Source organism: Anoplopoma fimbria, chromosome 24 (genome assembly GCF_027596085.1).
Source record: "Anoplopoma fimbria isolate UVic2021 breed Golden Eagle Sablefish chromosome 24, Afim_UVic_2022, whole genome shotgun sequence".
In the NCBI taxonomy this organism is placed as follows: Eukaryota; Metazoa; Chordata; class Actinopteri; order Perciformes; family Anoplopomatidae; genus Anoplopoma; species Anoplopoma fimbria.
The window spans coordinates 1,903,527-2,010,475 of NC_072472.1; the positions used below are offsets into that span (position 1 = coordinate 1,903,527).

General features: G+C 38.8%; 4 protein-coding genes across 5 annotated transcripts in view; 2 read left to right on the top strand and 2 right to left on the bottom strand.

The window, feature by feature from the left end:
- The window catches only part of klf5l (Kruppel-like factor 5 like), a 24,320-nt gene extending 21,998 nt beyond the window's left edge, over positions 1 to 2,322 (top strand). Inside the window, exon 4 of the mRNA XM_054625862.1 lies at positions 2,105 to 2,322. Within this exon, the coding sequence (XP_054481837.1) occupies positions 2,105 to 2,283 (179 nt within the window). The 3' untranslated portion in view covers positions 2,284 to 2,322. The remainder of the gene's footprint in view (positions 1 to 2,104) is intronic.
- A 9,806-nt stretch (positions 2,323 to 12,128) lies between these two features.
- On the bottom strand, positions 12,129 to 78,139 carry klf8 (Kruppel-like factor 8). Of its 2 annotated transcripts, XR_008532394.1 has the most exons (8): positions 77,817 to 78,139; positions 47,652 to 47,990; positions 29,364 to 29,633; positions 29,038 to 29,272; positions 22,360 to 22,471; positions 18,894 to 19,033; positions 16,780 to 17,184; positions 12,129 to 16,748 (listed from the first exon to the last, which is right to left on the bottom strand). XR_008532394.1 is itself a non-coding variant. In XM_054625920.1 (7 exons), exons 1-7 carry the CDS (start codon positions 77,841 to 77,843, stop codon positions 17,003 to 17,005), a joined length of 1,305 nt encoding a protein of 434 aa, XP_054481895.1. In that variant the 5' UTR covers positions 77,844 to 78,139; the 3' UTR covers positions 12,129 to 17,002. The 2 variants fall into 2 exon arrangements, 1 of the variants encoding a protein (XP_054481895.1); XM_054625920.1 differs by having other exon boundaries at positions 12,129 to 17,184.
- A 5,287-nt stretch (positions 78,140 to 83,426) lies between these two features.
- Positions 83,427 to 90,304, top strand: rbm41 (RNA binding motif protein 41). The gene is made up of 7 exons (XM_054626103.1): positions 83,427 to 83,483; positions 85,491 to 85,607; positions 86,206 to 86,407; positions 87,134 to 87,338; positions 88,376 to 88,857; positions 89,836 to 89,983; positions 90,122 to 90,304. Exons 1-7 carry the CDS (start codon positions 83,476 to 83,478, stop codon positions 90,253 to 90,255), a joined length of 1,296 nt encoding a protein of 431 aa, XP_054482078.1. The 5' UTR covers positions 83,427 to 83,475; the 3' UTR covers positions 90,256 to 90,304.
- Positions 90,305 to 93,596: 3,292 nt separating this feature from the next.
- Positions 93,597 to 98,975, bottom strand: cldn2 (claudin 2). Its single transcript, XM_054626437.1, has 2 exons — positions 98,556 to 98,975; positions 93,597 to 96,512 (listed from the first exon to the last, which is right to left on the bottom strand). Exon 2 carries the CDS (start codon positions 96,502 to 96,504, stop codon positions 95,695 to 95,697), a length of 810 nt encoding a protein of 269 aa, XP_054482412.1. The 5' UTR covers positions 96,505 to 96,512; positions 98,556 to 98,975; the 3' UTR covers positions 93,597 to 95,694.
- Positions 98,976 to 106,949: the final 7,974 nt, after the last annotated feature.

Below are 106,949 nucleotides of genomic sequence, written 5' to 3' on the forward strand. Positions count from 1 at the left end.
TCGGCTTGTTGTTCTTCTCTTTACAGGTTCTTCTAATCCAGAACTACCTTAATATTATAAAGACATGCTTTAATTATCAATGCATTAGTTTTTGTTTGAGTATTTTAAATGTAGCATTTTTTACGTCCACCTTTGCACAACATTTCCTCATGCTGCTGCGTCAAAATAAAAGCTTTTAAATGAAAAAAAGTAACAGGGGGCTTTTATTGTGAAGAATTAGCAGAGCTTTGTTAGCGGTTATTCTTCATTATTAAAAAGAGTAGCTAAAATAAAAGGGGCTTTTATTGTGAAGAGTTTACAGGAAATCAAATGTGTTCATCCACCGTTTTGCAGACACTCAAAAAATAAATATGGTTCTTATTCATCTGTTAAAATATAAGTGCATGCTTTCTTCCTACCACTTTAATTAATTTTATTTGAAAAAGGAAGATTTTCTGTTTTTTATTTATTTTTAAGTGTACAGCACTTTGAGCTACATAGTCTGTATGACATGTGGTATACAAATAAATATTATTATTATTACTATTATTATTTTCATATCCGATCGATATCCAATCAGGCAGCTGGCATTGCAAAAGGTAAATATTGACACACAAATATAGACACTGCGTCACCGCGAGAGAATAAACGTGAAGACGGACTGAAGACAAGTTGTTGTTTTTTCTTCCTTGTGGAGTTCCTGCTGCATTCAGGTGTAATCTTCCATAAAAGACTGGCTTTTACTAAAGGATTTACCACACACACACACACACAACACACACACACACACACACACACACACACACACACACACACACACACACACACACACACACTCAAAATAAGACAAAGGTGTATCAGTAACAACAAAGAGGTGATGACACAAACACACACAGCGGTAACGGCTGTCATCTCCTCACAAACTGCTCTCCTCTGGAATGTAATAACTAACCTTTATTATATTAATTAATATTTTTTATGGCTGCAACAGTGCAATTTTTTTATTTGTGATTGAAGCAACAAAGTCCTCTTTTGAATCAAGTGAAGACATGAACATATTTTATTTTCTGCAACATCTGCTTGACCCTTTTTCTCTCATGATAAATATCACTTATGGTTGGTATGACCTGAGCTGTCACCAGACATTTTTGTCACCAGTGTTGGTGACATCACTACATCTGTCCAATATGGCGGGAACAGACAGGTTGAGAAGAAGCAACAACTCATCAACAGCAATTATCTGTTATTTGGTTACTTTGTTGCATTAACATGGTTTCTGTTAATCAGCCAATTCTTAAATCTTACATATCAACATGCATTTAACGCCTCAAGTTCTCAAAGGAGATCCTATTTAACTGCGTTATTTTGTGCAATGATATATATGTTTGACAAAAAATTTAAATAAAAGTCAAAATTCTTTACATTCATGGCAAAATAGATGTACAAAAAAATAAAAATCACTGCCTAAACAATACGTTCTCACTTTCAACTTGTCGATTTCTGCACGTTACATGCTACTGTCTTTATAGAATAAACTTCCAACAAAGGTTAACTTAGTTTTTAGGTTTACTTAAACAACAAAAGTACTTGGTTTGTGTAGTTTGAGTACTTGGTTTGGTTTAGGTATCAAAAGTATTTGGATAGTTTGGACAACAAAAGTACTTGGTTTACACAATTTGAGAACTTGGTGAAGGCAACAAAAGTACTTCCTAATGCATGTTGATTCGGTTTCACACGGGACATGAACAGTGGTCTCCTGGGTGAAAGTCTGTTTGTTTTTAACCCAACTATCCACCTCGACTTCCTCCCGATCCACATTGCTCTCTCTTTAAAAGTCTGTTGCTCTGACTGTCTAATAACGACGATAATGGGTTTAAATGAGACCCGTGTGCTTCGGTATCAGACAACAGAAGAATCTCGGTATTTGACAAGATTGGAGTTAGACCGGGTTGCATGCAGAACCGTTTCATGTTTTTTAGCTTGCTTCAGTTTCTGTTCCAAATCCAATGTGTCATTAGACAAGAAAATGACAAAGAAAAGTATTTTGTATACAAAAAGAAACATTTATTTATGTCTAAAAATGAATAAATCACTAATTCATTCCGTCCTGTCTCCTCTCCTGCAGGTGAGAAGCCGTACCGCTGTACGTGGGAGAGCTGCGACTGGCGTTTCGCCCGATCGGACGAGCTCACCCGACACTACCGGAAACACACCGGAGCCAAACCCTTCAAGTGCATCGCCTGCAGCCGCTGCTTCTCGCGCTCCGACCACCTGGCCCTGCACATGAAGCGCCACCAGAATTAACCGTCACATGATCACACACACACACACACACACACACACACACACACACAGACGCAGACGGAGCGGCGTCACATGACACACACGACAGCCACGTGAACTTAACCAACACGGAACCAGAATCATCCCTGTGGACTGTGTTTACTCTGGTGCTACATGCTAACATAGAATGAGTGATAGCAGACATGTAGCGGTGTCCTATGTACAAACAAATGCATGAAAAAGCAAAGTTTTTTAAGGATTTTAAGATTAAAACATCTGTTGTGGACATTTCATGCAAACTGGTCTTAACCCCCTGAACTCTGAGCAGTTTTGGGCTGTTTTTTCAGTAAAAAGTCACGTTTTTTACTACAAAATAAAAGTCCTGCACCTCTACGGAAACAGCACAATCATGGCTAGAAGTAGAGAGAACTCAAACGATAATGTGCAGTAATAGAGCTCATTTTGCATGCCATAAATCATATAAAAAGAAACTTTACAAAACATTGCAATACAATAGAATCTATATATACAAAAAAATGTCTGTGTGACCATTATTGGAAAGAAATGAAGGCCCCAGGTGCTATACATATTTAACGTGTCCTCACATGTCTGCTCTGTGTTCAGCAGCATAAAGTTCAGTCACAGATTTATATTTGTTGTTATGTGACCGTCAGTCTCAGCCGAGTCGATCATGGCTTCTCAAATGTGCCGAGGAGTGCAGAATTTAATGTTTTTAACAGAATCTGATTAAAGCAAACTACTGTTTTTAAATGAGACATTTGGATGACATTTTTAAGCTTTAATTTGGTTGCTTTAACTGATGGATATTCTTCCTCACACACAATGTGTTCAAAAAAACGTCAAAGTTGTACAAATCCTATGATAAATTCTATAATTTTGCAGATTTTTTAAGAAAACATGCCTTTTTATCTAGTTTTATAACGATCACTGACATCTCTTTATTATTTCTGAGATAATACCTCTTGTCTGCTATCCGTCATCACAGTGTTTGCTGAAGTCTTAACACCAGAGCTAATGATCTACCAGAGACTCAGAGAGGATTTTGGTGTCTGTTCTCATCACTGAAAAATGTAAAAACATGCACTGGTCCAACTCATAAAAACACACACACTCACACTCACACACACATCCAACATGCATTACATTCTGCAAATACTGCTCATCAGGACTGTGGTGTCCGCCTCCTTCTGATTACATCGTGGAACAGTGTCTTCTCTTGTAAACAACAACATGAACTGTTTGTTTTTTCATAAATCTGCCACCACCATCATCATCATCATCATCATCATCACTGCCACCATCTTTTATCCTGACGTATGAACTTTAAGGAGCGGTGGAGATGTCCGTCCCTCCGTCCTGCTGTTGTAAATACCTGTTTATAAAACGTGTGCATATGTGTTATCAAAGAATGTAATGAGATCTATACTTGACAACCTTTTTTTTTTTTTTTTTGTTTTATTAATATGAGTTAATATTCCATGTCGAATCTCCCTCGAAGAAGAGTAAACAGATAATCAACAGACGATCAGAGAACTCTCCATGGAAAAGTTAATAATCTCCTAGTTCTTGCTTGTTCCAGCACAGGTAGTACCTGTCGAGCTCCGAGAGCAGAGGGATTCGCCAATGTTTGTATCCATGACACTGCCTGTTGCCACAGCGACCAAGCTCCTCTGACGACAGTTTGCGGTTTGCTTGACGTTTTTTCTATTCAGCACAGTTTTTTGGTTTTTGGTTTTTTTCCTCCTGTGTTTGTTCAACACTTCAACTGGAGAAAGACAGAGACGGCTGTTTGGACCTGTTATGTAATCGTGATTTGATTTTAATGTGCAGTGTTAAATAACTGCTAAATTACACTCTCACGGATCACAGAGTCGGGCCTGTTAGCTGCATGAGCGGCAGGTTAACGGGCATTTTTGTGCATTGATGTAGCTTGAATGTTTGCCAACTACAGGACTTAAAAAATGTTTGCATGGTACTAATCAAAGGGCTTTATTTCCAATAACTGGAACACTTAATGTCACCACCTGCCACCTCTTCTCTGTCAGATAGAACAACTTCTCTTCCAGTCTGTCAGGGTGGTAACGGACCTTTAAATGCAGTTTAAATGTCAATGAACAAATATGCATCTTCATTCAGAAGCAGTGAATTATAGTTTGATGTTATTAAGTTAACTCCCTCGCCTGATCTCACTGTTTCTTCAGTTTCTAGCACTTTGCAAAAATGTGTAATGTCATGTCTACAAATTTAATTTAATAACATCCTGTTGTTTCAACACTGATTGTTTTATTTTATTTTTCTTCCCAAAGAAACAAGTTCTCCTGTCCCTCTCTCTCAAACGAGGGCGCGCTGACCACCCACTGTGTACATAACTGTAGCTTTAGTTTCAACAGAAGACTTTGTAAATATGTGTTTTGGTTTTATTTCCTATTATAATATTAATATTTCTTTTTTTTTTTTTTTTTTAACTAATGGGATTTGATATCGGTTTTATGTGAATGCTCGTTTAATTTAGTTTTGATACTCGTGTGTAAGAGAATTTATCAATTTATGTACAAGTTGATAAGAACAACAATTCTTTTGTTTTCTGTTTGTGCAAGATTAAATAATAAAATAATTCAGAAAATAATGATTGTTTTCTTGTTTCTTTGGTCACACGTGACCACAGTTCCCCTCAGCTTCTCCGTGCATTTTAGCATCTTTCAGCTTATTGTTTTGGTTCTTCAGCCTGCATGAGTTTTGTCGTTTCCATACAGCTATTCTTATATTCTTATATATGTGAAACACAGCTAGTGTCAGATGTGTGTTATAACTTTTACATTGCTTTTTGCTTTTCTTGGCGTCAAAAGTTCAGATTTCAATTGTGTGAGATGAGTCACACATTTGCACATCTTCCAAAGATTTCATTCTCTTAAGCACACTAGATTTCTTTTCTTTTTTGCGTCCTTTCTTTGAGCAGATAATAGGTTGGTTCAAACATTAAAAAGAGGATATTGACAGTTTTTTGACAAAGAGTTAATCATTCCCCTGCATCGACTGCTCTGATCCGTTACAGCCCGGCCCGTTGGAGGTGATTGTGTTTGCGTGACGTGGCAGGTGAAAGGTAACTCCTCTGGGGCTGCGTGACACAAGAACCTGCCGGTTTGACGATGGGGGTAAATGTCAACAATTAAGCAAGAATAATAAGTCGGAGTATAAAAGGCATAAAGGCAGAGAGGGTGGAGTCCACCGCTGTATTTTGCTGGCAGCAAAAGTAATCATTATGTGCCAAGATGTGTTCGGTATGGAGCCTCAGAGATTTGTCTCATTCTCCGGGACAACGCCCTAAATGTTAACACGTAATGTACTCTGCATGTTTATGCAAGGTTGTTAGTCTCCTTTATCTGCATGTCGTGAGCTAACAAGTAACGTATTTCAAAATCTACTTAAAATCCCCAGGATTAACAAAGGATACTTAATACTGCAGGTGAAGGCATAATTGTGACGAAATTGTGTATAAAAAGATGCAGAAGACATCCAGCATGTTAAAAAAAGAGCAAGAGCTATATTCAAAAACACATAGCTAACTAGCATTACATGAATAATGTAGCATGTATGCAAACAAAAGTCAAATCTGCAGCATTTCAAAAATACTTTCATGTAGCACTGATTCCTGTGCATCGGATCAGTTTTCTGTGTCCCACAATGCAAAGCGCTGGAACGGTTCAGGCTATGGTTACAACAACAGTGGTTTTTACATTTTTCGTACTCTAGTTCATCACTAAATTCACTTCTGAGAATCTTCAGAGAAATCAACTTTGTAGATTTTCATTATTTGCAGTTTAAGTTCTGAAGCGCTACAAACTGGCGCGAACGCAAGCTAGCAGCTGCAGCTAGTCGCTAGCTAGCCAGCCGGCCATAGGCCCCGCTGTGAGCTGGAGCTCTCCAAAGAAACCGGTTTCATAGACAAGAGGTTTTTAATTTCCTGTTGATTGATGGCATGTTTAAATACCACAACAATGTCCATTATAAAATGAGATGGAACTTGCGGTTGTCTGCCTTTTTGGAGTTTAAAAGCTCCACAAGCGTCTGCAGCTTAGCTAGCCCACAAACCGGTCAGTCGCGCTACCTGACTGCAGAGCAGAAGGCAGATACTTGTTGGGAAATAACAGATAAAGTGTTCTCTGCATAGATTAAAGTGTGCAGATAACTATTTTACTAGTTTAAGACAGACAACAGAACATATACTTTATGCATTGGCACAAATGATGATGAATAGTAATGACTATTCCTCGAGAAAAGCCACAGTAAGGAAAACATTAATGCTTTTGACTGAAATGTCTCAACAGCTACATAACATATCAGTGTTTTGCATGTTTGCAACCTGTCCTCATGTTGGCAACAGCAGTGCTACAGGCTGTTCCTCCTGCAGGAACCCAGATGACTCATGTGTTAATCTACAATCAGTTGCCGTGTCATTTGCTGTTCAGGTACATTTCTTTGGCCTCAGCCTCCTGAACGTTCACCTGAGGGCCTGGTGAAGCTGGCTGCTCGGCTCGCTGCTCATTCCACAGTCGCAGCAGTAATAACTCCTGTTAAAACTTGCCTGAAGTCCTCTCTGTGGAGGTAAATATCTCTCTGGGAAACAGGCAGAGAGGAATAAAGAGGCGAAAAGTTGAGACAAAGGTTGACAAGAAACGTACAAAAAGACTCTTAAAGTTGTCCAGAGATGTTTCATGCATCTTTTAAGAGCTGTTAGTTTCCATTTTTTCAAGTCATGACCATAGAACTAGGATAGAAGATGAAGATTATTATTGGTCTTGGAATGATCTGCAGACTAGACTCAATCTAAAGTTAACAAAAGTTTTAACCCCAAACTGTTCTTGCATCAATGCGTAACACTTTTATCATGTCTTAATGCATCTTTATCTGTATATTCAAACACTATCTGTGACTATTAACCTCCTCTGTTTTTTTTTTATTATGCATATGAAATTGACATTGAACTCAACGTTTAACTTTGCTGCCTTTGTGGCCAGGTAACCATCATAATAAAGAGTTTATCTGATTAAATAGAGGTTGAATCAATAAATATTTAAATTGTGTCATGTGACTTGTTGCCGGAAGTCAACGGTGGAAACGTGAGTGAGAGTTGGAGAGAGAAGTGTCGGTGTTGTCAGAGTTTGTTGTGTTGGAGGACAGAAATAGTGGCTTCGCGTTATCGGAAAGTATTTATATGATTTCAACAATGTGGATGTGACGCAAGAGTTCAGAACGAGACTTCTATTTTTATTTCTCTGTAGGGTTTCTTTCAATAATGTTGTCAGACACCAATTATAACAATCTGAACCCGTCAGTGGCAAAAACAAGAACGTTTAGAAGACGTAGGTTGACGGAGAGGAGTTTCCCCGAGAGATTTCATTACAGCTGTTTAGCTGCGTCAGCGTTCTCCCTCAATACTGGACCTAATTTAAAAGATGGTTGTCCTTATTAGCCACGTAGACAAAAAAACATACAAAAATAGGGTCCAGGTTGAAGTTTCTCTGACATATCTTTTTATTATTCATTATTTTTTCTTCATCTTTTTCTAACATTTCATAACCACACAGGGGTTTTCACTCATCGTTCTTGATTAGACCTTGTCTCTGAGACCCTTCTTCATTAACACCCCCCTCACCGTGCTTTTCATTTAGCTAACACCTGTTAGGACGAGACTACTATCTCTGTTAGCACACTGACCTCAGTGACCTTTTGTAATTCCCGCCATAACTCTACCGAGCTTTAACCTGAGCAGATCTCCAATCAGCTGGAATAAGTGAAAACACCTGCATGTGTGTGCAGATCATGGAAATTCAGTTAGACCGATGTTAAATCAGGTATGTTTTATACACCTGCAATATTTTTTTCATATGAAAAAAAAAAATATTGCAGGTGCAGAAAATCTTTTATTTTCATAATGCATTGTTATTAAATCCACAGGCTATAGGGTGCATGTTTAAATAAATAATAGGAAAAGAAATATAAACATAATAAACATTAAGTGGGGGATAAAGTTTCCAAAAACCTTTTTTAAATGATGGAGTTTGTTGACCTGAGTTCAGTTTCTCTGATTGTTTCAGTACAGAACAATAAACATAATGCTTTTCCATCCTTAAGATCCTTTAGATATTAACAATCAGACATCACATGACATGTTTGGAACGTGATTCCTCGGATTGCTTCATCAGTCATCTGCAAGAAAACCTCCATGTATTTGCTTTCTTGGAACTCTCTTGCGGAGACATTAGCAGCGACGGTAGAAAATAGAAACAGGGACAACGAGATCCTCCGTCTGAGTCGAAATGCATCCGAGGTGAGGATCCTTCTGTCAACGTGGCCGGACCGGTACGGCCGAGTCTAGGCGTTGTTGTTTTGTTTTTTTAACCGCTTACTTTCACCACACAGTGCTGCTGTACAAAAGCGGCCTGCACAACACGCCATGCCCAGCTGACACATGAGGAGGCGGAAAAGGGAAAGCAGCCAACAGAGCTGTCACAACAACCCTCAGCGCTCTGCAGACCGCGGCCCGCCGCTCCAACATGAAGGAGATCAACTGGAGTATTATTCACCGTCTGACAAAGAGCTGCTCGGACCACACCGGCCAAACCCTCAGAGTACACACTGTGTGATGATATCAAAACCACCGGTTTGTCTGTCTGTTTCACTGCTGCAGCTTTTTTTTGCAACGCTTATTTACCACGAATGTCTCGGGATGGGGGAGATACAGATCAGATCAGATCGGTGTCTTTTTTCTGCAGAAACACGACTTCCTTTCAGAAGAAGGGTGGTGTCATGGCTTACTTGAATTTCACAAAAAAGAGGATATGCTTTGTCAAATGAACAAGTGACTGATTTAAAAGCTGTTTGAAAAACTATTCCAGCTCTTGGCTTCCTGAAGCTGCATGCCCAGTGCACCACGGCATCAACGGTTGCTAATTTATTAACAATTGAATGCCACAGTTGGCCACATGGGGGCAGTAACACAGTATACTTTATCATAATAAGAAATTGAACTTGTTCTTTTTGCCATACTTTATTTTATCACTCCTTTGAGGAGACATTTGGTATTTTATTTTGCACACACAGACCTGAAGTACACATATGCTTAAACAGGACCTATTTTCATGCAGCGATGCCTTGCTCAAGGGCACATCAGAGACACTGGGAGAAGGCAGGGCTCATCATGAACATGTTGCCAGACTTGCACAGGAGAAAAAAACATTCACACCTATACAGGTCTTCAATAAACCTAATCTGCATGTTTTAGGACTGTGGGACGAAGCCGGAGAACCCGGAGAGAACCCGCGCTGACTCGGGGAGAACATGCCTGTGAATACTAAAAAATATGTTTTCAAAAAGTGTGAATCTACTGCAACCAGGAGAGAACATCTTCTTGGCTCAAGTTATGTGCGAGATTAGCCACGGACGGACAGACACAAAGATGCACACAAACACACTCACAATACATAATAAGATAAAGATGATAATAAAATTGATAATAATAACGACGATCACGACAACGATGGCAATAATAATAATGATAATAACTTTAATAATAATAACGCATGTTCTCTGAGATTTATTGTGTTTTATCCTCTGTGATATCAGACAAATATATATTCTTTCGGATGACCCTTGAAGAATATATATTGGTCGATGGAAACAGGCTTAATTCCCACTTCTTTCTTTGGTGACTTTCTTTATCAAACATGTAATATTTGCTGTGAGCGGTTTGAAACCTGCCTGAACCACTGTGGGCAGAGTTCACTGAGTCACAGTGAGTGGGCTGGAGAGTCACAGCGTTGTCATTGGCGGTTGCACAATTGTAATAAACCCAGATTTGGTCGCTGATACAACACAACGTTAACTACATCTGTGTAGTTACAGTGTTTCTATAAGCATTCCACTGTTTTATTAAAATCATATCCTGCTCTTAAACTCTGCACAAACTACATTTAAGACTCTGACTTTCTCCACTAAATGATCTGACTTTGTTTTTCGCAGGCTGCCAAATTACAAAGCAGCATAGTTCTGGTTCTTTATTGCGTTTATGGTTTATATGGTTTGTGTGTCTGTCTCCGTCTGTATGAATGCGACGCCTGACGCTGTGTGTGTTAATGATTGGCCTGATCATGACTGCAGGAGGCTAATAAACCCAAGTACCCACACACACACACACACACACACACACACACACACACACACACACACACACACACACACACACTGTAAGAGCTTTTTATTACTTTGTTCATGCACTTTATTCTGAACGCTTTTTATTCATTAACCAAGTTTGATCTCCGTGTTCTCGTTCTGTTTGAATTGCAAATGAAGGATTCCATGTTTCTCTTTGTTAACATAAACTCAGTAAAGAGAATTAGTTGCATTTTAAATGAGCTAGTTATTTTTATTATTATTATTTTGATCATTCTAGGACTCAGGCTGATGTTTTCCTCTGCTGTTTTTTGTCCTCTCTGGTGGATTCCATCAGTTGTCCTCCTCATTCTCCATCCCAGTGCTCCCTCTACTGGAAGACGTCTCAGCTTACAGTTTATTGGTTTAAGCCACAGTGATCCACTGGGACGACCTTCAGTCCAGAACGGGCTGTTATCACTGTGATAGACGTGAAATATTCATTTCAGACAGCCAAGACTGAACTATTATTTATTGTATTCATCATTTTTTACAGAACTAAATTACGTTTGGGGAAATAAATTTAGGGTAAATGTGCAATGTAAAAATAATGCAAAAATAAAAACATGAATTTAATAATTAATAAATTAACTTACAATAAATTTAAAGTATCAAAATGTATAAATAAACCTTAAAGTTTATAAAAAAAATTAAATAGAAATGAAATAGTTACAAATACAGGAATTGTTACAAAGGTAAATATATAAGGTAGCAAATTAAAACAGAAATATCAATTTATGTCACATTTTATCCAATAATTATTTTTTGGTACATTTATCGTCATAATTTATTTATTGAGTTATTTATTTTTTAGATTTTTGCTTCGTCATCCATAGAAGTGCAAGAAGCTCTTGTTTAAATGTAAAGTTTTCAGGGTCTACTTGTGTTTTGAAACCTGTTCCAGGTTCATGTGTTCCACCTCTTCTATTTATCATGTTATGATTATTAATTAGCCATATTATATTATTCTTTTGTTACCTCCAACCACCTCAGAGGGTAACGGTCTGACAATTAAAATGTTTTGCACCGTTTGGATAATTGTGTTTATAAATATCCTACAATTTATAACAGAGTTGAATTTTAATGATATCAAATACATAAATTATCTGTTGACTCTAAATAATTCTACGTCCCCGAAAACTTCTATATTTACTTCATCAAAATCGTCCGACTGGAAGTTGAAATATGAAAACTTCTGGTTTAAAACTCCATTTTGAAAATATCAGAAATGGACTCATCGTCCTCAATAACTCCAAACACTCAACACACAATACACACAATATCGTCCAAGGCGACCAAGCAGTTGCTGAGACATTGTCCAAAAAGGTAACTATGCTAGTTAATTGCCCAATTTATGCAAATTAGCGTCCGTCACTTTCTAAATGCTGGGGACCCATGCTTTTACATTTAAACATAAAACTTTGGTTTCACCTTTTTTTTCAAAAAATCTGTAATTCTTCCTTACTTTGTTTATCCCATTAAAATATATATATATAAAAAATAACAAAAGCACTTACATCATTCCTATTGTGAAACTAAATAAATATAAAAAATCTGCTTATTTATTTCTCCCATCACACTGATGAATCACTGGATTGGATAAAATAAACACAGAAACACAAAGGTTTAAATTGCACCAAAAACATGTTTTATTCTATAAAAGAAGAAGGAGGAGGGGCAAATAATCACAACTGTACAGGGAGAAACTGACTTTTAAACACTATGAGTCACAGTATCAAAAAGCTCACGTTTTCCTCACTGATCTTTACACATTTGTTCTGTACAAATACAAAAAAAAAGAAAACAAATATTATTAATAATCGTATTATTATAATGATAACTGCATTGCACTGAGTAAATATAGTACTGGCCCATAAGTTACTGCATTCAATAGAAAATACCTAAAGTTTCGGTTTTGCAGAGGTGAGTCGAGGCACTCGCACACAGACGGACTCGGTCAGTGACGTGACCTCTGACCCCGCCGAGCTCTCCGTGGGGATTAAATGTTTCACTGTCTGTTCGCAGATCAACATTCCTGCGTTACACACGAACAGAATATTTAGAAGAATACCGAGGGAAAACAAGCTTTGCACAAACTGCAAAAAAAAACAATAAAAACAAAAAAACAGGAAGCAGGAAAAAACACAAACACATGCATCGGCCTCCTGCAGCAGCAGAGAGACGCCACACGTCGTCTGAGGAGGAACAACTCAGTGTCTCTGTGTAGAAAATACAGAACTTTTTTGCTGCTATAAAGGTTCACCAGAGCTGATCAGTGTGCTTGTAAAGCGATTATCAATAACAGGTTCATAATGACCCAAACATGTGCTACGTGGGGTAAGTTAAGGGGTCCTTATAATTCAATGCAAACATGTTTTAACATTCTGTGTCAAACTTTTACTTCCTTCAATGTCTGATTATCAAATGGGAGAAGATTCATAAACATGGGTTTCTGTAGGCGACTATGGTGGGTTGTTTCCTGTTTCTTTCAATAGAGCGCTGCAGGGATGATGTATTTTTGTAGTCCAACAGGAAGTTCAAATTTCAATAAAATTCTTTCACTGCATTTTGGATGATAACTCCACCACGGTCACATGACTTCACGTCTACACCACTAAGCTAAAGGAGGACTGGTGGGTCGTCTCATTTAGACACTTTTTAAAGACACTCAAAAGCTTCTAAATTCACCATAAGGGGTGTTTACTGACATATTTAATATTGTAGAAATAAACCTTAAAATCTCTTCAGCTTGTGTTAAACACAGACTTTATTTCAGACATCTAACAAGAAAAAAAAAAGTGAAAGTTAAATATAAAAATGTTGACTCATTTCCTGGTTTGAGGACTCTTTCCTGCAGCACTCTATTCACAGGTCGGATATGTAAATGTGTAAAACCGGCAATCAAATCCAAAATAACCACAAACATATATATTTTTTCTGACCTGAAGCTTGAGTGTAACTACCTTTCTTTAATTATATTTTAAATAAAGTCCAGTGCAGAAACATGAAGCTCTGTTTTAATAATAAATGGGTCATTAATTATTAATTATCAATGTGTTTTTTCCCCCTTCAGGTCATCAATGTTCTGGAACCCCACAGTCTCAAACACACTGACATGCTCACCAACGTCACTAGTAGAAAACAAGAAGGCTACTCTCCATGCAACAATGTGCACAACACAAGTGGGACCGATTCTTCTTTTCTTTTTTTTTTTTTAAGAAACTACGAAAACAAATGTCTTATTAGATTTGAAAAGAAACAACACATGATGGAACATCAAACCAAACAGAGGAATAAGAAGAAGAAGAAGAAAGAAAGAAAGATTTTTTCACATTATCTAGTCAGTGTTAAAAATAGAAATTCACCCGTTACATTTACTCTGCACTTTTTGATTATATACATTTATGTACATGGATTTATCTTAATTATTTGTCATTGTCCTTAATGTCTTTATCAACAGTTTACAAAAGAAAGAAAATTGCAATCAAATGCATATACTCTTCTAGAAAGATGTGCTTAGTAACGATGTTTTTTTTGTTGTTTTTAGTTGAAGCGGGGGGGGGATGTTTAGAGAAACGGGGACTTTTGCTTTTCTCTGCACTGCAAAAAAAACAACTAAATCCCTCCAAACAATCACTGAATTTAGCTCAGACTCTCAGAAATGTTTTGCTTTTTTAATATAAAAATCCAAAACCAGATTCAGTGACTTTTGCAGGCTGTTTTCTTTGCAGCGTACAGAGATAAAGCTCATGCCATGCACCCAGAACCTCCATCTCAGCCTGGATACCGTGAATGTTGCTCTCGCTAACTAGCTTTTGAAATGACGACAACAGCGGAGACTCCAAACAAACGTTTAGTTTGTAAAGGTATCAGGATTGTGATCAGTTTGAGGCCCACAGTCACAACGCCACGCTGATCTCTGAGGCTCTTTGTCAGCAGTGCAACGAGCAGCTAGAGCTCCACTTCTGAGTTCAGGAGAGCGAGGTCTGCGTTATGTTGCATAATCAAGTTCAGCCCAGAAGAGGAGCTGCAGAAAGAAAAACCCCGCCCACTGAAGACGTGGACATGTGTGGGATGGAGGTCCGGGAGGAGGAGGAGGGGCTCCACTCTGATCCAACTGAACGCACCCTTCAGCACCGGCTAGATATTAGAAGGGGAGTGTCGTCAGCAAAACAACTGTTACAACTTTATAGGGAGTTAGTTAGTTGAGGCGTTAGATTCAGTCCTGAAACATGAGCTCAGTTGGGAGAGAGTGGAGCCGCTCGAGAGGAGAGCGCGGAAAGTTCCCCCGTGGTTTAAACATCGCAGGCACTCCGGACCACGACGGCCCGACACACACACACACACACACACACACAGTGCCTGGTTTCTCCCAGAACCACCGACGGGCGGCCATGTTGGTTCCACGGTCTGGTTGCAAATACTCGTTTTTACATAGCTGGCTGTTTTTTTTAAGCATGACGGCTGAAGGCAGGCTGAATATTTGTGTGAAATGACACAATCGCTGCTACGACTTCTCAATATTAAGACCAAATATGCTTTTACTTTTATGATCCTTTCTCTTCTGCTATTGTCAAACAGACTTAAAGCTTTAAATCTGCAAACTCCAGAGTGCCCTCTTCATGTTTCTGTGTCCAAATAGAGCAACATAGCAGATTTCGACGGCGGTTTTGTCTCCAAATTAAATTATGCCAACATGTTGCACCTTTTTAATTTCCTGGTTTGGTTTGGAAACACTAAAAAATGCAAGCTTTCAATTAATGGTACGTCCTTTCTACAGAGAGCGATGCAAGAAAACAAGCCAGCGCTGCAGAGACGAGGTACTGGAGGACAAACTGCGTCTGAACAAACGCCTTCGGCCGGTCGGTGGTTCTGGTTCGGCCCTTACAGGTGGACTTCAGTTATTAAGGCTCGACGGGCAAGAGGTAAAAGAACTACAAGTGCCCGGAACACACACTCATAAAAATCTTAAATTCTGATTATTTGTCTCTAAACACACACATACGGAACAACACACACTCAGAAAAGCTCCCCTATTCCCTGCATGGGAGTTTTTTGTTTTTTTACTTGTAATCTCAATCTGTTTGTGTCCTCTGTCTCTTCCCAGAACACAACGTAAGGATTTTGTCTTTAAAGGACGTCATCATGTTAAAGAGAGCCACACCTGGCCAAGGAGGGAAGAAAAAAAAGTCTGAAGGCCGTATTTCAATAAAACGACGCAAACAAAGCAAATACTGTTATTGAAGAGCAATCAGGAGGGGGGGGGCACGCAAACCACAATAACTTGATTGATACAATGAAAACAAAACTAATCTTTATAAAGTTCACAGTCTTGTAGCTCCCTGTACCAGGAGGGGGGGGGGGGGGGGATATCAGTTTCACTTCAGCTGCTGTGAATAACTCACCACATGCACACACACCTTCACTTTAAAGAAATGTATCCAGAGGCTGTGATTACAAATTCAGATCTAACTTGACTTCCGTTGTTTTAAACGCTTTTTATAAAACAGAACCAGGAACCTCCATGCAAAAAGAGTTCTGCATGGAGGATGTTTTTAGACTCTTTCATATATATTTTGCAAGTGATGAAGTGAAACCAGAGTGATTGTTCTGATCTATGTTGGTGGACTGTGATGTTCCTCATCACTGCTACACACACATGGAGAGCAAGTTCTCTGGGTCAAGTTATAAAGCTTGGACTTGAATTTGAATACTTTTTTTTTTTCTGTCGGTACCGACTGAAACGTGTCCATAGCACCGTCGTTGTTGTTTTATTTACCTTTTGATCAGATAGCTTCAGATTTTGATCAGTAATTTCGCCACCGTTTCTCAAGTGAAAATGGTTCTAGAGAAAGGCAAAGTTCTTGGAGAACGTTCTTGTGGGGAGATGGGGCTATTTGAGGCTTTTTTTGAGTCACCTTTGCTTCCAGAAAGTCCATAAAATAAGACTTGAATCTCTGGATATGTGCAGAGTGAGGTTTGGGCAGCTGAAGTGACATCCTGCTGAAGATTCCTCTTCTGTTTTTTAGTTCAAAAACAAAACACATACGTTGCTCCTCCTCTTCCTCTTCTTCCTCCTCTCCTTTGGATGGATGCATGTGATGGATGGATGGATGAGCTTCAGTCCGTCCTTTTCTGAATGGGGAGGAGACGTCTTGAGTCAAGGGAGGGAGGGTGGACGGTGATGATGATGATGATGATGATGATGATGATGATGATGATGATGATGTGTCCAAACACACACAAAATCCCCAAACCTCTACTCCACACACACACAAATCCACAGACACATTCCTGATATTCCTGTGATTTCAGGATGAAGATGAAGAGGAGGAGGAGGAGGAGGAGGAGGAGGAGGTACTGTGTCTTTTTTTAACTGCTGCAGAGGTGAGGTTGATGGGGGAGGAGGGGGGAGGCACTGGTACAAGACGTTCTGTGAGGGATTTCAACGGGTAAGAGGTTGGTATGTAGGGAGGTTGATGGGGGAGGTGGGGGTGGGGGAGGTAAGAGTTCACATCATGACGTGGCGGCGGCGGTGCAGGGACAGGTGGTCGGACCGGGAGAAGGAGCGGTCGCACTCAGTGCAGCGGAAAGGTTTGATTCCCGTGTGCTTGCGGAAATGCCGGGTCAGCTCGTCGGAGCGGGCGAAGCGCCAGGTGCAGCCCTCCCAGGTGCAGTGGTAGGGTTTCTCTCCTGGAGGAGGAGGGAGACAAGGAGAAGAGTTAAGGGCAGAGGAAAAGGAAAAGGAAGGAAGGGAGGAGGCAACAGGAGGGAGGGAGGGAGGGAGGGAGGAGGGACGTTGGGAGACTGGTGGAAACAAAAATGCATGAGTGATTCACGGGGAGAAAGTCTCTCAACCCATGTAATCCCTCTTCAGCTGCTTACTAACTACATTTCCCAGAATTCCCAACTCAGCTCAGTACAATGTCTCTCTTTGCTTTTCCTGCAAATCATTTTTCACTGTTTAAATGAAAACACATTTCCACACAAAAGCCCTTCTCCAGTCGCTGCAAATATTCTGTTTTCACGTCTTTATTACTAAACAATTTTGTTGTATAGTATGTGTATTTATTGTCTGTGTAGTTGTATAGTATGTGTATTTATTGTCTGTGTAGTTGTATAGTATGTGTATTTATTGTGTAGTTGTATAGTATGTGTATTTATTGTCTGTGTAGTTGTATAGTATGTGTATTTATTGTCTGTGTAGTTGTATAGTATGTGTAGTTATTGTGTAGTTGTATAGTATGTGTATTTATTGTCTGTGTAGTTGTATAGTATGTGTATTTATTGTCTGTGTAGTTGTATAGTATGTGTATTTATTGTGTAGTTGTATAGTATGTGTATTTATTGTCTGTGTAGTTGTATAGTATGTGTATTTATTGTCTGTGTAGTTGTATAGTATGTGTATTTATTGTCTGTAGTTGTATAGTATGTGTATTTATTGTCTGTGTAGTTGTATAGTATGTGTATTTATTGTCTGTGTAGTTGTATATGTATGTGTAGTTATTGTGTAGTTGTAGTATGTGTATTTATTGTCTGTGTAGTTGTATAGTATGTGTATTTATTGTCTGTGTAGTTGTATAGTATGTGTATTTATTGTCTGTGTAGTTGTATAGTATGTGTATTTATTGTCTGTGTAGTTGTATAGTATGTGTATTTATTGTCTGTTGTATAGTATGTATATTTATTGTCTGTGTAGTTGTATAGTATGTGTATTTATTGTCTGTGTAGTTGAGCTGCTGCAACACTTGAATTTCCCCCATGGGGATCAATAAAGGAATATAATTTATGTAGTTTTACTGCTTTAGTGTTACTGGAAAATCCCCACCTCATTCCAATGAACCGGTCTATTTATATCTGATTTATTCTTGATTGTTAAAGTGGACATTTTCACAGAAAATTAAACAATACATATCCAAGAGTTGAGACTTTAAGGGACATTTTTATGACCGTAAATTGTCTGAAACGTCTTTGTATTCATGGGAAATAAGAATTAAAGTGACATCAAGTGACTTTACTGCTCCAACATTAAAGTATATATATATATATATATATATATATATATATATATATATATATATATATATATATATATATATATATACTTAACTGAACCACATGTACTCTATTAAATAAATATTTTTAATGCCAATTCCCATTTTAAGAAACTTTCTGTGTTTATCTATTTTCCTAAAACTTAAAAATGTGACTTTTCCAGGTTTTGCACGCCGATACAAAACCCTAAATGGATGTTTTCAGTGAAGAAAAAATAGATAATATTATAGTTTTTGAATAGAAAACTGTTACGTGTTAATTATCAGTGAAAACCAATCAACCAGTGGAACTGTTCACACTGTTCACACTGTTCATGTGGTTGTCTGTGAATGTACTGCCGGTCTCACCTGTGTGTATCCTCCTGTGGGCTTTGAGGTGGGAACTCTTGGTGTAAACTTTTTTACAGCCTTCGTAGTCACACATGTGGATCCGCCTCCTCTTGATGTCTGGAGAGTCTGGATCCACGGGCTCCAGGTCCAGGACCGACCTGAAGGAGGAGAAAGGAGTGAGTATGAAGACAGAAACCATCTTTGGGACAATCAATCTTTAATACTTTAATGTAAATGGCTGATGAGCACCAACTCGGCTGAAAAATCACTACAGAAAATAGATTTAGATGTTTTTAATTACTAATAACTACATTTAGAAACTGTACTTTGAGCTTTAAGTACTTTTTTTCCAACAGTGAGCACTGTATAGTTACGTTGGTCACAATTTGCTACAAACAAAATTCAAGTGGTCTTTTATCAAAACATTCTATTTGGTTATGTGTTTATCTGCAAATATTTTCTTATCAGATTAATTTTAGTCTAAGATTTTGATACTGTTATTGCTCTCAAACTTAATTAATATGTAAGTGTAGGGGGAAATGGGACCAGTGTTTAAGATTCAAACTGTTAATCTATGTTTAAGTTCTTTTTATTAATATGTAAATACGTTGCCTTCTTGAAAAAGGTTTGTTTCACTCATTTAATATTGCACTTCTCTCCTGCCGTGAGCCATCATTGTGTTATTGTATATTACTCCATATTATGTAAATAAGCCTCGACTTAATACAATCTGAACCTTTTTTTAAGGTTTAACACATACACATGTGAGATTTAAAGAAGATTTATTATGCACAACAGAACAAACCCGACTCTCATCGGGTTCATTTGAAACGTGGTGTTTTGGCCACTAGGGGGCGTTAGAGAGTTACATTAAACACAACTGTACAACAGCTTCCACTTCAGCATCTCTCTCTCTCTCTCTCTTCTTAATTCCTTCATATCTCACTCTTCCATTTTATTCCCGTCTTTCCTCAAACCAGCAGAAGAGAGAATCTGAACTTAATCCATCCACTGTTTCCTCTTTATTTCATTCTCCTTCTACCTTTCTCTCTCTTACATTAAATCAATATTCTGACGTCAGCGACAGAGTTTTCTGTTCTGTGATTTAAATCATTATTTATTTGATGATGTCGATAAAGTTGGACAAAATAAAAAAGCCTCTCTGTTCCTCCTTCGCCCATTTTTACAAGTAGGTGTGACGGCAAACTGCATTATGACACCATGTTCACACACACACACACACACACACACACACACACACACACACACACACACACACACACACACACACACACAACACACAAACAATCTTCATCACAAAGAACAAATGACCACAAACACATTTATTCACTTTGTTTCTCTTTAACAGTCTCACTCTGAGTGTGTCTCACTCACACTCACACACACACACACACACACACACACACACACACACACACACACACACACACACACACACACACACACACACACACACACACACACACACACATTACAGCACACTCAGCTAACCGTCGACGCCCTGAATTTCAGTTGCTGTCAGACGGCCTCGCCTTCTGGGTGTGTCTGCAGCTCTGTCCTGATTTACTAATGAACACGCTGCACGCACACACGCACACACACACACACACACACACACACACACACACACACACACACACACACACACACACACACACACACACAGGTCTCCCTGTTCCCGGGCGTCTCCGGTGCGTTCTGCTGCACTGAGGGTTACATGAGGTTATATAAGTGTCCAGTCATGGCAGTGCTGCAGTAATGTAATTGGGCTGCAGGAGAGGGAGGTGATCCACTCAAAGACTGCATTACCCATAAGCCCTGCTGTGCATTTGTACTCCTATTATGGTCCTCACACTGAGATGACATCACACATGGTTTATGACATTTATGTCAGCTGTTCTACAGACGTCTGATTTATAAACGGACCAATGATTGTCCTCATCGTGTTCAACTCACACTGTGGAGTTTACTGACAAACGAGCAACATCAAAACAGTTCAACATTTATGGGAATAAATATAATATATATATATATATATATATATATATAAAATAAGTATACAGCAGAAAATAACACGTCACCATTTTTCTCAGTAAATATATTTCTAAAGGTGCTATTGACATGAAATGTTCACCAGATGTCGGTAACAACCCAAGTAATCCATACATACAAAGAAAACCAAACAAATAAGTTCAGAAATTAAGTTATGTGTAATAAAATGGAATGACACAGGGAAAAAGTATTGAACACATGAAGAAAGGGAGGTGCAAAAAGGCATGAAAGCCAAGACACCAGCTGAAATCTATCAGTAATTAGAAAGCAGTCCTGCCCCTTGTTAGTGCAAATCTTGTCAAGTCTTGTGTGACACCTTGGTAATGAGACACCTTTTTATAGGCCATCAGTTGGGACTGAACCAGCTGATATTCATTTGCACTGACAAGGGATTACTTGGGTTGTTACCGACATCTGGTGAAAATTTCATTCCAATAGCACCTTTAGAAATATATTTACTGAGACAAAAGGTGACATGTTCAATACTTATTTTACCCGCTGTATATATATATACTTTCTTTCTATGAGTGAGATGATGTTGATTTGATGCCGTTCTCATGACTGTACGTTACTTATACAGGCATGGATTGATTACTGGAAGGGCTTAATAGGTCAGGGCCCTCCTGGCCTTCAACTGTCACTGAAAAATACAAGTACCAACCAGGAAGAGACTGAAAATGACCTCAAAGGAACACAAAACCACTACAAAAAACACAAAACCACTACAAAAAACACAAAACCACTACAAAAAACACAAGACAACAAGGAGACAAAAAACTACAAACAATCACAAAACAACCACATAGTGCAGAAAAAGACTACAAAACTTTTATGCAAAAGGTTGAAAGCAGCAGTTATGATTTAACACCATAGATCCAGGTAACAGGGTCCTTCCCACCTTATTAATATAATAATCTAGCCTCATCTGTATAACCGACATAAACTGGGCGGAACAACTCAATATTTTGAGATTAAAATATATAAAAAAAGGAAACTAAATATGGTATTATAGTCCTTCTTGTTTAATTGGGGCAGTTTTCTGATTGTGTCTGTCACAGAAAAGACCTGCAGTTTGTTTACAGACATAATGAGATCGCTGGAAAATGTTAATTTAGGTGGAATAAAGACCTGAATTTGTGTCTGGTGGGAAATTGTGAGAAACTCAAATAACCTCCACTTAAGGTTCTTATTTATTTATATATTTTTATGTTCATCTTCTTTCATTGTAATGCATATTTGTGCAGCATTTCTTGCATGAAATGTGCAATAAAAATAAAGTGTATCATCATTAGAACTATTTGCTCTTGATGCATCAAATCTGGACCTGCATCTCCTATGGATCCAAACCAATCAGAGCACCTTCTCATCCAATCAGAGCTCCACATGCAGAACCAGTAGAACCATCACTCACCCGGCGTCGAGGCTCTGGGCGCTCAGCGAGGCCGATCCGGACTCTGTGCCGCTCTCTGCGTCGCTGTCACTCTGGTACTCAACCGGAGACGTAGAACCGGGTTTGATGCGAACTGCGGAGAGGAAAACAGTGGGTCAAATACAAAGAGAGGAAAACAGGAATATTTGAAAGAGACTGAGGAAAAGTGGATGGAATTAGGAAATGGAAGAAGCGAGAGAATAGAGGAGGAAGAGGAGGAAACAGCGGGGGGTTAATAACTTCTTAAAAGAGACAAAAGACAAAGCCTCGCTCCCAGTGTGTGTGTGTGTGTGTGTGTGTGTGTGTGTGTGTGTGTGTGTGTGTGTGTGTGTGTGTGTGTGTGTGTGTGTGTGTGTGTGTGTGTGTGTGTGTGTGTGTGTGTGCAGAATCACATTTGTAGCCGTACCTCACACTGGAATTCTCCGCATGTCTCCTCGTTTCTAAATCTTTCTCCTAAATTCTGAACATTTTTTTAGTGTTCACTGACCCGTCTTTCTTTCTTTCTTTCTTTCTTTCTTTCTTTCTTTCTTTCTTTCTTTCTTTCTTTCTTTCTTTCTCATTATTTCAGATGTGAACAGATGTTAATGAAACATATTCTGCAGGACTCGTTGACGAATTGAAGTGAAGGAAGAATCTGTGGAGGACTTCAGAAGACTCAGCTGGTCTTTTTAGAAACACTACACATCTGGAGTGATGATGTTTTCTGTTGAATTCTGGGTAAATTTAAATGAATGTCCACTTCACTTCAGCTAATATGCAGAGGGAGCAGAGGATCAAACAACTTGATATTGAAAGCTGTTATAATCAATAGTTTTATGGATCAAATGACTGTGTGTGTGTTTGTGAACGAGTGTTTTTAACTGCTTTTATTATATCACATCTGAGGGGGAAACCTTGATAATATGTTGTTTAATATTGATTATTACAAAGACCCTTCCACAGCTGATGTCATCAAAGTAAGTTGTGTTTTTTACTGCTGTTATTCAGACGGTTAACAAGCTTTAAATATTGAATTAAAACTGTTACCAGAATCTAAATGTCTGGTCGTTTCATGATTGGTTTTCAGGTTTGATATTCAAACAGCGACTCAAGTTCTACAGGATAAGGACAGAGTTAGAAGTGTTTCAGTTTAACGGGTGGCCGTGTTAACTGGTGACGTTCAGCTCAACATGTAACTTACATCATAAGATGAGTCTGAATTTAAAATGTTCTGCTGGTGTTTTTAACTGCTGACGCCACAACAAGAAAGTCTTTAGACGAAAGAGGTTATTAGTAGTTGTCACATTTCAGTCACTTTTATTCCTCATAGTTTTAGTTTCTGGAAAGACATTACTTTTGCATTAAAATGTTTTCTCCCTTAATTTTGTCCTAGGCATGTGAAAAATGTCCTTTTTCATTTGATTCTATTGAATATTTCAGTGGATCTAGTCTAGCCCAAAAAAATGTTTTTTTTGTTATCACATTATGATCTGAGGATTAAGAATGCAGCTTTTTCAAAGGCTAAATATTATCTGTTAATCACTGAGAACCACTTGACCCATTGTGTGGTTTACAATCCTAACATAGCATCTCGTTAAATTCTAGAGTCTGATCTAGATGAAGATATATGATGATTACTGTCATTAGCAGTTATTGATCCAAGGACAGGATGTGAAATATGTCTCCTTACATCACAGTATCCACATTGACTTATGTGTATAAATACACTGCGGTGTGTCTGTGAACATGATCTCCTCTGTGGTCACATGATCTCTCTCAACTGCTCCATTACTCTCTCTCTCTCTCTCTCTCCTCCATCTTTACCCAGAATTCACCGTTTCACAATTTCACATCCTGCTGCTTATCAGAAACAACTATTTATGCATAAAAATCAGACGGTGATGGTTAATTATTTGGTCTGAAAACATAATGAATGAAATCAAAGAAGTGCCCCTTCCTCCTCCTCCTCCTCCTCCTCCTCCTCCTCTCTGTAGGAATGTGGCAGCCACACTGTTCAAAGTCCACACACAGCCTGGAGAGAGTGAGGAGGGTGGAGGGAGGGGAGGGTGATGCAAGGAATTTGGGTGGAGTATCTGTTGGTATGGAGAGGGTCACACAGCCAAAGAAGTGGTCTTTGTCTCTGGAGACAATTAGTCCTCTCCCCCACCTCCCCCCTCCTCCACTGCAGCCTTCCCTTTTTCAAACGCTTAACAGCCCATCTCCTCTCCTCCTCTTCATCCTTCCTCACCCCTGCAGCATACCACCACCTCCACCTCCACCTCCACCTCACCCCCACCGAAGTCTCACCCACTTCCTCCCTTCTGCAGCTCCTCCTTGTTCCTCCCACACAGCTCCACATGAACCATGAACGTCAGCTGCTTGTTCGCTTTAAGGTATCAGAGTTCCTGTTTCACTCTCTCACTCTCTCACTCTCTCACTCTCTCACTCTCTCTCTCACTCCCCTCACATCTTCCCTCTCTGTTTATTCTTTACAGTGTTGCACAGCTTGTGAGCTACAAAATGCACAAACAAAACGGGATTTCAAAGCGGGAAAAGGCAACAACTGAACCCCCAGAATCCACCAGGCCTTTCTTCCAAGAGTAGATATTAGATCCCTTTAGTTTACTTTAGTTTAGGCGACTTTAACGATTACTACTGTGAGCCGCTGTATGCTTCAGATTATGTTCTTGTTTGATCTTTTTGGTTTGCTTTATTCAAACTGATACAGACCAGCAAGTTTGGTAAATATTGACACCATCACGGCGACATGAAATTATTTTATTTTATTTTATTTATTTTATTTATTTTATTTATTTTATTTATTTATTTATTTTATTTTATATTTTAAATTTTATTATATTTCTTTATTGTTTGTATTTTATTTATTTATTTTTGTCAATTATATATGTGATTATAATGAGACAAAATTCAATTTAATTTGACCATATGACACTGTTAATTTCCTGATTTGTTCTGTTTCTTTGTTTAAAAATAAAAGAAGGTTGGAAAAAGAATTGTAGTTTAAATAAAAAGAATATTGGAAATATAATAAGTCAGGTTTCAAACAAACCCCTGAGTTAGTATTTAGAAGAGAAAACAAAGACAAACAGATAAATAAGTGTCCACTGGAAACATCCATCACAGTTTACAGACCAACATCCTGTTTATGTGGCTTTACTTCTACTTTCACCCTCAAATAAAGTGCTTCAGATATCCGGCATTAACTTTTGACTTGTTTACAACCCGTCTGATCGTCTCACTGCTTCTGTTTATTGATGATGGACTTATCTGTGACGATGCTACAAACTACAAAAAGAGGGCCAGAATAGTCCTCTTTAAAGAGCAGATTGTGGTTTGCAGTGGTAAAAGATCTTTTTTTGTTGACGTGGAGGTGGAGGGTGTGGTGGAGCTGTTGGGTGTGGTTCCAATGTGGTTACATTCTGCTATTAGTCACTCTCCAGCACCAAGAGATCCCTGTCTCCACCTGCTGATATTTACACCCACTGAAACAAGAAAGTCTCCAAAACATAGCTTTAGGGTGATAAAACCACAGGAACAGACATGGTTTATGATGCACTGAGCAATTTTGAGATATTTTAGCTGTTTAGCATTCTTAACACATCCTCTTCCAGACTAGAGGAACTATTATCTTTTCAATTTGCTCCTTATTTAAACTTTCAGAAAACTTGAAACTTGAAATTAAAAAAACAATTGTCTTAATGTCAGTAATCAACTGGTGAAGTTTCATGTTGATATCTATTAGTTAATTTTTTTACCCTATTCACCTGTAGTGTCTTCAACATGTATGTAATTTAACTAAACATATCTTTAAAGGATGTTTTCTCTAAATTTCTGATCCAGAAATCTCCACTTCAGTAGCTCTTACATACACCAAACTTTACAGCTTCATTCCTCTCTATATTCTGAAGGTTTCTACAGAGGGGTTTGTTCAGATATCATTCATAGCCTGATTTATACAACATTGTATTCCTAAAAACATGGAGAAAAGTGTTTTTTTATGGCTGTTGACAGTATTTTCTGATTTATGGAGTGAAACAAAGAGATATCCAAAATTACCTCCGTGAAAACCTTTGACTCTAATATGTCAACAAAATGAAACAAGAATTTTGAACCTGGCTTTATCCAATGTTCACATTTAAGTTCTGGAAATGTTTGAAAATTGGCACAAATTTGATAAGATAATGTCGATTTGCATATTTAAACATAACATTTCCGAAAACTTGTTATTCTCTTGGTGTCATGGTGATATCTATCAGCTAAATGATCAACTGTAGTTCCTCCACTTGAAAGCCCAATGAAGTGGTATAAATATACTGGTCCATATCGGGGACAAAAGTACATTTACACTTCCAACTGAACACATTCTCATCCCATCTTTTGGAGGTTTTTTGAAATGCATGCTGGGAAATGAAGTAAAGTCATTCAAGACAAAGTGAAGAAAGTCAAAATTGTAAATTATAACTATAAGAACTCCTAACATGATTTAAACGCCACGTGGTGACGAGAGCATCTTCAGGCCCGTTCGTGTTCTGGAGGTTCTTCTAGAAGTTTCTAAGAGTCGTCGGTTTGGATCTGAGGTGAACTGAACCGACTTTACAGACGGACTTCACTGCAGTTTGTCAAAAGGGCGGAGGCCTGTTTTGCCAGCTTCCCCCGGTGTTTACTCAGGGATGGATTACACCTCATTTAACCCTCGCTGCTGCTTAACGCCGATCGACTGGTGTCTAAGGCGCCTCCGACGCGACGGCAGCATGAACTCACTGGTTCTTCAGGTATTGATCAGCTGTTCACACACACTGCTTAATCTCAAGGTCAGAGAAGGTCAGGTCATTTGAGGAGAAGAACTCAGGTTATTAGTTACTCAGTAACTCTGTGTAAATCTACCGACCAGGAAAAAGAACAACGGGAGCTCCCATTTAGATTTACGAGATATTTGGAGACGCTGAAGGGAATTTTTTCCCTTTTTTAGCTGGTAATATCAATCCTCTGGCTCATACGGAGAACTTTCCAGAATGACGTAGACGAGTCGATCATATCACTAACCACAAACACACAAACGTCTCCCTCAAGAGACACACTGTCCTCCTCTAAAACCGACAGCTACTGTGAGTACTTCAAAACAAAAACCAATAAGTAAGTTTGAAAATACCGTGAAACACAAGTGCTTAAAATGTTCCTTATCTTACTCCAGGACAAGAGGATTGTCTCCGTCTTTTAGGGCTGAAAGATTTTGAAAAATATGTTTAATTTCTATCAATAGAAATCTGAATTAGTATGTAAAAATCGCTTCTTTGGCCAAAAGTAAGAAGGGTTTTGAGGGTGAATACAATCATTAAGTTTCCTTTCATATCCAACGGATCCAAAAACACCTTAATAGTTCTGTTGTTTACAGAAGCTGGATTTATTTCTGAGCTCACGTCACTTACATGTCAGACCAGTTGGGTTTCCCCAAACATTACCCTTCATCTTTCTGACATAAAGCTCCTTTAATGAAACTCGTAAATGACGGAACGATGGAGGAACAACGGCGACAACGATGCAGAGACCAAAATGGAAGAGGAGAGGTGTAGTAATCCAACAAGCATCTAAAGAACCTTCCTACTTGACTGATATTGCTTTGCAAATGCACCGTGCAATGCACCTCTACAACTCATTATACTTGTAGTAGTAGTAGTAGTAGTAGTAGTAGTAGTAGTAGTAGTAGTAGTAGTAGTAGTAGTAGTAGAAGTAGTAGTAGTAGTAGTAGTAGTAGTAGTAGTAGTAGTAGTAGTAGTAGTAGTAGTAGTAGTAGTAGTAGTAGTAGAAGTAGTAGTAGAAGTAGTAGTAGTAGTAGTAGTAGTAGTAGTAGTAGTAGCAGTAGTAGTAGTAGTAGTAGTAGTAGTAGTAGTAGTAGTAGTAGTAGTAGTAGTAGTAGTAGTAGTAGTAGAAGTAGTAGTAGTAGTAGTAGTAGTAGTAGTAGTAGTAGTAGTAGTAGTAGTAGTAGTAGTAGTAGTAGTAGTAGTAGTAGTAGTAGTAGTAGTAGTAGTAGTAGTAGTAGATGCAAAGTCTTAGTAGTAGTGTAGTAGTAGTCTGTAGTAGTAGTAGTAGTAGTAGTAGTAGTAGTAGTAGTAGTAGTAGTATAGTAGTAGTAGTAGTAGAAGTAGTAGTAGTAGTAGTAGTAGTAGTAGTAGTAGTAGTAGTAGTAGTAGTAGTAGTAGTAGTAGTAGTAGTAGTAGTAGTAGCAAAAGCAGTACTAGATGCAAATCTTAAGATGTACATCTGACACATTAGAGGTATCGTTTCATCACAAAGAAACGTGTGAAACAAGATCTGTGTTACTGAAGATACGTTTTTTTCTGCTGCTGCTGATGATGAATGAAAAGAAGGGAAGTGTGTGTGTGTGTGTGTGTGTGTGTGTGTGTGTGTGTGTGTGTGTGTGTGTGTGTGTGTGTGTGTGTGTGTTTAACTACAATATAACAACCAAAATAGGATCGCAAAGTTAAGAAAGAACATCAACTTGTTTTACTATTTTCCCTCTTGTCCTGCTGAAGCTTCATGTCCTGTGTACAGCTGATACTAATGACTATGACATCATCAACAGGGGCCAATTTACCCACAATTCAATGCTACAGTTTTGAAGTTACTCTTCATAATGTGGAATCTTTCCATCGGCCCACTCACCAGATCCTTCTGAGCGCCCGTCGCTGCCGATGAGCGGCACCGTGATGGCTGCCGTGGCGACGCCGTCAGTGCTCATGGTGGTGTAGACGACGGGCAGCGACTGCACCACCACGGGGATGGTCTGGAGCTGGCCCACCTTGCTGGGCATGCTGACGGAGGGGATGGTGTGGATGACGTGGAGGATCTGCTGGCCGCCGGCGCCCTGAGTGGCCAAGATGGAGCCTGGGGAGAGGACCTGGAGGGGAAGAGGAGGCGAGGGTACGATATGATGAGTGGACTGAACCGTCTTCGAGATCAGGGCACAAATGGAGGTAATGAGTCGTTACCATGGAGCCTATCGACTGCATGGCCGAGGTCATCGGTGTGATCGACAGACCCGTTTGGGTCATGATCCCGCTGGGTGCAGGGTTGACCGTGATGCCCATTGTGGAAGCGGGCAGCGATGAGGGGCGGGGCTTGTTGAGCGACAGGTCGACGGGTTCGGTCTGGTCCTCGGCGGGGCGTGGCTCCGGAGAGGACGGCTCCGTCTTACAGGCCGGCTCCGTCTTCACCTTCAGGTCTGTCGGCTGCGAGCAGTCGTCAGCGACATCGGCCCGCTGGAGGAAAGAGAAGACAAGAGTTTAGGAAACAAGAATACAGTAACAGCACTTTGGTAGTTATTTTAACCCAAACAACAATCTTTTTCTAAACCTAACTTGTGGTTTTGTAGAGGTTCCTTTGAAGTTTCCTTTGAATCGACACAAAATGCCCAAAAAATGAGGAGTAACTTAACGTGAGATATACAAATCGCTGAATGCTGGTTTGTTACTCCTTATTGTCATTCTTAAAGGACAACATTTCCTTTCATTCTCAAACTGACGTATTAATTAGACTATTGTTATCACGGTTAAGTGAAGCGTGCCAAATAACACATGCTGTTTGATTGTGTGTGAAGCCAGCAGGAGCCACACAATCCGACAAAACAGAAATGATTTCATTATTTTTATCTCGTGCAGGAGGAAAACACAGCAGCAAAGGATTGTAAAAACATCCATCAACGCTGTGGCAATAGATTTAATGCCAACACATGTTCATATATATTCATATAGAGGTGCAAAGTAGAGGAGAGATACTTCAGATGTCCAGAGTTCAAGTAGTAACCATAAAGTCTCTGCACAGGTAATAAACTCTCCTGGTTTAATCATCAGTACTATCAGCTTTAGGAAACATCTGGACCTTTATGAACCAGTAAGGTTTTCTCTTTGAACATTTGTTGACACTGATTTTAGCCGTTACGCTTCCCAGAGGATCTGAGAGGAGCTGGAAATATTGATATTCTGAAAGAGTAACTAAAGAATCCATCTATTCAGTCTGGCTTTTATGCAGTGTTTTAGAATTTTATGATTTTCTTATCTTTATTGTTTATCATTACGTCTGATTTATACAGTGTTTTTATGCTATGGTTTTAGTATTCATACATATTTCTATACCTTACTTTATTTCTCTCTACTTTTACTTTTCTTTTTTTAATGTTTATCATGATCAATATATTCAGTGATTTATTTGTATTTTTTTAAACTGAATTTAATTTGGTTTGGATTATTCTCTTTATCTTCCCTCCTTTTTCTTGTTGTTTTCATACTGTCAATCATTTGAAAAAGCACTTTGAATTGCATTTGATTTGTTGGAAAAGTTGGAAAAGGAAAGTTGATTTATTGATTAATAGAATTTACAAAAAAATCTAAAGATACAAGCCTGCATGTACATAAAAATAACTGAGAAAGAGAAGTGAACTACAACTCCCAGGATGCATTTTGGAGCTCACAGTTTGGCTGCATGTGCTTCTAACGACAGAGAAAGCTAAAGATCACGCTTCATCTGATCAAACGCTCAGATAACATTCTAACTATGCTACAGCTCTTATTTAATATCACTACACTGGCATTTCTACCAGGACAACAGCTGCTGATGCTCATGGGTAATGTAGTATTCAGAGCCACGACGTCTCAGGATTCTAACAGATCATTTACCAATATCATTCTTGCTTTGTTTCTGCGTTTCTCTGTTCAGAAATGTTGGTATACCACTAAAAAATGAGAATTACAATTGAGAGAAAGAACTGAAATCAGCTCAACATATTGTTTGTTCTGGAACTGAAGATCTCTGAACTCATTACTCAATCAGTTAGGACGGACTGCGTTTGATTGAAGTTTACTTTAAAAGAACTCTGCTTTCATATAACTTGCATCAGGCCTTTTTTCTCATAACGCCCTAGTTCTCTCCTCCTCCTCCTCCTCCTCCTCCTCCTCCTCCTCCTCCTCCTCCCTTCAGCCACCCAGGGCTCAGCTGCCATGTAGCTGGAACGCACCGGGAACAATGGCTGCTGTGTGGGACTCCGGAGGGGGGAGGAGGTGGGGGAGAAAGAGAGAGAGAGAAGGGCTGGAGAGAGACTGGTACTGATTAAGAAAGAGAGTTAAAAAAAGAGGAGAAGTGAAAGAGAGACGGTAGAAATGGAGTGAGAGAGAGAGAGAGAGAGAGAGAGAGACCAGGAGTTGGACTTGGTCCAGCTCTGGGTGAGGAGGGAGGGAGGAGAGGGAGGAGGCTCTGCTACGCCCTTTTATCGGGTCACACAGTTCAGCTGGAGGCCCGGCTGTGTGCAAATATAAAGGTTGGTAAACAACATTCTGCAATCATTACATATGCAAATATCCTCCGTTAAAGCAGCTTAACGCAGGATGTGCATGTTTATATTTGGAGTGATGAAAAGAAAGAGGCTGACACTCCTTTTTGTCCAGGTTTTGTTATTCTGACATGTTAAATAGACACTTTTTATGTCTAAGAACTCACTGAAATGTGCTTATAATGTAACTCATCATTGACAACACATAAACAAAAAAGCAATAGACACAACCGTCACCACACTTGGTTGAGGAAAGGAGGAATTTAAGGAGAGAGAGAGAGAGAGAGGCGTTGAGGATGCAGAACGAACAAACACATACAGAAACGGGTGAGGAGGAATTCCAGGAGCTCGACAAATGGGTGAGGAAAGGAGAGAAGGGAGCCAACGAAAGGAGACGAGGGAACGGGGAAAAGAAAATGAGGATCAGCAGGCAGGGAGAAAAAAAAGGAAGCGGAGCCGTAACGTGATTATAGAGACAGCCAGGAAAAAAGAGAAAGAAAGAAAATGAAGTGTGAAAGAAGTGAAGAGAGCGGATGAGGCAGAGGGGAGAGAGAGAGAGAGAGAGAGAGAGAGAGAGAGAGAGAGAGTGTGGGTGGGAAAGGCCTAGCGTTGCCATGGAAACTGGGAGCTATCAGCTGACTCCATGTTTTTTTTTTTTTTTTTTTTCCACTGGTTCCCCACCCACCACCAACTCCCTTCTCCTCCCAGTCCGTTCATCTTTCCATCGCCCTCCTCTTCCTCCCTTTATTTCCTCTCACTCACTCTCACTCTCTCGTGTACAGCAACCCTTTCTCACCTTTCCCCCCCCCAGCATCTCTCACTCCTCACATCAGCCACACCCTTGTGTCTTCCCACCTCACCCTCTCATCCCTCGTCTGTTTTTTCGTTTCCCACTCCCTCCCTCTCGTTGTTTCTCCACTCTCTCCTTCCTCTCCTCTCTCTTCTTTGCCCTCTTTTCGCGGTTTGTTCAGATTAGACCCACAAGTCTTTGCAAAAAAGAAATCCCCAAAAGGCGAGGATGAGAGGACGAAAGAAAGCTCTGTGATCTGAGAGACAGAATGAGGAAGAAAGAAAATATGGAAAACGGAAAAAGGGAAAACTTTCTGATGTTGCCTTGACACTCTATTATATAGTCAGATGATTATACTTTAATTTTGCACTTTCATGTGGAGACACGAAAGATGAATAGGATAGGACATTAAAACAATTATTTTCTGTGTTAGAGGTTTTATGAAATGTTATGTTTAAATATGCAAATGAGGCATTATCTAACGGTAACTTCGGGTAAATTCAGGTGAAATCTACGGACGCAAATAGACAAAGTGTGAAAGAAGAAATGTTTTGGAAGCAAAATACACCAAAAATCTCTCAATTGACCTGTGCATGAAAACAATGTAGTGTTTTTCCTTAAAGACGGGTTATTTGAAGACAAAAAAAAGGCCAGAATCTCAAAATCGATCGCCTTTAAAATTGACCAAAGCATATTTTGAGCTTTGATTACAAGACAATAGATCTGTTTCTGTCTCACCATTCTGGATTTGAATATCAACACAAAGACTCTCTGTCTCCACGTCGTCTCCACACAAAGACAAGAAACTGAACTTCACTTGAAAGAACATCCTCACCTTTCACTCCGCATTCGCATTTACTGAGAGACAAAAGGGGGCCGTAAAATAACTGAAGGAACCACAACGACCTGCCGGGACACCTTAAAACAATAAGAGTCAACGTGTCTCTGGATGAAACATGAAGAAGAAACCTTCGTCGATCTCCCCCCCTCCCTCCATCCCTCCATCTGTCTCTTCTCAGTTCAACTGCTTCCTCCATAAAATGGGTCACCCAGTCTTTTTCGCCTCGCAATTAATTCATGTGATCTCTAACTTGAATGGAAGCGGCGAGCAGCTGTGACTGTAATGTGATGTGTCCAGAGGAGGGATTTTAACAGAAGTGATGCAGCTCTGCTATCTTTATTTACATGTTTAATTATGGCACTATAACTGTCCAAACACTGTGAATGTAGCTGGAGCGTTTCATACTTTCAACAGAGAAGAGTAGCTTTTTAATGTTTTTATACTTCCTGTTTTTCAGTGTGTGTGTGTTCTGGTTCTTTTTCATGTGACCGTGCCAGTTTAACACGGGGTTAACAGGTAAGGCTAAATATGGCAGAAAGCCACGACCAATCAACACATCTTTGTCAGCAGCGACATAACAAACAGGGTGGAGTCAACGGATAGAAACCAGGCAACCTCACATAGAGAAGTACAGGTTAACAATTAACTAACAGATATCAGCATGGAACTTCCCCAGTTGCAAGTTTTATGAAATGGTATGTTTAAATATGCAAATGAGGCATTATCTTATTAAATATGTGCTAATTTGCATACCTTCCAGAACATAAATGGGAACATTGGATAAAGCCAGGTTCAAAATTCTTGTTTCATTTTGTTGACATATTAGAGTCAAAGGTTTGGATATCTCTTTGTATCACAAAATACTGTCAACAGCCATAAGAAAATAATCAATTTTCTCCATGTTTATAGTAATAAATGTTGTATAAATCAGGCTATGAATGATATCTGAACAAACCCCTCTGTAGAAACCTTCAGAATATAGAGAGGAATGAAGCTGTAAAGTTTGGTGTATGTAAGAGCTACTGAAGTGGAGATTTATGGATCAGAGTCTGAGAAAAAACTCATTTAGAGAAAACGTCCTTTAAAGATATGTTTAGTTAAATTACATACATGTTGAAGACTCTACAGGTGAAAAAATAAAATAATAGATATCAACATGAAACTTCACCAGTTGGTTACTGACATTAAGACAAATTTGTTTGTGTTACAAGTTTTCTGATGTGTTATGTTTAAATATGCAAATGAGGCATTATCTAATGGTAACTATTGGTGAATTTAGGAGAAATCTACAGACGTGAATAGAGAAAGAAGTAAAATCGTCCCACTAGTCTGAAAGAAGACGTATTATGAAGGCATAACAGCCCCAAGTCTCCTAATTGATTTGTGCATGTAAATGTTAGTTTGCTTTTTAAGAGATTGCCCTTAAAAACAGACTTCAAACGTCTCTACAGTTGATACAATAGATCACTTATTACTTTATCTGCAACCACAACCGGATTCAGTTTCAGTTTATGGTTTGTTGTCCTGCTTCTCAGAAAGTCCCTCCCCTTTTACATGGTTTGCTCAACTTCAATGACAAAAACGAGCGTTGATCACTGCCACATATCTACAGCATCATTCCACATATCTACAGCATCATTCCACATATCTACAGCATCATTCCACATATCTACAGCATCATTCCACATATCTACAGCATCATTCCACATATCTACAGCATCATTCCACATATCTACAGCATCATTCCACATATCTACAGCATCATTCCACATATCTACAGCATCATTCCACATATCTACAGCATCATTCACAATGAAAAAAGCTCTCCTGTGAGTATCAAAATGAGTGAAACAGAGAGTTGAGTAGCTTTGGGAACCTTTTCAACCTTTGCACGTTTTCTTTCAATTCATTCAAACATCACAGAGACAAAAAAGAACGCCCTTTTAACCAATTATCAGTCAAATACTGCTGAACAGGTACATGCAAAACTTGACTTTTAGTTTCTGGGCATTTGGGGGAAACAAGGTTGTGGTGACTGACCAGATGGTACCAGAGGAAACCAGCAACAGATTTGGTAACGCAACCTTTGCTGCACCTCAACATGGCCTCAACAGACATAAGACTACAAACACTGGATTCAACTGAAGCCTGATATTTTAGTCTGTATTAATGTTTTTACATGAACAAACCAACAGTTAGGTTTAGGCAAAAAACCAACAGTTAGGTTTAAGCAACAAAACCAACAGTTAGGTTTAAGCAACAAAACCAACAGTTAGGTTTTGGCAACAAAACCAACAGTTTGGTGGAGGCAACAAAACCGGTAAAAGAGTAAAGTTTAGGCAACACAGCCATTTACAGATAGGTTTGGCAACAAAACCAACAGTAAGTTTTAGGCAACAAAACCAATAGTTTGGTGGAGGCAACAAAACCACAAACAGTTAGGTTTAGGCAACAAATCCAACAGTTTGGTGAAGGCAACAAAACCACCAAGGGTAAAGTTTATGCAACAAATCCATTTACACTTAGGTTTAAGCAACAAAACCAACAACAGTTAGGTTTAAGCAACAAAACCAACAACAGTTAGGTTTAGGCAACAACACCACCAACAGTTTGGTTTGGCAAACCACCAACAGTTAAGTTTAGGCAACAAAACCACCAAGGGTAACGTTTATGCAACAAATCCATTTACACTTAGGTTTAAGCAACAAAACCAACAGCAGTTAGGTTGAGGTAACCAAACCAACAGTTTGGTGAAGGCAACAAAATCACCAACAGTAAGGTTTATGCAACAAAACCAACAACAGTTAGGTTTAGGCAACAAAACCAACAGTTAGATGTATGCAACAAAACCACCAACAGGTTTAGGCACAAAAGCATTGGCTGGAAGGGGGATACAATGGGAGATGAAGAGAAAGATCAGAGGATATAAGAGAGATCAAGTGAGTGTGCGTATGTCAATGTCTTTGATCAACAGTTCTTCAATCTATTTATTTTATTTGAGCTGGTTGAACACGTGTGTGTGTGTGTGTGTGTGTGTGTGTGTGTGTGTGTGTGTGTGTGTGTGTGTGTGTGTGTGTGTGTGTGTGTGTGTGTGTGTGTGTGTGTGCTATGTGTGCTGGATCTGTGTGTGCGTGTACTGAATGTTCTGATATCCAGCGTGGAGGAGTGTGAAGGCCGATATGGACGATATAATAAAGACAGAGGGCAAAAACAACAGCTGGGGGAGAAGTTAACCGAGAAGCACGCCGCCCCGCCCAGCACGCACACACACACACACACACACACACACACACACACACACACACACACACACACACACACACACACACAAATACACACACACAAGAGCTTGACACTCACACAGCTCCACCCCTTAAGAGCTTGACCCACCTAAGAAACCCCAACTGTCTCTCGTCCTGCAGTCTCTCTCTCTCTCTCTCTCTCTCTCTCTCTCTCTCTCTCTCTCTCTCTCTCTCTCTCTCTGCCACCTGACTCTCAGCCTAATGTTACCTAATAGCGGTCACCAGTGTTGGTTTCCTGGGCGCCTAGTAACTTGCCCCCCCCACCCTCCTAATCCACATAGGAAGGCCTCGCTCTAACCTTAAAGCAAACAGGTTATTGACAGCTGTGCAGCTCTTTGCATGAATGCATGAAGTATTTCAGAGGTTAATATAAGATCAGAGTATGAAATTGATGTAGGTTAATGATGGAATCCTATAAGACTAATTATGCATCTGTAGCTAACAAAAATATGTCTATTCACCTTGTGATAAATGTGTTAAATCTGTGATGAATCAGTTACTTCACTCAGGGTGCAATGAACAGTTCCTGCTGCTGCTTAGCTCGGCCTGTTAGCCATCTAGCTAGCTGTCAAACATGCTAGATTCATTAACGTCGTAAACTGCCCAAACTAGCAACATCTATGGAAGCTAAAGCGACATCTGACCACAAAGTTAACGGAATATCAAAGCAAAATGAAGTGGTATTAACATGAATCAATCTTTAAAAGTGTTTGTTTCTGACAATTAAAGAGGTCTGAAGTGTTTAGGTTGAAAAGTGCTGAAATACAAATAGAACCAATGGCATGTAAGGGTACAAATAGCAGCTAAAAGCCAGGGGTTGGTAATGTCAGAGAAACTAGCGACCTAAGAATCCAGACCAGTGTCTACAAATGTCGCTTAATCGAGTGAGGAAGTCCCCAATCGGGTCAAATGAAATTATTGGACGAGCTTAAATACAGTCCAGCGACGACCGCAGATACAAAATGTTTTTCTATTTTTGTGTCAGAGGATTTGATTTATTGATTGCTTTTGAAATTAAGTTAGAATTTCAACAAATACAACAAATAGAGGAATCGCCGGACCCCAAACAGTTTGAGTCATATGGCAATAAAACTACAAAAGATTGCCAAATATCCTCCTGATGAGAAGAGATCGAATCAGATATAGTCTGAGGTGTAAAAACAGAATATTACATGACAGGATTAGCTGTCAGACAAACACCAGTGCCTCAAAAGAAAGACCATAATAAAGCCAATTTAAAAAGAAATAAGTCACAAATATTCAATAAATCACAGGCCCCTCTAACACTTTTTTTCGGCTGAATGTACCGTACAATACAAGTCTTTACCTCCATAGTTTATGAGATTATGAACACGTTATGGATACATTATTACTGCTCACCTTTGTTTTCACTTCCAAACAAGAGGTTTACATAACTGGACTTGTTTAAAACCTGTCTGTGCTGCAACGCCCAAATCCACTCATACACTTTAAATGTAATCATGACTGACAATGAGCTCTTCCTGTAAAGAAACATTTCAAAGGCGTTCGATTGGCGGCGTAATATATATCTCATTCAACCATGTAATTTGAGAATTATGCTGTTTATGTTTTTTGGGACTTCCGAATAACTTTCCTCTCTCAACTTGCTTTATGATTCCTTTGCTTCCATATGAGAATATGCCTGAACTTGTTGCATCTATGAGGCCAAAGGGCAGAAAGAGAGTCACGTCTCGCTAAAGACAGGCTAAAGACAGGCTAAAGACAGGCTAAAGACAGGCTAAAGACAGGCTGTGAATAATACATATTCAATGTCCCAAAAAACACACTTTTTCAGTGAGGAAAGACTTTCACCGGCGTTCTAATAGACGTAAAACAAAATCGCAATTGTTGTTATTCTTTAAAAAACTCTGTCCTGGTGGTGTTGAGAGTGAAGAAACAAAAACCAAAGATGATGAGAGTCCATTGACCCGTCCATTGTTTCTAAATCCATTTTTTTTAAATGAAAAGCACTTTGCTCAGACGTCCTGGCAGTAAAACCTTCAACACCACTCTTGTTCGTTACAGACAGCGTTGGCGCCCACGGCACCGCAGGAAACAACGTGTTTATGTTGGACGCAGGTGGATTTATCTCACCACACATCGGTTTAATAACATCCCACAGCTGAAATGACTAAATTACTTGTTAACAGGAAGATTTTTGACGACCAAGCTACAATTTAATGGCTTTCAAAAAAAGGGGGAGAAGCAAAAAAAGTATGAATGTGGCTGTTCGGACTGGTTTCATCCAGCGATACCTTCAAAAAATAGCCATATTTATAGATATACCACTGAGTTTTTCAGTATGCTATCCACGTTATCATGAACGGGACTATAAATCACAAACCGAGTGACAGGAGTGGAGGTGGGTGGTCCGACAACCAGCGATATTTCAGCTAGAAAAACTCTTCGTTCCTCATGTGAACCAAGAAGTAAATGTTAATGTTTTTGTCACATAACTTGCGTACTTCAGTGACGTCACATCCGTAGTTAATTTAACACAAACAACAGTCTTTTCCTGAACTTTACTAAGACGTTTTGTTGCTTAAACCCTAACTGAGTTTCCTGTGGAGTTTGAAGTTTATGTTGAAAAGACTGTATTCATCTAACGAGGGGAAACTGACACGTGTTGCTAGACTTTTGTAGGAAAAACGCTCAAAAATGAGGAGAAACTTTTTGTATAATATAATACAAATCGTCAACGACACTTTGAAAGCATGATGCATTTACTGCAGTGAGAAACCAGTGAATGCATCCTAAACAAGCTGACTTTTCAGTTCTGTGAGTTATTATTTATAGAATACAAGTCCAATATTTAGAATCCAGATATAAACATGTATTGAGAAACCTAGCGAGTAACCTTACACCAGAGAGAAAGTCACTGGATGACCCAACTCTGTCATCTGTGTTCATGTACAGAACGTCAACACCATGACATGGACTCAGAGGTTTGACATGTTTTGAATATGCAGAATGTTAGTATTTCACTTTGAACAGAGGCAGACTCATTTCTGCTTCCCTGTTCCAATCAGAGATGCTGTGTTGTTGTTGTTTTTTTTTACTTCCTGGAAGCTCTCCACTCTGGAGGAAGTGGGCTGCCAACAATGACATCATCATGTTGCACCAGCAGAGGGAGCTGCATCAGTCCAATATCTGCACTGCATTCATCGACACCCCCCCATAACACACACATCTCTCTCTGCATCCGAAAAATTATGAATGTGCCGTCCTTTGAATGGATTGAATGCTCAACACACACACACACACACATGCGCGCACACACACATGCGCACGCACACACACACTGACTCACACTCATGCTAGCAAAGCTCCTGGCAAAAGCACAGCAAATAGGCCTCTAACCTCTCATGTCTCATGCTCTCTCTAACACACACACACACACACACACACACACACACACACACACACACACACACACACACACACACACACACACACACACACACACACACACACACACACACACACACACACACAGTGTGTGTACATGATTGTGACTGTGTGTGTGTGTGTGTGTGTGTGTGTGTGTGTGCGCTGTGGCCTGTCTTTGTGCATGAGCGCTCCTGTTTACTGGAGGACAACTGACTTGTTTATGTGCATACATCAGTGACACACACACATGCACACATGCACACACACACACATGCACAGAGGGCTTCATTGTGTATTTGTGTGTATATGAGAGAGAGAGAGAGAGAGAGAGAGAGAGAGAGAGAGAGAGATTACAGGCCTATTCACTGTGTTGTGCTGGCAGGTATTCAGTGTGTGTGTGTGTGTGTGTGTGTGTGTGTGTGTGTGTGTGTGTGTGTGTGTGTGTGTGTGTGTGTGTGTGTGTGTGTTCGCCTTTGGCTGAAGCAGCGAGTTAGAAAGAGAGAGAGCGATAGAGATAGAGGGGGAGGGAGAGAGAGAGAGAGAGAGGCTGGTTTGGAAAGGTGGAGGAGGAAGAGGAGGAGTGAGGAGGAAGGGAGGGGTCAGGCTACACAGTCTTTTCGGCAACTCCCGCCAGAGCCGCGGTTGCCATGGCGACGGGGCGAACGGAAGCAGAGCCTCCCTCGACATATCCTATTAGGGTGAGAGAGAGAGAGAGAGAGAGAGAGAGAGAGAGAGAGAGAGAGAGAGTGGGGGGGGGGGTGTAGTCAAGTGTGAGAGTTTGAAAGAGAAAGTAAAAGAAGAAGAATGATGGAGAGAAGAGATAAAGGTGTGGGCAAAAAGAGATACTGAAGAAAGACAGGAAGTATTTAGTTTGAAAACCTCAGTGAAGCCAGAAGAATGACCTTTGACCTTGTTCTGACACGCTGACACACACTAGTTAACCTGCAGGAACCGACCACCCCGTTTATTCGTCTCCACCTGTCCTTTTTTCGTCTCCACCTGTCCTTTTTTCGTCTCCACCTGTCCTCTTCTCATCTTACAACAACCGACCTGCCAAGCTGCTCTCCAGCTCCTCTCACTGCTCAGTGGCCGACGTGGGGAGTCTTTAAAACAGTAATCAGAGTAACAGACGTGTCCTCTCCTGAAACAGCAGCGTGATGTCATTGTCCACCCTTTAGCACATGCACCACACCCCTGAACTTATCTAAACGTTACCTGGAGGAGCTGGAAGTTAGAACGCAAATGTCCGAGTCATTAGGGACGAACATTAAACAGACTTTACCTTGTACGCCGATTGCTACAAGTGGGCTTGTTCATGTAGTTTCTATCATGCAGTTGGCGAAAAAACAGAAGTAAACAAATATCCAAGGGTCAAGAAGAAGGGTCATTTACAAGATGATGCAAATGAAAATGCCTATAGACGAAAAGATTCAAGATCTACTGTCTGTGAGGTTCGAAGCCAAAGATTGTCAGATAAATTCAAGGAACGGGCAGAAACATTGTTGTTTATGACCAAATTACAACGTCACGACATGATACATTAGACATTGTCCGTATGAGAAAACGGCTTATGTGTCCAGATATGGAGAAAATCAAATATCACAATTTTTCACCAAATACCTTGATGTCGATACTGGGACGATATTGACAGCTAGAACACACTGTTAAGTTCAGAAAATGAGATTATTTTACTGTAAAGCAGCCTTTGAAACCAATGGTTTCATCCAGTCAAGGGTCAAGAAAAAAAGAGTAATTTACAAGAAGACGATGATGAAAATGTCTAAATGTAGAGACGCAGAGATTGGGGACTTCTGTCTGTAAGGGCTGATGCAAACATTGTCTGATAAATTCAAGGAACGACAAAAAACTCTGTTGATTATGATGAAATAATAACTCAGCAACATGACTGTGTTGTTGTCCGGAGTTCATATAAGAAAACTAGGGGTTGGCGATATGGAGAAAATTAATATCAAGATATTTGTTACCAAATACCTTGATATCAATATTGCGACGATATTGTAGGGTTGACCGCCAACGGTCTGATAAGTTCCGAAAATTACATGATTTTGCTGTAATGCAGCCTTTAAAATCAGGAAAAGTCAACATTTAAGCCATATTACAAAATTCAAAACCTAAGACGATATCTAGGCTCATGTCACAATATTATATCAATATTATATGGATAAAGGTTTCCCAGCCCTTGTTGCAGGCACATCAGGAAAACCAACTGGAAGTTGACAGAACACAGGCAAAAACCAGAGGATTCCTTTTGGTACAAAGTAACAAGTTGGTTAATCGCTCTTTCAATCAACAGAGAAAATTTGTGTCTGACCTACAGAGCGCCTTTATTTTGAAATGTAGGCTTGAGAGAAATTGAGAAAACGAAACTCATTCATCAGTTGAAATACTAGTTTTTCCTTTTGACGTGTCACCATTTTTGTTTGTGACGATGCAAAGAAAAGTAATAATAGACGAATTTGATTATGGTTTAGGACGAGAGGCGTTTAAGTGTTTGTAAGTCTCCCAGAGGAGAGAATACCAGGAGCACCAGCTTCCTGAAGACTTTATCTTTGGACAGGAAACTACACTCCCCTCTGTGTGAGGCAGCCTCAGAGGTGTGGTCAACACACACACACACACACACACACACACACACACACACCCTCTGCTTAATGATCCCTTACGCAATAGTACTCCACCCAGCCCCCACCCTCCACTAACCCAAACCACACCATGCCACAGCACACCCTTCCCCCACCTTCCCAAACCCCTCACCGCTTCATGAGAACACGCTGACATTATTCTGTTTTTACTCTGAAAGATAAGATGTTTTTTAAAATCAGCCAATCAGGGGTTTTGTTTTCTATCAGCAGGTGTTTGGCTCCTGTGGGTTTTCTGACTGAAGCCACCACCTCCTTCACACCCAAAGCTGCAGCTTGATGCTACGCTAAATGTACATTATCTGGCAAACAGTGAATCAATGGCAACATTGCGAATTACATTTAATTCCGAGAAGAACCCCAGAATTTCCAAGATAAAAGTATGAGAAATAAATCACAGATTTACGAGAAAAAAAGAGATTTTAAGCAATTCATCAAGGTCTCTAAATACTTGAGGTGCTATAAAAAGACACTGTATATCTGTTAATTGTGCACGTTTTCTACTTCTTTTGGATATAAACCAATTAATAATAAATCTATGGGACTTTTCACATGCTGACACATTTCTAGGTAAAATGGGCTGTCGTCTGCATAATGGTGGATTTATTGTATGACACATTATACTGGGATGCACGGATGTATAGAATGTGTTTTTTAACGCTTGATCACTTTTTCTAACTGGGAAATAAAAACAGATTACTCTTCTATTGTGTGTTCAGCTGTACTTAAAACACAAATCCAGCAACATGTAATTGGCTTCCTTTTATCACTGATGTCGGAGCGGATTTATAGCCTGCTTAGGAAAGCACATAAAATATGTTCATGGAAAAGGTGTGTTGTAAATGATGACTGAGTGGGTAGTGTGCACCATGACCTTTGGCACAAGTCTGTGCAATTATGAAGTAACTTTGGTCCTTGATAAGAGAAGCTTTGAAAAGGTCAAGCCCTCAGCTGACCGGCTGATCTATAAATGAGAATGTGTGTCAAAGCAAACCTGAAGTTATATATCAAAGACATTCTGAACCTCTTTGTGGTATATTTACATCTCTTTGTAGACGTTTTGTGTCTCTTTGTGATAGTTTCACTACTCTTTGTAGAAGTTTTGTGACTCTTTGGTGTAATTTTGCATCTCTTCGTAGACATTTTGTGTCTCTTTTCGGTCGTCTTTTGACTCTCTATGGTCATTTTTGCATCTCTTCGTAGATGTTTTGTGTCTGTTTCTTCGTGGTTTGGAATTTCTTTTTGGTAGTTATGCATCTCTTTGTGAAAAAGAAATGCTGGCAGTTCAAACAGATGTTGTGGTCCAGGGACCCCCTCACCTTTTGGGCCATATACATGAAATATTCACTTAAAACATGGATGAATAGCTTGGATTAATTCTCTATCTTAAAAAAGCAAACACTTAAATCCCTTGCAAATTTAATATACAAATAAAAGAAACTACCATAAATAAATAAAAAATCAAAGGGGTCTTTACTCCACAAACTCCACAAAATGTATAATAAATAATTAGCATGGAGCAGAGGAATAAATAATCCACTGGTTTGGTTTAAATGTTTGTGTGTTCTCATTGCCAAGCCAATCTCGCAAAAAAACAATAAACTACTTTGACCTTTCCGATTGATTGTTCGGCCACAGACAGAACAACTCTCCAATAGCTGTGAAGTGTCATTAAAAAGGGTGTTAGCACTGTTAGCTTTCCTAATGAAAACCAATGGCAGCAGCTAGCCTCCCAGTGCATCTCCTTGCTGCCGTCTGTATTCAACATTATGGATAACAAAACAACAAAAGCAAACATTGAAGGCAGCACAGAGGAGGACAAAATGGATGGCAGTCATAATCCTTCAGTGCAGCCTTTTCTTATCTGAGCATCCACACCCCTCTCCACCTCTTTCTCCACCTTCCCTTCGATCTCTCTTGTCTCACTCTTTTATCATTTGTCTGCTCGCCTCCAAATTGTTTTTTCAACCCTTCCTACAGCTTCCTCCAGCCAACAACACCCTCCCCTCTCTTCCTCTGTATCTGGGCTGGGTTAACTGCTGCTGTAGCGTGTCACGGACTCCGACGGGCCTCGCCTTATCATTACCGCTCACGCCCTTTATTCTATCCCCTCTCCCATTATGACAGGGTGCATCAACTCCACGATGAAGCAAGAAGTGTCAAAAGGTGTAGCAACTTGCCCACGCTGCCAACCTGCCATGGCGGCATATAAACACTAATGAACTTTTTATTACTTGTGATCATATTTAATCGGCATCCAAAATGTCTACCCACCAATAATCATTGTGTCCCAAATCGCAATTAAAAGCAGCAACCAGCCGGCGGACAAACACTCGTAAATATAAGTAGGTTTGTGGGCCAACCGGGTAACCAAGCAACGCTACGTCTCTAAGAACATAATGGGGCCTTGTGGTAGATTGAAGGCGCACCAAATAATCTAATGACAGATCATTTATATTTCAAAAGATATAATTCACAATTCAAATGTAGACAAAGAAGTTCAAAGGACTGAAACCTTCCATCATTATCACAGTGATTGGCAGGTCTCTTTATTAAGGACAAACCCAAAACAACAACTAGTTTTCTGCTACTGTTTAATGTTTGGTAACATCAGCAATTATTGCAAACACGGAAGTAAAACTATGATCGGTTGATCAGTCATTATTAAGACAGACTTTTCAATATGTATTCATGTGGCAAGGAGCACTTTATGTTCACTTCACTGTGGAGAACAACATTGTAATGTCATGTGTCATGTTTTAAAATAGGTTTTGGGCAATGTGAGATTTATGTTACTATAACAGCTCCAAAAATGACCAGATCATTAGAGTCCAAAATGCAGCTGCGAATGCTGCACATTTTTATGTCAAACAGATAATACATATGTAGCAGTTAACTGGCATGAAAGAAATATGAGTTTATGTAGCTGGAACGACTTTACAACTACAAAGTTTAAGTTATTTTGGCTCCTTTTCTGGCCATGATTTGAAGGCTTCGACTCCATACTTTTTTATGTTTATTTACATTACTTAAATCCTCTGAGGCAGGTAAATCTTAGAGAGGGACAAGTCACATGCAAAAGAAGAGTCGACTGAAAGATACGTGCACTGTAAATCATAAGGGAAAAGAAAGCTTAATTTATAAGCCGACATCGGGCCTGAAATAGTTTGATCCTGAGAAATAATACCACTGGGGTAATCCTAGCAGGAGTTTCTTTCTTAAGAGGAAGATTTCTCCTCACAATGATTCACACAGTCTCTCTGCTGTGACCTCTGACCCCTTCACTGTTCGTTTCATGGAGCTCGCTCCGACCGATACTCTCCCTGAAAGTCACTCAGGATTAAAACCAACAAAAGGTCAACTTTGATGCTTGACATGCAGAACAGCAAATGTCAGCGTGCTGTGAGAGCAATTAAGTGTGTTTTCTGACTGGCTACGTCTTTTTGTCCATCCGTAGATCGTTTAAAGCAATCGTTGGGACAACATGCACAGCGTCTTTACGTTCACGCAGACCCAGAGTTACAGGGGGTTCAACGCTCTGCTCAGAGGCCCTCCAGCAGCAGCAGCAGCAGTTACTGAAAACAATGAGGTTGTTCCTCATTGACAAACCCTTTCCAGTAGTTTCTTCCTGGTCTAAAGAACTGCTGAACCTGCTGTCAAAGAACTGCTGACGCCACAGTTGTACAAACAGGAAAATCATAATCTCATGAATCAATCATTTAGCAAGAAAAATATTCCAAATATTCTTTTGTTCGAGATCGTCAAACCTGTTAAATGTGCCGATTTTCTCTTTCGGAAAGTGTTTTGAAGATGTCATTCTAATCTCATTCTAGTAGTATAACCACAGCAGTATAACCATTAATTAGTTATTAGAAAAAATGATTGACAAGTTACCTGGAAGCTGATATGAAATCTCAATGCAAGGTATAAAACACATCACTTCCTTGACTGAAGTTTCCTGGCAAAGAAAGTCTCAGTAAAGGAGGTGATGCGTTTTATGATTCGGGTTTGTTTGGAGGAAGAATAACAACACCAACAACAACAACGAGGAAGAAGAAAAGGGACAAGAGGAAGAAGAAGGAGAAGAGAAAGAAAATGAACAAGAGCAATACGAACAAGAACAAGAGGAGGAAGAAGAAGAAGAAGGAGAAGGTAGCTGCTTCGACATCAGGATCTCAAACTGCATCCAGAGATCACACATTATCACTTTTCTAGATTTAAAGAGCTCCTTCGTCCTTCATCACATCCATCATCAAACACCACCCATTACTCATCCTCCTGTAGCGCTCAGTCGTCCCTCCATACATCCCTCCAGTCAATCCTCCATCAATTTAGCTCATGCACTTCCTTCACTCCATCTACAGATCTCCATCTATCATCCGTTCCTCCCTCATTCTGTGCTCCACTCACCAGTCTATTAGCCTTAAATCCCATTGCACTCAGTTCCTTCCTTCGATCCCTTGTCTACCTCCTCTTTAGGGGATAGGAAAGCAACCTTCTAGCTTCTCTAATGACGTACATGATAGCTCTGCTTTGTCAGTGAAGCCATTCATCCTCACAGGACGACATTCAGACACAAGTAAAGGGTCACATCAGTTAAAGTTGGCGTGGAAACTAGTATAATTAAAGAAAGGACAGATGACCAAAACTATGAAAATGAAAGCAAGGTTTCAATAAAGCAGAACTCAAATTCATAGTAGTGAGATGTTGTGACACGGAGGCCATCAGGAGCAGATGTGGACTCCCTTAAGTTGAGACAAATGAATAATCAGTCAATCATTGACTCGTTTGTTCAAATAATTAACCGGACCTTCAACTCCACGCAATCAAACAGGCTTCAGCCTATGAATCAGCGCCACCTGTTCCTCCTCCACCTGTGTGTTCAAAACCTCCACCCTCTTCTAATCAATCAACCAATCACCTCCATCCAGCCCCGCCCCCCTTTCCTCACCGTGCACTCCATCTCCTCCGGCTCTGGTTTGATCTGTACAGAAGGCATGGCTGTCCCGCCCTCCTCTTCCTCCTCCTCTTCCTCCTTCTTCTTCACAGACTGTGTCGCCACTTCCTCTCGCTCCTCCTCTTCCTCCTCTACCTCCTCCTGCGGCGACGGCCGAGGCCTGGTCACCGGCTCCTCCTCCTCCTCCTCCTTCTCCTCCTCCTCTTCCCGGGCTGCCGGCGGCGATGACGACGGCGGCGGCGGCGGTTGGGTCGGGGTGCTCCTCTTGGTCGAGCTCCTCAGCTTCTTCTGGGCGCCGACCGCACTCTTCTTCTGCTTAGGAGTCGACTGGCACTGAGGAGGAAGAGGAGAAGGAGAAGGTGAGAAGGATATGTGACAAGTAGAGGAGGAAGGCGGGGGGAAAGAGGAGGTGATGAAGAGGAGAGTTGAGGAGGGGAAAAAGAGGGGGTGGGGAGGAAGAGTTGACAGAGAAAAACAAGACCAAAAACTTCCAGGATGGGGGAGAAGGGGGGAGGAATTTGAAGAAGGAAAGAGGAGTAAAGTGGGCGGGAGGGCAAGAAGGAAGCAAGACAAGAGGAAGGAAGACAGGTAGGACAGGAAGTAGGACAGGAAATGGCATGTTAAGGGTTTGGAGGAGGGGAAATTACCTCTGATCTAAAAGCTGGTTAAAGAAAAACCCCTCTCACAAATCTACCAGGAGAGGAGGGGTAACACAACACACACACACACACACACATTCTGCTTTAAATAAAAAAGAGATATATAAAATGAAAGGCAAAGAGAGAGAGAGGGAGAGAGAGAGAGAGAGAGAGAGAGGAGGCAGAGAGACAAAAGGCCTAATCCTGAGGCTGCCAGTGAGGGAATGAGAGAGAAATAACAGCGAGAGTAGGGAGGAGTAGCCGTGGACTGACCCCTCCCTCCTTTTCAGAGCAGCCAGGCGGACACACCCTTTTCTGGAAGCCGAGCGAGAGACACACACACACATATACAGAAAGAGAGAGAGAGAGAGAGAGAGAGAGTGTGGGGAGTGCCGAGGCAGAGTGCTGCTCACACCCCTTCTCTTCTTCTCTGTCTCCATTTTCTCTCCGTGTCCACTTCCTTTCTCTCACGTCTAAATGTGTTATCTGAGATACTCCGACTAATAAAACTATATCACTTATTAATAGTTGAGAAATCAATGTTGGATATTTATGAAGATGTGAATCATCTGCGTGAAGGTTTCCACCGACTGCAAGCAGAATTTGAACTAGATATTGTGTGTGATGACCATAAAATCAATTAGTTGATTGATCGGTTTCAGCTGACTAAGATTTCTAAGAGTTGTTTTTTATGCTTTTTTTCATGCTGACTGACATATTTCCCAAGAATTTAAGATTTATTATTGAATCAGCCGATCGATTAGTCATCAAATCATACGTGTTAGTCAACTCTAGAACTTCTTTGAACAATGACAGCTAATAACGAAAGTAAAATACTTTTATCTATAAATGCTTTTTTCCACTAGACAAAGCAAATCTTAAATATTGTGGAAACACAGGCAACCACAGCAGAACTATTTCTAAACTTGCCAGCATTATGATTTAAATCAGACAAGAACATGTAAAAGGAGCTGGAGATCACAAAGAAATTCTTAAAATGATGAATCAATTAGTGAAATTGCTGTCGATGCATTTTCTGTTGACGACTACTTGATTAATTGACTACTAAAGATGATATAAAGCCACAAAATTACTCTCATCATGTTGTTATTTCAGTTTCCCCACAATATCTTCTTCAAAACAGTAAGATAATTCAAACCGTGCAATATGAATTAAATCTATTTGGTATATTTAACTTTTATTGAGCCACAATAATTCTTATTGATGGATTAAATCTCACAAAAAAAACACAAATAACGTTTAAATCAACGTAAAAATGTCTCATAAAAGAGACGACAGACTGAAGACAAAAACAGCAAATTGCATCAACGAGAGTTTCCAGCTGACCCTCGTCTGGGTCGTGACCCTCAGGTTGAACCCCCCCATCCAACCTACACAAGTGGAAGTTGTAACAAAGATATGACTTCCTTTCTGATATTTTTTTCTTCCTCTTTTAACTCGGCTTTTGCTGATGTGAATGCGGTAACAGCCGACGTTTCAGGGGAGTTTATTTAGAGCTGTGGTTTTTAAAAAGAAATCAGACTTTGTGAGATCAGAATTTTCACATCTGAGAAGCTTTTTTTTACATCTACGGCCTCCATCATGTGACACCAAAACATCTGGTGGAAGGTTGAACCTGTTCACACTGACGGACACGGCGTCTCTTAGAATGCATCATGTCACCCTGTGTGAGCAGGATTCAGACAGGAAGTGATGCCTTCACACCTTCTTTCTCACGGCTCAAATGCACCAAGTACTTCTACACTTCCTGTCTGCAGCAGCGCTGCTTTTCATGGGAAACATACAGAATTCACAGAAAAGTCCACACAATGAGGCGTGTTAGCCATCCACACTTACAGCAATGAAATATTGATATAAAGGAACAATAACTTGTCAAAGAAGCGATATTTTAATGCATCAAAGGTTGAGTTTCTGTATTCAGTACGACAGCAAATGTACTTATTGTACTCTAGTATTCACAAAATGGAGACAAACATTTTTCTTTACCCAGAATCCAGTGCTGAGAGAAGCTAGGAGAGCAAATCCAGGTCAGCCTAGAGACTGTTGCAGGCCCACATGTGACCCAGCTCCAGCAGATTCCACTGTGAGGTGTGGCATCAGCCAATCAGTCTGGGTGTGGCTGCTAGCACAACTCCTCCCACACACACACACAGACAGACACACACACACACACACACACACACACACAGAGAGGATACACACTGGTCTCTCAGTCCCATTGTGATGGGACAGAGCCCCCTCTGTGTCTCCAAACAAAGGTGAAGGCAGCTCGATGCCACACCTTCCCCCCCCCCATCCGGCAACCCACCCACAGCCAGACTCTGAACTGAAACCAGACAACGTTTTAAAGCAGCTTTTACTTTATTTTCTATCTCGGTTTTGTGTGGGTCTCTGGCTTCTTTTATATAATTGGGTCCATACCATGTAACACCAAACAGGAGCAGGAAATGGACCACAATGCACTGCAGCTAAAAGGTTTCTAGCAGCCTCCAAATCTGAAAAGTGAATCCAAAGCTTCATGTCTTAAAGCATCATTCTCTCTAGTGTCCATCAGGGGGCGACTCCTCTGGTTGTATAGAAGTCTATGAGAAAATGACTCTACTTCTCTCTTGATTTATTCCCTCAGTAAACATTGTAAACATGAGTTTATGGTCTCAATCTCTAGTTTCAAGTCTTCTTCAATACAGCATGATGTTCATTTAGTAAATGATGCTCCATTTAGAGTCAAACAGACCATAAAGCAGGGGATGCTTTAGGGCGGGGCTACACACTGATTGACAGGTCGACACCAGAGTGTTGTCCGGTCCGGGTGTTGGCCGTGTTTTTGTTTCAGAACTTTAACCCTTTCACACTGTCTTTCACTTCATGAAAGTTAATTGTTGCCTAAAAATGTCTAAGCATTTAGTTGTACTGTAAACAAGAATGTGTAGCCCAAAAAACCAAGATGGTGACGGCCCAAAATGCTGAACTCAAGGCTTCAAAACTGCTGTCGTCACTGTGACTACATCCTCTTCATATATACAGTCTACGGTTACCAATCCATTTTTATACTTGTGCGGATTTCCTGTTGAATTAAAGCTTTAGCTGAACATTTGATGTCAGAACTTTTATTTAAAGAAAAGGGGGAACTAAAACTCCCTGTGTGTTTGTTTATGGACCTTTTCATTCTGTAGGGCTGCACCCTCACTTCCTGTCAGCTCCTCCGTTAACAAACACTGCAACAGGAAATGCAAAAGGGCTTTACGTTGTCAAGTTCAAAAAGGCCTTTAGGATTACGAAGACGATATGTGCAAGAAAGAGGAATTAGTGCAACTCTCCCATTACAAATCTCAACTCTATGTTGATTATACCTGCATGAGAATGTTTACAAGAATTAACATGGGAGGAAATGAATCTTGAATCTAAAAGCTCCTCCGGTAGAACTGTGACAGCAAAAGTCGCATTCCTACAATGAATCTTCATTTTTTATAACCTGTTCTTTTGTCCATCGTCTCCTTTTCAGTTCAGTGTTTCGGGGGTTTGTTCCAACATTTTTAAGCTCTGCTGGCCTCGTTATCACCTGATAATTGCCCACTTCTTTCTCTGCCTTTCATGTGGAACCGACCCATTCAGTTGTAGGTAGGAGGCATGAATTAAAATGGCTCTCCATCAACAATGGAACATCCTCGTCACCTTCGTCTAAATGTCTCTTTAGGTTGTAAATTTACCCGACGGATAAACTGTTGGCTGTTGTCGCGGTATGGAAAAATCAGAAGGGGCCACATTAAGTCTTCTACGTTTTCTCACCGCCAAGGTTTTGGTGCATATAAATAATGAGACATGGTACAAAGCACCTCTTCTCGTTGTGAAAGCCTCATTGTTGACATTTTTAGGTGTGTGTCAGACAGTCTGGAGGAGGGAGGATTTGTTTTTGTCTGCTGGAAAAGAGCTGAAGGCTGTGGACGGAACAGCTGAAGGGCAAAACTCCAGCAGAGGCTTTTCGGAGTATCTGGTATTCTGCTACAACGGAAGGCCTTAAACTCAGAGTTCTTGTCTTCAGGGCTCGTGAGTATCTTCTTTGCAGAGTCCAGAATAAGTCTGCGCAAATGTTTTTTGGATTGGAGGGGTAAAGGGCTTGTAGCCATATCTGGATCAAACTGGATTTGCAATATAATTCCTCAGCGTTTGTTTAAACCCTAATGTGGAGCTCCAGCTAGGTGGTGTTCAGACGGAGACACGTAAGCAGTAAATCAGAGAGAAAACACACAAAAGTTTAAGTCGTGTCTGAACTCCATGTAGCCGCCGCGCTGCAGCGTTCACACCACACCCAGAATCCTCCACTCCGAACAGGACGGAGCAAACACTGGGGATCTTTTTGCAAATCCGACTTGATCCACATCTGCAGGCGGACAAGGGGAAGGTGTGTGTGTGTGTGTGTGTGTGTGTGTGTGTGTGTGTGTGTGTGTGTGTGTGTGTGTGTGTGTGTGAGTGAGTGGAGAAAGCGGCACTAATGAGTAGCGATAGACTGAGTGAGTGTGCATGCTGCATGTGTGTAAATGGGGAGTGGGGGGTCTTCCCACTGTGGAGTTCCTGGAATAAAGAAGGGCGGGGTGGGTGTGACCCTGTCAGCCTCTGATCCCACCACAGGAAGTCAGGGTGGGGGAAGAGAGGGACGGACAGACGGACGGACGCACAGAGATGGGACCTTTCTTTTTTACTACCGAGTCGCTGAAAACAGCATTAAAGGGATGAAAGACAAACTTATCCGATGAGCAACAAACATCACAACGGCCACAGTCAACTTCTTACTTTGCTCAGAGAAGAGTTGGGGGATATAAAAATTCCTCTACTGATGATTATTGTTTTAAGAAAAGCAACAATCGTCCAAAGAAGAAGTTGAAAAGAGATATGCAAATATCTATGGAGCGTTCACCACGACCACAATGTTTAGGCTGTTAGCAGGTAAATAAATCAGACCAATCAACAGTTAGCAGATGATTGAGGGTTGATTGATCGCTGTGAGGAGCTTTGGTCTGGTCTTTGTGGGTGGAGTCTAGATGGTGAGTTCTAAAATGGGAGTGGAGATTTGTTTTTCCATCTTTAGTACAGACTTGTTTATTGGCAAAGCTTAATCATCAGCATTTCTTTTTCTGGCTCTCCTTTTTCATTTGGTTTAAAACCAAAGAATCGCCAAATAGGTGCATTTCAATTATTTCTGCTAACAACTGCAGATATCTCAAGAGTAACATGGCTGATTATGTACAGACGTATGCTACTATGTTGTTTTTCAATAAGCTACAACAATATGCCTGAAGCAAAAAGACAGCAAGAGAGAAAAAGAGAGACTTAATATATCGCAAAATTCACATCAGGCAAAATGAAACGATGTAACAAGATAACGACATAGTACCGCAACGTCACAACGTAACAGAACCAGGTAAAGGGATAATAATGTTACAATGTAACGGAAAAAAGAAACGTAACAAAGTAACCAGCGTAACCAGCGTAAATACAGTGGACTTAATGGACTCTGTTGCTTGACATACCCGTCATTATACTACGTAACTTTATATAACAGTCATGTGACATTGTATATCACCTGCTCCGAACAAATGCAAAATGTCCATGGTTTGCAGATACATAAAATAACTACATATTTTCCCGGCAACTGGCCTGCTAGTCAAAGTGGATATTATATGATTTAAGTGTGATTGCTTATATTGGCTTAGATCGGCTATACTTGAATATTCCTTATGTTTCTCTACAAACATTTGTACAACATTTGTATTGTGCAGCCAAGTTGGGTTTTGGACTTTTGTGATGATCATTTTTCACCACTTTTGACATTTAATAAGCAAAAGATAAATTAACAAGTGATATAATAATGATTTCCGTCCTAACACCAGCTGATGAGACTGGATCCGTTCTGCAGACGTCCACTGGAGGATCCGTCTCTGGGCTTCAAACAGGCCAATCTCCAACATTTTTAAAGATCTATTTTTAACCGTTGCCGGCTGACTGAGCGTGAACTGAACACTCTGCTTCATCCTCATACGGCCCCACACATTCACCCCGGCTCAGAACAACCAGCCCGTTACTGGAGGAGAGGAGTCAACGTCTTCTGAGGAGGGTTCGTCACTCGATTAGGTCGGGGATTCAAACCCCCGTCACTACCTCGCTAAGATAAAAGATCACAACCGGAAATGGGATTCAAAACAACGTCATTTTAGATCATCCAAATGTAATTGGGTTTTCTTTTTTTGTGTAGATGGCAAAAATAACAGCTGCCCAAACATTCAGACATAAAGGAATTCACTTGTAAAAATAAAGGTGTGAGCGTCTCTTCCTCCCACCTCTCTCTGTAAAGGGTTAGGTGAGATACGTTTGGTGTTATAATCCAGTGTTCTTACACGCATGTAGTCATCTGGCTAACAGAGACAGAATGACAGCACGTGTATCATGTGATCAGACAACAAAGTCTCACGGCAGTTAGGCAATCTATTAGTTTTGTGTACACAAATTGTCTGTATTCTTCGTGTCCCTCTAAGCATTTCTTCGGGACAACATTACGTTAGAATCAAAAGTTAGTGTTTAGGCAACAAACCCCTAATAAAACACAACATAAGCGATCACACAGAAAGCTTGAAGTAACAGAATGTTGGCTTTTTACAGTTGCTGCTTCACTACAATATAAGACTGTTTTTAAATGTTGCCTTAGCAGCTCGTACTAAAATACTTGGTTTATGATCTCGCTGATGTCCGACAAAATGCACACAAGAACACGCAAGTATGACTAGACATCAGCACCAAAACTACCCAGTATCACGTAGTATGCTACCAAAACCTATCCAATCAAACCATCCTCATTGAACCCAGATCTCGTATGGTTTTTGATTATTAATATGGTTTCACACCTTCCAATATTTAAGCCAATTTCCTCCCTGGGCATCTTCAAATCAAGTATTTCTGATTCTGATTATGGTTCGCAGCTAATCACCAGAAGCTTTTATTGATTTAAAAACATTTTTTGTGTGTCTGAAATAAGGTCTGTGTCTAACACAAGCTAAAGAGATTCAAACGCTTTGTTCTATGACATAAAGTACTTCAGTAAATACACATCGTGTGTATTCTGAAGCCTGTATGCGACTTTAAAAGGCAGCCGCTAACAAGTGTCTAAATGAGTCGAGTAAATGCAGACTAGTTGTGTTTATATTCATCATCATGAGACGGGTACAACTTAGCTTTTGGTTTCTATTGGTACTTTCTTTTCACATTTTGCAAAATCTCAGTCATATCAACTCTGTAGAGCAGTTTTTAAAGTTCAGTTCTCAGCTGAGAAAAATATGTTTTTAATAAGCTAACTAGCTGTAAATGTTCTCTTGAGAACCTGGGGTCTTGTCATAGACTTTCTAAACATTTACACAAAGACTCAGCAGGAAATAAAAACTCTTGCTGAGCTTATTTTTTACAGTGCTGGTTAGAGAGAGAGAGAGAGAGAGAGAGAGAGGGTGGGACAGAGACACTATCTGGGTCAGTGCTGCCTCTCTCCAACACCGCGGGCCTGTGTGTGTGTGTGTGTGTGTGTGTGTGTGTGTGTGTGTGTGTGTGTGTGTGTGTGTGTGTGTGTGTGTGTGTGTGTGTGTGTGTGTGTGTGTGTGTTGGGCGGGGGGAGGGAGGATTGTCCCAGTCAGCCTCCCTCTCTTCATGCCATCACAAGGTCCAAGTACACAGTTCATGTCTGGTTACACCGACACCCACGAACGGGAACGCCACGATTTCCAAAAGCCGTTAACTACGCAGCAGCTGCAGATTCAGTTCGGGCTTCGCTGTCATCTGATGTAACCGAGCGACCAATCAGCATGAGGAATATCATCAATAATGACCTTCTGCTCACAGCGCTGTGGGTTCAATCCCGGTTCACGGCGGCTTTTAGAAGCGTCGATAGCGTTCAGATATTAAACGGGCATTTGTCTGTGCGGTGACAGAGCTCCGGTTCATTCACAGAGGAGGGTTTGTGCATCTTTATAGATTTTATGGCATCTTTAGGAGAAAGAGTAAATAAAGGGACAAAGACGTGATGCCACAGGAGTCTGAAGTTGGCTACAGATCGACCCATAACAACAGCGTTAGCATAAAAAGGCTTTTATTTGCTGCTCCATCATGTTAAGACCTTGGTGCTGATGTCCCATTTATTCCAAATAAAAGGCTCCAGGCTGCAGCATTTTTTGGCTTTCAGCACAAAAATAATATGTTTTTCATTTTTTTTAAATGTTGCTTTTGGACATTTTCTGCTCTCATTGAATAGGGTGTAGCAGCCATTGTGCTCACAGTGGAGGCAATGGAAGCTGACGCTCGCTATCTGAAAATACCATAGACTGTATATAAGAAGTGGATGAAGTCGAGACGTAGAGACGCCGTATACGTCTCTGGTGTCAACCTGTCAATCAGTGTGTAGCCCCGCCCTAAAGCATCCCCTGAGCCTTCCTCGTAGCACTTATTGCATTCGTATCAGTTTGTTGCAATTATTGTTTTGGTAGTAATTTGCCTCTGCACTGTACTTTTGCTCTGGTTTATGCTTTAAGATGCTTGTTTAAGAAAGGAGATGCACTTATGACTTCTGGTGACTAGTAGTTCTCTTGAATACCTATGTTGAATACACTTCCTGTAAGTCGCTTTGGATAAAAGCGTCTGCTGAATGACTGTAATGTAATGTAATGTAGAGGAGACGAGAGAAGGAGGCAAGGAGAGGAGGAGGAGGAGATAAGTTGGGAGAGGTTGGGGAGGTCAGTTCCCATTGGTTTCCAGTTGAGGGTCCAAACATTGCACAACTCCTGTAACTGGAGTCCCTCACTAACATAGCACACACACACACACACACACACACACACACACACACACACACACACACACACACACACACACACACACACACACACACACACACACACAGAAGCCCCTCCCCTTATCTTCATGAGAAGAGAGAGGACCCCCTCTAAGGGAAAGAGGCTTCGCAGCAAAATGAAGGAAAAGTCAACGTGTGCATGTGTGTGTGTGTCAGTGTGTGTGTCAGTGTGTGTCTGTGTGTGTGTGTCAGTGTGTGTCAGTGTGTGTGTGTGTGTGTGTGTGTGTGTGTGTGTCTGTGTGTGTCAGTGTGTGTCAGTGTGTGTGTGTGTGTGTGTGTCAGTGTGTGTCAGTGTGTGTGTGTGTGTGTGTGTCAGTGTGTGTGTGTGTGTGTGTGTGTGTGTGTGTCAGTGTGTGTCAGTGTGTGTGTGTGTGTGTGTGTGTGTCAGTGTGTGTCAGTGTGTGTGTGTGTTGTGTGTCAGTGTGTGTCAGTGTGTGTGTGTTGTGTGTGTCAGTGTGTGTGCGATTAGGGTGAGAAGCTTTTGGCCTGCACTTCCTTTACATAGACAAATTCAGACACACACACACACACACACACACACACACACACACACACACACACACACACACACACACACACACCCCCCCTCTCTCATTTTCTACCTCTCGACCTTCCTTACTTTCTCTTGCTGTGTGTGTGTGTGTGTGTGTGTGTGTGTGTGTGTGTGTGTGTGTGTGTGTGTGTGTGTGTGTGTGTGTGTGTGTGTGTGTGTTGTGGTGAAGCTGGTCGGGTGCAGAGTAACAGAACTTCCTGTGAACACTGTCTCCGCAAACAATCTTCAGCTTTTGGTTGCCGAAAGTGGTGGTGGTTGCCACTGTTTTAGTATCCTCATGTTTTGAGTAATTGAGGTAGTATATTCAGCTTAATGAGAGAACGGGACAGGTCTACAGGTCTACAGGTCTACAGGTCTACAGGTCCACAGGTCTACAGGTCTACAGGTCTACAGGTCTACAGGTCTACAGGTCTACAGGTCTACAGGTCGACAGGTCTACAGGTCGACAGGTCTACAGGTCTACAGGTCTACAGGTCTACAGGTCGACAGGTCTACAGGTCTACAGGTCTACAGGTCTACAGGTCTACATGTCTACAGGTCTACAGGTCTACAGGTCTACAGGTCTACAGGTCTACATGTCTACAGGTCTACAGGTCTACATGTCTACATGTCTACAGGTCTACAGGTCTACAGGTCTACAGGTCTACAGGTCTACAGGTCATGTGTATGTTTTTAACTCTTTGTAGTATTATTTTCCGTCCAGCTCAAAGATGTTCTGGATACTTCCATGTTTAGTGGTTTCTAATATTTCTATCATGTCAGGACCAAAGGCCAAAGATTGGTTGCCAATTTCTCAAAAACGGTTGCCAATGGCAACATGTCAACCCTCAGAAATTGATGATTAGAAAGTGTTCCTGCTCATCAGATGTGTGCAGACAGTCAATAACTGTGATTTTCATTCATTCCCAGAATGCTTTTCTCTTTATATATTTATGTTGCATTCAAATGACCCGCCATGTTGCTTCTCTGCACCAAGCAGAGACATCTCTATATTATATAAAGGGGGAGGACGAACCAGAACGATGGCAGTAGAGTAAAAAAAAAAAAGCAGTGTCAAAATGATCTAATGCAGGAAATAAAGAAAACAGAGAGAGATGAAAGAGGGGCGGGACGAGGTGGAGAAGAGGAAAAACCTGAGTCAAGTCAGTGAAAATAATGAAGTCAGTAAACAGAGTAAAAAGAGGGAAACTGTTCTCACCCTCTCTTTTCACAGCTGGGACCTCCTAAGTCTTCTTCCTCCCTCTCTCCTCTTCATAACCCTCTCACAACCCGTCACCAACCTCTACGGAAACTACATGGATTCATGCACTAATACATTCAGTACATCTAACGTGGTAGTGATGATGGTGATACAGGAAAGCACACACACACACACACACACACACACACACACACACACACTCACAGCACTGAAACCACACGTCCACTTCTTCTTTGCTCGGTGACAGAGGACAAACTTATCTCCAGCCCCCAACCAGCCACTCCCTGATAGCTCCACTCACTCCACCCCTCCGTCAGCTGAGGAGGGACCACCGCCTCTTAAAGGGACAGGGGCCTAAAAAAAGGGCCACACCAATATCAATGAACCAGCAGTGACAGAGGACAACTGCAGCAAACAACCACCTTAAAGGAGCTTTATGAGTCTGCATGAGAGGAAATAACTCTCTACAGCACAGCAGGTGGTGGAAGTCCTCTGACCTATGACTAAAGATACATAGATGAATGTATGATACAAACACATGAAACAAACTACCATGATCTCTTCTCAAATGACGAGGTTCAGTGAAGATGAAGAATCAGAAACACGACGCCCGTGTGTTACGTTGCAAAGCTCCTGGATTCTCGAGATGTCACAAGATCATATTTCCAATATCTCTTCTGCTGACTGTTCTGTGTAACAAACTTCCCTCACTTCCGTTTCTCTTCTCATGCACTTTTTTTGAGTGATCTCTCTAAACAATGTGCTCTGCTGCTGATTCAACGTGCAAAATCTGCCACAAAAATGCAGACTATGGACGACTAGCGCCAACAAACATACTGCAAAACCTAAGGTGTCAGATGCTAACTGAGGGCCGGACATATGAAGTGAAATTCTCCTTTAAAATGGTCACAAATGTGTTTTACATGATCTACAATCTACCAATTTGTGGGTAAAATTCGGTACAAATCTACACACGAATATCGAGCAAATGTAAAACAGTTTTACAGATGCACACGTTAGAACCTGATTAAATATTCATACTTTACGTACAGATGTTTTAAAGATCTTAGCATTTTTGCCTTTTGTAAATCCTCCTGTGTATTGAAATGTTAAAAATGTTTGTGACAGATCGGGTTAACTTTGCGTAGTTTTCAGACTATATGAAATGCCTCCAGTTCCACACAGATCACCAAATGCATGCTGCGTTTAAGTGCTTGTGAAAAACTGGGACATCTGGGCTTTTGGGTGAAGTTGTTTTTCCCCTACGAGGCCGGAGGTTTCTGGAGGAAGTTCAGGGCCGGAGCTGCTCTGACGCTCGCCGGAGAACCGAGAGACGTGAATCCTTTGACTCCAACACTAACAGAAAGATAAGATGTGCTGAGCGGCCGTGAGCCCCGGTCACCACGGAAACCTGCTGATCCTGAGAAACATCGTCAGGAGCTCAGTGACGTTTTCCACTTGTTATGTGTATTTAAAAAACAATGAACTGTGTTCTAACGGTATGTATTAACTTCAACAGCTCATTCTGTCTGTTTCTATTGACAGCTTTCTCTCACTTCCTACTTTGGATAACAGAGACGTGGCCTTTACTGTAACTGTTGCAGTGAGAGCTCTGATCCACCGCTCTGCAAACCATTATTTGCATGACCCTCATTGCTTTGTCAGAAAGAATTAATGAAGGAAAAAAGTCATAACAGCAGAACTGTAGAACAGTTTAGATGCAATGAAGCAGCAATTCAAAGAAATTAAAAGCAGAAGTAGAAATAATGATGAAACGCAACCACACTTATTAATACAGTACATTATTATGTCTGATATATATTTTAAAGGAATAAACACGAGTTTCTATCATTTGCATTGATTGGAAATGATAAAAAATAAGATAAACAACAGCCTTGCTTTTAGCTTGATTTTGTTTTCATGTAACTATAGTTTCGGTTTTCTTTCTAAGGAGAGGAGAGTGTTGTCTTTGTACTGACAAGATGTCAATCACCGAACCTGCTGTTACAAGATTTTGCATGTCAACACCAACATTGGTAACAAAAAGCACTGTCGGGGTTAACGGGTTCAATTTGAACCTGCACCATCAAGTCAGAAATGTTTCACCGATATCCTGATATTTGAAGGATTACATGACAACACACACACACAAACACACACATGCATTATCTAACCTTAGAGTTGAAGTGCAAAGAAAAGTGAAACAACAACAACAGTTGCCTGCTGCCTGTCGGAAGGACGAGTCATTAATGACAAACGAGGCATTTAAGGGTCAAAATGTAAAAGCAACCTTTGCATTCTAAACCTGCATTCTCTCTCCTGTCCACCAGGGGGCGACTCCTCTGGTTGTATAGAAGTCTATGAGAAAATGACTCTACTTCTCTCTTGATTTATTCCCTCAGTAAACATTGTAAACATGAGTTTATGGTCTCAATCTCTAGTTTCAAGTCTTCTTCAATACAGCATGATGTTCATTTAGTAAATGATGCTCCATTTAGAGTCAAACAGACCATAAAGCAGGGGATGCTTTAGGGCGGGGCTACACACTGATTGACAGGTTGACCCAGAGACTTAGTCCGGTCTTAGAGTTCATATTACAACATAAACCCTTTCACAGAGTGTTTTCACTTCATGAAAGTTAATTGTAAATATTTGGTCGCCTAAAAATGTCTTATTCAAAAGAACAGGATGGTGGGCCAAAAACCAAGATGGTAATGGCTAAAAAACTAGATGGTGATGGCTAAGAAACCAAGACGCTGATGGCAAAAATGTCTTCGAAACGTCAGTTCCCAAACCAATGGGTGATGTCACGGTGATTACATCCACTGCTTATATACAGTCTATGGGTCAAAGGTCACTGCTATTGCACAATGTTATCCGTCTTGTAGATAATATGAAAAAAACGTACATGCAGAGAGATAAAGAAAAGAAAAGTTAGAGAAGTTGTGAGATGGAGAGAAAGAAGAAAGGTGGAAGAATTGGGAGGACGTTTGTCTTTGTGTGTAAATATAAGTGGTGTGAAATTAAATTTCTTTCACTCACGTTGCCAAAAGACAGACTGAGGAACATTATGATGATTCACTCTGCCTGAATTTTGTTTTAATTTGGCTTTTCTTTTTCCTCCTTTTCATTTTGTACGTCCACTTGAATGCCAATGCTTTTAGCACTTTCCTGTTTTTTGTTCTCTTTGCCATCATGACAACAGATTGGCTGTTTTCATTACAGAGTTTTTATTCACGTTCACATTCTGAATTTAGGTGTCTCCGTGCCTATTTTATTGTTTGCATCTTAATGCAAAATCGACACAATTAATTATTTTACAAAGACGAACATTTATTTAAAGTCGGCTGATATTAAACTGCCGCGCAATTTCACGGAATATTTCTGACGTCCACGAGAAAATAACAAAACGCTGCAGGTGGTTTTCTTCTGGTAAGGTACTCAGTTTACCCTCTGTTTTTATTGTCCTTTTTAAATTGTATAATGCAGATTTTTTTTATGTGAAGCACTTTTGTTTGCATTTAACTGATTTATTACATTATTATCATATTTGTTTTATACTGTAAGTGACTCCTTTCATATTGTGCAATACTATTTTCTTAGTTGTATACTATACTTGTTTTTTTTTTTACTATGTACCTTGTTTGCACTATATCTATGCTGCTGTAATCCTGTCAATTTCCCCGCTGCGGGACTAATAAAGGATTATCTTGTCTTATCTTATCTTATCTTATCTTATACATGGACACAGTTTATTAATGCATTTTCCCTCATTTTGTTGCTGTTGTTTAGCTTCGTTGTTTTAGCTCGTGAGCACTGCTGCCCTTTGTTCATGCATGTTTGTCTGGTGTTTGCCACATGTTACCGTGACTGTTTCCATGTGGACACACTTGATTTTTTTTTACTTTTTTCGCTTTGCACATTAGGCTTGAATTGTTTGGCCTCCGTTAGTTGCCTCATGTTGCTGCTGATTGGCTCTTTCATGGCCCGACAGATGCCGCATGTTGGAAACCAGCCAAACCTGAACTCATCTCAGATTATTATGTCTACTCCGACGCAAGTTCGAAAGCAGTGCTACCGTCTTGTGATTCCTTAAAATGTATGTAAGAGAAACACAAGAGTTTGGTGTTTTTATGCTGAGAAGAGAGAACAGCTGGGTGTGTCTCCATCTGGCTGGCAGAGAGACTCAGAGAGAAGCTTCCTGGCTGTTATCACACCACACCCTGCTGACGCAAAGCTGCAGCCGCTGCTCCGCTACACGCCCTCTTTATCCACACAAACACACACACACACACACACACACACACACACACACACACACACACACACACACACACACACACACACACACACACACACTAGACAAAGTTAGTGTACTCTGCATTAAGTTAAATACAGTTCCCACCCCCCCCCACACACACACACACACACACACACATGCCCAAACCACAACTCTGCGGTCAGAGCACTTCTCTAAAGCTCACACTGGATTCAAAGTGCTCGTCGGAGAGAGTTAACCTCAAACAACACACACAAACACGGTGGCGGGTTTGTTTTATCGGGCGGTCTGAGCAGAGTTTATGAAAAAGAAACCAAAAGTTGGTCCGTCTGCAAACACAAGTGAGACATAAAACAGCTACTGTTTAACGTCAGATGTTCAACCAGGTTTTCACAGGCTTTATTATCATACTTTTCCTGCTCCATTACTATTTTATTTTGTGTCCTCTCCTCTCCTTTCAGGTCACTTCCTGTCTCTGTGAGTGTTCTCACCTGTCACCTCGTTAGCTGACCTCCAGCTCACCTGTTCTCACTTCCTCCATCAGTGCATCACTACATAAAGCAGCCCAGCTCCTTTGTTCTTTGTCAGTTTGTTGGTTATGTGGTGTTGTGTTGCTGTTAACCTGCATTTTATTAAGTAATCCTTCTTCTTCATCTCTTTGGATTTGGGTGCAATAGCTGTTTGAGTATTCTCTGCACTGTTCCACCTTTAATATCTAAGACCCAACTAGGAATTTAAATTCTACAGGGTCAAGCCTCAGTGTGCTTTAGTTTGTTAAAAGGCTCCAGTGTTTATATCTGCTCTTAATGACGAAGCACTTTGTGTCTTTTCTAAATCTTTATAATCTCGACTATATGAATCATAAAAACAGGATTAACAGCTCACACTCTCTGACAGCAGATAGGCTTTGCATATCACTCATATCACCAACTCATGAAAGTATTTTACTACAAAAATTAAACTCCAGGAACTCTGTGCATAATAAAGGGCGTGGCTTTGAGTGACAGGTGCTTGTCATCTCAGGCTGCTAGCTGCTAGCTGTCTGCGCTAATGCATCGTCGAGTTAGGCTGTGTTGCCACTACAAAGATGGCCGCCCACTTTGAGCTTCACAACAGTTCTACAGAAACATCTGGGTGACGTCACGGAGACTACGTCCATATTTTAAACCGTTTGTGCGCCATTATGCCCCAAATATGGACCGTGTGTTGACATCATGATGCTTGGTGCTCAAACAAAGTCAAACTTGATGGACAATGTTTTTCTTGATGTTTAATTTTTAAAGTTAAGATGTTTCCATATTATCTGCCCGTAGAATTGTTTTGGTTTTTTTGCTGCTGTTTACATTTCTTATAATGCAAATTTACTGTTTTTGTTTAGTTTTTCTTGTGTTGCATATGGGCTACAACTGCATTTTGTTTCGTACATCCCTGTGTGGCATAAAGAGCATAAATGATCCTTGAATAATGCGGTCAGAAAGCTGCTGAGGTCACATGATGATGATGATTAGCTGAGCTTCATCACCTTTGACCTTGTTTCCACTTCCAGTTAGTGGCTTTCAAAGTGGCTTCACTGGTATGAAAATAAACAGTTTATATATATATATTTGAATACTTTTCCCAAGAAGTGTGTGTGTGTGTGTGTGTGTGTGTGTGTGTGTGTGTGTGTGTGTGTGTGTGTGTGTGTGTGTGTGTGTGTGTGTGTGTGTGTGTGTGTGTGTTCATCCTAGAAACCCTGACCTCATTATCTGATCATATCCCTCCCTCCCTATCATCATCATCATCATCATCATCATTCTCTCTATCAGCCCCATAACCTCTTATCTGTCACCACACACACACATACACACACACACACACACACACACACACACACACACACACAGAGACACACCCTCTCCACCTCAACCACCACCCAACCCCCACCTTCACCACCTTCCTCCTCTTCCAATCCCTCCCCCCCCCCTTTTTTCTTTTCAATGTGGCCGGTTTTGGCAGCGCGGCGGCGGTTGCCATGGCTACGGGATTCTTTCCCCTCCGTTAATGACGGTGGCGTGGTTGGTAGGGGGTCACCCTCCACCGCCACCACCCTCCAACACCACCGCCGCGGCATCAAGGCCTAATCTGAGGTGACACGGCCAGTATCCTCGCACAAACACACACTCACACACACAGACATGCACACACACACACACACACACACACACACAGAGCATGCAGCAAACATTCTCGGGAGAAGAATGTGCACACACACACACGCAGACACACTTGACAGGCCCCACCCCCTCGACACACTCCCAGCTCCTCAACACACACACACAGTCATTCACATAATTCACAGTCACACATTCTCACAAGAAGCACACATTCAGCTACCCTCAATAACGAACACACACACAGACACACAGACACACAGACACACACACACACACAGACACACAGACACACAGACACACACACACACACACTGTCCTCTCCCTTGAACATCCAGTTCTGTTGAGTTCTTACATCTTTTACAAATTCCAGACTTACAGTTCTGAGCTCTAATATTTTAACTTTTCAAGGGTGTGGTGCGAAAACTCAAACCTCAGCATTCAGAGTCGGTCTTCAGTTATCTGAACATACTTAAATGTCGGTTAGTTGTTTGTTGAGGAGGTAGTTACGCTTGTGGTTTGCATGTGAACCGTTTGTACTTTTTACAGCTCGTCCTAACAGCTGGAGCAATTAGCTTCAGGTAATTAAAGTAATCCTGCAAGGCGCTCAGAGGGAAAAGAACTGAATCGCTGTGTTCCACTTCAAGTTGGAAATGATTTATATCAACCACAAATCAATTGAATGGAAATATCAGTTATGATTCGGCTGTGACATCAGGTTTGTTTATCAGCGAACTCGGAATACCGACTTGAATAACGCTCCTTTGCATTTTTCCATGTCAGAGAACAATGAATTGCAGAATAATGCCATGTTTATACATATTTATTAGATTATAGAGAGGGGAAGTCAGATCTGATCACGAGAACCAAAAAAAGAAAAAGCATGAGTAGTTTTTAGCAAGAATCCAAAACTTCATTTCGTCAGTTTCATTCCTTTTCTCGTTCATTTTTTCCTCCTTTAATTTCGATATCTCTTCAGGATTCTGTGTTAAACTCTTGTGAAAGTGAAAAAGTAATTATGAATAAAGAAAAGGAGGAAAATAAAAAACAGATGTGGGAGGAAGAGGATGGATGGGTCACCTAAACATCTGGCTTTAACACAACAGATTCCCATTTTCAACAAGCCAAAGTTGTATTTTTTTAACGAACACCTCATCTCATTTCTAATGAATACTGCACACACACACACACACACACACACACACACACACACACACACACACACAATCCTATAGATCCACAGAATGATATCAGAGTCACGCTGAAACAATCTCCAGATTCAGGAAAACAATTACCTGTCTGGATTTCTTTGGAAACACTGTATGCTGGTACCAAAAGACTGCATGCTTTCAAAACTACCACAGTAGAATTCACACCCTGCACACATTCCTGCTATGAATGTTTTACAAAGCATGTAAACACGTCCACTGGTGGGTTTGAGGTTCTTTTACTGGTTGTGGTTCAATGGGCAGAGTTACCATTGATGCTAAAACGGCAAGGTTCCAACAGGAGCTGCCAACGAGGGCCACTTCCAAAAAAAGGGATATTAGCTCACAGACGGGCTGGATGGCTCGCTGTTTTTTGGAGTAGCAGAGAAAACCCATTATTATCAACACACGACAGTTTATGCCATACTGTGAATGGAGGGCAGGCAGAGGACTGAGGAAGGGTAAGATGAGAAGAAGAAGAAGAAAAAGAAGAACAACAAGAAGAAATGTTACGGAACAAGAAGAGACGTGAGCTATTATAAACCACAGTGCTAACAAAGCGGTGCTTTCTGAACCGCGGCTCACATGACAAACTCCCAGCAGCTTCGTGACCTTCAGATAAACTCTGTTCTTCGTACTCTCAGACGCTGGTATTGTTTAATCCTGAAGACTCCCGGCGTCAAACCAGCCAGCCAATGACAAACAGTCAGCACACAATCAAACACAAACACACAGATTCTACAAACGTATTAGATTGCTGTTACGTACACATCATACACACCATCCCTCCGGTGGGACGAGAAGCGCTGGACTGTGTGTTTACATCATGATGCTTGATGCTCAAAGTTGATGGACAATGTTAAAGATGTCCGACATATTATCTAACCCGTTTTGTTGCTGCCGTTTACATTCCTTAAGACGGAAATTCAAAAAATGCACTACAGGAATTTATTTATTTTGTGTTTTGTTTTGTTTGTCATGTGTTTGTTGGGCTGCAACTGAATTTTGTTGTGCATCTGTGTGTCATTTTCAGTTTACTTTCTCTTGCAAGCCCATTCTTCTTCTCTCCCCGTATCTCTGTTGCTTCCTGTCTCACATTTCTTTTCAGGTAGACGGCGACATACATGTCAATAGCATCAGAGTTCTGCAGGGATGTCATATTTGTGTAGTCCAACAGGGAAGTTAGCATCACTCATTCCCTCAACAAAAAGCCAATTGGAAACTTCCATTTGATTTTGGATTATTCATGAAAATATTTCTGAGGCAACGTTCATGATATTTACATGTTTTGTTCATCAAAATAATCTTCAACTCCACTTTTATGATTTTTGTCAGGAGAATTAAAAAGCTAACGTTAGGCTATAAAAGAACTACACCGCGGTCACATGACATCACACTTTTTTAAGACACCTAAAAGCTTCTAAATTCACCAGAGGGGTGTTTACTGACCTATTTTATATCAGAGAACAAAACGTTAAAATCTCTTCAGCATATAACACATAGACGGTATATAAGAAGTGCAACCCATTGGTTACTGGACTGACATTTTGAAGCCTTGACTTTGGTCTTTAAGCCGCCGCCATCTTGGCTTTTGGCAACCAGTTAATAGAAGTTATCATATGAGGATATTTTGGTCTATTTGACTGTAAATGGAAACATGCTTTAGTAAATGAGGGGATAATGTAGGGTGCTTTTCTCACAGACGTCTATACATCCAGAGAAAGTGAAAGTGAACTTTCACATACATTCAGTGAACTTTCACATATAGTGAACTAGTTACTCAGTCACTCGCTGTACAAGCAACCAAGCCAATCAGCTGATCTGATATCCGTTTAACAGGTCGGCCAATCAAACGGCTGAACAAGGAAAAGTTTAACCAGCTCCCCCTGTCTCTTCATGAAGAGTCATTTAAAGGAAACGACGCTTCTGCACACCAAAAGAAAATACAAAAAAATTATCAATTTAAAAAGTACGTCCTGTAGCATTTTCACAGTAAAAGCTTTCAATCAATGAGCTTCGACCCTGAACTGAAGATCAGTTTAAGTTGCTGGGAAATGGTTCCAAATCTATATTAAACGCCCTTTTTCTTTTTATGAATTGTTTGTTTTAGTTTATTTTTTTAAGTGCAGTATTTTTTTCTTAAATTGATAAAATATATTTAAATTTAAATAGTTATTTGTTTAATTTATTAATACAATTTTAATAACATAAAAAAAATGTGTATTACATTTATAACATTTTTATTTAATTTAATTTAAATAAAACAAATTCTTTTTTATATTACATTTATTTATTTTTTGATTTAATTTGATATAATTATTATAAAACTTTTTTAATTAAAACTAATTTTGCTACTTACACCAGAGCACTGAAGGAACAACTTCAATCCACTAGTGTGGATGGAGGAAATTACAATAAATTCTACTTTGAACCTTGAAACGCTCCCCATGTGGTAGCTTCTCCAGGAAATGATGTGCTCCAGGTTTCCAGTTTGTTTGGTGTAAACAGAAGGACAACCGGAGAACCACAATGCTGCCAGAACCTCCAAAACATACAAGGATGACAGATTATCACATTAAGACAGACAGAGTTAAACTGTCACTTCAATGTATAGTCAACACAGATGGCTGCTGGGCCGGCCAAGCTGTTCCAAGGAACTGTGTGTGTGTGTGTGTGTGTGTGTGTGTGTGTGTGTGTGTGTGTGTGTGTGTGTGTGTGTGTGTGTGTGTGTGTGTGTGTGTGTGTGTGTGTGTGTGTGTGTATAAACAAGAGTGTGTTGTTTCACTTCATCACCACCTTTCTCACTCTCTCGTCTCCATCATCCTTCTGCTTTTCGGTGTCATGTCTTTATGATTGACAGGCCGGTTATGGATGGACAGAAGAAGAGACAGCAACAAACAGCCACCAATTATAATATGTCTGTTTTATTTAAGCTAACAGCTAACAGCTAACTGAGCCAGACATCTATTCTGGATTAAACTGGCAGTAAACTCTGAACCAAATCAGATTTAGGGCGTTTTCATGGCTGGCTGGCTGCCTTTTCCAGACTTCCCCATCTCAGACTTTTTTTAATTCAAATTCAAATAGGTTTGGTAGCTGAATCAAAAACAAAAGGCAGACAATGCTTTTATTTATAAAGCTCAAAATTCAAAACATTTTCTCGTTCCGGCTTTTCAAATGTGAAGATTTTCTGGCTTTTTTTCTGTTTTATATCATTGTAAATTAAATTAAAGCAGCAAATTGATTAGTTGTCAGCTGTTTCATTAATCAGCAAGAATTTTATAATTGGTTTGAGTAATTATTTAAGAAAAAATAATTCCAGCTACTTAAACGTAAATATTTTCTGGTTGGAGGAGGTCATCTTGGGCTTTGAGAGACGCTGATCGACATTTTTCACTATTTTATTGACCAAACAAGTAATCGATTAATCAAGAAAATAATCAACAGATTCAATTCACAATGAAATTCATTCTTAGTTGAATGCCTTTATTGAGTATCTTTGTGTTTGGTCTGTTAACATGAGAGAAAAAGCAATTTAAAGACATAACCTGGGAAATTATGATGCATTCATTTTACTATAAAACGATAAATCAACAAAAAGTTAAAAAAAAAAGAAAATGGGCAAAATGTCTGTATGTATTATATGCATCTATTTGGACTCTTATATATCCATTCATTGCTCCAGCTTTCTTTTCCTCTTTGTGGTTTTATTGGATAAAATCCTGAAGTATGTTTTGTGTGGAGTTCATATCAGGCTCGTTAGAAACGGTGCTCTAGAGGCAGAGCTCGTATTCATTTCAGCGTCTCCTCCAGATGGTGTGGATGTCAGACTGTAGTAGTGAAAATTAAGTAGGAGGAGAGTAATAGAAGGAGCTGCAGTCTGCCTCTCGAGCTGCAGCAGAGCATCCTGTAACAGATCACGACTCCAACTGGATCACCGAAAAAACTGGTTCAGGTTCAGGAAACATGTGCCAGCAGTCTGACTACAAGAACTATTCTGTTTACAGATCCAACAAATACCGAACCGCTGAGTACCACCCAGAACATAACTTTATAAACGAAGCACAGACGTCCAGCAGATTCCAGAAGGCCTCAACGTACTCATGGAATCCGACCCACATCTCCACGAGGCTGGCTGTGATTCGTTTGTGGTTTTTTCCATCATCTGCACCGTGCAACGTGGTGACAAGATGACAAAATTTACATTTTCTTTCTGCAAACACACTCCTGTCTCCGTCTGAAGCCTCAAATCAAGGTCAGATCAGCAGCTCAGATGTTGGGAAAGCTTCAAATGTTTGGAACTTAACGGTAGGAATTATGGAGAAGGAGAATGAGCCAGCTCTGCTCCGACTTCACCATATAAACGCTGCTGTGTCTCTATAAATAGCCCTAAAGCCCTGGGGCAGGCCAGCCTGAGCAAGGCCGCCCAGCAAACACTGAAAAAAAAAGAGACCGTGACTACACCAACAACTTCCCCCCCCCACCACCGATGAACTGCACTGCTCTGCTGAATCCAGGGCAACAAAGTCTGTTAACCCTCCTCCAGACACGGCGAGCTACAGTGCAGCAAATCAGCAACACGTTTCTCCTACCTGAATAATGCAGAGACAGTGGGGAACCAATCAGCATCGAGATGTATCATCCACCCAACATTTAAGCTAAATCACACCAATCTGCTCTCTAAAATTGATTAAATGTACACAAAAGTATGTGGACATCCAAACATATATACGTAGAGCACCTTCTTAAATAATCAAAGTAGTATCAAAGCTTCTCCAGTGAAACAATTAGGCTCGTCCTAATTGGAAGTTTGATTAGTTGATTTAATTGACAGATCTGTAAAATTGAGTTTCTCCACAAAGAATCACACAAAAAGCACCACTTTAAATCTTTTTTTTTTTTTTACCAGAAATGTGTTCATAAGTTTCTTGGAAATAAGCTTCAAAAACAAAACTACCAGTTAGTCGACTAATTGACTGAATTGAAAAGAGGGTGTGGCTCTGCAAACGATACCTGCAACCAAACAGATCTAAAACAAGGTGACTTATTGGTTTTGCTCACAGCCAATCACTGCAAGCGTACTTCGATTTGCCCAAAAGTTCAAAAGGTTACCTGTCATCTTGTTTTCCTCTTTTTTCCTACAAAGGAAATGAATCCCGTCTTTGGTATTGGTACAGGCATCATCATGTTTCAAACCATACCCAGCCAACCGTGGGCATTAATCTGAACACCTCCACATCTCAGGTATTCAGGCTTTTACTCGAGACTTTGGATCATGGCTGCGGGGATTTTCTCCCATTATGCAAAACAGCATTAGTCAGGTCCAAAGTTAATGTTGAGTTCAGGACTCAAGAGCTTCCTTTAAATGCTGTATCTTTCATTTAGATATGTTCTTTTCTATATATATATTACTAGAAAGTTGTATTTTACAACTTAAAATATTGGTTAGAAATCTGCATATTTCCTTCGTATTTCATTGTGTCTTTAAAATCAATGGATTCACTCAAAAGATTTGAAAGAAAATCCATTTCTGTGCCGCTCTGTTTGGTTCTAAAGTAGCTTGCAGACTGATGAAAAGCACAGATCTGACATTTCCCTCCCTTCTGCTCCCCAGACTTCCTGCCTCCCATTCATTCTCAGTGATTCAGCCTGACTGAATGACCCCCGACCAAAACGCCACCCGCCAGCAGTGACCCCTGCGATGGCCCTCATGAACCGGGTCCATTCCTCACACCCTGTCCTCATACCTCACGCTATTTCATCTGTCAGCTGGGTTGGTTCACCACCTGATACACAAACAAACACACACAGTCAGCTGTGGTTGCTACAAGCTTCTGCGGGGGGAACATGAAAAATCCAACTCTTTGCACCTTTAACGTCTGTGATTGAGGAACTGGAGCTTATTGTGCCGCTGCACACGTCGTAAATTACTCTGAATAAGACGAGCATCACATAAAAACTGAAAATGGAAAAGTGCAGTGAGCCGGTTAGCTGCCGCCGCCGCTCCTCGCCACCTTACAGCACTTACAGGCCGCTTATTAGAGCGCCCTTAGCTCCGCCAGTGAAGCATGAGACTCCTGATCTCCAGGTCACAAGAGCCTCTAAATTACAAACGCACCTCTGGACATTTAATACCATTACCAAGAATCAATTTATGACATCCAACACGTGCCAGGCTCTCCTTCAGGTGCTGTAATGTACTATTCAATGCACCTACTTCTACTTCAGTGGGGGGGTTCTTCATTAAATCCCGTCACATTCTGATGGAGACACAGATGTGTAATTCAACCACGTTGCAAACCGTTGTTGGCAGTGAACGCACCCCTGCTGTGAACTAGTTTCATTTAGAAGAGGAATACATAGGCGTGGGTAGACAACAATACAGGAATCACGTTGGTTTTTTCCAGTGAAGAAACAGTGACAGTTGCGTGCTGCAAACCCCAACCTGTTTTGCAGAAGCATTGCATGCTGGTCTATTTGTGGGTTTAAAAATCTGTGTGTCTCCACTGTGACAGATTTTCTTTTTCTAAAGACAGAAGTTTGAGAAGGATGCATCTGATTCTACGTCACGGACACTAACACATTACATGTTCATTTATATTTAAGGGGGCTGAGAATCAAAGTGAAAGTAATACTTTTGGTTTGTTTTCTATTTAGTCTGGTTTGGTTTCACTGTGCACGAATTAAAAATAATAATTTACTGAGGGAAACACAGCTTTTGAAATATTGTTTTATAGTTTTTTCACTGGATTTCTGTGAATACGAATCCCTTCTCCAGTTTATTTCATATGACTTTATGAATGTCACTATTCTTGTGGACTTTAATTTGCATATTCTGTGCGTTCTCTTCAAACAAACTCCATGTCGCTGCAGGTAATTCTTCAGCTTGACATCATACGTTCTACACAAGAGAGTAAAAGTAGTATTTTTCTAGAAATTCAATCATTTTAATGGAATAACTTCCTCATGAAGGCGAAGTATGTACATGAAGAACTTTCACATCAAGGTCAACTGCTGGGAGAGTGAAAATGCTAAAGACAACTTCTGATTTATTTATTAATCACAGTGAATATTTAGCTGATTTGATTTGTGCTTACTGACTTAAGTGGTATTTTAAAAACTTTTATTTGTGGCACATTCAAGTTTGACACCTTTTCTCTGAATAGCACCAATATAATAAGACCAGCTGACCAGGAAAGGTGATTGCGTGTAAGACAGGTAAGACTTAAACCAAACGGGTTTATTGCATTGCCACGCAACAATAACAACAACAACAACCGCAAAACATAAAAGGTGACTCAGATAATTCACTGATGGATTGACTGCACGAAACAGTTTCCACAAGTCTCATCAAGCTGGTTTTCCTGATGTGTTTAAAATGTATTGAAGCTGCATATAAAAGCCCTGATGTCAAAGGCACAATGTAAAGTCAGCAGTGCTGTCACAAACATCACAGGCGCCGCTGTGTGATGGGTAAATGTTCGAGATGTTCATAAGAGGGAAAAGTGGCAAAATAAATCATTTTTATTACCTGATTCCATGAAACTCAGATAACAAAGAGAGTCAATCTGAGGGTGAATAAATAGTATATCTATCCGTATATTGTCCGTTTCATTTGATGTTTTGAAGCATTGAGTTCAGCGAGTTTGACCGTCGCCATCTTGGTTTTTTGCAACCAGTGAACAGGAAATGACCATATTCTGACTGAAGAGGAAAGATGTAAAGACTCCACATAGATCTCTGGTAGCGACCTGTCAATCAGTGTGTAGCCCCGCCCTAAAGCATCCCCTGCTTTATGGTCTGTTTGACTCTAAATGGAGCATCATTTACTAAATGAACATCATGCTGTATTGAAGAAGACTTGAAACTAGAGATTGAGACCATAAACTCATGTTTACAATGTTTACTGAGGGAATAAATCAAGAGAGAAGTAGAGTCATTTTCTCATAGACTTCTATACAACCAGAGGAGTCGCCCCCTGGTGGACAGGAGAGAGAATGCAGACATGGAGGAGACACACTTCTACACAACATCCACTCTCTCAGTCGATCAAACTTTGATCAGCAGAGTTAAACATTTCCTACTGCGAGGCTTCAGCTCTCACACACACACACACACACACACACACACACACACACACACACACACACACACACACACACACACACACACACACACACACACACACACAGACTTTGTATTCATGAAGGGCCCTTTCCTGCTGATGCCCTGCCCAGGAATGTACAGCTGACCCTGCTCTCACGTCTACAGTCCAGCTGACCCCCCCCCCACACACACACACACACACACACACACACACACACACACCATGGAGCATGCTCAGTTGTGCGTCTGTGATGAGGCAGAAGCATTAACCCTGCTATCAGTTAACTACACTTCCAATAATGCACAGGCTTAAGTGTGACGGGAGGAAATTGATTTCCCCTCCCACAGCGTCAAAAACATTTATCTGGGTCAAAGGTGAGAATGAAAAAACACAAAGTAAGAAAGAGAAGAGCTTCACAAGGGTCTCAATTAGAAAGCAATTAAACATATATCTGTAGTTTTTCCTGCTGCTATTTATACAACAATACACAGACTCACTGTGTCCGGTGCACCACATAACGTAAAGTAACCACAATATTTAAAGTGTGTAAATAAAGGTCTGGTCTGCCATACTAAGGTTTATTTCTCTGGTCTAATTATAGTTCATGTAAGTGCTTATGGTGTAGGGAAAAAAATTCTCCACCACACAGGAAAGTGATGCCTTTTATGTTTGTTTGGAATAAATAGGAGAAAGATCATAGAAGCTCTTTCAACTTCAGAAGAAGTGTGTGGATGGACCTGAGGATAATAAGACCCCGAACCGAGAGAGAACACCGACACAAACAAGCAGACACCACCAGAAAAAGACCAATAAGACATTTTCCCTCCACCTCTCAGTTCACTCTCGCACCCAAAATAATACTCCTTTTCCTGCTTTTATTATACGAGCTGATACGACACAGATCCAAGACCCAAGAAATAAAATAGGCCCCGAAAATAAGTTGTTGCTTAACTTTACAAAGAGGAAAAATACACGCAGATACAATATGTGGACTTTCACAGCAAACAGAGGCAAAGCTTTAACTGACATTTATTTGAATTCACCACACTTGACTTACGAAAATACTTTTTAAAAAATATATATTTTTCCATTCCTGAAGCTTAACTTTTGGTCTTGTGTTTCAGTTCTCTTAGCATTATTCAGCAGAATTTTCCCAGAGTTCAACGCTAACTTTTAAAAGCTTTTGGCTTTTGGAAACTGAAATTGAATATTTAATTTTACATATTAAAACGTGGCAAAGAGTCGGTTGCCAATCTCTCAAAATGGTTGCGTATGGCAACGCTTACTGTCAAGCCGTTTAGTTCAGTTTAATGACTAGTTTTTCTATTTATCACTTTTACTTGAACATTGTCTCTATGTGGCTTTACATTTACACCACTACTGAGTTTATTTACGTCCCTGTGTTAGCTTGACATTGTCGTTTATTATTTCCTTTTTACAGTCAACTGATCGTCGCACAAATACATTTCTAACAGCCGACGTAACACTCGTCAACTTTATTTGAATAAACTCTAAAAAGTGTTGCTGTGAAATAAAGTGCAAGGCAGTGCTTTGGTTATTTTACCTTACTTATGATCAATTAATGTATTTTGAGAGGTTGCTCAAGAATATTATATCCAAACCAGGCGGCAAACTCCTGTGTGGAAGTTTCTTAAAGCTGCATTCTCTCTCCTGTCCACCAGGGGGCGACTCCTCTGGTTGTATAGAAGTCTATGAGAAAATGACTCTACTTCTCTCTTGATTTATTCCCTCAGTAAACATTGTAAACATGAGTTTATGGTCTCAATCTCTAGTTTCAAGTCTTCTTCAATACAGCATGATGTTCATTTAGTAAATGATGCTCCATTTAGAGTCAAACAGACCATAAAGCAGGGGATGCTTTAGGGCGGGGCTACACACTGATTGACAGGTCGACACCAAATATGGTCACTTCCGTTTATCCAGCAAAAAGCCAAGATGGCGATAAAGCCTCACCAAACTCGAGGCTTCATAACGGACCAATGTGTGACGTCACGATGACTACGTCCACTTCTTATATAATTATGGTAACTATGGTAACAGCTAAATGATCCACACTAAATAAATGTAGTGTGTGCAGACAGATAAAACATCAGAAAAGGACCAAAAAGAAGGGCCACAACTTGCTTTCATGCCAAGGCGTGCAAATATTACCTTCACCTGCAACTTGTCAACAAGTATTTTAATAGTTGTTAAATATTCTGAGTTTTCAGCTTCTCAAAAATATGGATTTGGTTACTGTTGGTTGGACAAAACAAGCCATATGTTGACATGTGACGGGCATTTGTGAAGTATTTTCTAACATTAGGAAATAATCAATTATTCCCCCCAAAAAATCATCCGATCAATCCAATAAATGACTAAATATCACAATGAAAATGATTCGCACTTGTAGCCCTTGTAGAGTGAAGATTGGACAATGCCGGTAATAACAAAAAAAACACATTGATTGGTCGGCCGTGCTGATTACAGGTCAAAGTTCACTTCTGATATTGAGTTCCAGCATCTCCTCACAGGAGCAACCATCAGGTGAACACTGTCTCATCACAGTCCTCACATTGAATGGAACCTTTCTCTGAATCACCTCCTCATCCTCACTGACACTTGGGCTCTGAAGGGCCCCGAGCACCTGGCTGCTACCCAGGATGCTCTGCGTGTGTTTGTTTGTTTGTTTGTTTGTGTGTGTGTGTGTGTTTGAGAAGAGGCTGCTGGCCCTTTAAAAGCTAAGATGGTGTCCTACAAGCTGCAGCTTTCTGCCTTCCGTTTCCTCTCCTGCCTCTCAGAGATCACACAGCCTTTTCAAATTGTACCTGAACTAACCTCCTGCACAGACAGAGGCAGAGCCCGGGGGACAGTGGAGACAACATGCTGCCTCACAATGACACAATGTTGCAAAACACTCTTCCTCTAATTGCAACATGAAGTGGATATCCTCTACAAGGATACAATGTAACCAGTGACAGTCATATGTGGCACATGTTGAGCAGACACCTCTGTGTGTCCCTGCACATCCTCCACACATGCATGTGTTTTTATTTGTTATTATCATTAATAACATTATTATTATTAATATGCATGAACCAGTGAAGTCAATAACACTTACTTTCTTGTTTCGGGTCTCTGTGTGCATCTCGGTGCAGCGGCGGAGGGGTGGAGCAGCAGGAGCAGGAGGGGGTTCGGTCGGTGCTCTTTTGGGTGTAGCTCTCTCTGGTGGAGGAGCAGAGAGGAGGGCTTCACAGTCAGATGATGTAGGAAACACGGTCCCAGCCTCTTCCAGGGCTTCTGCTCAGTTCATATCCGCAGCGTCGAAGCTCCCTTCTCCCCCAAAAAGCAGCTCTCCTGGTGCGTCTCTCCCTCTCTCTCCCTCCCTCTCGGTGTTGTTGCCGTGTGTTGAAGGGCTGGGCTCTCTCTCTCTCTCTCTCTGCCTTTCTCCTCCTCCGCCTCTCCCTGATTCTGACCCCACCCTGCGTCCCCACCCCTCATCTCTCCGTCAGTCAGGAGCTCTGCAGCCCTGCAGCCCTGCAGAGCTCCTGACCACCAGGAGGAGGAGGAGGAGGAGGAGGAGGAGGAGGAGGACCACATATATATACTGTGCATTTATATTCCTGCTCTGTCTTTATGTAGTTGTATAGTATGTGTAGTTATTGTGTAGTTGTATAGTATGTGTATTTATTGTGTAGTTGTATAGTATGTGTATTTATTGTCTGTGTAGTTGTATAGTATGTATTGTATAGTGTATTTATTGTGTAGTTGTGTAGTTTATGTGTGTAGTTGTATAGTATGTGTATTTATTGTCTGTGTAGTTGTATAGTATGTGTATTTATTGTCTGTATAGTATGTGTATTTATTGTCTGTGTAGTTGTATAGTATGTGTATTTATTGTCTGTGTAGTTGTATAGTATGTGTATTTATTGTCTGTGTAGTTGTATAGTATGTGTATTTATTGTCTGTGTAGTTGTATAGTATGTGTATTTATTGTGTAGTTGTATAGTATGTGTATTTATTGTCTGTGTAGTTGTATAGTATGTGTATTTATTGTCTGTGTAGTTGTATAGTATGTGTATTTATTGTCTGTAGTTGTATAGTATGTGTATTTATTGTATTGTGTAGTTGTATAGTATGTGTATTTATTGTCTGTGTAGTTGTATAGTATGTGTATTTATTGTCTGTGTAGTTGTATAGTATGTGTATTTATTGTCTGTGTAGTTGTATAGTATGTGTATTTATTGTCTGTGTAGTTGTATAGTATGTGTATTTATTGTCTGTCTGTGTAGTTGTATAGTATGTGTATTTATTGTCTGTGTAGTTGTATAGTATGTGTATTTATTGTCTGTGTAGTTGTATAGTATGTGTATTTATTGTCTGTGTAGTTGTATAGTATGTGTATTTATTGTCTGTAGTTGTATAGTATGTGTATTTATTGTCTGTAGTTGTATAGTATGTGTATTTATTGTCTGTGTAGTTGTATAGTATGTGTATTTATTGTCTGTGTAGTTGTATAGTATGTGTATTTATTGTCTGTGTAGTTAGTATGTGTATTTATTGTCTGTGTAGTTGTATAGTATGTGTATTTATTGTCTGTGTAGTTGTATAGTATGTGTATTTATTGTCTGTGTAGTTGTATAGTATGTGTATTTATTGTCTGTAGTTGTATAGTATGTGTATTTATTGTCTGTGTAGTTGTATAGTATGTGTATTTATTGTCTGTGTAGTTGTATAGTATGTGTATTTATTGTATGTGTAGTTGTATAGTATGTGTATTTATTGTCTGTGTAGTTGTATAGTATGTGTATTTATTGTCTGTGTAGTTGTATAGTATGTGTATTTATTGTCTGTGTAGTTGTATAGTATGTGTATTTATTGTGTAGTTGTATAGTATGTGTATTTATTGTCTGTAGTTGTATAGTATGTGTATTTATTGTGTAGTTGTATAGTATGTGTATTTATTGTCTGTGTAGTTGTATAGTATGTGTATTTATTGTCTGTGTAGTTGTATAGTATGTGTATTTATTGTCTGTGTAGTTGTATAGTATGTGTATTTATTGTAGTTGTATATTATGTGTATTTATTGTCTGTGTAGTTGTATAGTATGTGTATTTATTGTCTGTGTAGTTGTATAGTATGTGTATTTATTGTCTGTGTATGTGTATTTATTGTCTGTGTTTGTATAGTATGTATTTATTGTATTGTGTAGTTGTATAGTATGTGTATTTATTGTCTGTGTAGTTGTATAGTATGTGTATTTATTGTCTGTGTTGTATAGTTGTATAGTATTGTGTATTTATTGTCTGTGTAGTTGTATAGTATGTGTATTTATTGTCTGTGTAGTTGTATAGTATGTGTATTTATTGTCTGTGTAGTTGTATAGTATGTGTATTTATTGTCTGTGTAGTTGTATAGTATGTGTAGTTGTATTATGTCTGTGTAGTTGTATAGTATGTATTTATTGTCTGTGTAGTTGTATAGTATGTGTATTTATTGTCTGTGTAGTTGTATAGTATGTGTATTTATTGTCTGTGTAGTTGTATAGTATGTGTATTTATTGTCTGTGTAGTTGTATAGTATGTGTATTTATTGTCTGTGTAGTTGTATAGTATGTGTATTTATTGTCTGTGTAGTTGTATAGTATGTGTATTTATTGTCTGTGTAGTTGTATAGTATGTGTATTTATTGTCTGTGTAGTTGTATAGTATGTGTATTTATTGTCTGTGTAGTTGTATAGTATGTGTATTTATTGTCTGTGTAGTTGTATAGTATGTGTATTTATTGTCTGTGTAGTTGTATAGTATGTGTATTTATTGTCTGTGTAGTTGTATAGTATGTGTATTTATTGTCTGTGTAGTTGTATAGTATGTGTATTTATTGTCTGTGTAGTTGTATAGTATGTGTATTTATTGTCTGTGTAGTTGTATAGTATGTGTATTTATTGTCTGTGTAGTTGTATAGTATGTGTATTTATTGTCTGTGTGTCTGTATAGTATGTGTATTTATTGTCTGTGTCTGTGTAGCTGCTGCAACACTTGAATTTATGGGGATCAATAAAGGAATATAATAATAATAACTATTTGTTTTAATTGCATCCATGCATAAGACACATCTCTGAATGTTGCAGCAGCTTATTGTGGAGCAGAAGCACCCATGTCACCTTGCTGACGTCACCCAGCAGGCTAATTGAGGACACTGGAGTTTGGAGGGTGGTGGTGGTGGTGGAGGTGGGGGTGGAGTATATATCCAGGCTTTGCAGCATTACATTTGATATGACAGCCATGTACACAGCCAGCTCACACATATGTAAGAAGGGAAGCAGAGTGTGAGGAAAGGTTGGGCAATAACCACACCCTCTGTAATAAAGCAAGGTGTGGTTATGGAAAGCTTTCATGCTTTATCTGATATTTCACAACCCGGAAACACATGCAGCAGAGTCTAATGTGTTTCCATAGAAAGGGTGCAGCTTTTAGTCCAAAAAACACAATCAAGTTACGAAGAACACTTTATTATTTCTACAGCAGCCTATATTTCTACAAAACACACTTTATTATTTCTATAGCAGCCTATATTTCTACAACACTTTATTATTTCTATAGCAGCCTTATTTCTATTTTATTATTTATATAGCAGCCTATATTTCTACAATAAACACTTTATTATTTCTATAATAATTTCTATAAAACACTTTTATTATTTCTATAGCAGCCTATATTTCTACAATAAACACTTTATTATTTCTATAGTAGCCTATATTTCAGCCTATATTTCAGCCTATATTTCTACAATAACTACAATAAACACTTTATTATTTCTATAGCAGCCTATATTTCTACAATAAACACTTTATTATTTCTATAGCAATATTTCTACACTTTATTATTTCTATAGCAGCCTATATTTCTATAATAACTACAATAAACACTTTATTATTTCTATAGCAGCCTATATTTCACACTTTATTATTTCTATAGCACTATATTTCTATAATAACTACAATACACACTTTATTATTTCTATAGCAGCCTATATTTCTACAATAAACACTTTATTATTTCTATAGCAGCCTATATTTCTACAATAACTACAATAAACACTTTATTATTTCTATAGCAGCCTATATTTCTATAATAAACACTTTATTATTTCTATAGCAGCCTATATTTCTACTTTTTATTATTTCTATAGCAGCCTATATTTATACAATAACTACAATACACACTTTATTATTTCTATAGCAGCCTATATTTCTACAATAAACACTTTATTATTTCTATAGCAGCCTATATTTCTACAATAAACACTTTATTATTTCTACAGCAGCCTATATTTCTATAATAAACACTTTATTATTTCTACTACAATAAACACTTTATTATTTCTATAGCAGCCTATATTTCTACAAAACACACTTTATTATTTCTATAGCAGCCTATATTTCTATAATAAACACTTTATTATTTCTATAGCAGCCTATATTTCTACAATAAACACTTTATTATTTATATAGCAGCCTATATTTCTACAATAAACACTTTATTATTTATATAATATAACACTTTATTATTTCTATAGCCTATATTTCTATAATAAACACTTTATTATTTCTACATTTCTACATATATTTCTAACTATATTTCAATACACACTTTATTATTTCTATAGCAGCCTATAAACACTTTAAACACTTTATTATTTCTATATTATTTCTAGCAGCTTATATTTCTATATATTTTTATAGCAGCCTATATTTCTATAATAAACACTTTATTATTTCTATAGCAGCCTATATTTCTACAATAACTACAATATAAGCCTATTATTATATAAATACTTTATTATTTATATAGCAGCCTATATATAATAAACTTTATTATTTCTATAGCAGCCTATATTTCTATAATAACTACAATAAACACTTTATTATTTCTATAGCAGCCTATATTTTTACAATAACTACAAAACACTTTATTATTTCTATAGCAGCCTATATTTCTATAATAAACAATAAACTTTATTATTTCTATAGCAGCCTATATTTCTACAATAACTACAATACACACTTTATTATTTCTATAGCAGCCTATATTTCTATAATAAACACTTTATTATTTATATAGCAGCCTATATTTCTACAATAACTACAATAAACACTTTATTATTTCTATAGCAGCCTATATTTCTATAATAATAAACACTTTATTATTTCTATAGCAGCCTATATTTCTACAATAAACACTTTATTATTTCTATAGCAGCCTATATTTCTACAATAAACACTTTATTATTTATATAATAATTTCTACAATAACTTTATTATTTATATAGCAGCCTATATTTTTAACTACAATAAACACTTTATTATTTCTATAGTAGCCTATATTTCTATAATAACTAATAAACACTTTATTATTTCTATAGCAGCCTATATTTCTACAATAACTACAATAAACACTTTATTATTTATATAGCAGCCTATATTTCTAAACACTTTATTATTTTTATAGCAGCCTACAAATAAACACTTTATTTTTTTATTATTATATATAATAAACACTTTATTATTTCTATAGCAGCCTATATTTCTATAATAACTACAATAAACTTGCCTTTTATTTGTTTAACCCCAAAACGATGCAGAATATAAACTGAGGCATTATTTCCATCAAGTCTGAACCTTAATAAATGTCTTATAGTTGGTCATTGTGCAGGCTGGGGACTACATTTCCCATGATCCCTCACACCGGAAGTGCAGAAGAGGAAGCACAAGAGGAAGCATGCGAAGGTAAACAGATCCTGCAGAGATCAACGTTTTATTCCAGAATAATCATCATAATTCAGGCTTTTCTATTGGAGCTGCAGCTGCTCTGTGTTTATATGTTTTAAAGATGTTAAAATGTGATGTTTCACATGTTTATCTGTTCACATAATGATGTGTGTCTCTCCATGCATGCTGGATCATTACATTAAAGGAAATGAGAGATTATTATGAATGCAAACAGTGTTTCACAGCAATACTTCAGCCATCACTTCCACTTTTACATCTGTTTCCTCTGCAAACCTTTTATTTTACAACCTTTCTCAATGCAGACACAGTTTTCCTCATTTGGATGTGTTTATTGTGTTTATTTGGATGTGTTTATTGTGTTTATTTGGATGTGTTATTGTGTTTATTTGGATGTGTTTATTGTGTTTATTTGGATGTGTTTATTGTGTTTATTTGGATGTGTTTATTGTGTTTATTTGGATGTGTTTATTGTGTTTATTTGGATGTGTTTATTGTGTTTATTTGGATGTGTTTATTGTGTTTATTTGGATGTGTTTATTGTGTTTATTTGGATGTGTTTATTGTGTTTATTTGTTTATTTGGATGTGTTTATTGTGTTTATTTGGATGTGTTTATTGTGTTTATTTGGATGTGTTTATTGTGTTTATTTGGATGTGTTTATTGTGTTTATTTGGATGTGTTTATTGTGTTTATTTGGATGTGTTTATTGTGTTTATTTGGATGTGTTTATTGTGTTTATTGTGTTTATTTGGATGTGTTATTGTGTTTATTTGGATGTGTTTATTGTGTTTATTTGGATGTGTTTATTGTGTTTATTTGGATGTGTTATTGTGTTTATTTGGATGTGTTTATTGTGTTTATTTGGATGTGTTTATTGTGTTTATTTGGATGTGTTTTATTGTGTTTATTGTTTTATTGTGTTGTGTTTTATTGTGTTTATTTGGATGTGTTTATTGTGTTTATTTGGATGTGTTTATTGTGTTTATTTGGATGTGTTTATTGTGTTTATTTGGATGTGTTTATTGTGTTTATTTGGATGTGTTTATTGTGTTTATTTGGATGTGTTTATTGTGTTTATTTGGATGTGTTATTGTGTTTATTTGGATGTGTTTATTGTGTTTATTTGGATGTGTTTATTGTGTTTATTTGGATGTGTTTATTGTGTTTATTTGGATGTGTTTATTGTGTTTATTTGGATGTGTTTATTGTTATTCAGTCAATTGATTTGAAACATTGCCAAGTGTGCAAACATCTGATTTAAACACATTTCTATCTTCTCTAGTAATATATTGTAATATAAAAAAAAGTATCAAAGGATTAGTCGATCAACAGAAAATCAATTAACTACTATTTTCAGAATTTTTTAACCATGGAAGTCATTTATTTTTTCCCCAAGACACCTAATAGCAATTAGTAATGTGATGATTTTCTTAGTTTTATGTTATTGTACACTAAATATATTTGTGTCTTGGACTTTTAATAAGATAAGATAAGATAAGATAATCCTTTATTAGTCCCGCAGCGGGGAAATGTGCAGGCTTACAGCAGCAGAGAGTAAAGTGCACACAAGAGACATAGTAGAAGAAAGACAAGATAAAAATAAAAAAAACAAGTGAATCTGAAATCACAAGCAATCTGGGCTAGTTGAAATGGGGATGGGCATATTATACTTTTTCTATATTTATTAAATAAAACAATTAATAGATTTAAACCGAGAAAGTAATCTGCCGATGAATAAATAATGAAAATAATTGTTAGTGATTCTATTTCCCATCCTTAGACAAAATGAATGTAAATACTGCTATTCACTTGTAAAAAAGTCCTTTCTCTCATGTGTCATATTTTGTGAGTTAGGATGCATTAACAGATCATTGTTGTATTATAAACATACTGTACGTGTCCTCCAATAGGCAGAATTCTCTCATACTGTTACATGAAAGCTACACTTTTCTTGGCGATGGTGGATGTGTCTTTTGTGTCTGAACTGAATTCTCTGTTGCTCAGGGTGAGCCGGCAGCTCTGTGAGGACGGCCCGCTGCTGGAGGAGCAGGAGACGGAGGGCCAGCGGCAGCTCCACGGCCTCCTGCTGCAGCAGCTCCACACCGGCGTCGACATCGAACGGTGAGACACGCTTTGCATCTCCAGGAGACGGGTTTTTAGAAGTTTAACCTCCACGGGTTTATTGCTGGGTAATAAACTATGAGAACATTTTGTTTCCTTATTGATTCAGAAGAATTTCCACCAAACTCGATTGTTGTTACACTGCTGCAGATACACAATAGGACAAATGATTTCCCTATTGCTATCAGTACATTGGAACCAAAGTAGCAAAACATTCTGTAAAAGAGTCCCCTACCCGTAACAAGCAAAATACCCTGTAGTGAAATTTGTGGGTCTCTTGACAGTGCAAATAATGTCTCAGCTCTCACTAGATGAATTTACTGTCACTGTGTGACAGTAAAGAAACAATAAGCTGAGAGGCTCAGTGGGAACAGTAAGCTGTGACTGCAGCTTTATTCCCACCGGAGCTCTCACTGCTAGATAAAAGAAAATCTCTAGTTACTGTGAGGTGCTTTGGATGGAAGCGTCCATCAAAAGCTTGTTATGGTGCGTTCACAGGTTCCCACAGCGCAGCCTGGAGGATTTTTGTTTTACAACATTTAGGATTTGTGACTTTTAGTAGAAAAGGTCTCACTGTGAAATGACTTCTGTCCTACAGATGTGTCGCCAAGAAGAAGTGCTTCGCCCCCTCGGCGCTCTATCGGCCGTTTGGCCAACAGGCAGCTGGAGTGAGAAGCCTGTCCGAGTTCCAGGCCCTGCAGGACGGGGAGAAGGACCTGGCCAGCTTGAGGGAGCTGGGTCTGACAGAAACCGAGATCCAGCTGTGGAGGAGCAGAGACGTACCGGAGGAAACGGAGAAGGTAAAAACCAGCTGGAGAGACGGGAGGGGCTGGGTTCAAGTCCTGGTTCTTGCATTTACAGATGTTTTGGTACGATTAAAGTCTTCTCGATACTGAGTGCGATACCTGAACTTCTGTAAAAACAAAAAAATATATATATTCTTAATGCTCCTTTAAACAACTGGATGTATTCCCACCAAAAACTACATTTTACAAGATTACATGTGAACACATCATCATAACATCGTCATCTACCTTTGCCAAATACATTTTTTAACTGAATGGCGCTTGAATGCATCATAATGTAACTCAATGCAACCTCCTTTAAAGTTCATCCATCATTAAGTCATGCAGGACTATGCTTCCCACCGGCTGCTAACGGCTAACAGCTAGCGTTAACTAACTCGGATTTGTTGTTCAAAATGTGGCATGATCAGTGAAAAAATATACTTTTCCCCCTGTCTTCTACTGCATTGCATGCTTGAAAGTATAACACAAAAAACTATCCTCATGACCTCTATATTTAGTCTTTATTTATAACACAGCTGGTGAAAAATGTACACATACATACAGATATAAATATTCCAAATGACTTTCCATTCAGGGGAAACAACAAGTCTGAATAAATATACCTGTGGGCCAAATCTAACTTCTTAATCTCTAAGGAAACATGGATACATCTACTATAAATATCAACATAAATCCAACAAACCACACCATCTGACCCTTGACCTTTATCCCACACAGTCCCACGGTGTGTGTGCAGCTCCAGGTGCGAAGCAGCAGCGCCTGCAGGTGATCAGAGACAAGATCGATGCGCGGGACGAGCTCCTGTCCCGCCCACAACGCTTCGCCGCCAGCCGGCCGCTGTCACGCCGCGAGATGGAGATCGAACGGGCGCTTTTCCAGGGAACAGACCGCCTGGGTTTCCTCGCTGCACTTTACCACAGAGGTACGGAGGCCGCCGACTAAACAGCGTTATGTGTATTCTGTAAGGAGGAAACAAAGAGGTGAAATGATTGTTGTAGCGTGGTTCATCGTAATAATCGTTCAAAAACATCTCACCTCCAAACATTAAAAAAGAGGAAGTTGCCTGCTGTTACTAGGCAACCAAAAAGCTGCGACGACGATGAAGTTGCGGCAGTAAGCCTCAGTGACTAAACTAAACGTAGATAAATAGATTTCCAACAACGTGAATCCTTCACAGAAGCTTCACTGCTCGGTTTATCTGTGACAGTTTGTCTGACCTTCCAGTGCTTCGCTGTGACGACGGAGCAGGTTAAATATTCCTTGGGACAGATTGTAAAGCACTAAAACGATAAGCCTCACCTCCGTATATTTATTGTGGATTACGGAGGAAAGAAAAGATATTTGCTGGCTGTGATTGATTGTTTTGGGAGCAGTAAAGAAACTAAGTAGAGTAGATCTCAGTTTCTTGAGTTCCAGAAAGGTTAAATGATATTATGTACATCATAGGCCATTAAGGTGCTCAATTCCAAATTAAGAGTATTAATATAATAACGATAACGATAATAGTTTCTCTGAGCAGAAAACACTGCTAGCTCCGTCAGCACCGTTTCTATTGTTTGCACCGTTAGCTTGTAGCCTCTAGCGCAGCCGTCGCCATGTTGCGAGCCTTATGGAGGCAGTCCCTCATCCATGGATATGCTGTGAATTTGGAATTTAGCGCCTTTAAATTACAGCATTCATACATCTTCAGTTCAGTATTAGAGGGTTTGGATATGTTGTGGTTCCTTCATACAACTGTCAGAGGGGAATTTAACAAGTTGCTGTTGGCCTATACTTTGATTTGCAACTTTTTAAATGATGTTATTGAAGTTTTTGAATATTTACATTGTGTAATTAATTAAATCCAAAACAAGGACAAATCAATCATGTGATCTTTCCAGAACAACAGTGCAGAGGAGAGAAATGCAGTGAAATATTCCATGTCTCACCTGTGTTGTTGTTGATGTATTTGTATCACAGATGAAGATAACCAGGAGAGCCAGGAGGGGGCGTCGTCCTCTGATCCCATAGACTCTCTCTACAGAGACGTCCTCAGGAAGGAGAGAAAACCTGCAGAAACAACCACAGCAGCACACGTGTCTCCACACAGACTCACATCTGACCAATCACAGGACTCACAGACAGTCGACAACCAATCAGAAGAAGCCTCTGACCCTCACCCAGATCTGCAGGGTGAAGGTTTGTCAGCACCGTCAGAGTCCACGTCAGAGCAGCAGCTCGCTCCAGACGGACCGGGCCGACCTCCTCCTCCACCAGCTGCTCCGACACACATAAATATAAGCCAGCCAATCGGGAGTCTGCGTGGAGCGGCGAGGGCGCTGACTGTCAGAGGGGAGATCCAGACGATCTCAGACGAAGACATCCTGAAGAACCGTGAATCTGAAGAAGAGATCCAGAACATCCCGAGGTTCAGAAACTACCAGCCGGGAAAACCCTCCAAGGTACCAACATCTACAAGACACTGATGGAGGGCTAGGATGTTTGTTTTATGCTAGCTAGTTAGCTATAAGGTTAATGGTTTTCATACACACATAAAAACAAAAGTATCATCATAGGAATATTAGTCCAAAGATTCTAAAAAATGTTTTAATTAGTATATATATATTGAAATTTTTAATCTGACCTCTACTTCTATATTCCATGTATATACAGTATTTCTATGGACTATACACACAGCACAGTCACAAAATGTAGCATTCAACTATTAAAAAATGCATCGACTTCCACCATATGAATAACTTAAGAGACATTTAAGTTATTCATATGGTGGACTTATTTAAAGCTTTGTGTCCACTACACAAACACAAACACAAACACAAACACACACACACACACACACACACACACACACACACACACACACACACACACACACACAAACACACAAACACACACACACACACATATCAGCAGTTTGACACTTTAAAGTTGCTACAAGGAACTTTTATTTTGTGTGGATTTTTTGCCCCCCCTGTGGACAAAGGCGGTAATGTTTCTATCAGCACCACTGATAAGTGTTGTAAAGATCTGCAGGTGCCAGAGTCTCTTTAGAAAACCTCTCATTTTACTGCAGCAGGGTCTGACAGTCTGCTGCTCGCAGTCCTGGTTCTGGTTCAATTGCTGGTTTCACCAGAGTCCGACCCGGTGGCTCCGATGACGAGCTTTAAGAATAACTTTATAGAAACAGACGATCTTCTCTCTGATGGCATCGTTTACTGATGGAGGTCTATAGAGGACCAGTTTAATGTTTCTCACTGTCACTTTAAGTATTAAAATCAAAGAAATCAACTCATTTTGTCATTTCTGTCTGCAGTTGAGGACTCATACATTTGACTTCTTTCATTCTGTCTAAAAATAAAAATGATGATGACACATCTCCACTGATCCTCTGCAGAGACTTGATGAGTTTTTCTCTGTAGGTTCTGTGTGTGAAGAACCTGAGCTCACAGGCCTCAGCCGCCCAGCTGGTGGCGCTGTTCTCCAGGTTCGAGCAGGAGAACGGGCCGCCGGTGATTTACCGCCTGCTGACCGGAAGGATGAAAGGTCAGGCCTTCATCACGCTGCCAGGTGAGGAACAGTCTTCTCTCACACAGGAAGTGACATCACTCACCACCCATGTACAAACAAACCACAGTGCGCCGTGTGCTTCTGTCCATCATGCATCACACATTAGATCCTCGGGTGTGTTTGTTTTCCTTTTGGCAGATGCTGAAACGGCCCAGAGAGCCTTGCAGTTGGTTCATGGATACCGGTTGCTAGGGAAACCTTTGGTGGTGGAGTTTGGCCGTGAGCGACAGGAAGAAGAGAAACAGAAGGCGAAGCAGGAGGAGAGGAAATAAACGAAACAAAACGTTTATTCCTGACAACATGGATCCTCCAGAGTTGAGATGGATGTGATTTTAACAATATATTTATTGTTTGTTCATCTTTGCATTTTAATAAAATGTTTATCATGAGTGTGCAGTCATTTTTGCTTTTATTTATCTTGATAAGTATTTATGTAAGCAAGCAGGCTTAAAAACTAAATGTCATACAAATTACATTTAAAAAAGTAATATTTTTTAATTTGTTTATAATAACTTTTACAGAAAAAGAAATTTTCTTCCTTTTTTCTTTGGTTATTTAAAATATCTAAATAATTAAACTCCAGATTGGACCTGATTTGACCACAAAAAATCCTCAGTAAATTAAAAAATTTTTATTAAAAAAGATTAAGTTAGAATTCTACCAATTAATAATAATTCTAAATAAATTAAAACAATGTTGTTCTTCTTTTGTCCACTAGAGAGAGCCATTCAGCCATCACAAGTTAGTGTCAGACTTGGACCAGAAAGACAGCAGCCATAGTGGTTAAATAAAGTTTGTTTACAAAGACATAACACATAATCACTGTAACATCTCTTCTTATTTTAGTTTATCCTCTCAATGATATTCATATTATTATTAGTTGTCCTTTCGTTTCTCTATTTTTAAAGACATAACCAGGCTTTTTTCTTGAGAAAACTAAAATGTTCACTGAATGAGAAACTACTTAAGAAACCTTTTCAAACAGCCTTAAAAAAAATCCTTAAATAGCCATTTTAATCTCATGTAGTTGAAATAAAAAATATTATAGGACAGATTTTAAATGTGTGGCTGCAACTTTATGATTGCAAAGAATATTTCAAACATTTTGTGTCGCACAACCAGGGCTCAACAATAAAAAAATATAAAAAGCCACGTCTGGCGAGTAAATGTATTAACTCATTTGGCCAGTAAAACAAATTTAAATACATCAAGTTTTTTCCAAAGCTGCTGATAGAAGTAGATAAGGAGTCGTTTTACCACTGTACAGCACTTTGGTCATTTTCTGTTCTTTTTAAATTTGCTCTTTCAATAAACTAAACTTGAAAGTTGAGGCATCTCTGTTGAGAGTTGCACATGCACAGTGTGATGGAGAAAATGAAAACAATGTTCATGAACTGATGTGAAAGCGAGCATTTCAATTATCCTGCAAACAGGAGTTTAGTCGGGTGGTGTTAGAGAGGATTTGGGTGAAAACTCCAACTATGTATTGTGCAGTTTATCGCCAAGTTTGAGAGTCTTTCAGTCTTTGTTGTTATTTAATAACCTCTGATTCATCAAACTATTTGTATAGGAGCAAGTAAATAATTATTTTGGGCAGGTAGATTTCTGACACACTTTTCAGACTTGAACAGTAAAAAAAATGTAATTGTTTGGTGAATAATTTAACTTAATTTATCGATGAAATATTCATTTTTGGTGGCACAGTTCAACTTAATAGATGCAACAACTTTATATTATTTCATGTTGAATTTTTCTCACAAGGATTCATGATTTTTGCACCAGTTTGTCTGAAGTGGCCTCTGCAGGTAGAGATTAATACACCTGCGTCTGTCTGCAAGTTGTATCTCGAATACATAAGTTCAGTCATTATGGGATGCTATGTTTTAATTTACTGCAGAGTTAAAATGATGTCTTTTTGGCGTTGACCTTATTGTTCCATGTTGGTTGCACAGACTGTATGTGTGTGACAAAATGTGGTCAGGATCATCTACTGTATGTTTCTGGGATGTTTGTCTTTCCCACAGTCTTAGTCAATGTGTGTGTGTGTGTGTGTGTGTGTGTGTGTGTGTGTGTGTGTGTGTGTGTGTGTGTGTGTGTGTGTGTGTGTGTGTGTGTGTGTGTGTGTGTGTTGTCCACTTATCTCTGGGGGTCCATCGGTCAAATGTGTGTTGGTTGAACCAGATTTCAGAATACTGTATATATGTAGACTTCAAGTTAGGAAAAATCGCAGATATGAACTTACAGGCCTAATACGCATATGTTAACAGGTAGAAAAGCCCTTATAATACTCCTTATAATATGATTATTAACATTAATAATTGTTAATAAGACTTGAGGGGTGTTTTTAACATTGTGTAATTCTTTATTCACATATTATCAACATTGACAAAATGTAACGCTCACTCAGAGAGGGGAATCTTTGAAAAGAATAGTTAATTGTTAATAAGTGCATAATAAAGGATTTATAAACCTTAATAAGGAATGTTTTTCCCTTTAGAGCCAGCAGCTGCAGAAAGCATAGTTAACTGTTAATAAGTGCATAATAAAGGATTTATTAACCCTAATAATGCATTGTTCCCTCTAAGATCCAGTAGCTGTAGCAAGCATAGTAAACTGTTTATAAGTGCATAATAAAGGATTTATTAACCTTAATAAGGAACTGTTCATGCTTTAGGTCAGCTGGCTGCAGAAAGCACAGTCAACTGTTAATAAATGAATAGTTAAATGCAAAAAAATGCATAATAAAGTAGGTATTTATCTTAATAAAGCACCAAAAAACCTTAGTAAAGGTTTAAAAAATGGCAAAGTAGGTAAAAAAGTTAAACTCAATAAATGTGTTTTTAATGCTATTATAAAAATTATAAGAACGTCTAAATGAACATTCTTAGAAGTACAATAAACATGTTTATGATGCTATTTTGAACACTTTTATAGTCTTATTAACACATAATAATGTTGATAAGCATCTTATAAGGACTTATAGAGTTAAAGAGTTCCCCAGTGTGGTGACTGTAAACTGACCCCAGAACATTTGTACATTTTGGTCTCACGATCCACCTGAAGGTCAAACAGTATTGAGCGGACTAAACCGGGACTTTGTTTGTTTAAGTTTGTTTGTGTCATCTTCTGTTTGCCTTCAGTTCAGGGCTGTGATCTTTTCCCCATTCTACACTGTAAAAAAACCAACTCCTCTTTATTTATTAACAGCTGCCCTATGAAAGAGCCTTCATGTGCCAGTTATCGTGTGTTTAAAGCTTTTGTTTTTCAATCTATTGAAGGAAATCGTTTTATACAACACACACCTAATGATTTTTTTCTGATTTGCAATTTATATAAATGTTCTTTTTCAATTTAAATGCTAAATCTGCATTTTATGGGGCTCACTTTTGAATGCAGATGTCTATATTTATAATCATTCATGGTGTGCCAAATGGAGGGAAAACATTCAACAAATGACATCGAGAAAAGACAAAACAGATTGAATCAGGTTGTTTAATGCTCTGTAAATACATCTTTGATAAAATATCAATCAGCTGAAGGAGAATGAAACAAAGAGAGCGTAGTCTGCTTCACTTTGTTTGTCCCTCTGATCAAGAAGTGAGAGTAGAAAACGTCACAATGAAAGATTGATTTATTCGATATAGTAAAACACATCAAGCACAGTGACTCCATAAGGCTGACTGAAGGTGAATAGATCTTCAGACTGGTAAAAGTTCCAGAGCAGGGAAGGAAAACTGATACCCACGGCTGATAAAATCAAGTCCCAAGTCAGGAGAGACAAGTCTTGAGTCAAGTCCCAAGTCAAGACAAACAAGTCCATAGAACAATCCCTAGTCACGACAGACAGGTCCTGAATCAAGTCCCTAGTCTAGACAGACAAGTCTGGGTCAAGTCAAAATTCAAGACAGAAAAGACTTGAGTCAAGTCCTTAGTCAAGACAGACACGCCCAGAGTCAACTCCCAATTGGAGACAGATAAGCCTCAGTTCCAAGTCAAGACATATGAGTCCCAAGTCATGTCCCAAGTCAAGTCAAGACAAGACTTTTTAAGTCGAATTCTAAGTCAAGACGTGCATGTTCCGAGTCAAGTTCCAAGTCAAGACAAGCAAGTCCTGAGTTAAGTCCCGAGACCAGACAGGCAAGTCCAGAGTCAAGTCCCAATTTGAGACAGACAAGCCTCGGGTCAAGTTCCAAGACAAGACATATACGTCCCAAGTCATGTCCCATGTCAAGTCAAGACAAGTCTCAAGTCAAGTTCTAAGTCAAGACAGCTAAAGCCCAAGTCCCGTCCCAAGTCAAGAAAGACAAGTCCTGAGTCAAGCTTTTTTTTGGTGGATCTGGGGACTTGATCCATGGCACATTCTTTTTAAAACATACTTTTAAGGGAAGTTATGAAGTATATTCAAGTCTATGAAGGTCACGAGTCAATGGTGTAGACGTCCTAGTCGAGCTGCCAGTCTTTATTGATTTTGTCAAGCCGAATTACCAAATTAATTCATGACATGTTTCCAGGAACCATTCAATTTTACACAATACAATTTGAATAAAATAGTCAAAGTCTGCACGTATCATGCAGTAAAAACAGTCAATGCATTGGTCTGCTTTGTATAAAGAAAGAAAACAGCTGCGATGTAACATGGATCATTGTAAATGTATTTAAGGTTTGTACAAAACTGTATCCCTCCAATCAGAACATTTGGCACTTTGTACTTTGCATTAAAACAACATTTTAAAACAGGAATAGAATCAGTGGGAGGATTCTCAAATACACAAACCTCCTGGTTATCACAAACAGAGACAGCAAAGCTTTATGAAAATGATAAACAACGTGATCAACACAACTGTGTGTTTGACTTTTCTTTACAACAAACGAGTTGCGATGAGGGTAAATAAAAAGTGTGACATCCTTCCAGAAGCTCAAACATTTACAGAGAAAAGAGAGTAAAAAAAGTCTGACTGTTAAATGTTCTCCACTGAAAATGCCACAATTCCACTTTATTCAACAAAACTTTTGAAGAAGCTTAACCCTTGTGCCTCACTGATTCAATGACAAAAACTTCAAAAACTGCCAGAAAGATATCATAGTTTAAGTTAAATCTTTAACAAGCATCAGTCCTGATCATAACTACCATATATTCTTTCATTTTCAGAATTCTAATCCTTTAAATGCCATTTTGTTAACAAAATACCACTGTTGTGTTTTATAAAATAGACAAAACTTGTGTGAAAGTCAAAGATTAGCAACAACATTGATTTTGATGCAATTTCTTTCAACCTTTTTGTGCAGGAAACCAGGAAAATGACATGTATTTGCACCATCAAACATAAGAAACTGGCAAAATCAGGTGGAAAATAGTATAAAATAAACATTTTGATTCTAGATTGAGAGCTTGATATAATAGAATGCATGATTTTATGTTGTGATGGTGGTGGGATCAAACATTGTGGTTTTAATTAGTTTCAATGCTGATTGTTTTGTCTGTATTTTGGCTACACATAAAACATAATAATAATAACTACACCCATGTCAAACAAACAAAACAGAGAAAAATGTCCCTAGTGAGGCACAAGGGTGTAAAAAAGACACACTGTGACAAGTTGACTCGTTTGTTGTCCCGTTGCTCCTTCAAAGTATTGTGACAACATTTGATTAAATACATAAATAAACGTAAGTTGTCGACCATTTAAAGGTGTGATGGAGTGACGGTAACCTCAGACGTATCCTGTGATGTCATATCCTGGCGCGGCGGGCTTCTTGGCGCCCTGGACTCCCTGCGCGGTGGACTGGGAGCCGTGGCTGGTACTGCGGACCAGCATCTGCCCCCTGCTGGCCGCCGCCTGCAGCGTGGGGTTGTGGTAGGTCTGCGAGGTCGTCCGTATCCCTGCGCCTCCCACGCCGCCTCCCACCGGGTACGGGTAGCCTCCGGCGTGCCGTCGCCCGCGGCCGCCGTCCTGCTCCTCGCAGCACGACACGCACAGCATCGCCCCTCCCAGCATGGAGATGAGCGAGGACGCCAAACCGACGTACAGACACTCGCCCAGCTCAAACTTCATGCTGGAAGGCACGCTGGGTCGGTAGAAGGTCTGGACCACCTCGTGTGTGGTCCACGCCACCGGTATGAGTGACAGGAAGCCTGCGGTGAGGAACAACCCCCCGCTGGCGCCGGCAACGCGACTCTTTACAGCGCCGGCGCCCTCCAAGCAGAGCGTGCACTGCATCCCGAGGGCCGCCATGGCGATGGCGAGTATGGACAGCACGAGGGAGATGACCATGAGCGCCCTGGAGGCCTGCAGGTCGGAGGACAGGGCCAGCATGGAGTTGTAGGTCTCGCACTGGAAGGCGCCGGTGCTCTGGAAGACGCACTCCATCCACAGGCCGCGCATGTTGGCCACCGCCGTGACGATGTTGGAGCCGATGTGGGCGGAGATCTGCCAGTAGGGGAGGACGGTGGCCACCATGGTGCCCAGCATCCCAAACAGGCCCAGGAAGAAGCCCATCAGCTCCAGAGCGGCGGACGCCATGGCGACAACTGTGATGGAGGAGACCCCAAAAGCAAATTTGTCACTGACTACATGCACAAAACATTATTGTATTTGCTCTCACTCTGACTCGAGTGTACTCGCATCTCGAAAACACTTTCATTTCTTTCTCAATTTAAGCTAATTGGAAAATTGTAATTAATAGTAGCCTCGTAGCATGCTAAGCTAAACAAGCAACTGTTTTTTGGCTTTTTTAGCTCGCTAACTTTTCAAGCAAGCTTATTTATTTTGCTGCGATAAATGACTCGTAAACCCAAATGCTAACATCAAGTGGATATTTTATGTTCCATTTGTGTTAATAAGATAAAAGCTAGTTAGCTTGCTAACAAAAAGTTTCCATTTTTAAATTCTCAATATGTTTTTTACCATTTTATTCATGAGATCTTGGGATATTTTTATTTGGATTATTAGAGATCGTCCTTCATATTGTATTTTATGACCAAAAAAACCTCCTACTAGTCCGACTTGTAGCTTTGTAGTCACATCAGATAAATAAAGCTTAAGTTAATTATCTTTATTGTGTTAACAAATGTACTTTTGGTACATTTTACTGATAACTTTAGAGTTTAACAAGAGGATTCACATACAAACAGAATAACATATACTAGCTGCTTTTAATAAGAAGATTAGACTGTATTATTGTGGATATTACTATATATTTAGGTGTAACTGCCAGTGACTTGTCTGTTGATGTGTTTGGTAATTCTTCTCAGATATACTGCAGCCGTCAGAAATCCCTGTTATCTCTCATCACAAAATTATTATTTACAACTGGGAGGCTGACATTAAAGGTCTTTACTCGTCTGCTCATAATTACAGTGTGTGAGGTATGACGTTAAGGCGGCTTTACCTGTGTCTGGAAAACTGTGTTCATCTATGTGGCAAAGTCCAGACTTCTGGTACTGACCCGATTCCACGTTAAGATAAATCAAACAGTGATGCGACTATAATATGTTTGTTCTTATTTGGTGTTGTTTGTGTTTGTTGTATTATTATTTTCATTGTTTTCAACCAGTTTAGCTGCAGCCGATGATTCAACTCTTTTAAGTCTTTGCTCATCACGTGTCAGACATGATTTAAATGCTGACTATACATATTTATAATAGTATATCTGTATTTAGGCAAGACACTACAAGCACTGGAGATTTTGCGTCCATAACACGTCTTCTTTCAGACTAGTGGAAAGATTTATTTTACTACTTTGTCTATTTTACGCTGCAGATTTCTCCTAACTTCAACAAAAGTTACCGATAGATAATGCCTCATTTGCATATTTAAACATAACATTTGAGAAAACTTATAATACAAAACATAATTGGTGAACAACTTGGTGAAGTTTCATGTTGATATCTATTAGTTATTTTTTTACCCTATTCACCTGTAGAGTCTTCAACATGTATGTAATTTAACTAAACATATCTTTAAAGGACGTTTTCTCTAAATGAGTTTTTTCTCAGACTCTGATCCATAAATCTCCACTTCAGTAGCTCTTACATACACCAAACTTTACAGCTTCATTCCTCTCTATATTCTGAAGGTTTCTACAGAGGGGTTTGTTCAGATATCATTCATAGCCTGATTTATACATGGTGAAAAGTGATTATAAAATGGCATTTTTTTCTGATTTATTGAGTGATACAACGAAATATCCAAACTTCCCTCTGTAGAAACCTTTGACTCTTATATGACAACAAAATGAAACAAGAATTTTGAACCTGGCTTTATCCAATGTTCACATATCTGTTCTGGAAATGTATGAAAATTTGCACATATTTTATAAGACAGTGCCTAATTTGCATATTTAAACATAACATTTCAGAAAACTTGTAATACAAAAAATATTTGTCTGAATGTCAAGAATCAACCAGGGTTTCACGGTCATATGTATTAGTTATTTTTATGCTGAAAATACAGTAATATAATGTACCACACACACACACACACACACACACACACACACACACACACACACACACACACACACACACACACACACACACACACACACACAGCTTTCCTCTTCCACACATTACCTGAGACTGCCGCAGATTTTTGTGGAAGAGCCGGACGCCGGACTAGTTGAGGATTTGATTATGTTCCTTTGCTGCAGGAGCTGAAGTTGCAGCTGGAAAGAGGAGAGGAAGAGGAGGCAGAGGATGAAGAGGCTGCAGACTGTACAGAATGAATTCAGCGCTGGTATCTGTGGTGAACCTGCTCCGGCTGCTCTCTGAATGCTCCCTCAGACCTGGACATAGTCACAGGCTGTCGCTGACTCTACTTCTAATGAGCACTTTTTACTCTGCTGGCTGCATTGGAGCCAGAAAAGGGTTTTCGAAGACGAAGAACAATCCTTGAGGAAAGACTTTCCACTTAAAACAATAGACTGTAACGGTCTGAACTCCTGCACATCGTCTCTATGCTGTCTTTGTTAAAGTGTGTGATCTCTGTCCGTCATCCAGACCTTCACCTCCTGTCATACACACACACACACACACACACACACACACACTGACACACACACACACACTGACACACACACATCACGACGAGCCACGTTAATCATTCTCACATCTGTCATTCCTGCAAAACAGGTGGCGCAACGTTCAGCAGAATCCCAATATTTCAGGATATCAGTCCTCTGTGTAGTCGGAAGTGAAAAATGTTTGATTTAGCAGAAAGATTCAAGTGTCATATTGCTTTGATGAAAAGAGCTAAAAAAAAAAAAATGTATCCTTTCATGTTACGGCTGAAAGTGTCTCTGTTCTGTCTGCAGAAATCTCCAAAAATGCTTGTGAGCATTTTTGAGGGGAGATTTTTAATTAAAGTCAGAAATGGAATAAACCAGCCTGAAGCAAGAAAGATGAGGAATGAACATTATGTTTTTTAAATACTTTTTCTAAAATGTTCATTTGAATCCATTTTATTTTTTGTTTTATTTTACAGTTATTTTACAGTTCTGTTTCCTTCCTTGCTTCCTCCTTCCTTCCTTTATTGCTCCCTTTAGTAAAGTAAAGTAACTAGTAAAGTTTACGTTTAGTAAGTCTCAAATGACCTCCTCTGAAGATGCCTTTATATTTATTCTTGCTTTATTTTTAAATCATTCTCTGCTGCATTTCTGGCATTCAAGGTGATATACAAATATAGGTTTGTTATTATAAGAATTTTAATAATACTAACAACAACAATAACAACTTAAGTGATGATAATTTTAATTTTAATTAATCTTAATTCTTTTATTTATTTATTCATTTTTTCAATTTTAATTTATATTTTTCAATTTAAATGTTTATAAATCTTAAGTTTTATTTATTTATTTTATTTTAATTTTTTTTAAAATTTAATTTTAATTTTAATTTTTTTTATTATTGTTTATAAATCTTGTTAATTCATGACTGATTCAGTCTATTTTCATTGTTCATTCAATCATTATGCTTCTGTTTGAAATGATAGAGTTGGCTCTTTTTTAAAAATTATTTATTGTTATTCAAAGGCATTTTAGAGCGATTAAAGAAACCAAAGAGAAGCATGTCATACTTCAAAGTAATAGTTTGTACAGTTCCAATGACTCAACAATAAGTTTTGTCATTTTACAACAATGTAAATAAGGGCTTTTTATTTCATTTATATTTTTGCAATTCCATTTTAAGATTTAATTATCAATTAATCATTGAAAGACAAAACAAGTTCAAATTAATTGATGCATCATTTAAATTTGTTCCAGCTTTTTTATGTTTTTATTCAACACCTTAGTTAATTAAATCCAAACACCATAAACGTCTTGGCTTATTTCTTTAGGGCACCTTTCAGACTCCATAGAAAACATAACTGCCATAACATATTGTGAATTTACGGCTCATTAAAGCTGACACCAAACTTGGCCGCCTGCCGTACGTCATCATCCATCAACCGTTAGCTGGGCTGTCCGTTTGAAGACTGCTGATGCTGAGAGCTACAAAAAAACAAAAACACAAATACTACATACCATGTCAGAGTACCTCCAGGTAAACCCTCCCTTATCGCCCAGCGGTGGTGTCATCTGAACTGTGTACATGCTCCATTGGTGTCAGTATCGGTCGTTACAGTCACACAGTTCTCCTCCTGATCCCGTCCTGGATCTCAAGCCTTTTGGTTTCTAATCCCTGCAGTCTGCATCATAATGGGATTAGAGTGTAATCCAGGCACTTCCCATTACGAGGCAGAACGAGAGGGCAACGTCCACTACACACTGTGAGAAACACTGAGCCATTATTATAAATCACAGAGGGGCTTTATGTGGACACGCTGCGTACTAATGAGGCGGCTCAGGTCGGCCCGTGACCCCTTTGTTAGGCCCTCTGTTGGGATCAGTTATCGGGAATGTAATGGTGCGTAATGCTAATTAAAGAAAACCTAAACCACTTCATATCTTAACATTTGAGTGCAAAGTATTGTGTTATAGATAAGCAAAGTATCTGCCCTCTAGTGGTTTAACCCTGCTATTGCAATTACATTTTGCTGGTTTGTGGACTGACGTTTTGAAGCCTCGAGTTTGGCGTTTTGGCCGTTGCCATCTTGTTTTTTGCAACCAGTGAACAGGAAGTGACCATATTTGGACTGAGGAGGAGTGACGTAGAGACGCCGTATACGTCTCTGGTGTCGACCTGTCAATCACAGTGTAGCCCCGCCCTAAAGCATCCCCTGCTTTATGGTCTGTTTGACTCTAAATGGAGCATCATTTACTAAATGAACATCATGCTGTATTGAAGAAGACTTGAAACTAGAGATTGAGACCATAAACTCATGTTTACAATGTTTACTGAGGGAATAAATCAAGAGAGAAGTAGAGTCATTTTCTCATAGACTTCTATACAACCAGAGGAGTCGCCCCCTGGTGGACAGGAGAGAGAATGCAGCTTTAAGAAACTTCCACACAGGCTTCACTCGTCAGAACTGTTGGTTGACGCCTGCTTTCAGCACAAGATTTGGGAAACATGCTGAAGGGATTTGCTCTCATTCAGCCACAAAAGCTTTAGTGAATTCCTGCGCTGACGTATGTGGATCAGGTCTGGTTTCGCAGTGTGTATTTCATTTCTTCCCAGAGGAGTTGGTCTCTGTGCAGTCCAGTCAAGGTCCTCCAAAGCCTCGTTCCACAACATTGAAATCACTTAAACATAATTGCATCATTGTATTCTGGGCGTCACTTCGGACTCTTCGCCCTGTGTTTGAAAAACACATCACAAAGATTTATGTTTTTCCATCTCCCCCACGCAGCGGATTCTGTCCTCACTTCACCCGAGACGTTTTCATTCAGAACGCAAGCTGCTGTTTATTAGTTTAACTCATAATGTGGAAAAATGTACCACACGTGATCAGAGAGGTAAACACTACTGAGACCTTCAAATCCAGACTGGAAATCTATTTCCACATGCTTTCATTGTTTACCTCTGAATCAGATTCTGTTCTGCTGTGAGTTTCTTGTTTTATTTTTATGAGCTACAAGCTATATATTAGTAATGAGACATTTATGATTCTACACACACAATTTAATCTTACTTACTTACATTAGGTATTCATTCATGAAAAACTCCACAAATATATGTCAGCAGTTTACAAACTACAGGCAACCAGACGGACCCAAATATTCACACTAGAACTCAATGTTTTCATTTGATTAACTATAATCTTCAATATATTAACTTTTTGAGGAAGTGGAAAAAAAATCTTGTTGTTATACAAAGGCATATGAGAGCGGTTAAAGAAATAAAATAAAAGCATGTCATACTTCAAATAGAAAGTTTAAAAGTATAAAAGTATATAAAAGTATATAAAAGTATTTTTTCATTCAAATATGCACGAAGAGAAAGTATTATTACCTTCACAATCCACTTGGACAGTGATTTTTAATATCATGTTAAATTTTATTTTCAAAGTATTGTGTGCAATATAACTCTTATTTGTTACTATATTTAATTACATTGGTCTTATTGCTATGTTGTTGTTTATGTTTAATGTTTATATTTTTATTCTATTTATATTTGTTATTATTGTTTGCAAAATAATTCCCTTTGGGATTAATAAAGTTCTATTTTATCTTATCTTATATTATATTTTCTTATCTTATCTTATCTTATCTTATTTTTTTAAGTTGGCCATTAAGGAATGTATATGGTGCAATGGGGTGTTATTGATAATGATGATATCCAAAGACCTGCGGTAAATACACATATTTAGACATTTATCAATTACAGCAACGAGAGGTCACCTGACCTCCTGAAGTTCTCACCTTCATTATTGAGTTTAGCTGACATAAGTTCATGTGACACTATTTCTAACATAGATCAGATACATTTTTTAATTTCTAAAGATGATACTTTTTCCGATTCATAAGGATAAATTTAGGCAGCTGTGACATCCCGGACCTCCATCACTGCAAAGTCATATTTCATTTAAGAGTGAGAATAAATATGTTTAAGAGGGAAAACGTGAATTTATAGAAATATATGATAACAGAATAAAGGTTATCTTAAAGAGTTTGATCGGCTGTGAAGCTCTGATGATGAGGAGGATGTAGTTTGTGGATCATCTCACTAGATGGAAACGATGAGTCATTTAGACTTTCCTGTACGGTTTGATTTAAATGTGATGATGTCTTAAGTTTAACATGTATGTGATGTTATCAGGTGGATAAAGAAAAAGACAAAGCTAAAATGGGTAAGAATCTACAGCCAGGTCATTTTTCAAGTTTCCTTTATTTGGGTTATTTCAGTTTTAGTAAATTGTATTTGAAAAGTCAGTGGCTGGAAAATAAAACATAATTAGTGACATTGTGTGATTTTTTATATTATTAGGGTGAAACAACATTCATCAATTAGAAACAATGCAAGACAAATAGAAATTAATTTACATGAAAATATCAGAGATTGTGTATTTAAATCACTTTAGAAACATTACATTACATTACATTACAGTCATTTAGCAGACGCTTTTATCCAAAGCAGATATTAAAACATGTTCCAAATACTGTAGACTTAGAAATGTAGCATTAAAAGCAAGCTCCAAACTACAAACATTTCATCTAATTACAGTCAGCCAATTGTAAAAAATAGCTATAATCAAAGTTAACCTCACACCATTAGACATAAATGATGTTTTTCAGACCTGTTGTGTCTCCTCCTTTAAGACAGATAGATATAAAGTCTCACACAGAGAACACAGTTGACTCATTTATAGAACTGCAGAGACCTCTAGTGGCCAACAGGAAGAACTGCAACATGTCAACTATTTAAAACTGATTCAGATTCTTTATTGTCCTCTTTGGATGACATTTGTTTTCACAGTCTTTACACATAATTAACATTTTATAATTACATATAGAAGCAAAACAAGAACATAGCAACAACTCAAGTCTATAACAGAGCACAAAACTGTTTTTTTTGCAGATTGGGTGTCTGTATCTGTGTCAAAGCAGAATTCATGTTATTGTCTCTGAATGTACAGATATATATTTACTAATTTTGTCTTCTGTTTGGTTCTGAACAGGAAGCATACAGTTGGGTTATTCTGGATTTTTCACTGGAAACAGCAACATCCTGTGGCTTATGTTGCAGCTTTTATTATTATTATTATTATTATTATTAATTAATAATAATAATAATAATAATAATTATTATTATTATAATACTATTATATTATTATTATAATATTACTATTATTATTATTATTATTATATTATTATTATACTATTTTTATAATACTATTATTATTATATTATTATTATTATTATTACTATTATTATAATACTAGTATCATTATTATTATTATATTATTATTATTATATTATTTTTATAATACTATTATAATACTATTATTATTATTATTATTATTTTATTACTATTTATAAAATACTATTATTATTATTATTATATTACTATTATTATCATAATATTATTATTATTATTATTATATTGTTATTATACTATTTTTATAATACTATTATTATTATATTATTATTATTATTATAATATTACTATTATATATACTATTATTATTATATATTATTATTATTATTATACTATTTTTTATAATACTATTATTATTATTATATTATTATTATATTATTTATTATTATTATTATACTATTTTTATAATACTATTATTATTATTATTATTATTTTATCTTACGTTTATCATTATTATTATTTACTGGGTTATATTATTATTAGTGTTGCAATCAATTTTTTTATTATTTCCCTAAACATGTGGGACTATTCCTTTAACTTAACATGTATGAAAAACAACAAAGCTGAGAATAAAACCTTCAGTATAAAGGAGGTGGAGGATGAAAGATGTTGAGTTACTTTGTTACTTTGTGACCAGTGAAGGAAACAGATCTCTTCGCGGTCCAGCTGTCAAACTGGGACCCTCCCAGCTGCAGACACGCTGACCAATCCCAGTGCTTCCCAGTGTGCACTGACCAGTCAGGACGCTTTAAAGCCAGCCGGAAAAGGGCGAAGTGATATAATACTATTATTATTATTATTATTATTATATTATTATTATTATTATTATATTATTATTATATTTTTTATAATATTATTATTATTTATTTATTATTATATTATTATTATATATATTATTTATTATTATTATTATTATATATTTTTATAATACTATTATTATTATTATTATTTTTTATACTATTTTTATTATTATATTATATTATTATTATTATTATTATTATTATATTATTATATTATTATATTATTATTATACTATTTTATAATACTATATTACTATTATTTTTATAATACTATTATATACTATTATTATTATTATATTATTATTATTATTATATATTATTATTATTATATTATTATTATTATTATTTTTATTATTATTATATTTATTATTATTATTATACTATTATATTATATTATAATCAATTTTTGTAATATTTCCTATTATTTCCTTTAATATTATTATTATTATTATATTATTATTTGTTATACCAGTATTATTATTATTATTATTATTATTATAATTATTATTATAATATATTATTATTATTTATTATTATATATTATTATTATTATACTATTTTTATATATTATTATTATTATTATATTATATTACATTTTATTATTATTATTATTTACTTTATATTATTATTATTTGCAATCAATTTTTGTATTATTTCCCTAAACATGTGGGACTATTCCTTTAACTTAACATGTATGAAAAACAACATGAGAGTAAAACCTTCAGTTAGGATGAAAGATGTTGAGTTACTTTGTTACTTTGTGACCAGTGAAGGAAACAGATCTCTTCGCGGTCCAGCTGTCAAACTGGGACCCTCCCAGCTGCAGACACGCTGACCAATCCCAGTGCTTCCCAGTATGCACTGACCAGTCAGGTATGAAGGTGAGGTGGACGCTTTAAAGCCAGCCGGAAAAGGGCAGACAGGCTGACCAATCCCAGTGATATAATACTATTATTATTATTATTATTATTATTATTATATATTATTATTATTATTATTATATTATTATTATATACTATTTTTATAATACTATTATTATTATTATTATTATTATTATTATACTATTATTATACTATTTTTATAATACTATTATAATATTATTATATTATTATTATTATTATTATTATTTTTATACTATTTTTATTATTATATTATTATTATTATATTATTATTATTATATATTATTATTATAATATTCTTATTATTATATTATTATTATTATACTATTTTTATACTATTTTTATAATACTATTATTATTATATTATTATTATTATATTATTATTATTATTATATTATTATTTATTATTATATTATTATTATTTTTATTTTTATACTATTTTTATAATACTATTATTATTATTATTATTATTATTATTATTATTATTATTATTATTATTATTATTATTATTATTATTATTATTATTATTATTATCTTATCTTAGGATGAAAGATGTTGAGTTACTTTGTGACCAGTGAAGGAAACAGATCTCTTCGCGGTCCAGCTGTCAAACTGGGACCCTCCCAGCTGCAGACAGGCTGACCAATCCCAGTGCTTCCCAGTGCTTCCCAGTGTGCACTCACCAACCAGCACGCTTTAAAGCCAGCCGGAAAAGGGAGAAGTGATCCATGTAAACGTGTTTGACCCCACCCACCAAATCACAGGAATATGAGAATGAATAAATGTGTCCATGTGCTCCCAGTGGCCATTAAAGCCACCCAGTAGCCTCCTCTCCTCCACAGGCACCACATGTCTTTATATTTATATAATATGCATAATATATATAATATAAAGAGTGTTCTGTCTCAAATACAACCCACACCAAACCCTCATCCCAGTCTCACTATTTCATATCTACCTGCATATTAGTGAGTGTATGAGCCTGTGTAATTATGAATTAAGATAAAAAT

Bases quoted from the DNA above. Each gene is read 5' to 3' on its own strand.
- rbm41 (XM_054626103.1), top strand. The intron at 86,408-87,133 runs GTAAAAACCAGC...TATCCCACACAG, and splicing joins TACCGGAGGAAACGGAGAAG to TCCCACGGTGTGTGTGCAGC. The intron at 87,339-88,375 runs GTACGGAGGCCG...TTTGTATCACAG, and splicing joins CGCTGCACTTTACCACAGAG to ATGAAGATAACCAGGAGAGC.
- cldn2 (XM_054626437.1), bottom strand. From the start codon at position 96,504: ATGGCGTCCGCCGCTCTGGAGCTGATGGGCTTCTTCCTGGGCCTGTTT.
- klf8 (XM_054625920.1), bottom strand. From the start codon at position 77,843: ATGCACACAGAGACCCGAAACAAGAAA. The intron at 29,634-47,651 runs GTGAGGAAAGGG...TCTTTCCTCCAG, and splicing joins CGGAGGAGATGGAGTGCACG to CGGGCCGATGTCGCTGACGA. The intron at 17,185-18,893 runs GTGAGACCGGCA...CTCCTCCTCCAG, and splicing joins CCACAGGAGGATACACACAG to GAGAGAAACCCTACCACTGC.